Source organism: Pecten maximus, chromosome 4 (assembly GCF_902652985.1).
Source record: "Pecten maximus chromosome 4, xPecMax1.1, whole genome shotgun sequence".
NCBI classification, from domain to species: domain Eukaryota; kingdom Metazoa; phylum Mollusca; class Bivalvia; order Pectinida; family Pectinidae; genus Pecten; species Pecten maximus.
This window is the reverse complement of record NC_047018.1, coordinates 30966387-31110565: the sequence shown is the minus strand read 5'-3', so window position 1 is coordinate 31110565 and position 144179 is coordinate 30966387. Positions and strand designations below refer to the sequence as shown.

The 144179-nt window shown below is 35.1% G+C and overlaps 4 protein-coding genes across 4 annotated transcripts; 3 read left to right on the top strand and 1 right to left on the bottom strand.

Annotated features, from left to right (window-relative positions):
* Positions 1-3358: 3358 nt before the first annotated feature.
* On the bottom strand, positions 3359-28901 carry LOC117326496. Its single transcript, XM_033883248.1, has 21 exons — positions 28840-28901; positions 28320-28388; positions 27560-27645; positions 27067-27162; positions 18699-18947; positions 17337-17472; positions 16544-16757; positions 14296-15146; positions 13959-14076; positions 13228-13410; positions 13004-13040; positions 12378-12641; positions 12203-12250; positions 11708-11889; positions 11130-11334; positions 9929-10048; positions 9394-9548; positions 7422-7538; positions 7096-7210; positions 5604-5697; positions 3359-4492 (listed from the first exon to the last, which is right to left on the bottom strand). The coding sequence occupies exons 1-21, from the start codon at positions 28899-28901 to the stop codon at positions 4363-4365; spliced, it is 3531 nt and encodes a 1176-aa protein (XP_033739139.1). The 3' UTR covers positions 3359-4362.
* Positions 28902-47950: 19049 nt separating this feature from the next.
* Positions 47951-67378, top strand: LOC117325816. The gene is made up of 5 exons (XM_033882301.1): positions 47951-48415; positions 62947-63097; positions 63378-63763; positions 64407-64582; positions 65869-67378. The coding sequence occupies exons 1-5, from the start codon at positions 48344-48346 to the stop codon at positions 66005-66007; spliced, it is 924 nt and encodes a 307-aa protein (XP_033738192.1). The 5' UTR covers positions 47951-48343; the 3' UTR covers positions 66008-67378.
* Positions 67379-67495: 117 nt separating this feature from the next.
* On the top strand, positions 67496-86908 carry LOC117325817 (vicilin-like seed storage protein At2g18540). Its single transcript, XM_033882302.1, has 5 exons — positions 67496-69688; positions 82121-82271; positions 82869-83233; positions 83557-83729; positions 85090-86908. Exons 1-5 carry the CDS (start codon positions 69590-69592, stop codon positions 85214-85216), a joined length of 915 nt encoding a protein of 304 aa, XP_033738193.1. The 5' UTR covers positions 67496-69589; the 3' UTR covers positions 85217-86908.
* Positions 86909-92811: 5903 nt separating this feature from the next.
* Positions 92812-114974, top strand: LOC117325815. The gene is made up of 23 exons (XM_033882300.1): positions 92812-92946; positions 93287-93354; positions 94524-94556; positions 95056-95079; positions 95756-95779; positions 96367-96390; positions 96632-96652; positions 97858-97893; positions 98174-98206; positions 102774-102827; positions 103726-103752; positions 104587-104655; positions 104958-104984; positions 105367-105387; positions 106597-106623; positions 108387-108413; positions 108772-108795; positions 109169-109180; positions 109498-109524; positions 110626-110691; positions 112962-112988; positions 113150-113221; positions 114072-114974. Exons 2-23 carry the CDS (start codon positions 93321-93323, stop codon positions 114128-114130), a joined length of 768 nt encoding a protein of 255 aa, XP_033738191.1. The 5' UTR covers positions 92812-92946; positions 93287-93320; the 3' UTR covers positions 114131-114974.
* The last annotated feature ends 29205 nt before the right edge of the window (positions 114975-144179 follow it).

The window sequence follows — 144179 nt, the reverse complement described above, 5'->3', positions numbered from 1 at the left end:
TAAGATGTTATTTTGAGAAACATATGGGCTATTTTACATAATTCTACATGTTTATAACTGATGTATATTTTTCATAGGCAAACAAATTTTTAATATTAACATAACTTATTTGTAATACTTTTGAATGTGTCATGTATAGAATATATTATATAAATGAGTAATATATACCAGTGTTATTAACATGGATATTTTTATGATAACTTAGAAAATGATACATGCAAACCTTCTTATTCTTTTGAATTGGCAGAAATTAAGTACTGATCATTGGACAGAGATGGGATACCAGATATTAAGGCGGGATACTAGGTCACCGTATATTGGTATTCCGTCTGGAAAACCATACATTTTAGCTTCATTTCTACCACTGTTCTCTCTGGGATTTAATGGAACTGCCACTGTCCATGTTGTTTTTATTGTTACCACGTCTTTGTTCAAAGAAAATCAAAACGATCAATATTTATTCACACATATGGTACTGGATAATGTCTACGGCGATGCAAAACATTCGTTAATCCAATGTCCCGTTGTCATCAACCAAACGCTTATTACGATAAACTCCCTTGATTTCGCGACTTGTCGTACTGCTATTGCTACAACAATTTAACATTTTCTTCACTGTATCCCGACTACTCGGTCCCAAGTCCACTCGGTACCGTATTTATAGAGGTGATGTTCTCAATGAGACAACGTCGTCGCTTTAAGCGATAGTGATGGGATTTGTTAAAATGGTGTACCTTTGTTGTTGCTGTTTCAGCTACGAGATTACCTATATCGTTAATTAGTGATGAAAATTCAACTCCAACGGTACAGATTTATAAAGATTGTTTACAGTTTACGTGTATATTGCTTAAGATAACTTGACTTTGTACTTGTTCCTAGGTTTCTTAGCGGCTGGTGACTAGAACTCTGGTTTATTAGATGGTATTAATATATCATTTTTGTATCTATTATATAGTAACTGCGAAACAAGTTGATGGAAAAGGTCAGGGGACGTGACTTGTGTACATATGTTAATTATATATATTATTGACAGATTTGTTGTTGGATTAAAAAATAAATCAAACTGAAAAAGAAAGAAAATAAAAATAACGTTTCAGAAGTAAGTTTTTGATTTTTCCAAAGTTTGAAACTGGGTTAGTTAAGGTATTTAACTTCATCAAAATTCTTAAGTTATTACAACCTGCGAATGATATGCAGATGACATAAGTAAAATAAAAAACAGTATCAGGATTAGGAGATGCATATGCGGTTTTCATAAGCAGTTCTCGTTTATATTTTGTCATTTAGAAGCATCGTGTTATATTAACCTAAATTTATACTTGTCGCCAAATGAAGTTATACTCTGAATACTTAATGATAATGCATTAGGTGAAACATCAACAACCCATAAAAGATATCTATGACCATTAAACAGTCTGGTGTTTTCTATAATCGAAATCGTCCTATAACGACCAAAGTCATTATTAATCGTACCTACAAATCCTACTGTACTTAAACAAGATTGGATGTAAGGATACAACCTAATTCCTACATAATAATAATATCACCAAATCCCACCGTAATGATACAATCGACAGCTACAGTGATATTACAACCAAGGTTTGTTGTAATGATACAACCAAATCCTAATGTAGCAATACAACCAGGATGTGCTATAATGATACAAAATCTTATTGTAGTAATAAAATCGACTCAGTTACACAACACACTGTACAGTCAATTCCTGCTGAAATGATACGAACAAGTTCTGCTGGTTGTAATAATACAACCAAATGCTACGGTAATGATACAGGCAAGTCCTGCTGTAATGATATTACCAAATCCTTCTTTAATGATACAAGTTCCGACGTAATGCGACAACAAAATCCTATTGTAATGATACAATCGAGTCTTGTAAAAATACATTCAATGTTTGATGTAGTGATACAGTAAAGTCCCGATATAAAGGTACAACAAAATCCTTTTGTAATAATACAATCAACTCCTACTGTAATGATACAAACGCCTCCTACTGTAATATTACAACAAAGTCCTGTTGTAACGATGCAACAGGTTCCTACTGTTGTGATACAACAAAATCTTGTTGTAATGAAATCCTAATGTAACGATACGACCATTTCCTGCTGTAAGGATACAACCATGAACTGCTCTTATTGGTTTGGTTTGGTTTATTCTGTTTAACGTCCTATTAACAGCTAAGGTCATTTAAGGACGGTCTCCTATGCGTGCGACATGCATGCGTGTGGTGAGTGCGTATGTGTGTTTTGGGAGGCTGCGGTATGATACAATAATGTACTCCTGTTACGATTCAAGCATGATGTGCTATAATGATACCACCACGTCTCACAGTTATTATTCTACCAATTCCTGCTAGAATGATACAAACAAGTCTTGTTGTAAAGATACAATCAAACCCCACTGTAATGATTCAACCAAGTCTAGCAGTAATAATACAACCGAATCCTATTGTTATGATACAATCAGTTCCCACTGTAATGATACAATAAAGATTTAAGGTACTAATACAGCCAAATCCCGGTATAATGGTACAACCAAATTCTACTGTAATGATGCAACAACTTTCTGTTTTAATGACATAATCAAATCCTACCGTATTAATCAAATACAAGTTTTCGGTAATGACACAACCATGTCCTGGTGTAACGATACAACCAAATTCTACTGTAATGATACAATCGACTCATAAGGTAATAATACAACCACGCCCTACTGTAATGATACAAATTAATCGTACTTTAATGAGACAATCGACAAGAACAGTAATGATACAACCGAATCCCGCTAGAATTATACAAGCAAGTCCCTATGTAATAAAACAACGGAATCCTTCCGTAATATTACACTCAAATTCTGCTACAATGGTACAACCAAGTCCCACTGAAATGATACAACCACATCCTATAGATACAAACGACTCCTACTGTAATATTACAACTAAGATCTGCCGAAATTTAACAAGCCGCACTGTAGTGATACAAATCCAAATCTAACTGTAAAAGTACGACCGACTCCTCTAATAATACAACCAAGTCTTGCGGTAATCATATAATCCTGTAATGATAAATCCAAAGCCTACTGTCATAAAACAACTAAGTCCCGCAGTAATGACACAGCAAAATCTAACTGTAATGGTACTGTACAATCGACACCTTCTGTAATAATTCATCCAGGGCTTGCTGTATCACGTCCCCCTGAATGATACAGCCCAAGCATACTGTCATAATACAACCAAGTCCCCCTGTAATTACACAACCACGTCATGCTGTAATGACACAACCATTTAATGCTGTAATGATACAACCAAGCACTGCTGTAATGAGACAATTAAGTCTTGCTGTAATGATATAACCATTTACTGGTTAAAAGATAAGACGACATTTTAATGTAATAATACAACCAAATCCTGTTATAATGATATAACCAAGACCTGTTGTAACGATACAACGAAATTCGATGATGAAGTTTTTTGCTGGTAGACTGAAATAAGAAAATTTCTTAAATAATCTCTTTTTTTGGACAGAGATAAAAAAAAATCGTAATCAAGTATTAGATCAGGTTCTGATTTCGGATGATTTTTATTAGAAAAGAATCTCATTCGTTTCCATGATCGACCATATGTCGGCATTCGAGTAAATGATAAATATCGTTATCAGTACATATTCCGACACAAATACGGCATAAACGTGTATACATAGATAAAAAATGACAATTTATATCTTAAATTTCAATACACATTTCTGTTACAAATTAAAATGGTTGTATACCATTGCATACATGTACAAGAAAATCATTATCATGTTAATAATTATGTTTCATTATACAAAAGGTGTATTGAAACACTGATAACAAAAACATCAAATCACACTTAATGCAGTATGTAAATCATAGTTGAGATTTACCACCATTGGAATTAATATTTTTTTATGTTCTCACAATTCGTTTTGTGTCTATTGTTTCACATCCTCGACAAAGTCATAGCTCGCTGCATCACGAACACTCATTATATTGTTTAACTACTACAGGAATGATTTACAATTAATTTGCATATTCTGCAGTAAAAGCTTCCTCCTTTAACTACATGGTCATAAGAACATTGTAAATGTAACATTTATTTAATGATAAATGAGATTATACAATATACGATTTTGGCTTTAGTTGATTATTTACGATACATTGACAAAAATTATCAACACAATAATATATGCTGATATCAGGTAGAGAAAATGACTTAATTAGATAGTGACGTTGATTGGTGCAACACAGGTCTAACAACAACAGCTCTAGCTAAAGCCTGTGGTGATTGTAATTTCAGGGGTGGATCAAAATCTTTTTGTGTTTTCACTAAGTTGTGTAGTAATAGTAGTCGTCCTGGCTTGAACTGAAGGTACTGCTGATCTCTTGAACAATGGCTGAGAATTTCGGTCGGGCTGACTTTTTATCGTTCCAGCAATTCTTCATTAACTCGTAATGCCTGTATAAGACAAATTAGTGGTGTCCAGAGTTAAGTGTCAGTTTGGCCACAATTACAATACATATAAATAATTAAACTTTTAATTAGTACTTCATATTAATACATTAAATAATCTCCCTTCTTCAGCTTAGTCAACTCTGACTGCGAATGAATTAGCGTATACGCAGTGGAAAAAGGTTCAGCGGATTAATAAGCGCGGAAATCGTTAACATAACCATGACGTTGTCCCTTTGGGGTTTGGGTTGGTTGGTTGTTTAACGTCCTATCAACAGCGGAGGTCATTTAAAGACGGCCTTCCGTACGTGCGAAATGCATGCGTGTATTGAGTGCGTATGTGTGTCTTAGGAAGCCCTTTGTGACGTTACCGGAACGTTAATCAGATACATCTAGCAGGCACCATTTCGATGGGACTGATCAACGCGCAGTTTAAGCGTTTTCATTTGTTACCTGATGATATATCTCTGTACAAACAGCAAACCTCAATTATTATGTCAAAAACTCAACTGAAAAATGATTACTACGTAATTTCTAAACAAAATGGGCTAACAACAAATGGCTGAAGCGTACAGCTCCTTTAGAACATTCGACCACGTCACTATTTAATGTGTGTCAATACACGCTGTGCTTGACAACCATAGTTAATCCGAGACGGAAATTTAGGATTGTGAATAAATCAATCAAGTAAAAACGTAAAAGGTATGTAACAAAAATATTGATTTGTTTCTTTTTATTTTGTTAACAATAAAGGCGTCGATTAGCTATAACTATATCATCTTAGCAACCACAGCTGTCGTGGTTAATAACGTCGCAATATATCTAGACTTTTATTGCTTCGTTCGGCTAAATATGGCCCTAACGCGCTTTACAGAAACTGTCTGTATCCCATTGCAATCCAACCACCGTAGACACAATAAAACACCGCCCAATCCCTCTATAAACTTTAGATGCATTCTGTTAAGGTATATAAATCACACATACGATTTATAATACTTTTGAACTTAACATGGTGCAAATTATATTCCAAACATTCATGCACATAGGTTTAAAACCTGTGAATTATTATCTCGAAGTAAAAACTAGTTAGGTAAGCAACCAAAAATAAATGACTTACATATCTGCGCAATACTCCGGACGACTCATACGGTAGCCATTGGTTACTTTGGTGGCAACGTCCATACTACGTAACCCTGGGTAAGGTGTATCACCTGTTTGTAAGGGAATAATCGTACATGTATATATATGCAAAATTTGATTGATACTTTGTTAACGTGCACAAAATGGGACAAAGGATACAAATCCATCAAATTTAATGATTATAAACCATAAGATTCTTGCTGTATGAGTCTTTTCTTTCGTAACATTATTCCCGAGTTCTATTCTCCTTTTGCTTTAGCATGAAATCTCCATATAAATCTATATTTTTGTTTATATGTTTGTCCGCGTTTAATCAATTTTAGTTTGGTTATTTTGTCACTATTCTTTGTTGTTACTTATTGCTTGCTTAAGCAAATAGAAAACATATTTCCTGAAATGTTTATGCAGCTATTTCTATAGTGACAAATTATCAGAGTTCAAACATAATACAGCTCAACTGAAAGATACATAAGCAACCAAGCTGAACAGTTATATTGATTATCTCTCAATAATGAATAATATTTGATATATACACTAATTAATGTTTCTGCATCAGTAATTTCTGAACCATTTAAATAAGAATTCCCGATATTGCTTATTTTCATCATCTCTTCTGTTTGTTTGCTAAAAAAGATCATTCTTACGTAGTCATAACCAACCTACCAAGACTATTTCCGACATTATAATGTTAACCAAAATGAGTGAATACTCTTCTGTACTTTCAAATTGACATCCGTGTAATAATTCCCTACATACCCAGATTATTTTCTATTAACATCTTAAATTAGCGAAACACAACTCTACCCAAACGTTCAAACTCAATTATTTCCCATATCGCAAAATCATACCTACCAATACCGAATATTTCACATATCGCCATATCAACCTACAATGACTGATCTCTTCCCATATCGCCATATCATACCAAGACTGAATATTGTACTTATAGCCCAATTATACATACGAATACTAAATATTCCCCATTCACAAAACCCTAGCTGAATATCATCCATATAACCATATCGTTCCAACCCAGACTGAATATTATTGTAGATATATCATACGTACCATGCCTGATTTGTCCCTATATAATCCTACCCAGATTTAATATTGTACATACAAAGTATAGCCCTATTATACCTACCAATACTTAATATTGTTTAGACACATCATACCTACCCAAACTGAAATTTACACAGCCATATAATTCCTACTTAGATTGAATATATTATATAGATATATCATATCTAACCCGATTTAATATTGTTATATAAACATACCTACTCGGCCTGAATATTTTATATAGACGTAGCATGCTAACCAAGACTGTAAATTTATATAAACATACCATACCTACCAAGACTGAATATTTTATATAGAAATACCATACCTACCAAGATTGAATATTTTTACGTAGACATATCATACCTTCACAGACAGAATATTTCATATTGCGATATTATACCTACCCAGACTGAATATTTCCCATATGACAATGCCATAGGCCCACACATCACTCTGCAAGGTTGCCTCTTTCAATGACGTCATGCATTCTGGAGCCATCCATTTGATTGGAACCTTTTCCTGTTATGATACAAAGAATGGATTACGGAGAAACAATAACCAGTGACATATGATGTGAACAAGGACATGTGATATTTTATTCTACTAACTCGTTATATTACGCGAAATGTAAAATTTCTTATCCGAATTAGTATGATTTTCATTAAGTTTTACTATAAAATGACAATTCAAAAATAATTTTATGCCGTATCTTGGTATTCATGGTACTTGCCTTTCCTGCATCACCATCTTGTTGCTCGGTTTCCCTTGTGGGTCCAAATCCTGCGACCTTGGCCTCCAGTGATGACGTGAGGAGAATGTTTCTGGCAGCCAAGTGACGGTGGATAATCTAAACATAATTTACATGTCCAGCAATCTAATTAAAACCTAGATGGTCATTTCCACTTCGTTACACGAACATCTAACAACATCCCAAATGGGGTCACGTCGGGGTGACCTTTTGGATTAACCAATCAAATGACTACTTCCAGAATCTTGGAAGTGAATTTAATTTGTCCGAATTAGCATGACTAGAGTGCATAGCTTGCAATTTGTTTCAAGTCATTTCGTCCCAGAAAGCATATACATATGTAGATACATGGATATAAATGCTGTGCCGACAATGGTTTGCTTCGGATGCATACTGTGACGAAATGGTTTACATCGATGACATCGACAAATTGCTGATTCGCCATGAAAGTGAAATACACATCTCAAGGTCACCTCGACGTGACCCAATATGGGATGTTGTTAGATGATCTAGATTTTAATTAGATTGCATGTCCGGTATCGTGACTGTATTCCAAGGCCACGTATTTAAAGATAGTCATCTACTGATAACGGCATTATCCTTCATCACACGATTCAGCATTAATTGTTCTTAGACACTTATTATTAATTTACTGCAATAACAGAGACATATATACAGAGAGATTGGTAACTCTGTATTTGCCCTTGTGTTAACATAGTGGCCCCTGACCTTCCCACAATCCTTTGCGGTCGCTCGGTTCAGTCTTCACTTGACGCCATATTAGAGAAATAGTGAAAACCACACACATAATTATCGATAATTTCTATTTGAAATCATCACCAAGATCCAATTATGTGTTTAATTTTATTAATATCAAAGTGCAGAAGTGTCATCAATATGAAATATATCACAATTTGCTGCCCAAGTGTTTGTATTTTGAGTATGAAAGTCAAGCACACCGCAGGAAAGATCGGCGGGAATCTCAAATTTTCGAAAAGTCCCTATGGGGTTTTCGAGAATACGGATACATGACAACAATGTGCATGATAAACAAGACCACATTCCATAAGTAGTGGCCTAGATAAAACGATGTGCTTTTTGTGTGCGTTTAAAATTGACGATGTTTTGGTCTGCCGTAATGACTGCTTAATTACAAAACTTGGACATGTCGATAGGACCCAGTGGATTTTCGAAAATACGGATAAATGACAACAATGTGCGTGATCAATAAGACTATATCCCATAAGTATGATAGTTTTTGGTTAATGTGGTAACTTTTGTAGTGGCCTAAATAAAACGAGGTGCTTTTTGTGTGCATTTAAAATTGACGATGTTTTGGTCTGACGTAATGGCTGCTAAATTACAAAACTTGGACATGTCGAATAGGACCCAATGGATTTTCGAAAATACGGATAAATGACAACAATGTTCGCGGACTATAAGACTATATCCCATAAGTATGATAGTTTTTGGTTAATGTGGTAACTTTTGTAGCGGCCTAAATAAAACGATGTGCTTTTTGTGTGTATTTAAAATTGACGATGTTTTGGTCTGACGTAATGGCGGATTAACCAGAACATGTCGCATAAGTTCCAGTACATCGATACACACATGCGCATAGCCCGATTTACCTGTGCTCGCGTGTGTTTGATAGGGGGCAAGGCGCTCTCGATAAGGGATATGCTTGAGTGGTCACGAATAAAGGGATCCACCACTTGTACGGGGAAATAGCGATGTTACTTATCTCTGTATATATATCTCTGACAATAATCATTAAAACACTGGCAGAGACCTTTAATCAAAATTTTATATTTGTTAACATTTTTTTGGGGCTTCATCTCGAAAAAATAACTGACTAGTATAGCACAGAAGGGTAACGTTCACATTCATAACGTGTTTGATGTTTTTTGTAAACCATTTTTTATCTGAAAACCATAAGTGTTCAATTTCGTACGTGTTTGGAGGCAAGGTAATCCATTCCCTTAGCTATGTCAAACGTCATACGAAACAAGGCATCCACTACAGTGTCTGTTACATTTTTTTTCTGATTCTGGAGCCACGTCCTCATCACGCCTGTCTCACACAACTCCAGCAACATGAATTGGCCCACTGAGGAAACGAAGAGCACATAGTCTACAAGTTTAGATATATTTATATATATATATACATTTATATACCTATATTGTGGCATTTTTGAATTATCGTATTCATCGTATATTTGCACATCTCAGTACAGAATTACTGACCATGAAATAAAAAACCCACAGTTAGTGTGCTCATTACCGGTATATCAGAAGGACGAGTTAAAAGTGTGCGGTATTTGTTTTTACACCAATAATGTAAACATTTCAATTTTAATGTTCACACAGCTTTTCACACGAGTACACCTAGCTGCAAATATTGTATTATAGTGTGCAGAATTTCTCCCTGTATCCGATATTATGCAGTGAATGTGGTATAAAGACAGCGTGTGTGGTATAACGACGTACATGGCTTGTTGTCAAGCACTGCTCCGACGAACTGTATCACGTTGGCATGGGAACCGACCTTTGTCGCAAAAAAGTTGATCTTGGCGTTCATTACCAATTCATCTATTTCGGTATGTGATTCTGAAAAAAAATGAAAGGCCTTGAATAATCGATTAATTTAAGCACATAAATGGGCTTTAGGCATTGTAGAACATGCAATTGATGTTTTTCATGTTGATGATAATTAGTTTCTACTGTGGCACTGTAATGCTTCATGCTAAAAATTGTTAGAATCAAGGCATTTGTTTCATCGTCGATTTCTGCTGGCCCTTAGCATGGTTTATGATGAAATTTGAGATCTTATCTTTTCTTTTTCTAACGTTTCTCATGGCACTGACTTACTTTTCGCCTTTAGCCACAGGCGTCGATCTGTTTCTGGTTAGTCTTAATAGAATAGAATAGCTCCTACTATATCAACAAAGTGTAAGAGTTGAAGACCTACCATGCATCGACTGTGGAACGGAAATAGGCTATCAATTAGTAAACAATTATTGTAAGTATTGTTTACAGAGCTGTCAACCAATCAGATTGCCGCTTGCATGCCGCTATAAAATATACAGATAACTCCAGTTCAACAGTCGATGCATCGTCGACTATTACGACTGCTTTTAATCCATTTTTTCATCTTTCAATTATTGCCACACGGCTCAAGAATAATATGCCTTGATATTTAATATGAATCGGAGCTCCCTGCAACTATCGGTCTTTCGATTGTTACACCTTGTTGATATAGTAGGAGCTAGTATTGTCTTTTCCTATTAATACTAACCGGAAGCAGGCGCCTGTGCTTGAGCGTTAATCCCTGTGAGAAGAGCACTACAGACATTAAAATCGTGCCAACTGCCCCATTGCATGGTCGTAAAAGGTGACTAAAGACAGCGCCTTACTTTTGGTCTATAGTTAGGCGCTCGCCTCTCCTCGATTCCCCATTCAAACAACATCTCGCATATAAAAGAGACTGTCCTTTAACGAACATTAGTGTTGATAGGATAAACACAAATAAATAGTTACATAATGTAAGTTAGCTAATGGTGAAAGTTTTCGTTTTAAGGAGGTTTTCTAGATTTCTATGCATGGTGATAGTGATTCAATAACAACAACACTATTAGAAACTATTTGCCTAGATGCCATCACTAGTAAACAACTATTCATCCTTTCTCACCTTTTAGCACCTTAGCTACTACGATCTTTCTGTTGTTCTTTTTGCAGTTTTGTGAAGCTTTAAAGATGTCGGCAAACCTTCCCGTAGTCAATTTCTCTACTAAGGACACTTGATCGTGTTGTACCTCCCATGACTGCTGCTCATTAAAAACCATTTGGCCGTACATATATATTTCATCATCGCCAACATCCGAATAGGCCAAGTTCTATTGAAAACAATTTTTTTTTTTTTAATATTTTGAAAATATTAAACAATTTTTACTATATTATATGCATATTTTTGTTTTAAATTCGGAACCTTATTCATTGAAATTATTACGATCATATTTTTGAATTCCAATTTACAAATTGGATTGCGTGATAAGTCCGTATATGTCAGTTATGTTTGAGGTGATCGCATACGTACATGTGTGTATAATTATTATATTTATCACGTAATTGCGATTCAATTACATTTAAATGAACATACAAGAAAAGAATATAAAACAGTATTAAATGAATTATCATTGAGACATGTTTGTGAATCATATTTCAGACATACATATGTAGCAATCATAACGCAATATCATGACTGCTTACCGCAAAAGACTTTCGATCGTTTTGTCTATTGACATTTTTAGAATCTGAGTAGGCGTTTGATCGCCGACGTCTGGTTGTACGTCGCTGTATATGACCATATATGGACTCTTTGTAGCGGTTGAGTCTTCCTGTCCTCCAGAGCACTATCCCGGCAATAAGTAACCCAACAAGGACCAATATAACTTTTAAGAAAAGATTAGAAATGATAGCATATTTCATTAAAAAATTCAATGAAAAATAGTAAAAATATTAGCCATACACATTGGTAGTTACATATATGCGTGTATATACTATAAGTGCTATGTCTATAAACTGTTTATTTCAAAATGATAACATTAGATAAAATGTTCTTCATATGTATTTAATTATACAATACACTATGTGTCATTTAATGCGGGCAACGAAAGAGATAAGAACCCCAACATTATATTCGTATAGCAAGATACATGATTATCTAACCAATGCAGTATTTTATTTACCATTTTAACTACATACCTATAGAGATCCCTGCTATAACGCCAGCTGACAGACCTTCATACTTTCCTAAAAGAGTAACAATTTATTATAAAACTTATGAAAGATAAAAATAAATATATCTCAGAAAGTTGAAAATATTAAAAACGACTATTTGATAAAAATGTAGATATACTTAAAACAATGCATTATTTACCTGTCGTGAATGTAATTTTTATGGGATCACTTCGCTCGTCTCCATACACTACGACAAACTGCGCAGTATATGTAGTCTCCGGGTCTAGGTCCCCAAGTGTGTAATACTTCGAGTCTTTGTGAATATGCATTGATTTTGTCCGTCCAGAAACGTTGTACATTAAAAGAATGTCGGTTCGTTCGTAACAACTCGGTCCCTGGTGCCACTGAAAGTTTGCACCGTATGACGTTGTACCAGTTACCTCAAGATGCATTGGTCCAGAATCTGTGGTCATTCCGAAATGTAGAAAGTATTTTATTCACTAAATGGCATTTGTCTGAGAGATGTTACAACTGTATATTTGCCTTCCTGTTACGTAAAACTTGTAACCAAGAACAGCGTAAAATTGTTTCCGGGTGAGTATCATGCACATTTCGAGCAAATATATGAGCTCAATATTATATAGAGAAACAATATCACGAGATTGTATTTTGGATATTTCCTCCTTTAACAACACAAAGAGTTTAAGAGGGATATACTTTTCACTTTCGGGCGAACAAGACGTTTATTAAACTTTTTTGCCTTGTTCAACACATTCATTGTATATCCTTAACACTAATTATTAACAGATGAGAATCAGAACTTACATTCCTCCATCCCATTCAAGGAAGTTAAATCGTCAACCTCGAAAAATAAAATACAATGAAGTTAAATGTAGCTTTTTTTTATATTTATCTTTAAACCAAACATTGTTCTTGTAATTGTAATTCACGTATATGTTTCTATCAGCTTTTCAATGTCAATCTGCCACGGTTCTATTTTTTTTTTTTTTGTTAAAGGAACGGCGCTTTTATTCAAAAAGTAAAAATACCTGAAATCGTCCAAATGAACTTAACATCGCAGAATTAAAAACTTCGATGTCGATGTTTGTTACTTGTGCTGGAAGGTCGTCCTTAGACACCTTAAACCAGCAGTTGTTGACCTCAAATTCATTATAAAAGTAGTAGCATTCCCCATCGGACGTACACGCGCCTTCCTGAAGACTTGGTTTTCTCTAAATAACAGAAAAAATAAGACATAACAAGTAAGAGTATTATTTTGCTACTTGATACTTTCCTGTGCAAAAGTGTCTTAGTGTGACATTTGCCATTGTGATGCATGCTTGAAATAGTTTATAATTGATAAGATAAATATCCATGTAGTTGTCTCCCTGGAACCATCATGTTTATTTATATGGTTATCAGGGTGTATATTTATATGTGCTAGTATGTTGATTTGGATGTAGTTTACTTTGTATGGATAACAGTCAGTTCATCTAAACTACGTCAACTTTATTCTATTTATTTTTCTTTAAATTTTACTTGATATTCTGACAATTTCAAAATATTCATTATGCTCTTATTCCATGTTAAAGAAGGTTTCCATGTATATTTATAGTGTATTGGTAATATCGTGTGGTATATTTGTGGTACGATATACCAAGATTGAGAGTATATTCCATTTAAAGATGAAAAGATAAATATCAACATCAATATTACAGGTACAAGTCTTCACACGTTACAGAAATAGATATTGTTGATTAACAAATAACAATGCCCTTACTTCAGTTATATTTCCGTTCTCAATTCCGGAGTGAAACACTTTTTCTGAATCATTAGCAGTTAATTTCCATTTGATTAACAGTATTCCGCTGTGTTTGTCAGACGCCAGAATCGAAACTCTACAATCAGAAAACAATTGAATTGATTTTAAACAACTTTTTCCTTGCTGATCGAAGATTGATGCCTTGCGTAAGATAATTGCCCTAAACATTTACGTGATATTTCATATTTCTATCAATTAAGAAAGCATAAATAAATCACTGAACAAACACGTCATGATATAAACAAGCCATTTTCATCATAATTCAGAGGCATGGTACCAAAAAAGTAAAACCTACCTACTAGCGAATGGGAATGATGAATTACGTAGGTTTTTGTGGAATATGGGCTGTTCGATAACAGGTGGTGACGAGTCGGCATTCAAGAGTATAGAGTCGGTGGCACTGTTGTTTACAACATCAAAAACCCGCACCCATATACGTATTGAATCGCCGTCCTGTCGGGGGACGTTGATAGATGCGGCCTCGTTGAGATATCCAGATACGGTTTTCCAGCCATGCGTAGGAGTTTGAGTTATGGTCGTTCCTCCATGTTTGTCACGCTTGAAAGCCGTTTCTACACGCACGATTCCGTGTATGTTGCTGATTGGCTGCATCATGCGGGGACCTTCATTGTCATCAAGACCTGGTTTTACGTACCGATTTAGAACTCCATTAAATATATCCGACTTAAAAGGAGAAACTCGTGTAAGAAGTTTCAGGTTCACATGCTCATGGTTAATAAAATGGTTAGCCCAACTTACATGAATTGGCGCACCTAGAGTACTTTCATTTTGCAATGTTGATATCCATATGTGTTTGTCTCCAACGGACCCGTATATGTTCATATTATTATCGTTTATAGAAATCGTGGAAGAGTTGTCGTACAGGAATAGTCGTCTGGCATACAAATTATTACTGGCCTTATCCGCAACCTCCAGTAGAATCGTATACATACCAATTATATCAGGCGTGTAAATAGGGAATGGTTCGCTTACGTTCACGTGTTTCGTGAACAAGGAAACATTTGTGTTATATTCGGTTAGCTCCCCAGTTCTGCTATCTGGCTCAAGTCTGTACACGTATACTGTATACATGTTTACACCGGAAAGATCGTCAATCCAACCACCCCAAGTTATTGTGACTGGCATCTGTAATGAAATTTAAAGTTTAATCATGCTGTGTTGTTAAAGTCCCGCAATTTTTCCGGTTGACATCTTCAATAGATCCAAATATTGAAACCGTGAACTATTAATTCTTAAAATCTTATTTCTGTGTGGTTGTGTGAGGAAAATATGACACAAAAATGAGTCTGATTTTTACTATTCGAATATTTTATAATAAATACGAATAAATGTTGGTAGATGTTTTTATACAACAGCAAGAAAAAGCTAATTACTGGTGTTTTTTTTGTCTCCGTCTGAAAAAAATAAGAATGAAAGGCGAACAAGTGGATTGACCTGCTTTTAGACTTAAGACTACAAATAACCGTCAGACAAAATATCTTTAAAATGCTCGATTTTTCAAAGCTGACCTGAGTCGATCCGCAATGTCATATAGTTTCAGTTCGGTTTGATTTGGTTTACTTTATTTAACTTCCTATTAACAGCTAAGGTCATTTAAGGACGACCTCCCGTGCGTGCGACATGCATGCGTGTGGTGAGTGCGTATGTGTGTTTTGGGAGGCTGCGGTATGTTCGTGTTAAGTCTCCTTGTGATAGGCCAGAACTTTTGACGATTTATAGTGCTACCTCACTAAAGCATATTGCCGAAGACACCCAGCAGGACACAGTTTCAGTAAGGTTTAAGCGCTCAATTGTATTGCATCGGACATACGAAAAAAGCATAGAAAATTGAAATAATGACTCTATCATTATGTAAAAAAGCATAGAAAATTGAAATAATGTAAAATTTCCAATGAACGTTTTGTCTGTTCTGTTCATTTGGTTTGGTTTGGTTTAATTTGTTTAACGTCCTATTAACAGCTAAGGTCATTAAAGGACGACCTCCCGTTCGTGCGATATGCATGTGTGGTGAGTGCGTATGTGTGTTTTGGGAAGCTGCGGTATGTTTGTGTTAAGTCTCCTTGTGATAGGCCGGATATTTTGCCGATTTATAGTGCTACCTCACTGAAGCATACTGCCGAAGACACCCAGCAGCACACCCCAACCGGTCATACTATTCTGGCAACTGGCGAACCAGTCGTCCCACTCCTAATATGCCGAGCGCTAAGCAGGAGTAGCAACTACGATTTTTAAGACTCTGGTATGTCTCGACCAGGGGACATAACCCAAACCCTTCCTCACAGGGGCGAACACTCAACTAAAAGCCAAAAGTGAGGCATTGTCAAGGGAGACATTAGGACGAAGACAGTTGTTCAGAAACAAGAGAAACGATAAGATCTCAAATTTAGTCGCCTCTTACGATCATGCAATAGGGCAGCAGGTACAATTCTTACGCCGTACATGCAGGGCAGCTGTTCTGTTGAATTTGACCATTTGACAGGAGGGACAGTGAATGATATTTTCGTCCATGCTAGCCAAATTACCTTACTTATGTCATTTGAGAGGTGAAGCGGAGGTTCATTTTGAAAACAGCTGTTGTTCTCGCTACAATGCCTTGGGGAATGAAAGTCGAACATGTACTGCATCTGTTTCGTGGATATCCTACCAACGAATTCCTCTTTCCTATCGAGACGATGAGTGTTTTCATTCAATATATGCCTGTATCCGCCATTCTTTGCGGTTACTGTGACAGTCAAGCTGAAAAATAATATCACCATTTATATACGTTATTTAAACAATTAATGAAACAGAATGAATGTCAAACACACCGTAAAAGCCAGAGCCTTCCGTGTATTATACATATTGTAACCGAAATTTTCAATATTTACTCTGTTCGACTGAAAACCAAAATAAAACCTACATATGAGATCTTCTTATGCACATGACTGCATGCTTACCGAACTTCATTTGAATTCCATTTTGATTATATTTCGTTGACGACGCAGTACTAATATATGTTTTTCTCATTTAACGTTTGCGTTACATCTGCTATAAATGTTATATACTTAATTTTTTTATTTAAGATCTTATATGTAAACAGAGCTTGTATACAATCAACAAAGAACACTGAAACATAACGAAACCAAAATCTGAACTCAAATTCGATTAAACTAATGGGAAAACTCATAACTTAATCAGCGTTGATAAATGATAAAACCGGTCTTGCGATATGGCCCGAATGTGACTAATATGATGTTGATATTTGATTTCTAAATACAGTGTATGTCATGTAGGAGGAAATGCTTACAGTGATTATAGAGGAAATTAGGATCATACTTATCGCCATGCTCCAATAACCAGTCGAAATTTGTATCCGTGATGTTGCATTCCAACCTGTGTCTTATATTCGAGGTATTTGGAAAGCCTTCACAACGGTAGTTTTTTGGTGGGGTTCTGTATACAACAAATTGACCTTCAAAGCAATACAGAGATTGATTATTTGGCATATAATTGTATATCACCTACTTCAAAATTACAGAAATCGGTCGAGCCTTAATCAAATAAGATAAACAAAGAAAAGAACATTCAGCGCAAGCCACCATAGTCGCCGACGCCAGTCTTGCGTGATTAGTTTGTTGTTTGTTGTTTTACAACTCATCGACAGCCAGGGTCATTTAATGCCAAATAATATACTATTATGTTATTTGATTTGCGTTTACAATCAAACAAAAACGTTTATTTCTAAAAGCATTCGTATTGTATATTTAAATCATTATGATAAAAAATGTGTTAAAATAACAAAATGTATAATGAATGTATTATGTGAACTTTGTGATATATATACAACGTCAAAGAGAGTAAGGTTAAGGTTCATCAAAGTCTAAAGAAAAGATTGGTGTCTTTCAAAATAACTCAATACTGGTTTCGAATCCAACGGAATTGAAAGGAGTTCTCATATCAGGGACTCAAAAGCAGTTATCACGAATGTGCTAAAAATCTTAACATTCTATGAGGAAATGCATGGTATATTGTTGGATCTTCTCGTTTTAAAAGGAACTAATAAGTAGGATATGTGTGCCTGGTACGGAGCCGGGAGAGGACAACTTCCGCGCTTGTTGGAGATTTAAAGCATTTATTGCTTGCCGGTCAACAAGTTCGTTGCCGGTAATTCCGACATGGCTCGTAATTTACAAAGTAAAGATATTTTGCATGTCTGTAACATATGAGATATTCGAAAGACAATGTTTGGTACGAGCGTGATTTTAGGATCTAGTAATTGGAAACTCCGAAGGAATAAGAGTCAGAACAAATACTTTTCAATCGTTAACGATGTTTGTCAGCAATGAGATTTATCTTCAACCTTTAACGAAATATGCCAATGTAATGGTATTATAAGCGCACAAATGACGGGGTAAAACGTGTTGGTTCGAGCAGTTGTAACTACTGCGCAAACTTTACGTTTGCTCGGCTAGGGCACGAGTCAAAGTAAGTCTTCATTATTTTTGTTTCTAACGCAAATGCAGTATATATATCAAAATATCAAACGCAAAACATCATATACACTTTGTTGTTTAACCGAAGGTTTTAATTAGATGGCCTAATTGTGCAGCATGCATAAATAAATAAATAAACTAAATATGAGTGATGCAGTTTATTTACCTGGCCGTGTAATTTTGTTTAAGGTCAACTGTGCTTTACCATCCACAATACCAAATGCATAGTCCCGGATATAACGGTCATCTGGCAAGTTATGTATATATGGCGAGAAGTCAGCTTCGAAGTAGATATTGATGATGTTGTAGTCATTCTGATTTACCCAGATCATATCTATCTTATCGTTATCTGGGGACGAAGAGTCGGTCATGAAACGGTACATTTCCTTTCCGGAAGACCTTTCCTTCATAAGAAGAAATGCACTACATCTTAACATTGTAGGTGACACTTGCACTAAAATGAAACAAAAAATTAGATGGTTAGTGAAATATGTGAATTAAAAAAAGAAGCTGCCTGCAAACTCCGCATACCTTAAACGATGAACGTGTTTTACACTGTAAGTTACACCTGATAATTTTGATATTTCAAGATGCTTCACTGCTGACAGCGTATGCAAGTGTATAAACTGATGTGTATACAAATGTAATCGATTTGGTAAAACATCTCTAATTAGTACAATCAAATTAAAATATAAATAAGAGACCCTACAAATCAACACTAATAATACCTAACGATAGGATTTATTTGTGATGCTATTCATTATTTATTAACTTTTAATCTATGAAATATAAGAAGATTATCAAATTTATGAATAGTTACAATAACGTAAGTATTGAATTGTGGTATTTTATACAAATTTGTAACAGACTATTCTTATTTTCAATTAATAGTAGTTACTCAGAGATGTAGCATATTTAAGTTATACTGTTATAATGTTATGATAGATGATTTGTCTTTTATACATCACGTACTATTCAACCGAAAGTCAACATCTTATTCAACTATAAATTATAATATGTTCGACACAATGATGTATAAATCCATTATTGTAAAGCAACCGTTTTCTTGATCCTATTAAAGACTAGATACATGCGAATTTCTACCTGGTAACAAGTGTATGACAATGGCTACGTGTATGTTATATATATATATATATATATAAATCGGCTATAGATGAAATGCATCCGGGTAAGTGACATTTACTTGTTAAGCAAGTTGTTCCACTGAATCCATCCTGACATTGGCAGTTTGACGGGTAGTGACATATTCCAGGAAAACAAGGTTTCAAATACGAGCAGGTAACTACAACAGAAATGATCGAGCACATATAATTCGTATACGTGAGAAAGTGTTTTTGAAAAAGAACTGAATCAATAATTTTTTTCTCAATAAAGAGACCAAATAGCGTTGCATTATTTCGTCTTTCTGACCTAAAAACTGTTCATAATCTTATTCGACACGCGTAACTTTAAAATAAGGTACATGTAATACTTAAATTGCAAAAAAGCATATAATCAGATTACGAAATATAGTGCCGCAAATAAATTCTTTGTTTTTCTGAAATATTGCAACGTGCCATGTTGTTTCTGTACTTTAATCTTTGTGAAGTTGATTCCTTGATTAAGTGCGATTAATTTCTTCAAAATCTGACATTGACCTTTGGATCAGATGACATCTTGATTGTTGAACTTAGGTGGCATTATTATAAACTGAACATCTTGACAAAATTTCATGTAAATGAGGTCAATAAATACTGAAATTATCAGTCAGGAACTGAATCTGTGAATAGAAAGATAGACAGAGTGACAGCTATAAGACATCCGTACATTTGATCTCCGATATGGTGCCCTAATATGACATTATTTGTAAAATGGCACTGAACATAATTTTTTTATCAATATTCTATCATTTTCAAATTAATTAATAAACAAACGTAGGAGAAACTTCTGAAAATTAGATTCCTTTTAGAAATTAATTTCTTACGTGGCGCTTTAGTTGTGTGTGGCGATATCATATACTCCCCGCCAAAAAGTCAATTAATCACTGACACTGTCTCAAAAGAAGACACCTGGTCAACGCTACTGAGAGACGAAAGTGTAATAAAACGTTTAGCATTAGATCCTTAATGTGGCAGAAATGCTTTCTGAACGACAGATATAGTTTGAAGAGGTCCCATTCCCCTTTTTTAAAAGTAAATTTTTGATTTTTTTGTTACGTCACTGACTGTTTTTTTTGTTTACCTCTGATGCAATAAATCTAAAATATCATCTAGATGATCTTTCTCGGGTAAGATGCCAAAGGAACTCACGTTATTGACAGGGTTTTAGATGAAGAAATTAAAACTAGTTCCTATAACAACCATCGTTAAAACCGATTAATAAGCTATGATGATGGCTTAGCAGTATACAATAAAAATACAACAAAAACCTTTAGGAAAAGACATTTAGAAAATTACCAAAAGAGACACTTTGGCGTAACTTTTCTATCGAGTGACATATATTTTAACTATGATGTAAATGAGTACTGGTAAAAAAAATGATAATTTCAGTCTCTCTACCGGAAAAAAAACGGATCACTGGTGACGTAAATGTTGATAAACGAACCACTCAGCCTCAACCTCACATCTTCTTGACCTGTAACAAAACCTAACGAAAAACGTATGGACAGCCAACCTTCACGAATTACTGAGAATACTTCACTTACTACTGGTGTACTCTTAACAAACAACTTCAAAACAATAAACCATAGCTGCAGAGCCTCACTTTTGCATTGACCACTCTCCAATATTTGCAGAATTATCATACTGCACTTTAAAACTACTTTTTTTCTGTATAGTAAGATAAACAGCATTGACTAATAATCTATTTAACTATTTCTACAGTAGAACTAGTTAACAACTTCATACCTCATAAAACTTTACTCCTACTATTGCATTGATCTTGTGAAAGGTTAATGTACAATCTAAGCTCTATACCAAATCGCTCAGGCATCCAATATATCCGACATCGGTTAATACTGGTTAATCTTTGCATAAATCACCATATTGATAAAAAAAGTGCTAGTTTCTATAGTCCTTTTTTCATTTTGGTTTCAAAACCAGAGCCTAAAATATTTCAGGTATGATCCCATACGTAATAAAACAGCATCTAATTAGTTACATACCGGTGAAACCGGCTTCGCCTCTTGTGGGAATTTGATTAAAGTTTACACTATGGTATCAGACTTCAATATCTCGGGCAAGTTCGAGTTTCAGTGTTTTTTGGTCAAGGTCAAGGTAAAGGTCAAAATCTGACTAGCTGTCAGCAAAAATTGTCACAGAACACTCGTATTAGTATTTTGTTAAATACAACCGGATTAAGACAAATCAGCATCTGAATCAAAACAGAAAAAGCAATAAACCTGTTTATCTGTCTGACACTATAAACATATTGAAAATGATACCGAAGAGTAAAACTAACAAACATAACTCTCAACCAAACTATACACCCAGCGTCCCGTGGATTGAATGACTTATATCTTAATGTACTTATTGCAACCTCTATAAGACACTCAGAAAAGACTATATCAACTGATGATAATGATAATGATACTACCTCTGCTATTTCTAAATTAAAAGTAAAAGGCATGATATGATGCTATAGTTGTACGTCAATTAAGAAATGGTGCAAATCAGATTAACTTTTATATAAATATCTAGTTGTTGCTTTGGATTTAAATTGTCCTTTCATTTCATGGTTATATAACATATATACATATCTCCTAGACATTGCTATTGCTATTATATTTACATTTGGTGTGGCAATGCCCTTATATATTACTAGCAAATCCCTACCAAAAGCAGCTCCATCTATGAGAGTATAACTGAAGTTGCCCTGAGGGCAAATTTGAATTTAGGAAGATTTTTTTCATATTTTTTTATTTTTGCGATTCATTAATAGAACGTAAATATAAGCGATAAACTGCACCATTCAGTTTGTCTGTGACACATGTGGCAGTTATACCAGTAGGTCTGCCGCATCTAGGCAGTTTATTGCTTAAATAAATAACATAAGGTGTATGTGTGCGTGGGTGTGTGCGTTTGTAAATCCTGTCAACTGAATGCACACACACGCTTACGCACCAACAACTGAATGCACTTGAGCAAGTAAATGCCGTTTTTCCGGCATTCACTTGACTTTCATTTTTTTCGGTCTAAAATGAAGTTTTCTATCATATGTGTGAAAATTATGACATGTTTCAGTTGGCAGGATTTTCGTTTAATGTGTGTTGCAGTTGTGTAAAAATTTAGAAATATGAGACTAGACATGCCCCTTTGTCTAACCTTAAGATGACAGAACATCAGCACTCTCTACTAGAGATACATAAAGGTTATGTTATATAAAAATGGAATGCAAGTATATTCATATGAGAAATAAAAATGGAATTGCCATCCTTTCTTTACTAGTATTCGTTTGGTATAAAACATGATTGTGTGTTTTGCATTGACCGAAACCGCCATGTTTGAAATTTTGAAGTTTTGTGTGATAACTAATTATTAGATGCTATTTTATAGTGATCAGAACATTTAAATGGGATAATTAAGGCATAAACTGTTAGTACACATGTAATTGTCTTCAAGGTTTAAGCCATAAATAGAGATATGATCACATCTTCCTTTCCGCACTGATTTGAAGGGGAACGGGCATCAAAGTGCTTGGGAAATGAGTCGCAGTCAGTACAACAACGTCAGGTATTTGGCTGAGCAGCTGAAAGGGCCTTTATGGAATCCATACAAAGTAGCAGATGTTTGAAAATATACAAATAAGGGCAACAAACCTTACATATGATATTCGAAACATTTATTGAGACAGAATCTTCCAACACTAATGCCCCGAACGACAAGAGACATGATAAACCTTTTCAAAATACTGAATAATATACATGATGATATATATAGTAGGTCTAGAGTTACGAGAAACTTTTTTCAAGATGGACAACTTCAATTTATTAAAACCTGATGCCAATCTGTGAAAATTTTTTAAAAGAATGATGTCATTTGGAAGGAAGAAAGAATTTCTACAGCTTAATTCAGAGTAGTTCATCTTCGGAATTAATTGCCACAGCATCTTTTATAAAGGCATGAACTGTTTTATAATTGGAAATACTGCTAGATGAATACTGGAAAGGGGATGTGGATATTTACATCCCTTCTTAATAGATCAATTGACAACCGATATCATTAATTGACAACCGATATCATATACACAATCAACCCATCACTACTTTAATTAATTTTAATTGAAACAAAACTCAAGAAAAAGGTGATCATGCAACAAGAAGAAATATATTTCTCTCATATCTCGCCATGTTGGATAGAGTTTGCCCATGTAAGATAGCTATGTAAGATAAATCTATCTTACATAGCATTTCACGCGCGCGGATTAATCTGCGTTCAAGGGGGACAACTCTCACAACGTCGTCTGCTTGTGTTCACATCCGACAGTCCTTTTCGTCGGTGTCGGTTTTGAAACGTTGGACTTAACTATAAAAATACATACATTCTTAGATAAATATATATCATATCAGCAGTAAATCAATAGGGCTACACGGTTAAACGATTAGACATTTCATCTGAGCGAACATATAACTCCGTTACTGTAACAAACAGTTAGACTACGCCTACTGTACAGGCCTGTTGTAACAGTTACAGTACAATACAGACTTGCCTACCCGACAGAATTGTCATTTGTCATTAAAAACATGTAAACACACACAATCACCTGGCAATGACAGGAAGTAAAATAAAAGCCATACATAAAAAAATATAAAAAAGAAAATGTCAAACGTCACAACCTATGAAATGATTCCGTTTGCGTCAGCAGGGGGCCCTGGAATTTGTTTACTCTACTGTACTGTACTGTCAGTAACTGTTAGGCCTACTCAGTAACCTGTGTATTTGGAAGTTGGGAATTGGCTCTTAAATGAACGAACATTCGGTAAAAATGACACCCCTCGATGTTCATATAAAAATATTTATTTTAATTGTAACTCAGAGTCTATATTTGTGTAGAGTAACCATGAAACTAACTGCCATCCTAGCCTTTCAATATGATCATCGTTAGCCTATCGACTGACCTACCTTCGTCATTCCATCAAGACAACCGGTTAAACACATATAATCCTATGTCACAGAAAAGATCGAATACTCGTATAGAGTCACTGTTCGCTGGTTCACACACGAAGTTGCCAAAATCACAGTGAATTTAAAATTACCAGCCACGAAACATCGCCGCGTCATGGCGATCGAGATCGACATCACTCTCAATATCCTTGAACTATGAATGGAATTCCAATGACAGTCGTGACGTCATGCAGTGACGTAGTATTTTATATAAAAAAAAATTTGACTTGACATTTAAAAGTACAGTGTGTTCTGTGAAATGATTAAATATGTCGAGGTGCAAATCAAATTATATGTGAAGTTGGAAAACTCATTTCAGCGTTGGCTTTCAGTATTGTTGATAGAACTTCTTTTTCTCGGATGTTGACAATTTGATCACGGCCACGTAAAAGTCGGTCAAGTTACGGTAATTTTTATCGGCGAATAGTTCATTCGTTCATCACTTAACCACAAAATGAATGAAATTTGTGTTCAAACATAGTTTGCCAAAATAGGGTATGATCTTTCAGAATATCACAAGTAAAAACGTCAAATAAAGAAATTAAAAAATTGAAGAAAATGGATGGCTGAGGGACACTTTCGCCAGAAATTCGGTAATGATATGAGAGAAAAAGACTCTTTCATTATGTGTGTATGTAGGATAGGGATATTCCACCCTCGGGATCACAAAATGTGGTAAAACCCTCGGCAAGCCTCGGGTTTCACCACATTTTGTGACCCCTTGGGTGGAATATCCCTATCCTACATATACACATATGAAAGAGTCTTATAATAATAATGTTGCGATTAATCAAGTTTGTCCAGTATCACTTGTTTGAGACGTTTGATCAAATAATCGAATAAGAAATCTGTAATGGAGTTTCATCCGGAATGCTCTACATCATGTTTTATGAAAATATATTAGCTGGGTTGCAGATAAACATACTCAAATTAAGCTTGACAATGTCTACAACACAGCCGATTGCGGAGATGGTTATGCTTGTATCATACAAAATCAATCGTCGCAATAACTGGCACAGTGTTGTAATACTATTACTAGGAGGAATGTAAACATACCGATGACTAAGATTTCGTTTGTAAGATCATAAGCGACTAGCCATGGAAGCAACGTTAACGTATACAATCTTCCCGGTAAACGGGCAGGGTCTATTGTATGTAAACATTTTAGTTTTTGATGAAAACAAGAAGCAGAAGGTCCGTTAAGCAGAGATACTTTAAATATGACGAAAAATATTTGTAAAATGTGCAGAAAGTCGTATTCCTTCAATGATAAGTCACAGTTCTACTTTCGTTTTCAAAGTCATATATAATAGACTTTCGATAACGGATCGATTAAAGGATTTTACAGCCCGTGCCAAAATTTGCAGTTAGCTTAATACTCCTTTGAACAATCCTTTTGTTGTTTTTTCTGTGTTAATTAAAATTATTAAAAAAACCTTGACAATTTTGGTTCATTTTATTTCTGTGTAATATACAAATAAACACACAGGAAGATGGTATACCTGTAGGCATGGCAGTTTATTAGTTACTTAACTTGTTGTTCAAAGCATTACACAAAATATTAAGACATGAATACAAAAGATACTTGTGCGTGTGTGTGTGTGTGTGTTAATGCGATCAGTCTGCCCATGCATACGTCTGTGTGCAGGTGCTGGTCATGACGTGGACCCATGATAACTTTTGAGCGATGTGCTCCTGTGGCAGTTATTCCCCTTTACTGTGTGATGTTCACTGATTTTCCCATTTGATAGTAGTTGCGTCGCTTTGATAAGATATCTTTCTACATTTTAACATACTTAACAAACGTTTAGACAGAGTATATTGTCAATCGTCATAGTTACTAAGTAATTATATGTTATATGTTGTACGTTAGAAAATCAAATGTTAATCTGTGCTAGTCACAATATTTTGCTATTTCGTTTATCTCCGTAACAATATCATTAAGCACATTTTCATATTGTTTTGTATCTTATTATCATTTTAATGCTACACAGCACTTGCAGTGCCGAACAGATAATGAGAGTAAGTGACTCACAATAAATGCAATCTTTCACTTCACTGTGAATATTACTTATAAGTGCTAAGAAAATATTATATATTTGCCGGCACTTTTATTAGGCACCTCCATATAGACAGCAAGGCTGCAAGTGTTTAATCAACCGATGAATGGAAGATACCAGGTATTTACATAATGGATATTTAAGCCTGATAACTTGAACAAAACATCACGTGACACAAAGCACGCGAGAAAAAAGTTCCGAGTTTAAGTTCGAAATCGGCAGGTAAAATTGGACTAGATGTAAATATAAATCATCGATATATTTTTCATTAGTCAGCACATTTACAAAATAATCAATGAGCGGAAAACCGTTTTGTTGTAGAAATGGCTTTACACTGATATTATATGCTTACTTTGTGAACAGGTATTTCCGATAGTACCATGAAGACATTGACATCGGTTGGGAGACACACATCGTCCTTGGTTTGCACATGGAGGTGAGCAGATGGCTGAAACATGATCATAATATTCAAATTTCATCAGATTTATCGAACGAATTTTTGTATAGTAGATTCTTAGTGACTCATCCATACTATTCAGACAACCTTGGTCTACAATGACAAAGCACAGTGCAAGGTTTTGGTATCCTCTATAGAAGAAAATATCTTGTCAGATAAAGTAAATCAAACACTAATTTTGTGACTAAATATCTTTGGTGAAGGAAAACTGTTGTAGTTTTTCACATTATTGAATGATAGGAATACAGAATCTAATACTTTAACATTCGAAGGGAATGATTAACACTTAAACATCATTTGATATAAAACGTAAAATGTGATGGCTAACAAACGGAATTACTGCCGTCCATTAATATATAACGTTTTAAAAAAATAAATGTATACATACGTGTATTACAACCGGATCCAGTGTACCCAATACAACAGCGGTACTTATAGATTTGTCTATATCTGGTCACCGATCTGTGGTGCCAACTGAAAAAAAGATGATTTGTAAATCATTTCTTCTTGTATGAGGAAAGTTGTTTAACATATATTTACTTACTAACGCACAATGTATACCACGCCTCATACGTGTACATTTCTAGCTTGATTCATTTTTAAATTTCATTCATGCATTTGTATGATCATGTTGTATTTTGGGAGGCTACACATACACTACATGGTCATGCAAGAATATTGCCTTCCATAAATAATCAGAAATGAGAAGAAAAGTCTTTTGTTCGTATTTTGCCTTCTTTTATCTATTTTGAGTTATAATATAACGGGTTTGTTATGACGTTGGTTTTCTCCATTATTTCACACTGAAATGTACATGTATATCTGATGAGTGTCAGTAACAGGAATTTGCTGTTGTTTATATTGATTGTCCCGATTAACTTAATAAGGGTAGTATAATGGGGATGGAATATATCAATAGAGTACGGCGAACACTGATTCCTACATGTAATTATTTGTCTTTCCCAAAAGCATAAATATTGTCGGTTTAATTAACACAAATAGATGACTGACAAGAGCGTTATAGTCTTGCAGCGACCGAGTATATAACTTTATTGCAATTATTGATTGTACTGATATTGTGAATATGATTGTGACAGTTTTGTATTATCGAGATATGACTTTATTACACTGAGTCAGTTGACACTTACCACCATCCCCAATGTGCATTACATGTTCTTGCAGAATAGCTCTCCCTAGTCGTGTAACGGCATGTACCTCTGTAAAATATCATTAATACCATACAAACACTTCTGATATCGGTCTACCATAGGAAATCATTGGGTACTGCAATAAATTACGCACCCGCAACCCCCCCCCCCCCCCCCCCCCACACACACAATCGTCGCCCTTTAATTCGTTCGTCGCGTAAACAGAAACTTTTTTTACAAAAATATGTAAACCATTAGTGTGTATTCTGAAATAATAAGTAGATCACTTATTTATTAACTGTAAACATAATTTTTTGAGAAAAAATAATTACAAATGGAAGAAAGATAATGTAAGAAAGAAATTTAAACACGACATAAGGAAGTTTACACATCCAAAATATATTATTAAACGTTGAATTTAAAATAGAAATAAAAAAGAGTGAAATAGTAGATTTATAAGTGAAAATTGTTTCTATGTATCAGTTATAAAGATTAGACACTTATCAGAAACGAAACATACCCGTAGCAAATACCAAAACCTAATGCTGCTGTAACGATGATGGAAGTTAGTATTCTCTCCATTTCTGTCAATGTGAGGGTGCACTGTCAGGAAAAGCGCCCGCAATCAAGTTATATACTGTTGGGTCGGGATAGAATGTCAAATAGGTAATCTATGAGCAAATGTTGTTTTATCTTTGTTGCGCATGTCGGTAACTACTTCCGCGTTAGTAGGCAACAGGATCAAGGACTTTGTACTGGTGAAGTTTAAAATAGGTGTTCTGCAAAATCATGCTTGCCAATCATGATACAAAATGACTGTCCTGACTGGCATGTCAAAGTTAAAACAAAGCTGAAAAATAACTTTCTCTACTTCCTTTTCTAAGCATCCTAAAAATTGCTTTTAGTTCAGTAGCATAAATCTAAGTGGGGACGTTGAAAATAAATAAAAGATGAATAAAAACAAACTTGGTCCAGACTATCTCAAACTTATTTCAGCAAAGTTTGAGTTGAATATCTCTGAAGGATCTTGAGAAGTTTAAAGTAAATACACTCCCAACACGACGACAGACGAAGCATGGAGGCTATAAGTTACTCTTCCTACAACTGTAAATATGCAGCGTTTTATCTGACACCACACGTAAGATATTTTGACAGTCTGAAAATAACCCAATAGATTATGTCTTCTTAAAAGTCAAATGTTTATTATATTCGCCAATTACAAAAGCAGATACTTGAAAGCGATAGGAACCGAATCAACAATCTTTTTTGAATGTATTCCTGCTGTCAGGCTCTACTCTCTGTCAGGTGAACCTGATTTGGCTTTCATAGACATATACAAATTATATCATTGATCAATTGACGATATCCTAACCCCTCCTTATTTTCTCAAGGAGAAATTTTCCCATTAAAGCATATCAGGTTTAACAGCATTTGTGATCATGATCTTTTATTTGTCCTGTGTTGTGGACGTATTATGATCATGCACAATAGCCCCTTGTAAAAATACAATGATCGTAATATAATATACTGGCCAATCAGTGACTGCCAGACATTTTATCCCTGGCTCAACTTTCTATACACAGGGGATGTTTCAAAAGTCTATTTTTTCAAATGGTTGGTTGTTCCCTATACACCTAAGTGTGCGTCACAATGTTTATGTAATCTTTAAGGGCAAAATTTTATACTATTTTTTATAAATGTATATCAATGGAGTCGTTTTCTAATTTTCTTATTCGGAATATCCTTATCCCCCTTCCATCATGAGTCATCTATTTCTCAGTTCATAACATAATAGACCATTAACACCGTCGTATAAAGAAGGGAACACTAAATATCACCTACATGTTAAAACACAGTAACTTTTGAAATAATGAATTGTTGTCGCTAAGTAGTATGGATTAACAAATCATCATATTCTAAGGAGGGGGATCCATTTTAAAATACCTCATTACGAAATTTCATTTAAAATAAGTGTAAACACTGTCTGAACGGGTTAATACTGTGACGAATCCAGCCCCCGGCTGCTCTCTCTATATATCTATCTATAACAGCCTCTGGTTGCTTGCCTTTTGCTTCTGTCGAAAGTCTAGACCTCGTTACGTCCAGTTATGTCGACAACCGTCTGTAGTCGTTAAGTGGTGATCATAAATAGGTTTATAACTCTGTAATCAGAGTAGTAGTACCGCTGCCACCATATGAGCGTGACGATTAATTAGCTAAACTATACCTGCCTTGTTGAAGGACTCTTGACCAGTCCCATATATCCATGTGTTGATGTCTGAGACTGGTGCAATGAGCCAGGGCTCGATTTGACAGGCCGTCACTTAAGTTTATAAAAGACCTTACTGGTTTTATGGTTCAATGATAACGTGTTACGAGCCCTAAACGTAAACGATTCCAGTACCTTAATTAAATGAAAACCATGATTCATTACATACAATTATATACATTTATTATGTGCCAAGTATTTACATAAAAGTTTGATATTCTGTGGTTCCGTAATCCAAAATATGGCCAAAATAATGGAGTCCAGTGTCCCAGATTTCCACAATGGGCGTGCCCGGGATAGCTAAACCCTACCGCTCCTTTGAGTGCGTCCTCTCCGTTCGGCCTGCGCGCAGCTGGTGGTTAATCAACTACTCCCCTACAGTGCCTGGGAGGGATCGTGTTCCACCCTGGGCGGTGATAACTATTGGTCACTCCCGCTGATGAAACCTAACACATTGGTCAACCGTAAGACTGTGATCACACGTACTCTTCTGATTGTAAAGGATATAAAACTAAACTGTATAACTGCCCGGTTTGTCAAGAGACGTTGAGAAAACTTGATGTGGGAAAAGTAGAATTCCTCTAGAAGTATAAGCACCGGAGATTTAGAATGGCAACACAATGACATAGCATGAAAACCCCTGTCTCCTTATCGGGTAATATTTCAAGATAACACAATATACGACACCGTAAACTCGTTACACTACACTACACTACACTACACTACACTACACTACACAATCACCAACTGAATTATATACAGTAAACACATCAATCCTTTATGACTGCAACACACAATATACTCAATAGTACTGCACAGTAAGCACATAAATCCCTCATCAATAACACAATAACACTGCACAGTAGTCACATAAATCCCTCGTCAATAACACAATAACACTGCACAGTTTGCACATAAATCCCTCGTCAATAACACAATAACACTGCACAGTAATCACATAAATCCCTCGTCAATAACACAATAGCACTGCACAGTAAGCACATAAATCCCTCGTCAATAACACAATAACACTGCACAGTAATCACATAAATCCCTCATGAATATGACACAATAGCACTGCACAGTTTGCACATAAATCCCTCGTCAATAACACAATAACACTGCACAGTAAGCACATGAATCCCTCGTCAATAACACAATAACACTGCACAGTTTGCACATCAATCCCTCGTGAATGTAACACAATTACACTGCACAGTAAGCACATAAATCCTTCACATGAATAACACAATAACACTGCACAGTAATCACATCAATCCCTCATCAATATGACACAATAACACTGCACAGTAAGCACATCAATCCCTCGTGAATGTAACACAATTACACTGCACAGTAAGCACATAAATCCCGCGTCAATAACACAATAGCACTGCACAGTAATCACATAAATCCCTCATCAATAACACAATAGCACTGCACAGTTTGCACATAAATCCCTCGTCAATATAACACAAAACACTACACAGTAACCACATGAATCCCTCTTCAATAGCACAATAGCAATGCACGGTGGTCGGTCACTCCACATTTAAGTGAATTAGTGAATCCCAATCAGTGATGTTCTTTCAATGGGTTAACACTTTTAAGATGGTCTCCTGTATGTTGTTCTAATAATCAGGCATGGCAAAGTGGTGATTTTATTATCACTGCTGTCACTCCTGTGACCACTGACACTGCAGCTAAAAACCACCCCCCTTCATGCCTGAGGATGAGATAAGGAGTTAACAACTACACACAAGTAGTTTAGTTAATTGATAAAGAGGGTTTGTTAGTGACTAACCACGGTTAGTGATACCCTTGTATAACGAAAACCATGGTGTATGAAATACAAAGTTATCACAAATTCTCTATTATTGCACTAATTATAATATAAGAACAATCTATAGTAATTGGTGATCCTTAGAGCAAGTAACAGAATAAAATGACGTATTTACCCAACAGCCTGATAACACAGCTTGAGTCATCTCCTGTGATGTATCACTGCTAATGATGGGCATGTACATGTACCTCCTTTTATATGACCCTCATTAACACCTATTTGCTAATTGACCAATCAAATTGGGTCCCGTGGGTTTTGGGTCCCGGATGGGGAGGAGACTGCCTCAGCAGCACGTGGCTCTTCTGTCCCCCCTTGTTTATGACGTAGAGCTCGCTATTTATATCCAGGCAGTGGTCAGTCTGAGGTTAATAGCCCCTGAACTCCTCTAGCTCTGTAGAGGGGATGACCTAATAGCCCCAATTTGATACACACAGATCAAATTTATTTTGGCTGGACTTAAGTCAGAGTAACTTTGTTACAATACTCCCGCTCAATAACCGTTCTGTACCAGCCATATATTCCGAAATAGTTAGTGTTGAGTTCATATCATGTTATCCTAAAACCTTTAAGATAATGAGCATTCCATTCGCCGGACAGGTGAAAAGGACAATTCACATGTAAAAGTCTACCCTGACTTTTCGGCTGCAGAATGGGACAGAAAGGTATAATGAATATGTAATATAAAAGTGTGCCGTGAAAGGGAAACAAATAAAGAATATGCTTGGTATGTGTACCAGAGGAAAGCGTACCTTGATACAGAAATGGGTCAAAATGACTTCATTTGTGGACGAGAAAGTGAAATGTGATATAGAAAACAGTGTAAAAAATGATTCGAATGTGCCTGGCCACCTTCGTCTATAGTACTTCCTTCGCAGGTCAATATACTACATGCCTTTAAAACATGTAATTATGCCCACAAACATTCACACGTACACACGTTTAATATATTAAAATGGGAATGCATTTTGATGCACATTATTTGAATAGTCATTAAAGCATTACCTTACACTATTTTATATTAGTACTTTGTGGTTATAATGCATACTTCTTAAGACAATTCTTAATTGACGGTTATCTCGAAATATTTTCAGGATTTAAAAGACAAACGCACAAGTTGTAATATTATAAAAATTGGAAAATTATAAAAGGTCATATTATAGACTCACGCAGTAAATGTAGCAATGTATGTCTGCAAGTGCTAATCACACACTATTGTGCCTTGTGTTAAATCCCATGAGATTGTTTTGTGATAAACACTGCTGATTGACTTTATATCCAGGTCTGCAGCTATCATGCATACCTTGTATACAAAGTGTATGAATTGTAACGTATACATTTTATCTTGTTTACAAAAAAGGAGGAACGAAAAAACATTTCAAATGAGTAAGTTCTTTAAAACTGCAATGTACATTGCATAAATGCAGAAAAATATCCACTTATTACCTCACCTGGACCGAAGGCTTATGCCATGGCGCGGCGTCCGTCCGTCGATCCGTCGTCCGTCAACATTATATTTAAATCGCTACTTGTCATAAAATACTTACTTGATTTTATCCAAATTTTTTAAGACAGCCTTGGAGGGAAGGTGAACAGATATTGCATTAATGACGATTGTGACCCCCAAGGGGTGGGGCTCAATAGGGGAAATAGAGGCAATTCCTTTAAGTCGCTACTACAGTAGTCATTAAGTTATCGATGGATTTGAACCAATTTGGTCAGAAACATCTTTGTGGGAAGGGGAACAAATGTTGCTTCTATGGTGACTCTGATCCCCCATGGGCCAAAGGGGCGGGGCTGAATAGGGAAAATAGAGGTAAAGCTTTTAAATCGCTACTAGTCATAAAGTTAAAGTGAATTTGACCAAATTTTGCACAAATGGTGCCACTGACCCTCAAGTGACCAAAGGGGTGGGGCCAAATCGGGGAAATAGAGGTTATTGCTTTAAATTGCGACTAGGCATTAAATGATAATTAGATTTGAACCCAATTTGGTCAGAAACATCCTTCGTGGAAGGGGAACAGATTTTGCATAAAAACAATGACTCTGACACCCACGTGACCAAAAATGCGGGGACCAAAAGGGGAAATAGAGGTTATTACTTTAAATTGCTACTTGTCAAAAAGTCCTGCATCAAAAACGCCTTGGTGTTTACAAAGCCGATTATGGTTTTATTAATGATGCTTGGGATATTCTACACAAGTATGACATTCAAGAGTTTTATTTGATTTCCTGTATTCTGGTAAATTTCCTTCCAAGTTCCGATGGAAATACATTGTTAAATATACTCTGCTGTGTCAGGAATTGCATGCTTGGCAATCTCGGCTTGTTGGTTCCTCGGAGTTTGATAGATTTAGGAAACTTCATCATGACTTAGTGCCATCTGTCATCTGGTCATTTCCAAAACATCACCAAAAATTCAATAGCATTTGCAAAACCGTGGGTAAAATGTGTGGATAATCCCCCCTTTATGTGAGCTATTGTGTGCTCGGTGCAATGGCACGTATGAAGATGCAGTCGCCCATTGCCTACTAGACTGTAGGGAGTCTGTCTTATCAAACTTACGAGAAAATCTTCTGATGGATATGGTTAATAAATATCCTGTTCATGTATATGTGTCTTTCGATCAGGCTGACAGAGATGTCCAGATATGCACTTTATTGGGTGCTCCGAGCAAATCAATTTGTGACTTATTTGACAATGACCCTTCATTATTTGAATTTTTTATTAAAGACTGCCTTATTTTTGCAGCAAATGCTTACAAAATGACATTTCAATAATGTAATATTCAGGGAACAGTTTTGTTATTTTTACATACTGTAATGTTTAATCCATGACGTAAATGTCATTATCATCGTATACTGATTCCTTGCACCTATTTGTGTCCATGTTTTTGGCTTCTCCTTCTTTTTTGATTACATTTTATTGTCACTTATTCTTATATTTGTACTCTTCATATTTTGGAGGAAATAAAGAAATGAATGGACGTTTAGAGTACTTTTCATATCACAATAATAAACAATGTGTGATTTAGTTGTTTGTTAATAAAAGATATCGAATAATAATGTCAGTATGTCTGAGACTGTTTTGATAAACGCTCATGTTTCTAATGCAATTTATCTTCAGAAAACATTACTGGTAACTATAGGATGTACATGTATAATAAAATCTATATGTCACAAAATGTGCACTTATATAGTGGTACATATCGCTATATTTCTTTTCAGGAATTTCATTGTTAACATCCAAAACATAACATATGCATGTACTTGTATGGTCCAATCAATACTGTACCTACCCCAACACAAGGGAATGAGGAAGGCGAGACAGATAGTTCCCTTGCTTATGTAGTACTGATTATGCTGACCAGCTATTGGTTAGGAAAAGAATGACGAAGTACGAAGTAGCAAAACATAACACATTTTCTATCAATGTAGTGAATAGGAAGACACGTGTATGTCTTATTATAGATATTATTATTATTCAACAAAGTGATCCTGTATTTTTGTAAAGCAATCATATATATTTCTTTGATGTAATACATATATACTTTTAATTTTAGTCCGTGACAGGCAAAATGATATATGATATGTGAACATATCTGCAATGATTGTTTCAGCTGTCTCCATATAGAAAAGGGACAACAGTCTGGAATAACCAGAATGACTTTGTAGTTTATTACAAATGGTACGTTTGAGGTCTCATATATCATGATACCTGACACCTGCACAACGCTGATTGATAAATATTTATATTGATTATATATATAAAGGTCACTATCAGATTTATATTGCTATATAACGATGGCCTTTACTGACAGTTTTTGAATAAGAAGACTGATATCACTAAATGTCACACCCTTCACAGAAAAGATGAGCTTCAATATTGTTAGAAATATATTTAAAAATCATCGGCCTACATCAACAATTCTTGTCATTCACCTACAAGGAGGATAATTTCAAGGGTTATTGATAATAGCTATATACACAAATATAAAGCTTTCCATAAAAAAATACAAATCAGACAGTGAATAAACATTAGGTGACATTTGCCACTGCGTGTAGGCAATTGAAAGCAAAATATAAGACTCTTGACAAAACACATTTATAGTTCTGAACAGATATGCGGCAGAAAAGCGATGGGTATATCTACTGTATTATAATTGTGACTAACCTTAGTTGCATGGAAATGTTGGATTTTTGCCAGCAGTTACACGATGTTTATCATACATGTTAATGTTACTAGGAATGAAGCACTTTCGAAGTATTGAGCATATAAATAGATGTCGTGATTCGGGTTCAACCTAGAAAATTACAAATGTAAGGCCAATGATAAAAAATATTACTCGTATTATTATAACAAGCTAATCAGTACCAGTTATTTCTCTTCTAAACTATCCAATAGGATAAAAAACACAAACACAAAAGTTGTATTTCCCAGCGACATAGGCACTGACTAACTGATTGTCAAATAACAATACATGTATTACAAAATAACATATTTTACACACACACACAACTCCTACCCTAACCTAACCTATACTGTATTATAATACACCATATGAAAATTACCCCTAAACAATTTAAAATGTACGTGTGATCTGGTATACCTGTGTCGCCTGAATGACATGTATAGGCTATACCTTACCCAATTTGCACTTGCAAATACCAGTAACGCCACCTATTGGCGTACCCCATACCGAAGAGAAAATAATTACATCCTTATTCCTACCGTCAACCGGTTGAAATTGTATTTATATTTTACTGTATCTTACATACCGCCGTATCTACCCCTATGTTTATTGAGGTAACACTCACATTATATGTTGTTAGGTATATATGTAGCTGGCACTGAGCCCGACACATTTTATAATTAAGTGCAACTGATAACACGGATTACATAAACTCTGTTCATCAATTATTGGTCCAACGTATTATTCAACCACTCAGTATATAAATTTCTTTTATCAACATATATGCCAACAAGTAATCCCACTATTATTTATCTGAACAAATATCATTTGATAACTGTGACATGGCGATTGTGTTCGACACCCGTCAGAACTAGTCGGATTATGTAGATATAGGTTATCTTTGGCTGGGTCCAGCATCTTTCTTAGTAACAATCAATTTGTGTTGATTATTACGTTAATTATATTTCCACAATATGTGTGATTACTTAGAAATTGCTGAAATCGAAATTAATATTATAGCTTTGATTTAATTGCACAGAGACTATCTTACTATACGTCATTATCAGTTGCTTCAACTTAATTTTTGTTCAAATGATGTGATATTCATTTCAAGAAAGTTTTTGCCGCCCGTAAATTGATGTTTTTCACAGGTTTAAAGTATATAATATCCCTGATGCATCCAGTTTTAACCGTAGTCCTGCGCCATTTTATTTTAGTAGGAGTGTTTATGTGTGATTTTCATAAACCTTAAAAAAATATCGTTGTCCTCGTATATAGGAAATACCCACACCATATCGTTATTGATTAGAACAATCCCTACACTCCTTAGAAACACAACCTTCTTTAGGTATTTAGTTCGTGCGAAACAGCAGTAGATTGGCTGAATTAGTTTTGCGAGTACTTGTGCCAGCAATAATCTATATGTTAAATCCCACCACAATAATAATTGCCACAATTTTCATTTATCTCTTTATTTATTTGATTATTGTTTTTATTATCGCGTTTCACCAACTGGTAATATTTCAGTTATTCAAGTTCTAATTGGTCATCAAATTCAAGAAGCATCACACATTATATGTTTTGCATGTCCATCATCATCTGTATGGGAAGTTTAAAGCAAAGTTGAAAATTCAATTTAGCTATTGTTAAAATGAAATTACTAGAGCATGTCTATATGTATTATAGAGATATGCAAAATATTGAGGTATTGAAAAACAATGACCTATTGTTACCCCCCCCCCCCCCCACCCCCCCCCTCCCAAAAAACTTTTGCAGATATTTAACATAAAGGAATGTGGGAATCATGTGATCGACTATAGTTCACATGAAATATTATCAAAAGAAATAAAATAAATCATAAGTGAACAATTTATTTAAACAAGAAGTCCATGCATGTGTCACTCAATTCACAGTTGAGCATTTTATTATGATGACTACTTTCGAGTGCCCGATATGATAACTCTTTTCGTGAATTCGGAAGCACTTTTAAGCTATTTGGAAGACATCGATCTATTCTATAGACGTTGATGTAATTTTACCTTGCCCCTTTTACCGTTATATACAATGTACATGTACAATGTATATATATCAAAAGTTCACATCATCATTTCGTTATATCTAAACAAAATTAACCCCCTTTTAATTTTTTAGCTAAATGAATTTTTTTTATCTGACTTTAAACTCTAATGAAAAAAAATAAAATGGTAGTTTATTGTTTTGCCCTTATTGAACCTAGCTGTTGATGTACCGTAAAATTCAAACAAACAAACAAATCAAAAGCTGATTCTACCAATCCGAAATCGCGTTCGACTCCGATTGATAGTATAGTAATTGAACGATGTCGGAAAGTTTCGGTGGTGACGTCTGTATCTCTTTTCATCACCATGTAAATACATGTTTATCAGTAACGGAACAGTAAAGATGTAATCAAACACTGATATGTAAAACCGTCCAATTTCTGTAGATGTCTCAATTTTACGGTCATGTTTATATTGCCAAATAGGTATGTCTCGCCGGAAGATATGTATTATAACCTGGGTAACATCAACTCTCGCGAAACATTTGTGACCGCAAAATGCGGAAAGGAAAGTATATATACTACCAATTTATGACAATTCAAATCGTATGTAAGACAGTGTACATATTCAGTTAATGTGTATTATTGATACACTCGCTACTCTGAATAGTGAAAAACAATCTCTTACGTGCTCTTCCAGGCCCGGACGGAGAACTTGCGTTTTTCACATAGGCCATAATTCTGGCTTTTTTCCGCCCCTAGCAGTATATTAAAGCGGACACATAATCATAATAATTTAGACTATGACGATAAATGCTTAATTTAACCACATACTATGTGATTTACATGTAAATATTACAATTTATACACCATTTACAATCCAGCATTGAGAACCATTAGACATCACTCTGAGGGTTTTGGTTATCTATAGAGTACCTACGCATCAGAAATATAAGGGACCAACCAACCAATTGTTTTTCCATATACTTTAGTGTTAACGTTTTGGAGTATTTCATTCAAATTCTTGAATTCAATATGACAATTATGGTTTATAACAAAAGTTTAGGGTCTCATATAACTCCTAATCAAAAAAACAATGTTGGGTCCTCCAGCTCAAATTTTCTCCAGGTTAGCCATTTTGAAAATGGGTGAATTTCGCAGTAACAAATCTCAAAAATCTGAAATGTTTACCTGTTAATTATTATTACCTGAACTTTTGGGAAAAAATTCAATCGGACTTACGAAATTTATATCAACATTTCTTATTGATAGTTACCTATCAGGCTACATATCTATTGTCTTACTTCATAACGTACTGGCCAATCAGTGGCTGCCAGACATTTTATCATTGGCTCAACTTTCTATACACAGGGGATGTTTCAAAAATCTTTTTTTTTCAATTGGTTGGTTGTTCCCTAAAATAGACAGGCTCGAGAGGCAACGATGTCAGGGCAAACTATAATGACATATATTTTTAATTTAATGCACGGTAAGTAAAGACACAATATATCACATGTGTAACCGGTATATATATATGTTATAAGAAAGGGAATCTAAATGGCTTTTCCAATAATGGTGGACAATGATTTATACTGATTACATTGTACATCTATGGAAAATGTATATCGTGTAAGAGAAAACTTTTCGACAGTTTTACTTTGAAGTATTTCTATATGGGTTGTTTTATAAATTGTTCCAGCCTATCAGTCATATGATATCCCGTCAAGTACTTGCATTTCAGTATTGTTGAAAACACATGATAACTACCGTTTGTAAGCTGTAGATGCGGTTAATTTGTGATGTACATTGTAAAATAATATAACAGACAACAAACGCTACTTAGCTATGTGGACTTGTTGTTTGGTTTTTGTTTGTTTTTTGTTTAACGTCCTATTAACAGCCAGGGTCATTTAAGGACGTGCCAGGTTTTGGAGGCGGAGGAAAGCCGGAGTACCCGGAGAAAAACCACCGGCCTACTGTCAGTACCTGGCAACTGCCCCACGTAGGTTTCGAACTCGCAACCCAGATGTCAGGGTTAGGGCCAGGAGGGCTAGTGATAAAGTGTCGGGACACCTTAACCACTCGGCCACCGCGGCCCATAGCTATGTGGACAGTGTCATACATAGTGATTTGGTTTGATACATTTAACCATGTGTGATTTCGTTTGATACATTTAACCATGTGTGATTTCGTTTGATACATTTAACCATGTGATCTATTCATCTACATTTACATGGCAGACGATTATTCCTCTCCAGGAACGCGTGGTCTTATTCTGCTCGATCTTCAAGGATCTCGTTGCAAATTATTTGTTTATGTGTCGCCCTCGTTTCATCATTTTTCAGTAAGAATTACTGTTCTGTGATAATGTCTGTATTCTCTTTCTTTCAGTAATGGCGAGTTGTCTCTCTTTAGATGCAAATCTGGAATATTATGGCTGTTCAGTGTTTTTTTCCTAGAGGTAAAAATTGTCCGACATAATTTAAGAATGATAGCCCCTCAGCCATCCACAAGTATCACTATACAGAACGTCGTTTTGCACCATTCTGCAGATCAACATACGTTTCATTTCTTTATGACAATCAAATATAATCATGATTATTTTTTGCTTATTTCGGAACACTCTAATATATGTCAAAACAACAATGTTATAATTTTCTAGTACAATTTAACTCCTATCTTCGGACACTTTTGTCACCTAGACCCTTTATTTGTAGTTAGCCATAAAGGTAATCCCTTCCCACATTTGATAAGTACACACTACATGATATGTTAAGGTATCCTCAGTTGGACATCAACGATATTCAGTCTGGCAACTCGTTCTGAATATAAACATGTGTAGCCAAGTACTGATATTGACGTTATCATTGCGATGTTTTAATCACTGCCGGTGTGATGCTGACATACGCCGAATTGTCAGAACCTGAAAGAAATAAGATGGATGCATAAATGATTGAGCGTTTCCCGAATTGTTTATCTAAGTATCAGAGGTTTTGAGTTAGTATCACGGAATTTCGGGTTCATATCCCGATATTTCGACTAAGTTGAGTGGGTTTATCGAAGTTCCGAGTTGGTATCGATGTATCACGACTAAGCAATGCGAATATTGAATTTGTTTGTAGGTAGTAACTAGAAGTAAGTGCAGATTAAAACCTGTTGTTTGAAAAATGGAGGTACGCTAACGAAAATGGGAATTGTATAATGTCACGCGAAATCCTTACATTACCTTAATCTACAATACACATCTGTTGATATGTGGTGTGATGGTGATATTTCTAAGAAACAGTTAAAATAGAGCTTAACGAAAAATGTGGCATTTGTCCTAAGCAAGGTAAAGATAGGAGTTCGGCGTTACATTTTCTTGTCGTGAATCGATTTCAACAACAATTATATATATTTTGATCCGGAATAGATTACTGGCGAAGCTTGAAACTTGAACTACCTGTTGATTGTCAGCTGTCTGATCTTGTACTGACCAGTAACAAAGGCCTTGTATTCAAACTGACCGCTCCAACACGATTGGTCAAAAATAGATCGGAAGGTTCCGGAAATTAATATTTTACATTTTCCTTAATTTTAGTACATATCAATGATGATCTGAATTATATTAGAAATGTTAAAAAACTAACTTGTAAAAATAACACTAATATAGCGTATACAAAATATTCGAGATCATGTGATTATCATGTGATCCACGACTACTATACTGAGCATTAGGAAACCAATAACATAGTAAATACAAAGTATGTACAATTCACCTCGGTACACATATTGTGCCTTATGTGCACGTGGTATTTATCTGACGTCTGTTTTTTAGGTAAAGCAGTCTCTGTCTTCAGCCGCCGCTGATATGTTACACTTACAATATAGCATGAACTACGGGTCTGGTTTTTGTGCAATAGGCGTATGCCTATATAAACCATCCCCCTTAGATAAAATATGTACTTTAAGTAAAGATTATAACGTTATTAATGATATTATGATTGTACTCAAATACTACTACAACAAGAACTTGAGAAATTCTAGAAGGTAAATTACTTAATCGTGTTAATATACTAAAATCCATCATTAAAGTTAAACTTATCATGTAGTAAATAGATGAACCTAGGTTATTTACAACTACAGCAGGAAGATATGGTAGGCATTTCCATAATTTGACAAGGTCAGGACACGACTGGTTAATACTAATGTTCAATTAGGTAATGTGTATTAGATAACAGCAGCGTCAGCCACGGAAATGAATTTCAAAACATTTGCACTCTCTAGACAATCGTGTGGCATCACTAATTATAATTCCAGAGTAGAACCGTTTTACTTGAGTGATACCATTTGTATGACATGAGCGTATTACATGGTAGACCATGCTAACAAGTTGTTAAAACTTGTAAACACATGTTTCATTCCTGGCCTCTGTCGTTTGTCGACGGGGATGTGAGAGATCAAGGGAACATAGGTGTCCATATGACTATTACGTACCTAAGGTTACTGGTACTGTTGTAGTAAAACTAGTACTCATATTTTAATGTTTTAATCTTCCAGTGTTATCTATTTAGTTGCTGTTAGGACTCAGCACTAGTCGTCACTGTTAAAGATTAAAAAACGCACGGAGAAAAAGTAAAGAGCGAACCAGAAATAGTATTATGTTTAATTAAATTAACGTGGCCGACATGAAACATCATTCATTCTTGATCAAATAGATTCTATTCGTATTATTAAAAACATCCGTTGTACTGCACGAATAAAGCATCGATAACAAACATGTAGCTTTATATTACCTACTTGCAAGCAGTCCTTATCTTTGGCAATGCACTTGATATCTGTGTGTTTAATTATTAATACACTTATTCATTGTGAATACATAACATGGAACAGTGAGAAACGTATCAGTTAATATCCCGTGAAGTCAACCGATGTGTCGATAGGTAAATTGACTTTACCTAAAATGGTAAATTGACTTTACCTAAAATAGTAAATTGACTTTACCTTAAATGGTAAATTGTCATTACAAAATAAAACTGCAAATTCAGTTAGATTTGCCTACTTAACAGCAGCAAACAATTCTATGAGAAAAATTTCTTTTTGGCGTGATAAGCATATCTTTATCCTATGAGTATGGCAAAAGTGACCCCTCTTGGGTTGCATGAAAAGGAAAATGCGTACGTACCTTTCGTAAGAAGGGACAGTTGGTAAATGGCAAAGTTGTTTCGTATTTGCGTATATATAGCTTAACACGCATATCGCACGCACGGGAGGCCGTCCTTAAATTACCCTAGCTGTTAATAGGACGTTAAACAAATAAAACCAAACCAAACCTTTATGGCGATGACATTGGTTAAAATAGAAAAGAAAAAGAGCAACGATGACAGAGTCAATGTAAATCAACAAGAAAGCTAACAATCTGCAAGACACATCCCTATATATGTCAGTGTACATGTTCATGTTAATATTTGCTGGATATCTATTTTTTTAGCTTTATTTAATGATCATAAATATATCGCAATACACTCCCTCGCGAATATTACCAAATATACAGTATCTTACGCAAAAACAGCGATCAAAAACTGTGGTAACCAGTTTTGGATAACGTGTATTTCCTATTTCCTTTGTCAGGCATTGAGTACAATGACAGTCGTTCACAATTTGGCGATGTGACAAAAGCGTAGCCAATTGCAAAAATGTCATGTCGCATTTTTGTTCCAATTACAATTCCAATAGTACAGGTGGTTTGAGCGACTTGAGATGGTTTTATCCATTCGGCCTTTAATTTGATGTTTGAACGCTCTCATTAAAATATCACCCGTTATCATCGTCTATGTTCATAAATTCACATTCTCGTCTTATCGAGATGGATTTGTTTTCAGTTTCCCCCTCTATCTGCCACAGTCCATGATGTTGTCTTCTTATTTTCTATTATTATCACCTTTTTAAAAAAGAACATTAAAAGGAAAACATCATTTCACCCATATGGTAACGGGTAATAATTTAATTTTGTATGAAACACGCATTTTCATTGGCTGAAATAATTTTGTTATACCTCCATAACAAAATTTTTGACGTTGCGCAATGTAACGTCATTTTTGATTGGCTGATGACGTTGCGTAATAATTTATCACAGAAAAGAGTTCGTCAAAGAAAGTGAAATATCTTGGTGTGTATAAGACGAAATTAAATTATAAGAATTAACATTAATTATTTTTTCCGTTATACAGTCATAACATAAAAAACTGGAGTGTACTCTCTTCATAAACCGCTTCGCGGTTTATTTAGAGTACACTCCAGTTTTTTCTGTTATGACTGTATAACAGAAAAAATAATTGATGTTAATCCTTAAATATCTTAGAAGCTGCAAAACGTTCGTAAATCTAATGTTCCGTTGTCTTTAACCAAACGCTCAATAAAATACATTAACTCGTGTTCTGTTGTATTAATATTGCTACAACAACTTAATAATTTCTTTACTGTACTCCGACTACTCGACCATCGACATGAACTTGTCTACTTAGTACCGTATTTACATAAGTAATATTTCATTAAGACAATGTCGGCGCTGTAAGTGACAGTGATGGCATATTACCAAGTGTGTAAATAATTGAGACTATGATTGAAATGGTTTTCCCGGGTTGGTGCTGTGCAGATACGACATTACCAATATCGTTAAATAGTGATGTGTCGTCAATCCCAATGGTATAACTTTATTATGATGTACATTATCTGATTATTGATTGAAATGACTTAACTTTGTACTTATCCTTAGATTTTGTTGAGGGCTGCGAAGAGAAATCGAGTTAATTAGGGCATCAATATGTGATATTTATATTTATTATACAAAATCTTCGAAACCAGTTGCTGTGTGGAATAGGTCAGGGGACATGACTTATGTTCATATATATAAATGACAACTTTGGTTTTGATTATATAAAAGACGATCAAAAGTTTGAAATTTTAATAGTAAAGATATTCTACTCTAACAGAATTCTTCAGTTAGTTATAACTCGAGATTGAAAAACGTATAACATGAGTAAATGAAAAAAAAATCAATATCAGGATTAGGAGGAGCATCGTGTTTGATCAACCTATACTTTAGACGCATGCAGCATTATGAATGTATCTGACAATTAAGGCACTTACAGATGTCGCCAAACGAAGTTAATACATTATGTAATGAGTAGACTTATACGAAAAATATGTGTTACATGTACTATATCAGCATGCTTGACGCGTTATTTCAGTGAACGCCCTAACGACACCAAGGAATACACTGAATACTTCATGATAATGCACTTAATGCACTAAGCGAAGCATCAACAACCCATAGCAGAGACTTATGACCATTAAACAGTCTGGTGTTATCTATAATCGAAATCGTCCTATAACGATCAAAGTCATTATTAATAGTTGGATCAGGTGGCAAGTAAATGTCGCGGATATCGGTTGATATTGGAGAGTGTGTAGTGTTTTGATAGCAAGTCCAGTAGTGCATATAACTAGGTAATCACATATCTGACTTTTTTTTTTAAAAATTTGACTTGTTTTGAGAGTTACCCTTTGGGTATCAACACTTTTAAGGTCCCTAGCATCACTGACGATTCCGAGAAGGAAAAAATCAGCTGTGTTTATTATTTTTGGCGCTGCTTTATTTAATTATCACTCTGTAATAAAAGTGACAATAGCGCGTGTCTTTTTTTTTTTTTTTTACATAATTGTACAATTATTCATAAAGACAAAACATCATCGATTAGCTGAAACTGAAATGACAATTCTTTGTTACAGAACTGTGATTTGGAAGAGTATCGAATATCAACCATTTGTTCTGCTATGTTAAACATTATACGGGAGTCAATATACAAATGTTCATTTACTCTATATAACATAAATTTGACGGAAGTCAGCACATGTATATATGAACCCTTTGTTAAATCGCCCGTGCTATCGATTACTAGAAGCTAGAAGTCAATACATAGCAATATGATGTACATGTGTATCTTGTTTGAAAAAACCCAAAACAAACGAATATCAATATTTAATGACATCCTCCATTGTATGATATCCACAATGTATGATGCTTTATAAAACTGTACGGTATCTCTTTGTTTTAAATACGTATTACAATGTATACATATTTGTATTCATTTGCATCATAGTCGTTTGTATAGACTTTGGAAACGGAAGCGTAGAGCTAAGAAATTGCCACCGTGACAGTCGACATTATCTAGCCTTTTTACGACATACACTATATATACGCTTTTTATAGAAATTCATATACAAATTAGACCAGTGGACGATGATTTTCAACTACACAATAGTTGGATCGACATTCATTGATGTTTATATTTGGCTTATCGATTACTTATATAAACATAAATTAGGACCTATACGTCCATTACAGATAAATAGCATCTTCAAAAGTACAAAAGCTATGTTGGCGGGATCAATTTTATTTCTACGCATTCAAACGCTGAATAGTAGTTAAATATTGGCAGATAAGAACTTGTCACACGTCAAGCATTTATTCTTTCTTTTAATTCCTATATTATTTACAATAAATACATGCTGAACCATTTTGATTAAACCTTAATAACTATTTTTCGATATTAATAATGATGTTTCGGCGACTAAGTTGAATATTTCTTATTGACATACCCTATACTTATAGACGACCAATAAAAAAACGTTTTCTTGTTATGACTTGAAAATTACTCATTTAGAAATCCCAATCGTACAATCTGATTAAAAATGATTTGAAAAGAAAAAAACTTTTAATATGGAATAAAACCCAGATTTCCCCATTTTAAGTTGTGTAAACTTGTTCCTTCAATGGGCAATAGAATGTATCGATAATATTTTTTGTTGAAACTACTTCTATGTGTGATCAATACAGGTAATCTAAGGTGTAATTTTACTTTATGTGAAGTTTCTAGGAAATAAAGGTCTTATGAATGTAGCATTTGATTTTTTTTAGTTGTATGCTGTACCAGGATTATTATCGCTTATTTCGTTACTTAACACCACCTGTTCGATTTTTAGAATAGTTCCTTTGTCCAGGTAGAACAAACAAGTTTTATCATGACAACATTAATCCTGATAATTGATACTACTATTATGGTACGTATGGATTTATTTCACATCGATAATCTGATTCATGCACGCGACAATGCTTGGAGTCCAAGGCTAGGCCAGTGTCAACAATGCTATGATATGCCCAATATACTGAATCGTGATCGCGGACATTTTGAATAAATTATTGATTCAAATCTTTCTATTACCTGTAAATTAAACCAAAGGTGTGGTACGTAGCTGTGTATCACTAAGTTGTACGAGCTATTAGCACAACCATTCCAATCAGTGGCGAGGAGTAATGCAGGCAGGTAGGACGTGTTTTAAGCTAGTGACTTTTTATACGCGTCATCGGCAGTGGAATCAAATCTCTGAAAAAAATTATTAGGAACTGGAGTGAACCAGAAGGTGTTTAGGAGCTAGGGCATCATAAGACGTCCGACATAAAAAATCTGTTAACTATAGAATATCCAGTTAGTATTCTTGTAATTAATGGACAAGTATATCAAGCATTTGCTTTAAAACAGGTTGGACTTTTTCGGTGTACAGGATATGATTAGAGCGACATCTTGGAAATATTTTCTACGATTACAGCCAGTCGAATTGTAGTAAGCAAGACATTCAGAGGTGAAACCACATACAAACCATCAAAATGACGTCTCCCGAAGATATATTAGACGAAGGAATCATAAAGTCACTAAATTCACTATCAAAAGAATGGAGGGTAAGTTATCGTCCCATGACATCGTTCTTATAGAAGTCAGCTACAGTTCTGGCAATTATATTCAATATCGTCTGCTTATTTGAAAAGAAATCTTCGTATGTGTACAGATCTTATACTAAGTCATATATTATGATAACATTTCGTACATTTCTTACACATTCAATTAGCTATTTTGTTTTCCTGTTGTGAATTTTTAAGATGCTATACTGGCTAATTTCGCCAATATAAAACAACATATCCCATTGTAAAAGATAAACATATGAATTCTAAGTAATATTCTCAGTGGCAAAATTAGAAACGTGAATATTTGTAACGATACAATGCTTACCGCTTTAGTTTTATGAAGAAAGTATATTTATAGATAAGATGATGGAGACAATACTAGTCAAGAAATGAACAGGTTTTTCATTCTACATCATGTTTTGTCAAGTAGCTTTCTACAGACCATTTTAAATCTAGTAAACATATATCGATCTAGGCCGTATTATAGTATTTCCAAATACATAGACATACTGTCTGTCTTTATGTAAATCAATAAATTCTGAAGACTTTTCAGCTCTTCTAATAATAGCCCTCATCATCATCATCACCACCACCATCACCATCAGCACCACCACCACCACCATCATCATCATCATCATCATCATCATCGTCGTCGTCGTCGTCGTCATCACTTGTAATATTAATAACAATACTTAGAACGTATTAGTTTGATGTAAATGTTCAATAAAAAGATGTCAAAAGCAATCAACATCTACGTATTGCATAATGGGTAAGATAGGATATATATATTCACCCTTCGAATGTATTTATTTTGCAACATAATCGGCTATAGAACTGTATACTGCTAATTGATTTTCAATAAACTAAAAAGTCTTTGACATAAAGGATATTGTTTGTATCTATTTACACAATTATGTTGTCTTGGAGTTAACAGTCTCCTAGTTACACTGTCACAATACGTGCTAGATTAAATCACAAAAGCCTATAGAAATAAAACTATATACTCATTTAGTCTGTAATTCCCATTGACATTTTACAATGCTTTACATCAGCTTTCCGTATACCCAATAAGACTGCAATGTGGTATTGATGTGAATTCGCCCTTTTTGTGAATCCATATCAATAATGTACTTTTTGTATACCTTAACAATAAAATTGAAAAATATACATGTATTAAGGAAAGCATATTCAATTTATGTTTATATTTCATCTTTAAATATAGTATTTGTAAACAAGACTATCAAAGCATAATGGTCTGTGAAATAAAGAAAATAAAATAAAATTGTTTGTAAGAAATTATAAATCGTGATGCATTTATAAGAAAGAAGCAGATATCTGCTTAGATCTATCTTGTATTGGTTTCCTGTGAAGTAGTGAATATGATAATGAACACTGCACTCGAAATTTATAGGAATGAGTTGGTTAATTAGAGGTTGCGCAAACCCTACGTTGTTATATGTATATGGTATTTCTTTGACTAGATTTTTTAACACGAGCTTAAAAGAGTGTGGTTTGTAGTTTTTTTCAAATTACTATCGACAGTAAAAGAAATACCACATACAACGACCACGAGTTTGTGAGACATGTTTCTACTTATATAGAAAACCTATTTCAAGGATGAATTTACCTGTTTTATGTAAAAAAAAAAATTCTCATAATATCATTTAGGGCATAAGGATATGAGTTGAAAAGAAATGTTGCTAGGTCATATACAAAACTGACCATTTAAAGAATATTAGGAAAAATAACACTTTATATTAATACATAGTTTTTTTTAATCGTATATGAGTGTGATGTTTTGAAGACAATAACTAAAGTACAGAAACGACCGGTTTGTACGATTCTATGGGACCTGGTTAGAATGTTTGACTTTTACCTTGCTTCCCACCATTCACTTTCACCATTGATATTTGCAATGTTACCCTAGTTTCCAGTTTACTCGTGCTTACAATAGAGTTTATCATGAAAACACAATATGTGGGTGTTATTCAAATCCCAGGGCATTAAATAATAATTACAATTTTTGAATAACATACAGTTTATACCACATGTCGTATAAACTCTAAATGCGTTTTTATTGGCTGACACGGTGACCTTTTTACGTGGCTATATTTTACTCATATGGTTCAATCCATTTTTATTGGCTGGCACTTGAAGGCCGCCTCAAGCAGTCGCGGAAATGATAACACACAAAATGTTATTCGCAATTTTTTTAGTGATAATAATTTTTTTAAATAGATTTCTATCCGTTTGTTGCTTTGTAGATAATAAACTTGTTAATTATTAATGAATTCTAATAATTACTACAATGAAAATGAATCTGTTGCAATTGTTTAAATTGACACCTATCAGATATACAACAATTCAAACGGTACACTTGGGGGCTCGCTGCTATCGTGTTTGACGTGCATGATTGTAATGTCAATAATAATCTGTTAAGGTACCTATATCTGGATAACATATTTTACCTTACACATCTAATGCCACACTTTTCTACAAAACAAAATGCATTGAAATAACCAACACATAGTTTATTCTCCCACTAGATATGTATATTTCCGATAGTTGAATATCAGAGAATTGCAATTCATTATTATTAAATAGTGACTAATACTGGTGTTAAAAAGTTATTATTGCACATATATATTTCCTTTATATCAATTTAAATTTGTAGTAACTGTAAACTATTGTTTTAGTCGGATTAACATTCAAGACCAATAGTTTAAAAAAAAATGATAATAATCAGTGTGCATGTTTGTAAATTCAGTAAATATCGATGACGCAAAAGGGCTTTGCTGATTGAAATATTCTATAAAGAAAACAGATCAGGTTCACCCATACACGATCAAAGAAATGCGTCCCAGCTGTGTATAATGAATTACTAATCTGTTTTATATGTTAATAGATACATTATGTTTATGTCCGTAATTTCATGTCGTGAACCCCCAGGGATCCTGTTAATTCACGTTAATGGTGTATTGAGGTTATTTTGTTTTGTCGCCTGACTGAGATGTACTATAATTAACTTAATTTGATTGTCGCCCTGACCTCAATACATATATCACACATCGATAAGAATTGTGGTCCACGTGAATACAGATAGAATAGTTCAAATGGTAGTTTCCTATTAATATACTTTTTATCAAAATGTGCCCTGGTAGTGAAACCGTGAAAAAGGTCTAGATCAGGTTTATGATGATAGTATCTTCCATATTTAAACTACATTGGTGATTATCCAATGAATTCATTTCCTGTCACACATCACCTCGGCCGATATACATTGTAAATACACCTCGGTGTCATATACCTATATACATATCAGCGTTATTCGCAATTGTCTTCCGGAGAAAATATCTTATTGATTTTTTTCTTAGTTATGGCAATCGATATATGCTTTAACAATGAAGGATTTTACCGTATTGTACCTTGAAATAAGGACCTATGTGTGTTTGTGGTTATTAGGCTTGGGCGACAAGTGAATCCGATTATATATATCGATAACAATTCTCTTTAATATCAGAAGTTTCAGTACAGTGTAACGTCAATTAGCAATCACGTGATTCGCCTAACACAATATATCTATTGTAAGGAGTTCATCCTATTATGGAGGATGGAATTATCAGCAGACATGTGGATTGGTTATAGTGTATGTGTTTCTTACAATTAATACAGGTTAGCCAACAGGTATAGGCATATAGTATTAATCTCGAGTAAGTTATCTATAACAGGTTACCATAACACAGTTCTAGCTAGTGTTTCATTAACATCTAAGAAGTAACTAACGATAGTAGTAGACATGCCATATAAAACAACAATCAGTGTGTGTGACCTGTTCCTACCTCAACGATGTTAACGATATTTATTTTGATGTAACGATAAGAACTGCACTGCAATGTGCAGCTAATTTATATTCAAGATTGACAATTTCCGAAATATCTGAAAATGTTATAATTTATCAGAGATCACGACAAGTAATTAATGGGTTTATTATCATCAAGGAAATGAATTGATACAAACCAATTTAGAAATCAAATTACAAAAAAAAAACAAAAAACAATCGTTAATTAATTATTTCGTGTTTTAATTTCTGCGAGTGCGTGAGGCGTCTTTTCGGTCAAAGTTCAAGGTGCTAGCTTATCAAAACGCATGTATAGCTGATTCCACGTGTTTTATAAGTGTTTGTTTATACAACATTTGTAATGAACAATTGATACCTTTTAAGTTGATTATCATCCATCTTTTGCGGTTGAATCCTGTTCATTTCTTTGTATTTCCTTGACGTGTTCTCGAACCGAATTACTTTGATTCTGTTGTGTCTCGTTTTTTGTGTTGCTTTTCGGTATCTTTGATACTTGTCATGACCCGTTCCCTTTCTGTTTGTTGCTCCATTGTATGTGTGTCCTTATATTCTGGACCGTGGTGATTCATATCATAAACAAACGGTATGTCCCAGAAGCAACGGTATACTTTCTTATTATGATTTTTGCAGCACTCTGGAGATTAATAAATACACAGTTTACTTTAATACCATTGCATAATTTGCATCACTTATTAGATTCGTGTATATCTTAAAGAGAGAGCAACGAAAAGGTGTTTCGTTTTAGTAACGGTTGCAAACTGTTGGCAAACGGTGAACACTTTAATTGCAGTTAATATTCGCCCCTGATTTATTTTACAATTAATCCGTCACAAATAAGCGGCATAATTGAATACTGGGCATTTAACATTATGATTTTTAAGTTGCGTTATCACCTACAATTTATAGATTAATATGTATGTATGACGAGTTTGATATCCCTTACTCTGCATATTCATTCTTTCGGTCCCCAGCATCATTGACTTGTCCTAGGTAAGAAACAGCTGTATACTGCAGCTGTATATTAATTTTATATATGTACAGTTTTGATAGGCGTCTTTAAACGCTCTATTCACTTGTTGGTCGTACATACAATACTTATCACGTCTCACCGTACACTTAAAAATTGCATAATGATTATAACTACACCATTCCTAGCAGTATCGCCAATATTAACGTGCTCCTATACGTATTGTATACTTAATCTTCAGCTGAAATGGTACAATTTGAATGTTTCCGCGCGCTATGACAACACTAATAATATTGATAATGTTGCTGTAATTACTTCCTGTCAATTTCAATTAAATACGGACAAACATGATATATCAGAAAGATCAATCGACATGGTTGACATATGAAAGTTAATGACATAAGATTACTATGGACTGGTTCTACCTGTCAGTGTTAAATTGTATCATTTTACCGTAGTATGTATAAAAAAAACTTTCAATCAATTTAATTTGCAAACTATTGTTTTAAAGATGAATTCGAAAAAAATGCTGTTTTGTTAAATAGCATTACTTTTTTACACACTATGTTCATGGCCAAGAAACTTTAAAGTTTTCTCTTTATTTCTGTATTTAACATATCGTCACATATATAATCATATATATTCATAAGGATATTCAAGTGTGGGCTTAGCATTGCATTTTATGCAAAATTGAACATTTTAAAATACCAATTCTCAGAGTGCTGAAATATTTTATTCCACATTGATTGTTCCTGTCTGTCATTAAGAACGCTTGGGCAGTTAATATGAATCCGGTTTCTCTTAAATGATTGAATGTGACAACATATGTCATTATTCATTCTTGATATAGTTGATATGAACATATAAATGTGAATAGTTATTTGAAAACAATTTTCCGTTATAAATAATAAATTCACGCATATTCCCAAATCAACGAAATATGAACCATTTATCAGTCGTAAGATCATTGTCGCCCTGCATGTTCATTATTGATAAACCGGTAATGCTGTATTCGATGCTTAAGCACGGTTGGTATGCGTGGTGTAATTTGCATTTAATAAATTCTAGCACGTACCCGATCAACGAAATATCAGCCTTTTATGGGTCCTAATTTCACCGTCATCCTGGATACTTATCATTGATGAAATCAAACGTATTGACTTTTAAAGCAATTACGAAGGAGTTTATATTAACTTAATTTACTTACTCTTGTTGGCTCCGAGTAAAGCACGCCTAGGTTGAATAAACGTGTGTAAACACTGTCACACCCGACCACCTAATCCTGTTTATTGACAGGTTTTGATGTATTCGATGTTTAAAGATGATTGCTGTCATGGTGTAAAGTATATCATTCAAACTTTATGTTTACAGAGGTTTGTCGTGTAATATAACTATTCGAGATTCATAAGTTCATAAATAACGATGATAATGTAATTTAATACAATATGTTATATTGTCAAATATACAGCAACTTATATTCCCGACATCCCCTACATTGGCACGTAATTTGATACCAAATGGTCTGCCTTCAGCATATTCACCGTTAATTGAAATATTAAAAATTCATTTGTGGTTTATCAATTAACCTTCTGATTTCGATTTATAATACAACTACTAATGGGTAGTCATATTGATATATTTATATCACAGAAAAGTCAGATGGAGGCCATCTCTAATTGTTCGCGAATATAAAGAATATGTTTGTTTGTACAATATTACATTGTGTTCAGTTGGTTTGTGACAGTGATCTTGACGTTATTTATAGATTGTAAATTTTACAAAGATACAAATCTTTAACAACAATCTAACAGCGTCAGTTAATTACTTTAAAATGAGATTGAATGAAGAAAGAAAAGAGAAAAATGTATAGGGAAGGGAAGGGGCAAACATTGCCCGAGTCAAACACGTACATGAGTTATTACAGTTGAAACAATTAAAACATTTTTGATGCTGTGAAACTGCTGCTAGTTGATGTAAACCAATATCACATGACAAAATAAGACGTTAGATAATAATAATGAACAATTATTGAACATGTTATCGAAGATTATTATATCAGTGAAAAGGATTAAGGAAAACGTTCAGAGTTGAAAATATAATTTTGTACACGAATAAATATATCTTTATTTTGACAGGATGAAATGTTAATGCCCCAAAACAGTATGATTTCTAATGATATTGGTTTTGAATTGGTCGAAAGCATAGGTATTTGTCTAATGTGTCCGTAGTTTCGACAAGATGTTAGCTTATGGGCGTTTTTTCCCATTTGCCTCATGGTAGGAACAGAGAAGACTTGCTACTTCATTTCTGTCAAAAATATGATCCTTGAAAGAACTGCGTTTCATTCAGTCTAGCATGATTCTAGCATATTTGGCCTATTCTAGCACCACAGAAGTATTACGATTCCTCGGAGATGTCAACCCTTATCTTAGGTAATGTCGAGGTGAGAACAGAGCCATCAGGCAATACATGAACCTCGATCATGTCAACCCTAATCTTAGGTTTTGTCGGGGTGAGAAAAGAGCCACCAGACACTACATGAGCCTAAACCTATTTTTTTTTAGAACACGAAGTATACTTAGCCTAAAGTTAGCTTTATGATAAATATTTGAAATATGATCCGCCCACGTACCTTTACTATTAAAGGCTAGACCTAAGTGGTTGTGATTTTCATTTTGTACAATTGGATTATTGTTAAAAAAATGAGGATGGTCAATGTTAAACCTACGACTGAAATTAATAGATATTATTTTATTAGGATTGAAAAGAATTTGCCATTTATTAGCCCATTTGGAGATTGAAACTAAATCATCATTAAGCATTGTATTAGGTGTATCAAGGCCATTATCATCATGTACTATTACATAGAGGGAGGTGTCGTCAGCAAAGAGTTTTATATTAGAGGTTATCTTATTGGTGATGTCACTAACGAAAAGAAGAAATAGAATGGGACCAAGGACAGATCCTTGAGGGATTCCTGCTGATATAGGTTTAGTGCTAGATTTATATCCTTCAATGACAACCCTTTGTTTTCTGTCAGCCAAGTAAGAACAAGTAAGTTTTTAATTTATGTAACAGACCTGATGTTCACTTAGCATATGATGACTTGAAATATAATTATATGTGTATTTAAAAATAACCTTTTCTTACATTGTAATAAAAATAGATGTAACTGCAATAGGCCAACCATTATTTAGATCACTAGCTTCACCCTTTCCTTTATAGAGTGATGTAACATTAGCAACTTTTAAAATATCTAGGAGTTCACCAATAGACAATGTTTTATTAAACAACAATTTGAGTGGATATACTTAAGACGATGAGATATGTTTTACAATAATTGGTAGGATACCATCAGGTCCAGCTGGTTTATTTTTATTAAGAATGTGGAATTGGTCAATTATATCTTGCTCAGTTATATTAATATCAGACAGTTCAAAATGGGACAAGGGAGGTAATTATAGTAGGTTAGTGTCTACAATATCAGAGGCAATATAAGTCAAGTAATTGGGAAATATCATCACATTAATCAATCTGATAAGTGGTAAGCTGCCTCATTTGAGTAGGGATTCCAAGATTTATGGTATTCTTCAAAACTTACAAAATAACATTTGGACCTTGTGTATACGTACAGTATCACAAGAAGGCTGTTACGCTTGTTTGGAAGAACCAAGCCATAATTAGCAAGGGCAATAATGGAAACATTTCCATAATAAATTTAGAAAGCACCATGAACATCGCCCTGCAGGTAGGGCGTAATGATTGTACCTGCTGCCCCCATGGCATGATCGTAAGAGGCGACTATATTTGGGATTTTCTCTTTTCTCTTCTTTCTTAACAACTTTCTTCTTCCACACGTCTCCCTTGACATTGCCTCACTTTTGGCCTTTAGTTGAGCGTGCGCCCCTGTGAGGAAGGCGTTGGGTTCTGTCCCCTGGCCGAGACATACCAGATTCTTTAAAAATGGTAGTTGCTGCTCCTGCTTAGCGCTCAGCATACACGGAGTGGGACGACTGGTTCGCCCGTTGTCAGTATAATGTGACCGGGTGGGGTGTCCTGCTGGGTGTCTTCGGCAGTATGCTTCAGTGAGATAGCACTATAAATCGGCAAAAGTTCCGGCCTATCACAAGGAGACTTAACACGAACATACGCAGCCTCCCAAAACACACATACGTACTCAACACACGCATGCATGTCGCACGCACGGGAGGCCGTCCTTAAATGGCCTTAGCTGTTAATAGGACGTTAAACAAAATAAACCAAACCAAACCAAAGCACCATGAACAATGCGGAAGTGTAACGGTAACTTCTTAGTCGGAGAACATGACATATGTAATTCCAGAGAGGATTGGAGATGTCTCATTCGATTACTACTGGGGTCTTCATGGAATTTTCATTTCTCAGATATAGTAATGGGATAATGTTGTCCTGTATATACTCTAAATGTATGGCCTATATTATGATCTCGTCAGAACGAATATATCCCCAATGTCAAGTTAAATTAATTGTGCTTTGTTTATTGTAACTACCTCGGTTCTTACTTTGAAACAACATAACTTCATTCTATATGGGGAGTGAGCGAGGCAGGGGTTTTATTGATAAAACAGCAATCTCGTACCGTGCTTTGATTGATCTGATACGTTTCAAAACGGTCTTTGTATTGTTTTTTTTATTCATTTACTGGTGTAATCAAATAGGTTTTGCCTTTGAATTACTGTTATGTTCCTTCATTGGTATTCTCTTGTCCCCTTTTCTTATGTTAATGTTATTCATGTATTATATCAATTTGTTTTATTTTTAGTTTTGTTCTCATTTTAGATTAAAACAATATTATTAATTATGATTATTTCTACTGTTATTACAGATTTTCTTCGGTTTATCTGAAAGATATCTAGAACAAATTACATGTAAACCATTTGTCAACAGTGTCCAATACAACAATGATCGTTTGTGCACTCGTGACATTAAACATAGGGTTTTATTTAGCATGGCTATGGTTTACCGACTCCATTATCGTCAGGTAAAGAGAGTCGATAACTCACCTGTATCGATTGATGTGATAGCGACAGTCAGTGCGTCCTTCCAATGTCTCGTTGTAACACACAGGCCGTAAACCTTTCTGTACGGCAAAGCTTGTCCAACACTCATACATATCACGGAACCACGAATCGATAGATAGACCAAAGCAGGCTTTATATAAATATGACATTGTATCATGTATTGAATAGGTATGGATATGTCAATATGACAAGGGTTCGTTAGCGGTACTAGGAAGCCTGTACATTTTGTAAGCTCTAAATATCCATTCTAATCTTTGTTATTTCTATGGTTAATTCTTCCACACAGTAGAGCAGAGCACGGAACCATACAAGTTTAAACGTATCTTTGTTAAAGCAGATAAGTGGAAGTACATGACCATTATCTTAGATTTTTTGTCATCAAATTTAATTCCTAAATCACTTATATAATTAAATGGCCTTAATTTATTGAAATGACTAACATTTCTATAAGTACCGCAGGAAATATGGATATGACAATAATATACAAGTACAAATGTAACATAACCATAAATGTTAATGTACTGTGGTCTGTCTAGAGTGAGATTTTAGGATTTCAGTTCCATATAGTTTTATGTTGCTACACATACATTACATTAGGTAGCCCTGACAGATTTTGACACCCTATAAATCTTTCATAAATTAAACGACAAATCAATTTTCAAACAATCACAAGTGTAATAATTATCAAACGTCCCCATGGAGTTTGTATTGGTGTGATGTTAAAACAGAGCTGACCGTCAAACGTAGTCAATATTTAATCATTTTAGTTTCAAACAGATTTGATGTCCTTAAACAAATTAAAATTGCGGATTCAATTAACAGAAATGAAGTACATCATTTTCTAACAATTGTGGTCGATTTATAGTTTCTACAATGATAACCTCCTATCCTATATGTCTTTTAAAAAGAAAGATGTTAAAATGTGAAGATTTTAAATAATGCGACAACTAGCATCCAGCTTCAATTAAGTATTATTATACATTGTACAAGTATTTTGCCCCAAACTTGAACATCCGCAATGGCTGCCACTGTTGGTTTCAGCATCTGTCATGTATTTTATGATATGCAGACCCATTGGGGCATTTATCGCTCTTTTATACGATTGATATATTGACAGGCAGGACTGGTTGGTATGATATAATAGTAACCTGAGGTTCCACTGCTGTTTTTATTATCATTATGTATTTTGCACTTATCAAATGATGTACGGACTGCAATAATCTTTGTTAGAAATACCATGGAACCATGGTCGTTTGATTAAATTAAAACAAAGAAAATTATATACAAACAAAAAACAAAAAAAACTAACAATTTTTCACGCATGATTACTTATTCCATCCTGGAAAAAAACCCATATCATTTATACAATCAGCAGATTTAGCAAGCTTTCTACATAGTTGGCCATTGGGAGACGTATTTAGCATTCTCGCCTTTAACGACCAGAGTTCGATTATGACGGTATACGGTTTACCCAGGCGAACAAGGTCAATTAGTGTACATGTGGAATCAGTATTTAGTGTTTATATGTTGAGCGACTGCATTTTCTGACGTATTTCAAAAGTAATGATAAAGAATACGTGAACCTCCTAACTCCAACAATATATGCACGGCAGTACATCAGATACATGTTATTTGTAGTATGAATATTACGACGAATCAAATCGCCTCCTACATGATTCGTCTTTCTGTCGATGTGACCGTCGATGTGACCGTCGAATGTGTGCAGGTTGTTTGAGGTTTTTGTGTTTGATGGATTTGTCTATTTAAGTCAAACCGTACAGAGCGTACAGAGACAGGGTATTAGTTGTCGGTCGGTTAAAAATTTCCTCGAAAGATAAATTTGCTCTAGTTAAAATATGGTAGGATTGGTAGATGGTTTCCTGTTCTCTTCGCTACTGCCATTGATATTTCGGTCGAGAATGCCATATTTTTCAAATCATTAGAATAGTATGGTCTCCTAAAACTGTTAAAGAGGCTTGACCGATTCTATCAACACAACAATTGTGTGACTCTCTTGATCATCGATTAACATGAATCTCATCGGCCGAGCAATCGTACACTTATTCTGGTCAACCCTCTATAGACCCTGAAGGTCGTACCAGATTCCAGATAGGTGCATTACAGTTTCATACACTGACATCTTTTATGATTTTAATTTTCCGTTGAAAAACAATTTAGATGTTACCTAAATGTGATATAGGTGTATTGCAGCACACGCAATTGAACAAAACTTATATATATTTTTCGATATGTCAAACAGTACCAATCAAATTTTAATGAGAGGTATATTTCTGTTACATCTTTCACATTATGGTATATTCATATTAACCATCGTTTCCCTACATATAATTTCCAAAAAGTTTAGATGTACAACTGTATTCACAAAATTATTCTAAAATCTGCTGGAGGTTTTATTCTTTGATTTGTATTAGCACATTTATAAATATCAAACTCCTTCTATCCAACACTATAATAGAGGAGAATATTAACTGAATTGTATAAATTTTAAACGTCATCTAGGCTCCCTAATGATTGTACTTGAATGTAACAAACCGTTATTGTTTGATCAAATCTATTTTTGATATATTGAAAATTTATCCATTGGCGATTATTAACACTTTTTTTTTTTTTATCTCAGTATGCTATCAACGTCACTTCCATTTTCATTCTCTAATTTTTCTGTAGTGTATTGATATTTCTTTGAGGAGCGTGAGAAAACTAGTTTAACTTGAGACCTAGAAAATTCCCGGTGTAAGTGCATGTAGATTGACGTAAGCTCAATCCAATTCCTCTACAATAATCTTTACTGAATGGACTAGATACTTTGTATTTATATTTCTAAGTAAACAAAATGTCAATTATTGGTGTTACTGTATAACTGTAGCTGGTTTAGTCAATGTATCCAATGGTACTGATAAAGCATACCGTGTAACATTCATGTAATGGAATTGATCTGCTATCTACGTATTCTTTATTTCCAATCTTTTACGCTGTTTTTGGTGACTATTTCGTTATTGGTGACAATTTCTTTATTGGTGACTATTTCCTTATTGGTGACTATTTCCTTATTGGTGACTATTTCTTTATCGGTGACTATTTCTTTATCGGTGACTATTTCTTTATCGGTGACTATTTCTTTATTGGTGACAATTTCTTTATCGGTGACTATTTCGTTAATGGTGACTATTTCTTTATCGGTGACTATTTCGTTATTCGTGACTATTTCCTTATTGGTGACTATTTCCTTATTGGTGACTATTTCTTTATTGGTGGCAATTTCTTTATCGGTGACAATTTCTTTATTGGTGACTATTTCCTTATTGGTGACTATTTCGTTAATGATGACTATTTCTTTATCGGTGACTATTTCGTTATTGGTGACTATTTCGTTATTGGTGACTATTTTTTTCTTTTTGGTGACTATTTCTTTATTTGTGACTATTTTGTCATTGGTGACTTTTTTCTTTTTGGTGACTATTTCTTTCTGTACTTTCTTTGATCTGTTGATGTCTCGTCGACGTCCTTATTCATTTAATATCTTAACTCAGGGTAAATCATATGTATATACTCCTCTGGTTACTGTCATTGTGCGCTGCAAAGATAATCAATCAGCTTGAGAAATAGTTCTAAATACCCACATAGTTGCACTTTAATATTCCAATTTTATTTACAACACGCTACTTGATCATTCGTATGTAGTCTTTAAAATGAAAGACCGTAAAACTGCATTGTGATATCAACAAAAACAATAAATAGGGAAGAAAAATCATTACACATGTAAAGTAATTAATTGGCATTATTTCTTCCAAACACTACTGTTTACATTCATGTACCTTTGTCTATGTGTTTGTTTATACTTTAACAACACATTTGGAATGAGAAGAGAAATGACATGGCTACATTACATTAGCATGACATCAAATCAACCCTAACATGATTGTGTAACATGAACCAGTGTTGGTACACTACCCAGGCGTTTGTTTATGTAAGGAGATTAAATCGCCACAATCTTTCATGTTAAATCAATCCACCATCACGATCAGGAACCGTAATTTCCTGTGTATAGTTCACGGATTATACATTATGTACACTTTTTTAACATCTGGTGGTGTCTTTTGCGGGCTACCCGCAGGAGCCAGCTTTCTGAAGAATTTCTTTTATATAAATGTAAAACAAATGTTCGTTATACATTATTTTTCGGTTTTCACAACAATTCATGAATACAAATTGATTAACATAACAAAAGAAACACACAGCTTAGTTTTTTTCAGTGCCCTCAACAATAAAAAAATCGATCGAAAATACAACTTCTGTTTGGTTCATGTACATGTACATGTACACAAATTACATGTATTACACGAGTGAAATTGCAGGTTCGGGTTATGTGAAATTAATTTTGCACAATGCTTCAAAATGCCTTATTTTGTATCCTGCTGGCTGTACACCGGTGCGTGGGATAGACCGGAAATTACGGTAGACAGTGGTTAACTGGTTAGAAAAAACAGATAACACGAACACCTTTGTAGCTGTGATTGCTCACGTTATAGCTATATTAAGTAATCGAAATACCTATAATGTAAAATTCTCATGAAGATATCAAATGTATTCTCTCAAATTCATGTAACGTAAATCTGTTTTACAGGAAATGGTAATGGAGGCGTGGATGGATCTGTTCGAGCAGGAGACAGAAGATACTGTGAATGTTATAGAGGAGTCCCGAATGATGATACGGTCAACACTCCTCGATTTCAATTACGAAAACCAACAGCTTAAAAATGAGGCTCGTCTGCTTGGTAAGTGAAACAATTCTACATGCTATATACACATTTAGTTGATCCCTTTATTGATTATTTCGAGTAGCATGTCACCTACCTTTAAATATAATTCTCGGCAAAATAAGGAACAGCTATCCCGTCCTATTTTTAAGATATTTCTAATGTAGTCTCCAATTGCAACTCATTCCTTGTGTTAGGAAACACAAAATAAACCTTATAAAATTATATCAAATATAACTTCAAAGACTGTTCTTATCAAGACCTTATTCAAAATTAATAGTACTCTTTACAATTGTAGAGGAAAAACGAAAGCAGGATGATTTCAGCCATTCACAAATGAAAGGTCGAGAATCAAAAATGGAAGTCGACACACGACCAAATAGTCGAAGTCTGGCTCAAATACGTAACGAACGTGCCCAAAGCAGAGCACAGAGCCGTATCGGCCGCAGTTGGGGCGATTTGGCAGACCTCCGTAGAGAAAAATCCTACATGCGAAGTCCAACCACTCTAAGCGTTAGTGAAGTCAGACCAAGCAGGAGTCAAAACCGTAATGAAGAGAGTTGGGGAGAACTATCGGCTGGACGACCAGACAAAATCAGGAGTCGTAGCCCGAGACCAGAGTCACGGCCATTCAGTACTCTCAGTTCTGGCGAGCCAATATTGTCTCCTGATCAGATGAAGAAGGTACAGTTGCTATATGTAAATGCTGTATTTGCTATTTACACGTGCATTCGTCTACGTACATTGTACGTTATACAGGATATCAAGTCCCCTCTCTGCATATGTGTAATTTTCTGTACCTAGTACCTTACATGCCAAGGATGAATTGTTGGCAACTGATTGGGTTATGTATTCGAACAACTGATTTTGCACGATAATTGGATGGCGTTCGCCAGTCAAAATAATTTGGTCGAGTATCACTGAGAAACGATACAAGCTTGGCGAAAGTTAAATCAGGGTTGTTTGACCTATATTTCATTTAGATATATTTCAGCAAAAGAAAGATAAAATAAACACACTTGAAGCGGAGGCCTAAATTTACTTTCTTGGCATGTACATGTACGATGCAAAACGGTCACGTGGTTCCACGTACCTATTGCTACATGATACTGTCTATATACATACTAAATAGTGTATCCACTGCCTATATTCACTGTACATGTAGTACATATACAGTATACCGGGTGTATTCACTGCCTGCGTGTATGTGTAAGATATCAGGTTTACATAATGTATCTGTATCATTCCTTGTACATCAATAGAATAGATGTTTTACTATGGGGATCGTCCATATTCTTAATTGTGTTATAAATATTTATGTCTAAAGGAGACAGATATGATTATTGGCGACATGCAGAATGCAGACTACAAGTTAATGAAAGAGCGAGAGCGACAGGTGGAACAGATGCTGAAACGTCGGGAAGAGAAAATGGAGGATAAGAAAAACGAACTAAGGAACCAGGCCCAAGCTATCCTCAACAAAGCCATCGAGATGAGTAATGCGTAAGTTTTCATCACATAGTAGTTCGTCATTACTCCCCTTTCTTATACAATGTATACTAATCGTTAATAACACCCCTACTTAATGATACAATGTACGATAGTCGGCCATTACCCCCTCCCCCTCCTTAATGATACAATGTATGGCAGTCGGTCATTACTCCCCCTACATGATGATACAATGTAAAGCGATGGGTTATTACTCCCCCTTCTTAATGATACAATGTATAGTAATCGGTTATTACACCCCTACTTATGATAAAATGTATTGTAACAGGTTATTACACACCTTACTTCATGATGCAATGTTTAGTAATCAGTTATTACACCCCAACGTAATGATACGATGCATAATAATCGGTCATTAAACACCCTTCTTAATGATACAATGTATAGTTATCGGTTATTACACCCCTACTAAATGATACAATGTATAGTTATCGGTTATTACACCCCTACTTAATGATACAATGTATAGTTATCGGTTATTACACCCCTACTTAATGATACAATGTATAGTAATCGGTCATTACACCCCTACTTATGATAAAATGTATTGTAACAGGTTATTACACACCTTACTTCATGATGCAATGTTTAGTAATCGGTCATTACACCTCCTACTTAATGATGCAATGTATAGTAATCGGTCATTACACCTCCTACTTAATCGGTTATTACACCCTTACTTAATGATACAATGTATAGTAATCGGTCATTACACCTCCTACTTAATGATACAATGTATAGCAATCGGTCATATATTACACCTCCTACTAAATGATACAATGTATAGTTATCGGTCATTACACCTCATACATAATGATACAATGTATACCAATCGTTTATTACTCCCCCTGCCAAAGATACAATGTAAATTAATCGGTCATTACACCTCTGCTCAATACTATAATGTAAAGTAATTGGTCATTACACCCATTCTCAGTGATATGTTTAGTAATCGATCAGTACATACCCTACTTAATGATACAATATATAGTAATCTGCTTAAAGAGAACATAATTAATCATTGTGTCCTTTCGTGAGGCTGTGAATGTCAAAAATCGACGTGTTGGTCGTAGTCATTTGTCATACCGAATTTTCGGAATCGTTATATTTCCCGTTCATTTTGATGCTGTGCTGTAAAGCACAGGCGCAGGGAGATTAAATGTTGAATTATGAGTGAAAAAATGATTGCCTATCATATTCCTTCATCATCTCTTGTCATATGAAAGTCATATAAAAAATCAATCGACCTTCTAATTGTATAATTTGCCATTCGGTTGCAGGGCTGCGTCTGATAAGAAAAAGGTAGACTTACAGCTGCAGGCCAGACTGGACGCGCTGAAGAAAAACAAAATGAGGCAATCAAGCCGAGCATCTCATCACCACGAAGACATGGATGACATTGAAGAAATACATATGTGATTAGAAGACCATGTATTTATGGTTATCATTATGGTGGTATACGATGAAGACGAATCCACCTGCGATCTGTATGAAGTAATTATGACAACGACATGAGTGTCATATTTCTGGTAAAGCGGATTATTTATTGTGGTGACAATTTCAGTTGGAATCTGTTATTGTATGACAGATTGTCTCTCATTCATACAAAGGGAGACAATCCCAATCGGGGAATCCTAAAGACATACTGATAATAACTGACCTTGTTGTATATGAAGAGTTCATTCAGAATTGTTTAGGACAAGAAGAGTGATAATGTAGATTGACATTACTAAGGACTTGCAAATACTTTACATACATTTTAGCTTTACAGTTTCCAGCACTTTTAATTTACGATTATCGGTTGAGGTGGTTCTAGAATGATATCCTATCCGCCTCGACACTCAAAACATAACATTATATACTATTGAAGGGAACTGAGTAATTGTAATTCGAATATGTTTCCGATCAAAAACCGTAAATCCTGACCCGACTCAGCACTTAGAGAGGGTTGATATAACTCAATTGTCCTTCATTAAGTACATCCTTATTTTGTTTAAAATACTAATCTTACCAATATTACAGTCAGAAACCTGTCTTATTTATATCTGTATGACAACAGACAGGTTTCAGTGTATATACTCTCTTGTTGTAATTGTCTTCTATCATTTATTTTCAATTTTATCATATCCAAACATTTTAATGTTGTGTTTAACATTTAAATCATTAAATGGAAAACACTGCGCCCTGACAGAGTCTTAATCCGTGGTTAGACAGGGCTGTACCAATGTAAATACCATAATAGAACTATATTTAGTACGTGTTCTTGCAAGTCAATTTGTGATTTTTCATTTCTCAATCTATTATAAATATACATATACATGTGTAAAGCGTTTGATATATAACCTTACCATGGTTTCATTAGACTGGCATCTGTTTCTAGAATATTAAAATCATAAATATAATTGTCTTTTGTGATTTTGGTCTCTAGAATATTTCTGATAAGTTTCAAACAAAGGGGAGATAAGCTTATATTAGAATTAAGCTTAGCACTTCGTAACAAACGTAGTGACTGGTGGCCAGTCTACGGTTTTGATCAATATTTCTTAACTATTTTTTTTTCATCGAAAGTAATTATTGGATTTAAAGAAGTAATCTAAGCTAGGATACTTTACTTAAGTTTTGTAATGTTTTGAATGAAAATTGTAACTTTTTGGAATGTATTTAAAGTAAGGAATACGGATGAAACCTGGGTGGTATGATCAGTTGAACGGGTCAGTATCTTTTAATCATCGACATGTGGTGTCTATTGTTATCCAGTCATTTCATAAATAAAATATTATTTCTACACTTTCATGTATTTTTTTTTTATCTATGTAACCGTAGCGATAAGGTTATGAAAGGATCGAATTCAGAATCTCGGCAAGGAGAAAACCTCCATCCCGGTCACCTTTTGATTGATATTGTAATACCATTGGCAACATATAAAACCCTCCTTAGCTTAAACATGTATAAACTACTCAAATTAAATGCATTTAGCTGAATAATAATCAAGCGCCATAGTTTTAGCACTCAAAATAGATAATGTTTAGAGTATGCTAATTCGTTTCAATTTTATATATAAAAGCAATATCGTTTTCCAATGTATTGTATTTTCATGTCGCAGTTGATTTGATAATTGAGGACAACTCTCATGATGTCGATTTTTTGGCTGATCAAGTGCAAACTTGTTGGTGAAGGTTATAGGCAATACAAATGTCTGACGATCGCCATCGTCATCTTATCAAGATCGTCTACAATGTTTCCCTAATGCAAGAAACAATTGCATAAATATTATGGTTTCGACGATAAAGCAGAAGTTGTTTAATCTTATGAAACGAGGGGTCATATTATCCTTCAACTGTTTTCGAGGCTTTAAATATCAAACGTTATATTCTTCGTTATTTAAGTGTCGTTGTTGCGTTGATTTTAAGTTTGAATGATGGTTTCGATTACATATAGATATCCGATTTTTTTCATTTATTGTTAATTACGGCCCATACACACTGTAAAGGTCATTAGGGCTACAAAGCATATTATGTTCAAAATGTAAAAAATATATTGGTACACTCACACATCAATATGAAAATTTGACTAAGATTATTCATATCTTTTGGTATAACCAAACTGTTTTTAGATGTTCGTGTACATGTTTACAGTGTTGAAAAGAAGTCTTAGAAATGTTATGCTGTTATAGAAACTTTCTGATGTAGGTTGTGATAGAATCAATACAATCGAATTACAAGTGTTTAACTGTAAATGGTACATTGCATGCACTGCGGCTTGCTATAACGCTTCAATAAATAGGAATATGTTATATATGTATGGTCTATCCGAAGACAGCCTCGTCTCAGCGACTGTCTCTGTGGCAAGAAGACTATTCACCGATAATTTCTTTGATTGAGTGTAATTTGTTATCTACATATTGACCCAATTCATTTTGTCATTGTGATAATAAACAAATGTTACAAATAGTTTATAAATCGATAAAATAAAGTTTAAAGTCAGTTGGTGGAAGTGAAAATGCCGCCATTGCGGCGTGATCTGCTTTTTCATTACCAGGTATTCCCCGTTTGTCCAGGAACCCAGCGAAATATATCATGACAACTTGAAGAAAGGTTATAAAATAAAATGGATATTTTTTTCTAAAAAATATATATTGTCTAGAATTTAGGTTTAACATACTTATTGGCACGACACTGACGATCTTTGATCAATCTAACTACTTGGTGACGTCATATTGAACGTTTTTAGCTCACTCTTCCTGGTAAGGATATCCCAAACATAATGAAGACCAAGTACGTAAATCCATTATCCATACCAGTAATCAGTCATGCTTAAACTTATGGGATTGTTGCATGTGCACGAATCATTTTATTGGACTAAAAGAACACAAATACAACAATACATGTTATTTCTTCATAAGGAGGAGTTAATTTTGGATTTGTTGTAACTAAGTCAATTTGAGTTTCAGAATTAAAAATCGTGTATTCATGTATCAATGATGTTAAACAGACCACAGTATGGTTGTCACGAAAGCGCGGAATAATAAATTACAGCAGTTCCACGAGAATGCCCATACTGATAATACGTTGTTCAGTCAGTTTATATATTATAACACAGCGAGAGTGGCTACACGCTCCGCATCACTATCGAACGCAAGCGTACAAGGTTAATTTTTAGTTTCTTTTAATTTTTAATGTAAATAGGTCGATATCATTGGGCGTTTGCGTACACAATAGAGTATACCCATCTATATGGTAGGTTGTAAGTTCATAATAGGCTGCAAAAGGATAGCTGCTCCCGGAATATCAGCCTAAATCACCTCACATTTACCTTACGGGATAATGTTTCGTCATTGTTGGCATTGGTGTTGAATCCAAGGATTTTAGAGACAGCCATCGTATCTAACCGGCGAAACCCCATGTAATGGCAAATATATCGTGACAGGGCTGATATTCGTAGATTGGTTATTAGTGTTGCTGGAAATTTAGCGCATTTTACTGCATATAACGATATACCACCATGACGCAGGACGAGACGCCCAGCATGAATATGACGGAGAACGTTGATGACGCCGTTTTCAAGTACCTCAGCGCTAGCGAGATGTCTTCAGATCTAAGGGTGCGTATAGTTGTCATTGAAATCATGGCCTAATAATGCATGTTTAACGTCAGGATGCCTTTGTATTACAAATGATATACATCCGCAGGCTAATATAGTTCCTATTTTAACAGCAATTATTGACAAGATTTAATTGATGGTTCCCGTGTTTACTGCAATCATTTAAAATGAAATATGAATGTTTGGTGTTCTACACTATTTTATATTATAAATATAAACATTTTCCTAACCAGTATATGCAATTTTGTTGGCGTATGATTACGTAGTTCTGTCTCAATCCTGCCTTGAAAAGAAAGTAAAAAAAAATCAGTTTGATCGCCGTGGATATTAACATGCCTTAGACTCATATGTTCACCCTGAGTTCATATGCGTGAACATTTCATATAAGCCTAAAACCAACCGTGTTTACGTAGTCAAATGTTTACAATTCTATAAATATCATTCCAAGGGATAACTATAGCTGTCACGTGACTAATCACGTGATCATCACTAATCCGCCAAAATGGCGGTTATGTCTAATGTAACTAAACCAGCGGCCGTTCGCAGTTTCATATTTTTTTTGTATCTCGCTAGAATACGCAAGACATATCAACAGGAATTGAAGGCAAGTTGTAACAAACAACATTGCCGTTTTTCATGAGGATTTTATTAAATAAGATTATCATTTGTTTATTTGAAAATAATCTAAAGATTATGATCCGTGACTGATGTACTGGCTCCTTGTTTGTCAAAAATGTAGGCCTATATATATGTCTCGTCGGACAGCGTGACCAAAAGCGCGACCACAGTTTTCTATCGGAGGTAAACTATTTGCATTTTCGATGTTACTAGAGGTCATAAAACAGATGTTTGCTAGGCCTAATTAACATCGTATAGTATAAATAGAAAAAAAAAAAACGTATGCTGTGTACATCTTGGATTTTATCTCTGGTTGTACATGTAACTGTTAATAGACCGATTTGTCCCTCAGTTGATTTTTTTAATAAGATGACAAGCAGCTTTACTGATTCAGAATTTTATCAATGATCTTCCACAAACATTAAAGAAATAGGTCAGGGAAAGAACTATACTCAGCTATTGTATAGGGAAAGTTGTCAGCAGATAAATATGTTATACATGTTTTCTTGAATATATATATAATAGGAATAACCAGATGAAGACATTTCATCTGATACAAATAGAGCTGCCTGACTATAAAATCCAATTTTGAATTTATTATTTATTAACTCAGAACCTGACGTTTCTCAGGGCCTTTGGCCCTTTGATTTTGTTTTGGTTTCAAATATGATTGTTTTATTCAACATATATAAATGCACAAAAACTTGACCATGTGTGAGAACGGATATCGTGTTCCGCCAGTACAATGATCATCAATAGAAAAAAGTTAAAACATGTCCTAGAAAAGTAAGGCCGTGACCTGTGATTATATTGTCAACTCATCAAGAACGGTTGGTTATCAAGTACTCAAGCACGCACGTAATAAATATATAATTATATACAAATGAAAATGTATATGTCACTACTTTGTAGTTTTTATGAGGTCATATTCTATTACACACCACATGTATTGATATAAAGCAATGATACTGTCCTTCACATTGTCATGGTACGATCCTTAGTGCCGATTGATGTTATCGTACGGGCCTTTTCATTAAGTCAGATAACGGAAACAAATTACACGTATTAGCTTATACAGCGTTAATCGGGAGCTGTCGGTGGAAAAATGTACCTTTTGTAAACGAATAATAGCTCGGGAGTAGAACGAATGCCATCATGGTGTTAATACAAAGGACCTACCTTTCAAGACAAAGATAGTTCGTTCCAAATTACTTGCGGTAGGGATGGATTCTTGTCTCATTTTCATTACATTTATAATGCGTTTAACATATAAACTGTATTCATGCAAATAATTAAACTCTTTTTACTTATATTTATAAACCTATGATTTTTTCCCCAATTCATAGACTTATTACTATTACAGCTCAAATGTGGACTAGAAAGCCAATATCACGGCTTTCAATTTTATAATGAGCATGTGTCATATTCAGCGCATACCTAACTAGATTCGTGATAAAATTGTACAAAATTGATATAAAAAAAGTAATACGATACATTTTTCAAATTCCACCATGTCTGTTTGTTTACTTCCGGCAACGAAATCATCTATCCTTAAACTGGAAAGTTTTTTTCTGTTGGCAAAATATTATTAATCTGCCTTTTGCCACATTTTTCGGTCAAGGACTTATTTTGTAGTTTGCTTATTGCCAGTTTATTGAATGCTATAATGAAAGAGTGACCAATGTGGACTGTGTAATATGTATCCCAGTAACAGTATACAATTACTGACTTGGGCAATAGTCTAGATCTTAGGTACTAACACAATTGCTGTTGCCCTCAGCCCCAGTCAGTAAGTGTTTGTTACTGTAGCTGAGACTCACCACACCCAGCTGGAATGTTGAAAATACAATATTTTTTCTCCATAGCGCAGCATAAAATTTCTCAAGAAAGTCATCGTTATTGTAAGATCATCCAATGTTGTAGACATATTGGAATTGGCTGAATAGTCTTCCAGGATCCTAACAGCAACCATGATAACATCGACAGTGTTTTCGCTGTCTCTGTCATTAAATATTTGTGTCAGCTGTTCTTCTTCGTAAGAAGCGAATCGGGTTGAACCTTCTATGTGTGTTTACACCAGAATCGGGAACCGGCTGACAGACGTCAACATTACGTGCAAGGTCCCGGAGACGCTTGAAACATCAGCAAATCAAATTGCAAGTTTAACCCGGATCGCGGGAAATTCGAAATGCTACACTGGCAATCCAAGAGAGCGGACAGTAGAAATTAAAAGACCGGGCCGGGCAAGGTGTTTTCTGTTTTCAACATATAATAGCAAAATATTTGCTTTTTTTCTATAAAAGATTGTATAGGGAATTTTACTCACTTTTAAAACAATGGATGATATCGACCTGAAGTCGAAGAATATGGACGCAGGTTTGTAACCAGACTTTACTAGTGTAAGGATAATGAATTCCACAATTTACGACAGCAGGTTGTTCGTTTTATGAAAGTTAGCGAAAATGCACAGACTTGAGAGGAAACAGTAATTACACTTAGTTCCTTAGTTTACGAGCACGAGGCTTACCAAAGCTTGTCGGCTTAAGATCATTCCCCCGGTCTCACTCCCAAGAGAAGACGATGAATGATTGTCTTTCACTGATCCTAATGCAAGAATTGTCGCGAAGTGATTTTATTGTCAACGTGACGTCATTGTTTTGTTACCGTGGAGACTGTCTCAACCCCTAGGATGATTTATGAAAATCTCACACCGGTATAATTGTCGATATCACTGTCCAGGTTCGGAGAAAGAGTTACCTCATAACTAGCAGCAATGATATCGTCATATATGTTAGAATATCTAGCCTCGACATATTTCTCATACCAGTGATTTCTCATCAAAAGAGAAAACGGTAACATAGATTTTAAGCTATGATACCATATAATACTACATGTACATATTGTTCGATCCATTAACCGACATTAGCTTTAAATGTAATGTCATTCACATCTGATATTTCATATTGATAGACTGTTCTTACTGCTGACAAAAAGCTAATTAACATTGCTTCATTTATTTTTATTCGTCAAATTAATTGGCCTGTGAGTTAAGCTTTTTTTACGTCAACTTAGAGGAGACATTGTGTTTTAAACAAAATGTCAAATGCTCAGATGACTATACTTGTCAACAAAAGTATAACTTGTTTTAAAAAATTCTGAAGTATTAGATAAAATATTATATATGATATCAAATGATATCTTACAATATTAATAGACATTTGCGGCTATAGTTTCATCCAAAATCATTGAAATGTTTCATTTCGTAATAATGTATTTTCGTGTTTACGTTTAAGATGTAGCAACCTTTAATGATTTTGTATTCCCCCGTACATACTTGAAATATATCTATTCTCACTAGAAGCTGTATTCATAACGGTTCCGAAAGTTGATGGAGGTAATTATCTATTACAATAATGTACATACAATATTTCTGATTTTTTTCTCAATATGGTGTCCTTGTTTTTTTATGATAACGCTCATTTGAATACGCATTCTTTCGAACTTTCAACATTTTAATATGCATCACTATATTACCATAGTAATATTTCTAAATAACTTTTACACTGTTTAATTGCAACCCATATTTCATAAATAAGTAATAACGTTTTCATACTTTCCAGGAAATAATTATATAACACACAATTAGCAGCTTTTCCTCGATTAATGATTCTTTGACAGGGGGATTGTATATTCAATTAAGTGAACTGCGACTCGATTTGTCATCGCCTTTGGTACACATCCAGCTTTTTGTTGTTTTTTCCAGTGAACATGAATTCAGATTATAGTCTGACAAAAATATTGATGTCTTCTTCTGTTATAAGATAAACATGATACCAAGTCTTGAACATTTTTTCATTGCGTGGCCCCTTTATATCAATAATATATATTGCATATTATATAAACTTCTATGGCACCAAGCATACAAAATAGCCAAGGAATATAAAATAAACTAGGCGCTTTTGGATACGCGTGCATTTCAAAAATGCAAGGCACTTTCCGTATCTGTAATTATGTGGCTCTCTGGTGTGGTAAAGTCGCCTGAATGTCGCGACTGGTACAGGATCGTTAATGCTAAATTTATGCAATAAGCAAACAACAAACTCTCAATTAATACACTATAAACGTATCACCTCTAGTCTTATAAGATTTCAGGTGTTGTTATTGTTAAATATTGGGCAGGGGATTAAGTTTCTATTTTTTTTTTTTATTTCTGCTGTATGCTATTTTGATTAAAACACTTCTTTATCATTATAAATAACAAAAACCTTAAATGGCAGCCAAACCCAAAATAGCTTCACCCTGTCAGTATCTTGTAGACTACACAGATCACTAGATCAAAGATATTACAGTCTGAATTTAGTGCAAAATGAAGCAAGTAAATTGTTACACAGTTATTATAAAATAACATTGCCTGGGTTGCTAGTAAAATGTTATTTCCAAGGATGAAACGTACTGACAGTTTAGGCAATACAATGTAGTCGAGGTCAGGAGGTAAAACCACAAGCAGACTTGTATTTTTAACAAAGAACATTCTAGATATGTTCATAAGTCCAAGTGAAAAAAGGGGAAAAAAATAGGTCCTAATAATACGTTGCCTTTATCCTTGTATATGTGTGAGTGCGCCTATTCATCATTTGGGTAGTCGGGTAGTTGTAACATATACTTGTCCTCACATATATGACATTTGTTGGATTCCATGACGGACATAAAGCGGTACTGATTCCACGATTCAACCAGATTATATTTCACTCAGCCGCCCTTTTGTGAAACAAGAGGTCACATTATTACAGTGATTCATATAGTCTTTAACATTATCTTTGTGCATACAGTAAATATACTGAAATTGCACACAATCACTTCGATCAGAATTGACGAAAACGCATATTACAATGTAACAACATACATGCTTTCGTATACCCAGGGCAATACTTATAATGAGCATTGATGAGTAATATTATATATAATAATACACATTGTTCGTGGATTCACCTGTCCGACAGCGTGCGCTTTCTCTGGATACTCCGGTTTCCTCACACAGTAAGACAGAGCCAACAGGAGTGATCAATATATTTTGGTTACAATTGCTTTTGAGTAAACGTTTGATGTGGAAGTTTAATATTTATTAATCGTCATAACTTGAGTGAGCCACTTTTAACAGTTTGTTTCATTATTATGCAGTAGAGATATATATAAGATAAATATAAGATATATATGATTCACGTTTGTAGCCACGTGCGAACGATACGACCTATTACTTCGATGCTATTATAAATTATTTACCATATAAATCATAAACAAATATATCAGGTGTCGTTTTATTGAAAGCAAAACGGTGAAGTTATTGATCGTAGTACGTAGTTGATTAACTGTTGATGGTTATATGCGGCGCATATATTAATCGCAATGCATTGAAATTGGCAATTATAATCTCTCCCAACTACTTGAAAAAACATTTTCCATCGCAAATCTAGTACGTTGATAGTGTGCAACGTTCTAATGTATAATGATATCTAATATTCACACATTTTAGGTATTGTCAGTAAATGTTAAAAACACTGAAGTGTTAAAATAAATGAAACGACAATCACATTGTAACATCGATTTTAAGCAATTATCATAGTTGTGTGGGAATCTATTGACCACCTCATCACGAGTACGAAATGGTTATTTGTCCGGATGACTTTTCCCATGGTCCGTACGGCTTTCCCCATTGTCAGGGCGGCTTTCCCTATTGTCAGGGCGGCTTTTCTCATTTTCCGGACGGCTTTCCCAATTGTCCGGACGGCTTTCCCCATTGTCTGGACGGCTCTCCTTATTGTCCGGACGGCTTTCCCCATTGTCAGGGCGGCTTTTCTCATTGTCCGGACGACTTTCCCCATTGTCCGGACGGCTTTCCCCATTGTCCGGACGGGTCTCCCTTTGATTGTCCTATTAACTTATATGAGACTATATAACTGTTTTATTTCCGACATCCTAAAACAAAATGGCAAGTTACATCAGCCTTCCTTAAACTTGAAAAATGTCATCAGAAAGGCATTACAATTAACTTTCCTAAAATTATGTTATGATTACCTATGGAAAACCGTAAATTAAAGTTTTTCCTTAAATAAAATTGATGGAATTGGGCCAGTCTCAAGGTAGATCATTATGCCATACATGTGATCCTAACATATAGCATCTTTATAATGTTTTAGCAATACAACTTCTGACGTATCGAAACCAACGCGCGATGTTGTCCGGACCATGTAACAGATAACGTATCTCTTTGATATGACATGTATTTTCTTAATTGCTCTCCAGAAAAGTAGCGTTGATTGTAGCTTTAATATTTGGCATGTTTGAAAGTGATAAGCAATTATTCTTATTGCCGACAAAGAAGAACAATTTGATCACGAGTACTTTTGTCTATATCAACATTGTGATTCAAAAGCCAAATACTGGTTAGTGTTCACTTACAGTATACATTGGCATGTATAATTCGATCATTAGTTTTAGAGGGACAGTCATTCTGTTCATCTCGATATCAACAAGTTGATACAAGCAATAATCCTCCAGATAATTAGATACTGATTAGATCTATTTGTACTAGATCCTGGACAGGTTTTTCATGCTGCCGTTCCTGCCGGTTGCTTCCACATCTTTTCGACCTTAAAGCGCATGCGTATCATTATAGCACATATATGTAAATACAAAAACTAAGCAGGATATACTTTTTATTTTTGCGGCTAGTATTTCTCTTGAGAATTAAATAATTGAACCAGTGCTTAATGGCTACACACTAAAGTAAACACAAATAATTTGTCGTTAGGCATCGGGTATCCGAATTGGATTGAATAGTTATTCATTACTTATTGTTGACCTGTCAATTGCGTCTACACAATGGTGAAATGATAAAGTATCATCGTATTAGAACTTCGGATCACACATGCACATTTAATGGTTTAACCAGTATAACACCGCACTTATTCTCAGTACAGTCCAGTAATTACTGTAATACATGTCAGAATGAGCGAGTATCTGAGTACTGTAACCAGTTTACGGAGTTCTGGATTATAAACGATAATTAAAACATCGCTGAATGAATAGAAATTATCATTATAATGATGTAGCCATCATTTGATCTCATAAACGATAGAACGGTGTGAAGATGACCAAAAATAAAGTTTTGCATGGAGACTCTTGAAAAAGAACAAGGATGATAGGACCAAATGTTTCGGCTTAATAGGTGTGTTTTGGTTATATTGCATTCACAGATATATACATTGTATTTCCTATCTTAATTCAGTAACTCCAAAAAAATCTTTGAATGTCAATTTACAATTTAAGTTTGTTTACATTTGGTAGCAATACCGCTTCTGATTTATCGAAACCAACACATGATATTTACATAAAATGTATATCCTTGATATGATAATTAGATCCTGTACATGTGCACTAGATTTGTGATGTTGTTCCAGCTGGTTGCTGCCACTAGCACATAGGTGCCAGACCCCCAGCTAAGAAGGATATATTTTTTTTATGTTTTGTGATAAGCATTTCTCTTGAGAATAAAACAAGTGAACCAAGTGCTTAATGGCTACACAGTGAAATAAACAATGATCGCTTATAACTAATTCGTCGTTAGGCATGGGGTATCTGAATTTGATCTTATCACAATTCATTACTTTTGATTAACTATCAACTACCGAAATTATTACAGAATAATCTCTTAAAAACATTGTAAATAAAAAATATTGAATAAACGAGTAATAATTATGGTGTCTTACCAATTACAAAACAACAAAATGTTTTTGTATGAGGACATTCAAAACACAACAGTTGACGATTAGTTACTGAGAACATCTAATCTGAATAATTATCACAAAATTGTCACCAAAAATCGGTAATACGGGGGGAAGATATGAACATACGAGGGCTGGTTGATATGTTGTGAGCCTCATATTGAAGGATTTAATTTTTGCAACATAATCCCTTCAGTATTAATACACGTTTGCCAGCGGTGTTTAAAGGCTTCAATGTCACTTTTATAGAACTCATTTTCTTGGCTATTCAGAAAGTCACCAACTGCATGTATGACGTTATCATCGGACTGAAAGTGGGTGCCGAAAATAGCTGTATTCTATTTTGAAATAGACGAAAGCCTGAAAGAGCGATATCAGGTGAATAAGGCTGATGCTCAATCAATTTAAAGCCACAATCGTAAATGGCAGTCATTGCAACGACAGACTTGTGAAGAGGAGCATTGTCCTGATGGAATAACATACCTTTAGTGAACTTTCCGCGGTGGTTAAGTTTAATAATTTCCCGTAACTTCCTCAGGAGTGAAGCATAGTATGTGCCATTGATTATTTGACTCTTCTGGAGATAATCTATCAGCAGAATACAATCTGCATCCCAGAAAACCGGGGTCATAACCTCTCCAGATGATGGAACGGTTTTTGCCTTCTTTGGCGGGGAAAGCCAGGGTGCCTCCATTGTTTCGATTGTTGCTTTATCTCTGGGTTAAAACTATGGACCCATGTTTCAACCATAGTGACAAATCTTTGAAGAAAGCTGGCAGGGTCTTCCTCAAAAAGGTTAAAATTAACACGCGTTAAAGTGCGCCTGGTGTGCTTTTGATCAACTGTCAGAAGTCTTGGTACCCATCAGATTGAAAACATTCTCACCCTCGGACATAATGGAATGTACTATTTCTTGCGAAATGCCAACTCTACTGACTATATATCTTTCTGTGACTCGTCTGTCAGTCTTTACAATATCATGAACTTTATTGGCAATTTCTGGGGTTGCAACATTGACAGGCCTTCCTGGACGGGGGTCATCTTAAAGGCTATGTCGGCCGGGCTTAAATTCCGCCACCTACCTTTTCACTGTGGTATGTGAAGGGGCATCTTTCCCTAGTGTTGCTACCATATCATAAAGGATATCCTTAGGTGTTAAACCATTTTATGCAAATATTGGATCACTGCCCTTTCACAAATTTTGCCCATTTTGCAAAAGTTGCTTCTCTTGTTTACTTTAGAGTGCTACCTCGTCAATATGAACTAACCAAATGCGACCAATCCTTGGGTACACGGCCCTATATAATCAGAGAAAAGTAGGACTTAAAAAGAATCTCCTTGAGTGCTTCATTCAATACGAGGCCCACAACATATGAATTATACCTCGTAAAATATAGATTTGCATGCAGAACCTTGTCAAAGTACAAGGACAATAAGACCAGGGCCCATATTCATAAAAAATCTTAAGTTAAATACTTATGTTTGACTTAAGTTATACTTAACTATAAATATTTTACTTAGTTAAATAAAACTTAAGTTAGAACTTAAGTACTATTCATAAACGACTTAAGTATTTACTTAGTGCATACTTAGCTAAGTATGACTATTTAAGTATTTCATGTAGTTGCTATGTTGTTGTTAAGTAGCTGCGTGATGTCTTTCGTAAAACGTGAAATTTGGCACCGGCGTTCCTGGCATTCCAAGACGATCAGAATCCGGAAATGGCAACAGCAAAAAAGACGAGATGGCCAAACTTGACAAAGGACGAATGTCTGGCGATGGTGAGGCTAGTACATGTTTACAAGTGAAAGAAAACATGTCATACGTGGACGATTTAAGGACGGAATGTCGGCATCGGCAAATAGGCAAGCGTGGGTTCAGGTTGCCGGCAGATTGAACAGTTCAGATGCATTAATCAGGAGAGAGCCGGAAGAATGCACGCAAATTAGACTAACCTCGTCGTTCAGGCCAAAAATGCATAGGCCTATAGCGTGTTCATCGTAGAGTCAAAGAGAACAAGTACGTTTTAGTTGATTTCCACTAAACCAAACATCAGTTGAAATGTACATATCAAACCCCTAGTTACATTGTACGATCTGTAAAATCCCGCTCCGCAAACATGCTAGAACTGTCACAACAATCAACTGTTATTTAAAACTTTCGTTTCGTTATCAAAGCAGGGGAGTTAGGGCCGGAATGCACATGAACGGGTTCAAGTTAAAGTACAAGTAACCTCAATGTTTTTTTTTAATATACAGGTAAGAACTCTATAGATATACATTTTTTTAATTAATGAATAAAAGATACAATAAAACAGTATTTCTGGTTTGTGAAAGTCAGCAAGAGAAACAAAAATGAAGTTTTATCTAAATAGAATTTGATTGGTATGTGGGTATGTTCCTTATAAACTACAATTGCTCCGTGTCGTTGTAGTATTGACTTCGTAATGGGCCTTAACGACAGTGAGATTGACTCCTCCATCTTCGATTCAAACCTTTACATCTTGTTTTAAATGATTGAATGCAACAAAATCTGAAGTTAATGATTTTTTTCTTAAAAACAAGTTGATTTCTGTCGATTTCGTGAAGTCATCTTTCTTCTGAGTTGTTAAGTATTTACTTAAGTATTTTTAAAGGAAGTTAAACATCCTCATGACGTTACTTAACTTTAAGTAAAAACTTAAGTAATACTTAAGCTTAAGTAGTTTTATGAATACCACTTAAGATAAAACCTTGAATTAAGTAAATACTTAAGTTTATTTTAGTACTTAAGTACAAATGTCCTACTTAAGTATTTACTTAAGTGAAATACTTCACTTAAGTTTTTTTTATGAATATGGGCCCAGGTCTTATAGCTGAAAAGGCGAGTTTTACTTTATCGACAACACCCACCATACAAATCTATTTCAAATCGTGGTTAAATCACGGTCTGAACATAGGGTTGTGACAATGAAACCACAAAACATACATTCTGTATCAAGAAGCATCGAAAAAAGTCTGACTTGCTGTCTCGCAAAGAAATATAATATTTTCATGGTTATGATATCGACCATAAAAACTGTCCCATGACCAACTTCATCAATCGATCACAACCTTGTGTTGTTAAAATCTGAGTCAGTGTCGACATCTGTCATTAGAATCGTAAAAATGGGAACAAGACCTTGACTATCGAACCAACTGCGACATTTTAACACCGTAGTTAAGAGTATCAGGGGAGAAATTGCTATCATCTCGCTTATCATACTGTGCAATTGTAAGCTGATCCTGCTGGTTATGTTGTAAGGCTTGTTTCATGGGGTTTTAACAACCTCGCTCAATATCATATGCGGACGGGTGGCAAGGGGACACCCAGGGATACGTTGTAAATAAGACCCAGATACGCGGATGATGTTGAAGAGTATGTAGTGTCCTTGATAACCTATCGACATGGTCAATAAAGTTATTTAGAGCTAACGCATTGTCAACATACCTTTATATGAAATTGATGGACTTTGCAAGGTCTCTGTTACCTGTTATGATATGCACTTCAATATAATCAGCCTCAAATGAAAACAAATCGGCCAACAGATGGACACAGTTTTCCCCATGGGTATATTAATAGTCTGTTGGCAGATATGGTCACCATACTCAACAAAGATGTCATCGCGTTCTCTTCCTCGATGTATTTTCTATGGGCAATAGTCGTACGGTTCACAACCATGTATTTATACTGCCGTTCATATTTCTAGGAAGCGTTCTCAATCACAAGAGAATGAAGGCGTGTCTTAAGTTTGGAATGGCAGAGTAATGAGTAGAAAAATCAAATGTTTTGCTAGAAGAATCGTTTTAATGAGCGGATATTCAGGTATTTAGAGCCTTTTAAAATACACGTTGATAAAAATGCTCGTTTGGTGTGATGGAACTTTTGGCATTTGTAAGAAACTGCAATATATCGTAAAAGTACAATCTAATGAAACTACAAAAATGCAACCGTTAACATCAAAACGTGTCATGATCACTATAGTAATAACCACGTTTGCATGTTTAAACTGCAGAACGCAGTCATGAACTTGTTCATGGAGTTGTTCGAGAAGGAGGCGAACGAGACTGTCGGGATTCTGGGGGAGAGCCGGTTGTTGTTCAAGGCCGAACTCACAGACTATCACCTGGAACAGGAGACGCTCAAACTCGAGGCGCGCATGCATGGTACGTGTGTCAAGTGTCATCACGCAATCAATTGTTAATTAGTTTTACATAATTATTTTAGTGTTCTTTTATCAGACTCAGAATTATACCACGTGACAAAGATAATTATGTGTTTTGTCTTTATTTCTCTTTTGTATCTGTCTTTCTTTGTTGGGCATACATAGTATATGCATGTATAATAAACCTCACTATCAATTAAGTTTTACACAATTAAAAAAATATCTCTACACTGCTTATTGTTTTCTTATATTATAATTTGATAAAAAGATACTTGGAAGTTTGATAGTAATCCTATCATCATTTCTGAAATATTCTTGTCCTGTATCATGTACTTTTAAATTAATCACATATTTTTTCTATATATTATATCGATTTCTTTCATGAATTCCTGTCTTCCTGTCTACTTCAGGATATAATAATCAATTGACAGCACACAAGATCAAGTATATTTCCGAGTAATTTAACAATAGCAATTAATGTAATTACAATCAACAATTCAAGATTATGTTATTATTTAAGGGTTCCTTTTTGAATTTGAATTTGTTATTACAATAAATCTACAGATCAAGATTTCTCCTTTTTTTCTTATATGTTTAGAGGAAAGAAGGCAACAAGAGGAACTAGAGTTGCAGCAAAAATTCCGTCAATCTAAGATGAGATCGGCCTCGAGTATGGAGGAGGAACAGATGGGACCAAAAATTAGAACATTGGCACAGATACGCAATGAGCGATCGCACAGCCGCGCGCAGAGCCGAAACGACCGCAGTTCAAGTTCTGCTAGCTTCCGGAACACTGACAGGCCTCTTAGTTCAATGAGCCGACAGAGTGATAGACCGATGTCTAGAGGTAGACCAGAATCTAAAATTAACCGGCCAATCTCAAGGGCCCACTCTGATAGTCCGCGTCCATTTAGTACGACAGCTTCGGGGGAGCCTGCTATTTCTCAGGATCAATTGAAACAAGTTAGTTTATTCCCGGATATCGTTATACATGTAATGATGAATCCATCGGTAATACTTCAAGAGGCCCATATATAGTATGGTCTGACAGCACAATCTAGATTACTGACACACGTTCTTGGCTATTGTTTAGTTACAGGTTCTATAACCATTAATGTAGTAACATAAAATTTAGCTTTCCTGACAGACTGTTATTAGAGCGAATGTGCTGCTATTACAATTCATTCCATATTCAACATGCATCAGATTCGAAAAATATGCAATTTTGTTTTTGATTTTATTTTGTTTTTGTTTTTGTTTTGTTTTGTATTTTGCATTTCATAAAGGAATCAGATGCCATTCTATCGGGAATGCATGCTGCTGAGAACAAACAAATGCAAGAAAAGAAACGACAGCAGGAGGAGTTACAAAAGCGAAAGGAAGAGAAAATAGCCGCCCGCAATGACCTTCAAAACCAGGCCAAGGTCATTCTGGACCGCGCCGTAGAAGTAGCCCAAGCGTGAGTTTTATTTACCTTCTTATATAATGTACTCTTCAAAAAGAAAATTGTCAGTAAGCTTGACGCAGGAAGAGGGCGTGCCAGTAATTAAATTATGAGGATGGTTTACTCTTTGTTATCGTGCTCTTATACATCATTTAGTTCTAGACCGGACCGCATACCGGGGAGCGTGTGATATCTTTACTGTATTCTTCAGTATATTTGAATCAAGTCTTACAATAAAATGCGTAAGGGCGTAAGAGTTGCACCTGTCGCCTCCATAGAATCATTCGTTAGAGGGGAAGAATTTCGAGATCTTATCGTGTCTCTTCTTTTAAAATATTTCATTACCAGTCTCCTTTGACACTGCCCTATTTTCGACTTTTGGTCGGGCGGTTGCTCCTGCGTTGAAGACTTTGGGTGATATTCCTGGCAAATAGAATCTTTAAATTGCATTACATCTTAAAGTACCGTAACAAGTGACATAACCTGAAGTGCCCTGCTGGGTGTCTTCATCTATATTATTCCAGTGCGGTAGTGCTATAAAGTCGGCATCGGTTTCGCATTATCTCAAGGAAAAGCACGAACATTTCGCAGCCGCATACTGAAAACACAAACAAGCGCTTCGCATTCACGGGGTGGTCATCTATGGCTTTCGTCTCTTGTTTAAACAAGGTTCAATCATCAAAACTATGTTTCAATCTGACTAGGAACATGAAAAAGCAGACATGCTCCAACGATGGCGACTTGTTATATTCCGGCTAGCAGTATTAAGCCTATTATTAATCGATGTTATATTTCAGGAGGTTCGTAGATTATCTTATATAAAAATACTCCGTGTGAATCATATCAAGAATTTTAAATTAATTCTAATTGGATGAAATGTATGTGGCTTGCATGAAATAAATGGAGAAAACGCTTTTTGGTTTTGTAATTTATATAACAATATCATCAATAAGAGTAACAGACTTTTTAACTAAAGATAGGAAGAATTACGCATTATGTTACAGTAGCCACCTATCACAAATCGTCAATAGTAAATAATAGGATTGTTGTCCTTGAGAGAGAGGAGGGCAATCGTAACATGATATACAACAGTATCATGATAGCATATATCCATTGCATATGGCCCTCAATTCATTTTACTTTGATAAGGAATGCTAGCATACTGATACAAGCCATGCACGTACTTATCTGAATATATTTCCCTCGCCAAAATATGTATATTATCGATTTCAAATGTCGTACATTCCTGTATTTTTTTTTTATTAATTATCTAGGTCTCTAATCCACAATAAGTTCGCTTACTATTAAATTGGTATTTTTGTATGCAAGGCTTTAGGTATATATTTTATTTAATTTGTGTATTGATTTTTGTCAGAAATACTTCCAACAAGGAGAAGGTGGATCTGCAGCTCCAGGCTCGGTTAGATGATTTGAAGAGAAGGAAGCTGAAACTCCGTGACGATCATCCAGAAGATGATGACCTTGAAGAGATCAGCGTATAATATCAAACAACATCTGTACAAATTATACATGATTTTCCCGGTAATATATACATCCATTACAAGCACGTGGCCATCAAACGTGCAATCCTTGCTTACATATGCATGCACACATTAACAGATGTACGTGAATAAGGCCGTCGTCGACAAGCTCCTACACCAAGTCACTAATGGACAAATACTTTCATCTTGCAATGGTGGCCTTAAATGTGTAGCCAATTAATTTATTTTGTAATGCTTTCTCCATCAACATTGATAACTGGATCTGAGGTTATATTTATGAGTTAAATCAGTTGATATTATTGATGGAACTATTGTAAACACTTTGTACAGTGCATATATATCAGTTTTCTTGTCACAGTTCGTTATAGGTACAGTCTGTTTTTACTCTCAATATTTGTATTATTATATTTTCTCGACCTACTGAGCCTAAGTACAATTTATTCATGACGTGAAGCAAATGTGCTTACATGTGTACGTATGGTGTAGTGAAAGACAGACATGTTCCTCTTAAGCGGTTTAGACGCCAATTTCAGATCATTGTTAATAAAAATTGGTTTAAGTCATTGATGAAAGACTGTAAATGGTATTTTTCCCCTTTGAAACTGTTATTTTGTTTGTTTTCTTTAAATGATGCTTTCATCGTTTTGTTTAGATGTATTTTAAGATTAAGGCATTATTCATTTGCATGACGAAGGGGATTCATAAAAGCTTATAACTAATTATGTCCCTGAATAAACCGTTGAATGTATGTCTGCATTCCTAAAAACCTTCAGGGCCCAGTTGTTCAAAAGGTGATTAGCGTTATCACTTGACTGGGGAAAATGTCATTTCTCTGTTACGGTGTACTTCAAAACCTGCGTGTGTGTATTTCGTAAAATAGCCAGGTAGGAAGAGACTGGAGAGTGTTATAGTTTATTAAGATTATGTCAATTTAGTTTTAACAGAATTTTTTGTATTAGGAGTTTAAAATTGTTTGATTGTGATTAGGCTTAGTACCTGTTGAACAGCTGGGCCCATTTGAGGCATTTTATTGACACACATTACAATGTAGTTTGATCGACTAATATATTTAGCATGAACAACAAATAACAAAGTTGGAAGAAATATGTTCTATCATAATGTGAAAATTCAGATTGAAGGGGATTTAAGTATAATTGTATACTGTAAGGCAGAACAGATACAATTAGAAATTGTCCGATGTTATGATAGAGTAATTGGAAGATAGAGACCCACTTTGTCGTCTGTGAAAATGTCCGTGTATGTACCCCTTGTATAGGACGAGTTGGATAGAAGGTCGCTCAATGACATCAGCGCTTTATGATGAATGGAACCGTATACCAATGATCAATACCCTGATCAGTTCATTGCACAAAAGAGTCCGTGCAACAACTGCAGCTTATAGAGGCCACTCATGATATTGATGGGCCCAGAACTCTATTCATTTTGAGAGTGGTATCCTCCGATCAACCTGAAATTTGATGAGGGTACTATAAGTGATGGATGATTTTTTATCAGACGACGGAGTGGTTTCCTGTATCGTTCATTTACCACATTATTACATTCTATTGTATCTTTTTTCTCGTAGTAAACAAGGAAATTTCTCATTGCGTTTTTTCCTTTTTCTTTCTGTATATTTATTTGCTGAACATTTACTGTTATTCATTGAAGTAAATAAACTAGAACAAAAACCTATCCGGGTTATTTCAAGTTTTAAATTGACTTTCATATACTATGATTAAATCATATTCCTATGTTAATGTGCTGCACCCATTCATGGAGTCATTGAACAATAAACTAAATCTGCTTAATAAATACAATACAGAATAAACCAGTTCTGGTCTCATTCACATTGATACATTTACAAGATAAAAAGGATATCTAAAGTAACTCGGATTGTTAATACATAATCTACACAGCGAACACTGATCGGCCAAAGACAGCAAGACTAGTAGGCCAGATGTCCCGGCAAATGTGGAAACACATAAGTTGTACAAAAAAGAATGATTGATAAACAATCATTAAAAAGCATGAGGTTTGTTCAAGCTCTGCAAAGACAGGAAATCGAGCAGTGTGTCCCCTTCAATACTCTATTTACAATTAAGACTTGCCACAACAAATAATAGCATTACCATTACTAAATGTACAATGTTTGGTTTTCTCCAATAGAACACAAAGGCCATTTTTGTCTCTGTTCTACAACCTCCGAGCTGTTGCAGCCAATTTTACAATATTGAATGTTTCTAGACGTGTCCGATAGCTATATAGCAAGTTGTGCTTAGTATTGTGACGTCATAGAATAAAAGGATACGTGACGCCATTGTGATCAGTGTGGAATTTGTTAGTATTACCGAGATGTGTATTTTTCCTTCATGAGAAATTCGCGACCATACATTAAAATGTCTATCCGTAAACAAAGGAATATTTCTTCGGAATTTTTTATATTCATTATATAACGTACCTGATTGAAACAAAGACGATACCCATTTTTACCAGACAATTATACTCTTTTTTTTAAGACAACTATACAAATATATATATATATAAATACTTTAATAAAAAATAAGTTATAAAGGTCTAGAAAAATTAGGAGCAACACAAATTCCTGTAATACTAATAACAAAATAAGGCTTAACCATGATTAAATGCTGCTCTATCATTCGTCAAACTCAGTGTGATAGAACGTGGTCATCCTAATTACTTTTAATGACACCGAGTGAAAACGAAATAAATCGAACTGTCGTGAAAATAATGAAAATACGGAGAAGATATTTTCTATATATATATATATACCGATGAAATCAAGGTTATTTATTTATGATATTCTACTGTCGGTTAGAGCTTGTCCCTTGCGTGTCGTTTACTGGAAACTCGTTGTCACAGTTGGAGAGTACACGTAGCTAGGGTATGTGGTACCATATATCTACATGAATATTTGAAGAGCAGTGAAATAAAAACATACGTCTGACTTTGGTTATACCCAGGTGGTGTCTATTATATATATTAATAGGACAGCAGCACATATGTCCTTGACCCAGAAAAGTCTACATTTTGACTCAAGCGAGATAACTCTTATTCGAGCCGTTGTTTAGAACCTGGACTATGAACACAGAAACTCTTTGTATAATGGATACAGGAAGTCTACTGTGTGAAGATCTAGAATCCCGAGCATCGTCAGTCGCAACAATTCACATTTATTGTATCCTACCTAAACAAGGCCCAGGCTATAATTGTGGTAAAGGATAATTTGTTAATTTTAGAAAATACAAATCAGTTTATCAAATCAACACTTAATCAGGAGATGTTAACATTTCATTAAATATCGAACACATAAACAGGACGTTCTTTAAAATCCTTAAAATCCTGTTTATAATTTCACTTTTTAAAAAAAAACAGAATATAAAATTTTCTCACTGGGCTGTTTCTGTATCATTCACTGATATTCCTGAACCAGCACGGTTAGCACAGCTTCATCACCATGATATTACATACATCAAATATGGCGGCATCTACATACTTGTCGTTCAGTAATTTTAAGATGATTCACAATGTTAAGGACCATAATTCAAATCGCTTGGCTTGCAATCTAATTAAAATCAAGATGGTCCCATAAGGGGTCACGTTCTGATGACCTCCGAGATGTGTGTATTTCACTTTCAGGGCGAATTGTCAATTTGTCGATGTCATCGAAGCAAAACATTTCGTCACAGCATGTATCTGAAGCAAACCATTTCGACACAGAATGTATATAGCTGTATGCTTTCTGGGACGAAATGACTTTAAACAAATTGACAGATTATACAAGCTATGCACTCTAGTCATGCTAATTCGGACATAAAATTCACTTCCAAGATTCTGGAAGTAGTCATTTGATTGGCTAATCCAAAAGGTCACCCTGACGTGACCCCTTATGAGATGTTGTCAGATGTTCATGTAACGTAGTGAGAATTAATGACCATCTAGATTGTAATTAGATTGCTTGGCTTGTAATAACGTGACGTATGTTCAGGAATACAGCAACAACAAAACAGACCAGTAATATTTGAAATGACAGCACAATGGTCTAGTATATCAATATATCTTTCTTCTCTATTAAACTTTAAAAATCAACGTTTTACTGCTCATTATTTCAAGTAAGTCTGTATGGATATTCGCTCTTTAGTCATAAGAGCCTTTCTTCATGATCGCCTCCACTCTTGCATTCCTTTTGGCCAATTTGGCTTTCCTTTCTGCTACCTTCCTCTCGCGGGTGTGTCTGGCACGTTCCAGCTTAGCGTCAAAGTACGCTCTGTCAATTGGTGGTAGTCTTCGTGGAGGGCCGTTTGGGAACAGCTCGACATGGCTCCTGTGAGTACGTGGCGTACTGGGGGTATTTCGTTTTGTGTTCAGGAACACCAGAAAGGGACGCAGACATTGAATCGTCTGATCTAGACATACCACTAATCTCAAGTACGAAGGCAACTCCTTCCTCCCCTTTCTTCGGGACTACTCGAGCGCCCTCCTCCTTTAGCTACAATTGTATGTGAGTACGGTTTGTTCAGTTTTACGTGTCGTGTTGGTGGTATTTTTTGTTATATCTACCGTAGGGAAATGAGCACGATACATATTTTACATGAACACTGACGGGTACGGCCTATCGTTAAGAAATTAGCACATTAGATATTATATATGAACACTGACAGCTTATCATAAAGAAATTAACACATTAAATATAATACATGAACATTGACGGGTACGGCCTATATCGTAAAGAAATTGACACATGAAACAGTATACAGGAACATTGACGGGCACGGCCTATCGTAAGGAAATTAACAAATTAAATATTATCCATGAACACTGACGGGTACGGCCCATGTAAGGAAATTAACACATTAAATAATATATACATGAACACTGACGGCCTATCGTAAAGACATTAATACATTAACCAGTATACAGGAATATTGACGGGTACGGCCTATTGTAAAGAAATTAACACATTAAATATTATACATGAACACTGACGGGCACGGCCTATCGTAAAGAAATTAACACATTAATATTATACATGAACACTGATGGGTATGGCCTATCGTAAGGAAATTAACAAATTAAATATTATACATGAACATTGAGGGGCACGGCCTATCGTAAAGAAATTAACACATTAATATTATACATACTCACTGACGGGTACGGCCTATCGTAAAGAAATTAACACATTAATACCATACATGGTCACTGACGGGCACGGCCTATTGTAAGTAAATTACACAGTGATTACCATACACGAACACTGATGGGGATTCATTATCATTAGTAAATATACCTTGTTTTGTTTTCTCCAATAGAACACAAATGACATTAATTGTTTGTTGTGTGTGTTCTATCACCTTCGAGTTATTGCAGCCCATTTTCTTGTCAAAAGTGGAAAGTTGCTGGAAGTGAATGCTAACTTTCCGACAAGTTGTACCTTGTTACGACTCAATCATGACGTCATAGATTGAAAATGATCTGTGAGCACTGACGTCACAATAACTGAAACAGATGTGGCGTGTGTACAGTCTCTAGTCAGAGTTGTCGTTCTTACTTATTAGCCCAGAGTTCTATGTTATCATTCCAGTAGGAACATATGAAAATATAAAGGAAAACCTTTCTATGGAAGTGACTTCCGACTTATTACCCAAATTGCACTGGTATCGACTGTACACTATCATGGTTTAACAGTTCAGTTATTATCAACGTACCGATATCATAGTACAACTGTATGTAGAAACTAGTAGTTCAATGATGGAATAATGACAATACAAAGACACTAGATTTTAGAATTTACCCTTTTTATAAATGTAATTTTACATGTACTTAGGCATTGAACTGCTTTCAGTTGGAAGTTATGAGCTGATAAATGCCAACTGGACAAAGGCAAATTCAACAAAAAAAAGCGTTAGCGCGATTCATTAAATTTGCCTTTGTCCAGTTGTCATTCATCAACCCATAACTTCCAACTGATAGCAGTTCAATGCTTATATTTACATTTGACAACGATTTTTAAAGACTATATCCAGAAGTTTTGCTCCGACGATGAATGAACAAATTATTATCGTCAAAGGCGGAACAGCCTTTTCAACAGCCATCTTTCGTTATAATATTGATGTCATAATAAAGATTTGGAAGTTATGGACCCGTAACCTTGAAGTGACCTTGGTAAAGTTATATAGTGGGGCTGCAGTGTAAATGTAAATATATGTATATGTCGATACAGTGGCGTAGGAAGTCGTCCAAAAGTGTGTGTGTGTGTGTGTGTGTGTGTGTGTGTGTGTGTGTGTGTGTGTGTGTGTGTGTGTGTGTGTGTGTGGGGGGGGGGGGGGGGGGGGGGGGGCAATATATTTTTTTTAACCTTAAATTTTACGCACTAAACAAATCGTATGCCATCTCCGCAAAATTAGCCAATACTTATCATTTCAAATTCCCATGATCCCTGGTAGGGGATAAGCCCCCCGTGGAAAATGAATATAGCACATTTGCAATCATTCGGGATCAGTAATTTAGTGATAATGCGAGCGCCATAGGCGCGAGACGATTTTTTTCCCATTTTTAAGGCTATAAAAAAAATTCCTCCTCCGAAAAAAGGGAAAATTTACCTAAAATAGGTATTCACTTTAAAAACTTATTATTTTTCCTTAATAATTGACAGGTTTTTAACTTTTCGAATCTGATAGAATGTGTATCTAAAGCGAACCCTATATGCTGCTACATGTAATTTGTCGACAACAGATGCCAGTACCGTTTCATGTTATACGGTGTTTCCTCATTCGTACCTGTAGGTAATTAGTATCACTCTATTCACGTTAAACCGCGCATTCTTATTCATGTTGTGTTTCTGTCTTGTTCTCATTATAACCTCAATCAATTTCACAAATTATCATCATCTTATCGAATCTCTGTGGTTTAGTTAAGCAAAATTCCGTATTAAGATATAAATATTGACTTACCAGCCTAGTGCAGACGACCAGCTCTGAGGATTGATATACTAGTATAAAAGTCGGAGTGTTCCGGATGTACAAGATAAAGTTTTTATCGTTGCCTTCAAGAAAACATTTTCGGTTCGAAAATTTACAGATAATTAGCGAAATGAATATAAAAATTCGTGTTTTTCCCCCCTTTTTTTAGATTTTGGATGTCAAAAAGTGTGTGTGTGTGGGGGAGGGGGGGGGGGGGGGGCAAGATATGTTGCCCCCCCCCCCCCCCCCCCCCCCCCCCCCCGCCCCACGCGCTTCCTACGCCACTGCGATATGTATGATGTTGTTGGCATAAAGTGTCACGTTGGGAGGATCTATAAAATATAATCCTGTCACTTAATATGACAGAAGGGAGATAACTCTTACATATATATCTAACTGTGACACTGACTAGAGCCTTTGGAGATAACATCGATTGATTTATACAGTACAAAGAAGTACACCGTCGATACTCGCGAACTCAGAACAAAAGAGCAATTTGTCTGTTTGGGTCAGGTAACCGATATAATCTAAATAACGTCATTGGAGCAGTAAAGGAATTGTTAAGGCTATGCTATGTATACCTGTATATTTACACCTGTGCTCAGAGCACGAGGAGATTCGATATTTCATGTAAAATATTCAGATTTCAGTTATTATTTTTGGAATTATTTGTGAATTTTGTGAAGTACAATTGAACAATGACCGTGTCGCGATTCCTGAACAGTCTCCTTAACCACCCTGGTTAAGTTAGTAAGTATATATCAGATACATATACAATGAATTAATGTTGATATCACATGTGTTACAGGTGGTGGGATGACTATTATTGTGTATTGATAATAATTGATATCTTCTTTTCTTGACCAAACATGTACGCACTTAATTCGTACCAAGCTGAGGTACAATTCTAATATCTCCAAATCACGATAATAAACATTTACCCACTCCACTCCCCCCGCCCTTTACTACCGTGTGTAGGTTAAGAAGGGGAAGGGGGTAGGGTGGATTTTGTATTTGCCATACTCAAAACAGTGACAATGACTATTACGAATGCTTTGGGCTGGATAAGTAATCGTAATATTTCCTTTAGATACCTGTCACGACATCTGAATTCACCGCTTACGATGGGGAGTAGGAGCTCCAAATCTACAGAGAAAGGTAAACATATACATGTACTAACAAGTTCGTAACTGATGTTTCTGTATTTTTAATTGAAATTTTAAATGCCCGATTTACAAGATTTGTTCTCTGGCAGAATTGATTGTACATGTAATTTTACTTTCGAAATGATTCTGAAAAAAACCCAAACTAAAAATACATATGCAAAATATATTTTTTATTTTGTATTTCTGTCAATAAAACATACGTCATGGATATATGTACAAATACGATATACTATCTGTCGAAATATATAGTTAATTTTACAAACAGTTGTGCAGATTACGCCGGTGATAGTCGAGCCTCAAAAATTTACATATAAAAAGGCAATGCCGTCAAGGCCTCCGACGTCAGCTTCGGTCGACTCAACGGAGGAACCGGAAATACCTCAAGGAACGCCCCCTCCACCGGTAGTCACGTGGGAAGGTGATGTCTGTGTCGGGAACATGGTGATGGCCGTTACTAAAAAGAAGGTGGAAGCTGCTGTTTAGGGATGGAGATAATAATAAAACATGTTGTGATCGGTCGATTGAGCTAATTCTCGTCTGTTTCAGGAAGCCGGAGTTTCTGTTTGTTAATGGGTTTTTTTCCCCATCTAGTGGTGAAGGGTTTGATAATAAATCGTCTGAATGAAACTTGTTCAAGCTCTAGTGCTTGGTTGTATAAGACATCATTCTAAAGCTTGTAATAATGCTATTCTATTTTAAGTGTACGTTTCATAGAATCAAAATGAATTGTTTAAGATTAATTAACATTGTAATATCACATGTTACATGGTGATGGTAATGATATTAATGGATTTCGCACTGTCGACTTAGTATCAAGATATTTTGTATTTACTCCAAACAGTTTTAAATGTGTTTGATAATTTACGGTTTTAAGCCTATAAATCAGAATGAAACATCTTTATAGACCATTTGCTGACTTGTCTACGTTAATCAAACTGTGGCAAAACATATTTACCACAAAAACATATAGACATTTAATTTGTCTGAATAAAGACCGACTCTTTTGAAAATAAATTCACTAAACTCGTTCATGAAGGATGTATCAGATTAAGCGTTTATTAAGACTGTAGTATTTGACATACAAAGGACAACATTCTTTAAATAAGTTTCCGTGAAGTAATTGAAATAATGATTATTTCTTCTGTTGGTATTCGATTTCAGAGATTCTGTCACAAGACCAGGAGGAAGAGGAAGGTAGGTATCTTAGGCTACAAACAATTACATTTTTTTGTACGTACAACACATCTAAATTGATTAATTTACGTCATGTATGTCGTCTATTTATCATAACTTAAACATTATAAAGGAAACTATATACCAGAAATATAACCTTTCATACATGTACAAATGTATATATATTGTTACGTTGAATATCTGTCTTTGTTAATCATAATCTCACACGTAGTGTTAGGACCACAGGAGACTTTATTTGGAAGTATATCGATCCCTGCAAGTCTTTATTACGTGACGTTGAATCATAACATAATCAAATTTTCGTTTGGTGTTGTTAACATTTAAGAGAGTTGATCTATCTGCAACTAACCTAAACAAAGATCTTCCTACCTGACACTATATATTCGTGTTACATATTCTACTGAAACCATATCTACCATGTATATTTTTACTTCAACACGAGGTTTACCCGAATTACAATAAAAAGAGTACATTATGTTAATATTGATTCATGTTTCAGAGCCTGAACGCGAGCAATATGTAGGTAAGTAGTCATTGTCTACAGTTTTGTTGTAGAAATATAGATCAGGATAATATTACAATTATTAAATATGATTATCTAAATAAATCTTCATTTGTGAAACAGTCATATTCTCCTGTACTAATTTTATTACAAATATATCTGTCTTTACCGACACTGTATGGAACTGAGTCAATGTGTCGGATATGAAGCTTAAGGGTGTCGGTAAAGTCAGTGCCGGTAGTAAATTAATAATGGATAATGTCACCGTTTTGGTTGATAAGGTCGGATGTTAAAGAACGTCGTTAAGGATAGTGTTCGGTTAATCAGGATTCACTGTAATGATTTTTTTTGCATTCTGGTTATACTGGCACATTTTCGTACACGAGAGCGTCCGTACAAATGAAATTCCGTTTTGAATTGTTCTTAAAAGGTACCGGCATCCTCGTTCTTCGGGCTATGATACATGTGGATATAACAATTTATTCCCTGTGTTGTTGTTTTGTTTTTATCATTTTCTGTAGATTTAAGAATATCTTTATAATGCGTAACGTCCGCTTTCTCATACCACAACAGTTATGTTTCAGTGTCGCGACAAACTTGGGTTATTGTGCATTTTGAACACAAAATTGACATTATGATTTTATAACTGATAAAAATATTTTTACTTTTAACGTGCATCTTTGAACTGTCTTTCTAGCTCCCAGAGGAACCTTCCCTATGGGTAAGAAATTTACACTCTTTTTGTGCCTAACTTTGTGCTAGTTTCTTTCTTCTAATCCGATTATTTTTTTAACGAAGGGAGGTCATTAGCAATCTGATTAACACCATGTGTTCATTGCTTCGTTACTAGGTGTAAGACATAGTAACGACGCCATGAACAGATGTTTTTAATAAGGTTGGGTCATTGGGATTTATTTTATCGTAATCATCTACATATACACCGTATCGTACACTACACGCCCCGAGGAGGCCATGCACCTGGTTTCCCTTGTGTCAGAAGCCAACCGGCAAGGTCAAAATGTTTACTGCTATTGAACGTGTGATAAGAATAAAATATGGTCATTATGGTTATTTTAAATCTAATTTATTTTCAAATATTCAATAATCTGTTATCTCGAGATTGCTGAATTGCGCACACTTCTTCAAATTTCGTTTCCTAAAAGTTGCATTGAAACACGTGACATTTGATATAAAATACTTATATTGATGTCACTGGGTGATATTTGGATTCCGCCAACAATTTGTATATGTTAATGTTCAATGTCGAATCAAACACTATTCTTTCATACATGTGTCTGTCATTTACAGGTATAGGCCCCTACGCAATTCTTGGTAAGTTTTTTTTTCATTTAAGGTGTCTTACAGACGTATTTCTTTGGCGTATGATTTCACAGATATTTTAATCACACAAACAATTTATCGAAGAAAATGTTTAACCGACGAATTGTTATAGATCATCCATGTATGTTTATATTTCTTTGGTAAAATGAAGTGTGAACATTCAATTTTCAATTAATATAGTTTCATAATTTACTTCACTCAGCGGCATCGATAACCAGGTTTACTTTTGCAGGTAAACCAAGGAAAAGGCCAGGTGAGTTGCTAAAGGACGTGTTAAAGATTATTATTTAAGAATTGTAATGACGCCACGTTAACAATGTTTTAATTTCAATTATGTTTACTAAAAACGTGTTCGTCTTCTTTTTCTGTTTTCTAAGTACAATGTTTTTCTTCCAGTTCTATTAAGTAAAGGAAAATTCCTGTTTCAAGATTGATAACAATATATCGTTTTCCTGTTTCAATACTAATTAAAATAAAACACGTTCATGCTTCAATAATGATTACAGTATATTGTTTTCCTGTTTCAAAAGGATAACAATGTAACGTGTTTCTGTTTCAATACTTATAACAATATAACATGTTCCTGTTTCAATAATGATTACAACATACCGTGTTTCTGTTTCAATACTTATAACAATATAACGTGTTCCTGTATCAATAGTGATTACAATATAACGTGTTCCTGTTTCAATAGTGATTACAATATAACGTGTTCCTGTATCAATAGTGATTACAATATAACGTGTTCCTGTTTCAATAGTGATTACAATATAACGTGTTCCTGTATCAATAGTGATTACAATATAACGTGTTCCTGTTTCAATACTTATAACAATATAACGTGTTCCTGTATCAATATTGATTACAATATAACGTGTTCCTGTATCAATAGTGATTGCAATATATCGTGTTCCTGTTTCAATAGTGATTACAATATATCGTGTTCCTGTTTCAATAGTGATTACAGTATATCGTGTTCCTGTTTCAATAGTGATTACAATATAACGTGTTCCTGTTTCAATAGTGATTACAATATAACGTGTTCCTGTTTCAATAGTGATTACAATATAACGTGTTCCTGTTTCAATAGTGATTACAATATAACGTGTTCCTGTTTCAATAGTGATTACAGTATATCGTGTTCCTGTTTCAATAGTGATTACAATATAACGTGTTCCTGTTTCAATAGTGATTACAATATAACGTGTTCCTGTTTCAATAATGATTACATTGCAAGGTTTCCTGGGTCAACATACAAAAAAATGTAGTTTACAGGATAAGATTTCTTCAATTTATAAAGACCACGTGATAATGTGCTCCGCATTCAAAATATAGACACATGACAAATTTTGTTTCAAAACTGATGACAAATCAACGTGTCCACCTTCAATAACATCATCTAAATAACAGGTTCTCATTTCTTAACTATCTACCAAGTTTACTACATTTGTGTTTCAGAAACGAAAATAAAGAAGAGAAAAACTCCAAAGCCAGGTATTCATATTTTGAAACTATATATGATAGAATCTATAAGGAATTATACAACATACACGTCAAGTTTTCATCTCATTTTGAAGTGAACCGTAATATCACCGTTGATATAGCATGTATCAGAGGTTTCATGGGATGTAATTTCGAAAGTAACAGATAAAGATACGAGATCAATATCGCATCTCAAATGTTTTAAAGAGTTAGACAATCTATCCGCAGTATGGAAGACACCTACAAGGTATTATAAAACGTTGTCTACACATAATTATTTTAATGATTTCAGAAGCAGAAACTATTGAAGAGCTTTTGATATCTGGTAAGTTGACGAGTTATGCCTTTTCGTTCATTCCCACTTACATTGCTGAACTCCGACTTATTTCCACACAGCATAACATTTGCTCTAATTGACATTTGTGTCAAATGTCAGTCCTGTGTCCTGCATACAAATGTGTATAATTTAATAGATTTATTTATGTATGTCATCTCGGAGGATTGATCTCGGATAAGGCATACTAGAAGAGTTCCCGTGTCACAGAGGTTTGACGACCACTTTAAGTTAGGACTGGCATAATGAAATTTTGTATCAAAAAGGGCTGAAATTCTAGGTCTTATGCTGCATCGCATGGGGATGGTTAACACAAGTCTCTCAGGTAGGAGTTCCTGCTGTGTCTACTTTACCGATGGATGTAGGATATAAATGATTGGGCCATGTCTCTGAGAGGACTACCTACTTACTGTCTTTCAGAAAAGGATAACTATTTGGCCATTCTCACAGACGACTATTAAGTCATGTTCCTTCATCTTTCTTAACAACTTTCTTCTTCCTAATGTCTCCCTTGACACTGCCTCACTTTTGGCCTTTAGTTGAGCGTTGGCCGCTGTGAGGAAGGTTTTGGGTTCTGTCCCCTAACCGAGACATACCAAAGTCTTTCAAAATGGTAGTTGCTACTCCTGCTTAGCGCTCAGCATATTTGGAGTGGGACGACTGGTTCGCCCGTTGTCAGTATAATGTGACCGGGTGGGGTGTGCTGCTCGGTGTCTTCGGCAGTATGCTTCAGTGAGATAGCACTTTAAATCGGCAGAATTTCCGGCCTACCACAAGGAGACATAACACAAACATACCGCAGCCTCCCAAAACAAACTTACGCACTCTCCACACGCATACATATCGCACGCACGGAAGGCCGTCCTTAAATGACCTTAGCTGTTAATAGGACGTTAAACAAAATAAACCAAACCAAACCAAACCTTAGAGGAATGGCTACCATTAGTCTTTAAGATATCATCTAATACTGGTCCATCTCTGACTAGCATTAGGCTATGACTGCAACATGCAAAAATAAAATATAGCCTAGGCAAAATTCGATTTCTGACTAGGCAAAATTCGAAATTTTGCCTAGGCAATAATCGAAACAAAATTATTTTTGCCTAGGCAAACATATTTAATTATGACATCCTTCCCGCACCATATATGACTAGATTTCAGTTTATGAATCACATCGGCGCGCTCTCTCAGATAGGAATACATTATTAAGCCATGTATTGAAAAACAAAATGGTTACACGTTTCTTCTTAATAAGTCTAGGTACAGATGAATGGGGTTAATATAATAAATTTCAGTGGAAATCTATGTATTTACTTACATTTATTACAGAGAGCAAGGCTGGTAAAATATTGTCCCTCAGATAGGAATGACATAGCATACCAGACATCTTATAGGGTGCTAACCAGTGAGAGTTCAATCAGAACATATCTGCTTAAATCATACAGTTTTGAAGGAAAATGCATACTGAGTAACGCATCTTGAAATAAAGGTAAAGAAAAGTCCTGAAAGTCTCCTGTCGCATTTGTGCTAGTAAATAGTTTGCCTCCCTTTATACCATATTTGTGTTATATTATTCACATCCGCCATTTGCATTTCAAGTTCAAAACAACATAAGTGTTTATACGTATATAAAATCAAACCTGGTCAAACAAATGCTCCTTTCCTTTGTTATAGACACTTGCGAGCATATCAGCTTGACTATTTTGCAGGTTTAGTTATTTGTGTGACTTAAAATTATTTCATGCTACATCTCACCGCAAACTTACTCTAGAGAAGAAACTGTTAACATCTAAAGCAAATGATTGGTGATTTTAAAAACCTACCTGTCCAAACAAACGTTGTGGTATATTACATGACTATGTTTGTGCAAATCTGATCAATGTAATGTACGTCCATGTACATGTAAAGTATTTAAAGTAGGGCTTTCATACGTTTTCAGGATAGTTTATCCTCAGTGACAGGTTTTTTGAAAATACATAATATATATCGTAAATCTAATTGTTTTGATATGTACACGTACGCGTAGTATATCAGATGTCATCTTAGGCACGAATATATTTAATGGAGGCAAAATATAGTTCAACATCTACTAACGAACTAAAATGTGGTTTTCTGGAAGATTCAAAAAAGTTTTAATAGAACCATAATAAGTTTATTGATTTGTTACAAAGTAATATAGAGTTAACTTACATCTAATAAAAGATAACTTACATCAAATAACTGCCCTGCAGGTAGGGCGTAAGAATTTTACCTGCTGCCCCCATTGTATGATCGTAAGAGGCGACTTAATTTGGGATCTTAACTTTTCTCTTCTTTCTGAACAACTTTCTTCTTCCTAATGTCTCCCTTGACAATGCCTCACTTTTGGTCTTCAGTTTAGCGTTCGCCCCTGTGAGGAAGGCTTTGGGCTCTGTCCCCTGGCCGAGACATACCAGAGTCATTAAAAACGGCAGTTGCTACTCCTGCTTAGCACTAAGCATATTGGGAGTGGAACGACTGGTTCAACCGTTGTCAGTATAATGTGACCGGGTGGGGTGTCCTGCTGGGTGTCTTCGGCAGTATGCTTCAGTGAGGTAGCACTATAAATCGGCAAAAGTTCTGGCCTATCACAAGGAGACTTAACACGAACATACCGCAGCCTCCCAAATCACACATACGCACTCACCACACGCATGTATGTCGCACGCACGGGAGGCCGTTCTTAAATGACCTTAGCTGTTAATAGGGCGTTAAACAAAATAAACAAACCAAACCAAATTAAATCAAATAAAAGGCCCTGAGACACATGAATACATGTAAAATGTATTGAAACTAGCAGATTTTCTTGCGTTTGGAATCTACTTTATTGTCACCAAACCCGACCAGTATCACTGCTTAATTGTAACCATAAAATCCTAACTGAAGACGTTTTGGTCAACGGTAAAATGTCAAAATCATAACAAGACACGTCACGATTTTCCCGAATATTGTCCAGAAAATGTATCGCGTTATAGGTGATTCTCCTTAATGGAATTGTTCATATACATGTAGGAGTATCATAACACATCTAACCTGCTAGCTCCGAGTTGTTAATAGCTCAAACGCGTGATAGCAGGCAATAACTTATCTTCAGTGTACAAAGTATATCATTATGGTACATGTACAAATATCAAATATAGATTGTTTACGTATGGATAATTAATATGATTGACACTTATTGACAGTTTGTTGTGCTACCGCGTGTCTGTATCTATACAAAATCATGATGAATATATATATATTAAATGGAACAGCATCTCTTTCCAATGTCATTATTCAACTCTTGCACGTTTTCGAATGAATCGGTCTGAATAGAACACAATATTCAGTTTTTCCACTATGCAGGAATTTGATGTTACTAAATTTCAAATACTCATTATTATCATCTCCTCAAAATGCACGTATCATAGCTCTTGACATTTTTAATACGCCGTGTCTAATAGCATGATTAATGCCCCATACAGTCTGTACTTTTATCTAAAAAAAAAGAAAAAAAAATCAATCCCGTCGGACCGCCTTTCCCATGTGTTTTTACACTGCTTTCAACACAATCCAATTCACCGGCCTTCCTTTAATATGGATCATAGGCAAAACTTATTAGCGTTTTTATGTAGAAAACAAGGCCTAAAGCGGGTTAATGAAGAAGTATTTCACCAATATGCTGTAATTGCCTCTTAAGCTGCTACACGTATAACAAGAACAACAAAAAATCAATTGATTCGTGCCATAACACACAATATCAGAAATAATGGCTTGTAAAACTCCCACACAAACATCGAATCCGTTATACGCTATTCACCATTAAAGTTACGTTCGACAGATACAAACATGTGATACAAACCTGAATAAAAGGCACGCGCTATACTGTATGACATCAACGAAGGGAGTTTAATTGGAGGAACAGATATTCTATTCGAAAAGAAAAGAATATTTAGACGCAATCACTTATTATAAAACTGTTATTGATTTTTCATTATTATTTTTCTACTATCATAAACCGTCCATTGGTAATGATCGAGTTAGTTTGTTTTACCTTAATAATGTCTACGCAAGTTTATTTCATCGAACCTCTGACGCGCTACAATGAATTATTTAAGATCCATAGGTCCATTTCAGCATATTATTATGCACATATTGCAAGAGAAAAATCTTGTATTAGTAGTTGTATCATCATCGTGGTTCTGTAATGACTTTTCTCTTTTACGAGGCCATGATATAATCTTCAAACGTTTGTCAACTTTTTATTTCATAAACAATTAAATTTGAGTTTAAAAACAGGACACCTATGTTTTCACAAATACAACAACCTTCAAACGGCCTTCAGTTGCTGAAAACGTTGTACGAGATGCTTTTATTACAAAAAAGTTATTGTTTCAGGACGTTTGTCGTTCAGTGGGTTTGTCTTGAAATTGTAACATTAGATAATCAAATATTGTACCTTTAAATACACTGTTCTGTCATCTATTGACGTGAGACTATGACCTTGTTCTTTATACATGAATGAACACGTTTCTGTTATTGCCTTTTGTGACATTTACAGATTCGGAAGTTGAGGAGGAAGAGGAAGAAGAGGACGATACGGAACAAGAAAACAGTAAATACACATCATTTCTGAAGCTATCACTTCATGTATACTAGGCTAAAGTATGCCATCCAGCTGAGTTGAGGCATACATCACGACGAAAAAAACAGAAAATATGGGCTGGACATATCTCATATGACCTACATTACAGTATTAGACATATATGGAGATCGATGGTTCCGGATCCTAATATCGGACAAGCCCATTGTTATTACCCCAACATCGATCAGCAAACTTAAAATACGCAGTATATAGCCTTATATGAAGTGAACATGAAAGGCACTTTCAAAGTATAACTTTTGAGAAATCTTCACTTTGAGTCATTTATATGAATTGATACTGGAAGGAAAAAACCTGATTCTTTTTTATGATTTTTTTGTCACATCGGCACATTTAAAAAAGAATTATTTTGCGAGAGTACTGATGTTGCTCCATAACTCGATCCCACTCTTTCTCCTTATTTATAAATACGTGTACAATACGAGAATTAAGAGAGGTCAGATACTGATAATCCAAGAATCTTATTTCAAACACAATTACGTGACGTTGTAGAGTACGCATGTTCCAAGTTAATGATCATACACAGATAAATATGACGTGTAGGAAATAAATACCCATCAAAGAAACATTCCTTGTTTTGATTAAAACTATCCATTAAAACATAACATTATAATATACAGTGTAAATCGCGTCTTTGAACTACAAATCACTAAAGCATGTGTATAATGAAGACTGAGCGCAAACGTAACGAAAGTATTGAATATTGAAAGTTTATAAAATATATTTAGAATCAACTTATTTGGACAATGATATATTATTTTTAGCATATTTCGCGAATGTCTCATTTTAAACGTACATTGATGTAATGGTGATAAAAATCAAACATTTGTTTTGTTATGTTATTTTTCAGATATCAGACTTGATCAGACGCCTATTGGTAAGCAATCAATCCCGGAGGTACTTGTTGGTGAGAGTTGACCTTCCACAAGAGATGGCTTTGCTGACTACGTTATTAACACTAGTGACATTGATATATTGTTCAAGTTTGTATACGATAGTTACGATCGTTCTCAGTGCCTGAATACAAATATGTTTTAACTTCAATCAATTAATGCATACAACTATATTGTTAATTAATAAACGAAATGGACTATTTTTTAAACATGAATGAATCATGTCTTACATTGCAAATTATGTAATTTATTGTGTAATAATGCCAGTGATCTATTTTGTTGTGATTTCTAACGCAATACCGTAGCATTTAAGGGTGATTTCCACCTAAAGTGGGGACACTGACTGATGTTTTTATAGTGTCGCCATGCAGAACTGTCGCACTAGGACACTGTGGCGTGATATCATACCCTGTCACATAATACAAACTGACAAAGGAGGAACAAGTCCTTGCCATCACAGCTACGCAAAGGGCAGCACTTACCGTTGAGCAGAAATAACGTTCCTTACGAAGGCTCACATGAGGCCACACGCGATGGAGTGTGAAGGGTGGCACTTAGAAATAAGTTTGTTTAAGAAAGAAGAGAATATACAAGATCCCAATTTAAGTCGCCTCTAACTAATGATGCAATAGCAACAGGTACAGATGTAACGCCCTACTGACAGTGATTCGAATAATTTAAATGAATCACTGTTTACGATTACCATATGCAAGTGTAACGCTAGAATTCAGATTAATACAACACAATACAATTAAGTCTATGTTAAACTTTATATCATGCTATTGTTACCTAGATGTTATATTTCTATTGTTTCTCAGAAACACCTATGGCGACTCTTAATGATGAATTGAACGAAGAAAACGACAGTGTCGACGACGATGATTCAGGTTTGTAACTGTGCTTTTTTGCGTTCATGATCATATTGTTCGATGATTATCTAAATATCTAAATTGATGCTTACTTTATAATTAAACCTTTTCAAAGATGCAACACGCGTGGAGCATTCCCGAAAGACAAAGCTTCACCGGCATGTTACATGTGAATACAATGCGGTTTTAATGATACCATCAGTTCAATTCACCAATCTTTAACTTTTTGCGATTTATGACGATATCGCTACCATGATAATACAAAGTTGGTTGTAGAAGTTTCAGTGCTGAAATAATTGTCGTGTGTTAACTTGTTTTAGACATTGAATTTGGCAGTCAATTCTCAGGTACGTATGAAATATTAATTCTAAAAAAGAAACAAAATTTTTGGGATTGGGTTTCTTTTATTGTAAAAATGACCTTAATGGATGTGTTGGTTACGATACATCTTTGTTTTATACCGACGTTGGCAGCGTAATACATCACCCTTATTATACATCAGAATAACCGTGAGCATGGAAATACGTACATCAGTTGCACAAGACTCACAAAAATAATTCGTTATAAGATAAAGCACATTGTCATATTACTAATCAGCGGTTGTTGAGGTAGATCGTGATAAAAAGACAATTATATCATATAATACTAATATTTTGATATTTGCAACTACGTTTTTTGTTTTCCCGTTTGTCATGATATGTAAGTTGTGTTGTCCCATTTATGTTTCAGGAATGAACAAGCTCGAAACAGGTGAGCATGGCATTTGGTAATTAGTATTTACATGTAGGTACCAATAATTCACATTAACGCCCAGACATACTGAACATATTAAAAGTAAATCGCATTAAGAAAATGAGTGTCAGTGTGTCGTATGACTAATAATGGACATATATCGCTGTCAAACGAGTAGTGTCCGTTTGTTACACTTCCGTGCTCCCTAATATATATTTTTAGGTTCCACTACCGTGATAGTTTTGAAGAACACAGTATTAGCTTACTTTGAGTAGGATAAACATTGTTAGTGTTTTTGATAGAGCAAAAGATGCGAACCCTTACCGAACACCTGGTCTTATCTATTTGTTTTGTCAAAGTTTTACATGTGATTAGCATTATTCTTTCCAGTTTTGCTTTGATTTCATCGATATTGAATGATAATAACGATTTAATATTCACATGGCAATATATAGTTGTTTTCACATTAGTAATATACCTAGAATGCGACTTAATAGTAAGTTATGCTCTGATATCGACAACAGCAAATAATGTGGAAGAAACCTCGCATTACATAGATTTTTAGCTCAACATTTCTATGTTTCTTATTGAAGTCGATGACGGTATGGACATGATGTTATTTCACCTATAAGATTTTATAAATTCGAAAGTAATGTCCTCAGCATAAGTTCAAACCTCGGATATAGCAATGATGATCATATTTAGAAATATATTAGAATAACATTTAATTGGTACGCTCTATAGACAAACATGCCTCTCCTTCGTTCCTGCATAAAAGTAACTCACCATAATGTAACTTAATAAATGATATAATTATGGTTATTTTTTATTGAAATACTTCAGCAAATATTAAATCAACCCATATGTATGTGAGAATGTATCATTTGTCAGATAAACAAAATACAAGAAACCTTGATAACGTTATATGCATATCAACAAGGAATATGAGCTCATGCGAGGATACTTTCATGTAGGTATGGAAAAAACATAAAAACATAACAGAACAGTAATATGTGTGATTGTAGAGCATTATTAGGAAAGAAATAATTAGGAGAGCATTTTACACAAAACGGACTTACAGGACATATCATACAAACGACGTTAGAATAAAATTTAGTATATATATAAAGCAAATACAATGGATAATAAACAGTATAGTATGTACTAAGATAGTGTCAATTAAGAAATGAGAAACGCATTAAAACATCGTTTTCTCTTTTTTTTCAGGACCTGACATTCTGTTTGTTAAACCTGGTATGTATTGCATGTGTCGGAAAATAGCGCTTTTGTGTTTGTTTTTATGAATGGACATGCTACTGTTTCATCTAATTGATATCTAACTCAGATATTATATATTCTGCAAAAATGTTATATTTTCATGTCTTGAAAAGTGTATACTACTTAGGTACTGATAATTGAAGTTATAAAATTCTCAATGGCTACCTATATATAATAGTTATCGCATAATTAAATGAAATGGGTGTGTATCTGTTGAATGAAATATAAGAAGCATTAATGGGAATATGATATGATATGCCTTTTGCTAGTCAGTGTTTATTAATGTATTTGCTCCATTGTCCAGACTTAAGATAAGCCAATCATTCCATATGTTGGTAACACGGTACATGTACACTAAAAAACTATCAAACACTACGCAATTATTGTTATCATTCACCTATCTTGAGAGTATGCATAGTTCAAAACATGAAAGTAGTATCTGTTCGTTTAAAAAATGCAATATGTGGGACACAGGGTATCAATATTAACTGACTTAAATATTTCTACATGCAATTATAAGTAGCATGAGCAAACGGTATGATTTTCTCAACAATAAGTCTTACAATCATAAACATGTTGTTAAAACACGAAACATTCATTAATAGTTTATGTAAGGTCCATATCTTTAAAATCTTGTTATCGCTTTTGAAGGAAAATGTACATTAAGAAAAGACTTCCACTAATGCATGGTGTGTGGCTCTCAAATGTTATTTTGGTCTGTGCTACCTACAATATCTCGTTATAGCCACTTCTCATTCAGAGAAGGTCATACTGTGATGTGTTTCACTGAGGAGTTTTGTATTGTTAACAGATTCGGGCGTGTGCCGCATTCTAGATGACCACTAAGATCGCGATCTTTACAATAATTTTATCGCCTCTTCTCTAAAACAGAAAGTAATCTCGTGACAGAACGTCCACTAACGAGTCTTGTATTCTTCTGTTATCTCTTTATATAGAATTTTGACCTGCGCCTCATTCTTAACTGCTACATAATGTTTTATATTCAAAATCGTATTTCTGAAGTAATGCGTCTGAGTTTTTCGAAATTCTCTAATTTTCTTTTTGGAAATATCGATTCTTGTGTCTGATCAATAAAAAAACACACCAAAGCGTCTTTGATTTAGTCCGTTTACGATCTTTATATTGGTCTTGGACTGTACTAAAGTTTTTTATACGTCGGTTTACATTGCACTCTGTTTTCCATGTTTAGTTTGAGATTGATTAGAACAAAAAGAAATAATTTTACCACCCGTACTTATTACATTTGAAGTTGGTTTTGTGATTTAACATCAAATATCTATATAATTTACAAACGATGGTTACTATTACAATCCAAACACTGACAAATTATGTATCATCTACTTCAACTGTTCTTATTTGGTATATAATTTCTAGGACCCCTGTTTTATGATAATCCCTTATCTTTTTGAAAAGACTTACCCAGTTGAGTAATTAATACATGTCGAACATTATATGTTATAGTACATTTCAATTATCCATATGAGTAAATTTTGGTAGAAAACAGGAACTAAATAGTAATACTAAAAGTGTGATTTCACTCTATCATCTTGAGACTACATCGTATAAATTAATGTAACCTACTATAAAAATATTACCATCCGTTATTTTCGATTTGCCGGTTAGAAAATTTTAACATTATTTACAGCCATGTTGTCATCTTTCTAAACCATTTAATGTAATGCACTATTCGGCTAATGTATTATGCATTATTTTTGCAGATACAAATTTGCCCGCAAAGGAAATAGGTAAGATCATGCATGCAAGTTTTAAGCATTTAAGCATTCATTTGACATAAGGTATTGAAGTTTTAAGGGTTTTATTTTTGTTCTAACATTCTTTGAGGACAAAATACACCAACATAATAACGAAACCATACTTCTAACTCACACGCGATTACAAGAGGGCAAACAATAAACAAATAAGTATAGATTTTCATGGAGTAAAAGACAGACCAGACACTTCATCAATTGCTTCTTTCACTAAATTGAATTACCTTTATCAATATTTCCACTCTTTTCGATCAATATTGAATTGTGATTACAATATATATATATATATATATGTCATCCAATGTATTATAATAAAATGCCATTTTATTAACAGTTGGACAAGGAAAGCACCAATACGGTATGTATAACAATTAAAATGCTTCAGTAGTGATATTTTGACATTAGCGGATTTATGTAGTAAAGAATTATTTGTGCTTAACAAAATAACTATGCAAGCCACGCGTCATTTTTATGGTTATGTTAGATTTGAAATGTATCATTTTTTGGATGTTCTGTAACCATTTTTACCGATAGGAAACTAGTCAAATAAGGAAATAAACACTCAATTGATTAACCCAAACTTAAAACCTACACAAAGTATACGCATATTTACTTATCAATTTAATTAAATAAGATATGAAGATACAATTCTAATTCGGCTTTTAGTAGAAACTACATTTTATTACCGGTCGATATTATATGCTACTTAAGACGTATGCCTATTGTTGCAGGTCAATTTCCAAGTAAGTATTATCACCCTGAAAGTGCTGTTGTAATCGTTAAGTGTTGTAATTATCAATGTATATTTGATTTCTATAACATTTTAGGTATCAAAATAAGGTAATTTTATATAGAAAATCATCAATATTACTCTAATTGCGTAAATTCTTAAATAGAAACATCGTTCAAATTATTAGTTTTGATAACATAATAAGCTCTCATTTGTCTCTTGTTATAGAGCTCTCTCTGTATAGAACCCTTATTTTTACTATATTTTTGCTATTGAAGTTGTGACTAATATTGCAACTTTATTAATGATGTCCTGCTTTAATTTTCGTAGTGTCTTTTTCACCGGTTCAAAGCGAAGGTAATTATAAGATTTACATTATATTTGTTAACGTCTACCATCCAAATAGGACGTGCTATTACTTTCTAAAAGCGTTAACATATATTTTGAAAGATATTGGGTCGCTGTTTATAATATAGAGGTCATGAATTCTTAAAATAATTTTGGCTGAAAACATATTTACAAACGGAATACTGTATTTTGACCTTCTTTTTTTTTTTTATCCTTTAGAGATACATTTCGCAACAACTTTTTTGATAAAACTCCAGCTTTTTATGTACGTAGAGGAAAGGAAAAGCAATGAAGAAGTCACTTGAAACGATTACAATTGGATCTTGCCAGTAAAAGAACAAGAAACAATCAAATTACTTTGAATTATTGCTTACGATATCTGTCGATCGCGCAAATATCCTCCTTGGTATTGTAAATGTTTTAAATGGGATTTCCACTCTACAATGATTTGACATTATCTCAGCAGACATTGACAGGTTAAGAATCTGGTTGAAGCCCAACTTCAGCCAACAGCTACATCTTGATTAGTAGGTTTAGTTTTGGGTTTAATCTTAAGAAAGGAAACTACCATTAAGAGCTCAGTCCATATAATTTCTTTTTAATTTATTGGAATACATGTTTTGTCAAAACCAAATAGAACATGCAATCGGCCAAATTAAAACAAACATAAAGACAGCTGTATCCATTAATACGATTGTAAAGATAATCTATCATCCACTATTCTTCAGACGATGGAGGTGATAATAATACTAAATGAAGATGATGACACATATCTAAGTGTAACTCATAGTAACGGAGATACAAATAAACTGGTTAATTAACACTTACATAATTAATGGACAATTATCGCGTACTGTACGCTCAACCAATCAAATCCGCTCATGAGAAATGTTCCTTTGGAGCTGGTGCAAATACACATGTTCTAAATATGTTTGTAACACACAGAAGCACGCAATGACTGCATTTTTATTTTTTATGGTATTACCTTCACGAAAATAACGTAATTCGATCGCACTTCGGAACTCTTTAATAGGTAACTATTTGATGTTCGATAAAATGAAAAATTATATCACGGTTGATCATGATGAAATGCGTTTACTGTTTTATTAGTCGACCTTCATGCTGCGACTATTGCGTCGGAGATACGTGACACAATGGAGTACTTGCCGGGTGAAGGTAAGAATAAAAAAACCTGCCTGCTTTTTTTTATTATCTGAAGACTCATAATGTCAGTATTGATCACAGAAGCCCTAACCATTATAAAATGTAAACATATATATCTGAAGCAAAATATCATATAGCAAAATTATAATAAGAGAAGAAAACTGCACAGCTACACCGGGGTTGGAGCCCGGGACCTCCGAACACTACCCGGACGCTCCACAAATTGAGCTACTTGGTCGCCGGCGTTCATCAGAGTCCAGTTCCGCTACATTCCTCCCTCCTTCAACAAATTATTCGACCCCGAACACACACACAAAACCCTATACCACCTCTATGGGTATTATATTGGGCGCCATATGTAATAGGAAAGCAAACATCCACGGCTAGATCGGGTTTCGAATCCGGACCTCCCTAAACAAGCCGGATGCTCTACCAATTGAGCTATCTGGTCGTCGGCGTTCATCCCAGTCCAGTTTCACTACAAAATAATTAGTTTGGTATCATGAAATGCATTGGGTAAGAAAAAGTACAATCAGAATAAGGAAATACATTGAAAATAATTCCACTGTGGAAGCCAAAACATAATATAAAGGCTATTTGGCAATATATTCGGCCTATACCATCAACTAAAAACTCATGGTAGTAACTTTAACACCGAACCCGGAAACAAATAGAACGGGCAAGACGACTGTGGGCATTGGAAATGCAAATGTAGTTGCGACATTTTTTTTTGTGAACTTGTCGAGAAACTACGAAATACCGTAACTAACCTGCCACATATATCCCTAAGTTACCTGAAGTAAAACAAAATGATGTTTAAAAGGAATAGACCAATTACATAATATATCTTCTAGGAAACTGTTGTCCTTATATTCATTGCACCAACTCTGTTGTACAACAGATAATTGAAACTAGGAAATGTACCGAACAACATGGAAAAGCCCAAACCAATGTCATTAACAAAAATGGAGATAAATGCGAACCCGGAAATTATAGACTCGTCAGTTTGACACCCATCGTATGCAAGATAATGGAAACAATCTTGAGAGAATGGATATCAAACCACATAGAACAAGACAAGCTTCTACCTCTGCGACACTATGGTTTTGTCTCGAGCCATATAACATCTATCTTGCTTCGAAGATAATTTAATGGCTTGACATGTGCGTTGGATCAAGGTTTTCCTGCATTCACTTGGATTTTCAATAATCATTTAACACTGTTCCTCATCAATCATGAGTATGTTAAATGAAATTCTGCAGATTAAATGAAGAAATTATTAATTGTTCATCTATTTTTATTGCGAATAGGAAGCAGATGATTGCCTGAAAGGTGAACAGTCTAACTAGACTTCAGTGACCTCATGTGTTCTTCAGTATTAGGCACTAACTTATTTGTATGATCCGTCAGAAAATATCACTTTAATGGATGTGAGGATATCACCAAACTGTATGTGGTTCTTACAATTACATCCAGGAAATTGCAAATCCATACAGATAAGTCGGAAGGAACCTATTTCTTTAAAGGTAAACCACCGGGAAAGGTGCAAAGTGACTTTCGTGGTGCTATGTATCTTGTACATATTCATTAGGAATATGCAAATACCTTCTGTATCTGTATAAGTAAAATATATTGAAATTATGAAGAGGGCTAAGAGGAAGACAACTAAACAAATCCCTTGGTTCGCAGATCTCTCATTTCTGGAGAGGCTAAGACGGTTTAATTTACTAACACTGAACTACAGGCGTGTACGATGAAATACGCTGGAAGTGTTTAAGATAATCAGCAACATCTATTATAAAAGAGCGTCTGGTTCTAAAAATGTGGCATTATGATTACCACAGACAAGACCGATGTTATACCAAATAACTGTACTGACAGCGGTAACACATGATATACCAAACTATGTCCCTTTATTGACGTGAAAGGATAAGGAATAGCTTCTTCATGGAGTCCGCTGAAAGAATCATGTTTAGATCCTGTGTCGTAAAAAACTAAACTGAATAAAACTAAAACCATCTGTGTGTATTTGATCTATTTACATGTATTTAAGGTAGCGTTATATGAAAGGGAATTGGGAGATGGTAGTTTTTCTATCCAAATAAATGCTATTCGAATTATTTTAACTGGTCTGATATAGCGACAAATTATAACCAATGAAACGTAATCAGCAATTTGGCATACATACGATTTATCTTAATATTATTTTGTGATGTTCAATTAGTTGATCATATTTCAGCAAACACTTGTATGTAAAATTGTATGTTTTTGTTATGTTACAGATAATACAGATACTGGACTGAATGCATGTAAGTAGGTGGTTCGGTATCTACGTACATGGCTAATTTAAGGCTTTCTATATAAAGGTAAATGGAATAAGTATGAATGTTTTTGAACATTTTGATATAGTGTAAGAATAAAGTTTTGTTCCAGAGATTGAGAGAAAGTGTGTTATATTCCTTCTAAACAGATTTTGAAGCTCAAATGACCAAAGACCAACCAACAAACAAGGATGACGGTGGATCGTTTCTTTCTGACTCAGGTAAGTAAAAATCACCGACGTCACAATTAAATGAAAGTGCAACGACAATACCGATGTTTAGACAAAACCGAAAATCTAAATAACGGAGGGCAATTGTCAAGGAAGCGCTGTGTAAAAAAAAAAAAAAAATGAAAATTAGATTAACGTAGAAGCTATATATATTTCGGTTAAACAACTATCTACCTGTTAGTAATGCTATGTTGATCTACCTGTATGTGACCTTATTTTGATTTAACTGTTAGTAATGCTGTGTTGATCTACCTGTAAGTAATGCCATGTTAATCTACATGTAAGTAATGCCATGTTGATTTACCTGTAAGTAATGCCATGTTGATCTATCTGTTAGTAATGCCATGTTGGTCTACCTGTAAGTAATGCTGTGTTGAGAGCTTTAGTACTGACAAAACCACCAAGCATACCAACAACCGAATATAATGGATACAATGGATCATTGAGGAAATTCACAATAAGGAAATTGAAGTTATCAATTGTGTATGATGGATGTGTTGGCACCAAATCCGAGCTAAGCCGATGATGTATTATGACTTGAATTTGTAATTAAAAGCCATCATACTTTTCAGCTGTGAAATATCGACATTTTATTGTTTTCGTTGTTGTTGTTTTTGTTTTTGTTTTTGTTTTGCCTTTTAAGTTTTTTTGTTTTGTTTTTAAATTCCACTCTTTTTAATTTTATTTCAATAAACAACATATAATAAGTCACGAAGTGTAACGTCACGTTTGTTGACTCCACACCCAACGTACTGTGATTTGAATATTGTCAGTCGATATTACACGAAATGACTTAACATGTTTAACACCCCTTTTTTACATCCGTTCTTTATTTTTTAAGAAGAGGAAGAGGACACTGCATGGATGGAAGATGGCAGAACAAATAAACAGTTGGGATGATGCTGCTGTTTTGTAAATGAGGAAAAAACGTTTTAATCCCTATTATTTTAGAGTTTTGGAAACAAAATCAAATTGAAATAACCTAAAAGTATGTGTGCTGTTAATAGTAATAGTTGTTATCCTGTTGAAAGAGATTATTGATAACCACTGGACACTTTTGGTCAATATGGTTCTGTCAGGAAAAAAAGGAGAAGATAAAGCTGGATATCCTTAAACCATTAATTTGCATGCACATTTCTATAAAAACAAGTAATCAACGATAGCTTAGCTTGCGTTTGACCTCACCATATCTCCATTATTTTACTCATTTAGCCATTGATGCTCACCATGGTAATTAGTGTTGTAAAGTCTGGGTTAACACGCAACAGAAGCTGGACGTACATGATGATTACCAAAATTGGACATTTTGATGCATGGATACAAACCAATTACACACTTCGGAAATGACCAATGTTTGCCGATATTCCATTACATGCCCTTGTTAAATGAATTATCTACGACCTGCGTCAATTTTTTATGAGATCAAATACAAGTGTGTCACGTTCGTTATTTTAGGATGTGGTTTATCGAAATATGTCCGGTGTCAGTTGAAACGGATTATCTGTCCTTTAGTTAAATGCTCATCTGAGGGCTTTATATCCGTCCATTCGTCAAGTGATTATTTGTTCTTCATTAACATTATGTTTATGTTAAAAGCCATCCCTGTACCTGTATCTGTTTACCAATATATGGACATATAGAAACACATATTGTTGTCTGGTAAAGCGAGTGTATACATGTACATATACCTCTCACGTCTAATTTGATACATTCGAATTGTTGTAGAATAAAAATAAAATGCATACCAAAAGATAATTTGTGGATTTGTTCCGTTTATTTAAAGGTGATACAAAAATACTCAAAAGACATTTTGGAATAGATGGCGATACATTTTAGGGCTTTACGCTACGGTCAATGTAATGTTATTTTCGTGTTGATGGTTCTTAAAGTCTAAGCTTCTATTTACCAAATCAATGCTATTCAGTAGAAAAAAAATGAAAAACTCAGAGTTTCTTAAAATGAGATATCGACATTGATTCTAAACTTTTCACTACCGACATTTATTTCACTATTATCATAGTGTAAATACACGTCTCATACAATGTTTACATGTGAATGTATGCAAGGAGGTATTATAAAGACATTAAATGCATTTAACCAAGGCGAATTATAGACAAACATATGGACTCTTGAAAAATATAAAAAGAGAATAAGACCAGGTGATCTTGAAGAGTAAGCGTCTTCGGCTTCATTAACGACACCGGCCATTCAAATATGTATGTAAGTAAAATCGGGATAAATCTTAAACGATGTCGTTGTTGCAACGGAACTATTGGCATATCAGCAAATATCTAACAGGTCGACCACGATACTTTTCCAGAAGAGTCTGTGCACCATTTTCTTATAAAACCAATAAATACATTTAGTGTGAGTATATTAGAACTGTGAGGCTATTGATTTCACACTTAGTCATTGGTATTCATATAGTTAGAATATACACCTGTTCTCAATAAATTGTTATAGGGCTCGCTAATTTTAGAATATATTCGAATGTCTCAAACACAGATAAAGAAAGACAAACCAATTTTTATTTATTGCTAGGGAGCGAGATGAAAACGTGTCATTCAATCATTAAAAAGTTAAGATATATAATGTTTTTGTCCAAATATGTCCTTAGTGAAATGCCTAGCACACGCCGTCATAGACAATACATGAAACTAAATGAGGTCATATCCAGAGTGGAACACGCGATTTGACAGTTAATCATCAACTTCGCGCGCTTGCTGTTTACCAATAATCCAATGTTGATATCATTTTGTATAATTCCCGAATGGGGACACACAAAAAAAAACAACTAAAAAAATACCTATATGTATACTACAACTAGTAGTACGTTTTTGTCAACGAAATATATATACGTACGTATTTTGTGCCAAAATGTATACTGCATATATTTTATTTATTTTTACATGAAATGTGTCACACATTTAAAGTAAAAATTCAGCGATGTAATACTTTCAACTATCAATTTACATTCCTTCAGTCCTTGATTAATCAGCAGATGTTGACTTTGCCTGATAAGAGGGGAACCCACCAGGCAAGATAAATCCGCTAAGTATCAGTGATAGCATTCAGTCAATTAAATTACTAAATCAAATAAGTGATATCACAATTAAATGAATAGCAAGACGCCACCGCACTATTATTCCGCCATGGTACATAGAACTCTATCACGGATTCCATTTTATTATCTTATTAATTACAAAAATGTTAAATATTTATTTTGAAACGTATTCATACTTCATATTTTCTGTGTAATCAATGAAAATGCAAATGAATTACATGTGGATATCTTAAAACGGTGCAATAAGTAATAACAATTAAGACGTGTATGTGTGTTGTGTGTGGGTAAGGGCATGCTAATGTGATACAGAGGGTAAGGGTATGTGTGTGAGGCAGGGGATGTGGGATAAAAACTTGGTAAACAAAGTTTTTTTTTTTTCGAAATATTCGAAGCAGAGAGATAGAAGTTAAAGATATATTTTTTAATAAAAATGAAATTACACATATGATGCCATCAAATTTATAGATAACGCAACTAACTTCGTTAGTATGTGTATACTTTTAAAAGACTTGATCTATAAATTGGTTTATATTAATTGATTTTCTCAAAGGTATGTTTAGGTAAATTACCTTATTGGTCGTATGGTATGTAGCTGTAATAAACTGTATCATCACCTACAATTACATATATTTATTTCTGTTAAATTGTACAATTGTACAATTGTATAATTGACTATCAATGCAGGCAATTCGCATAGCACAATAAGCTGAGAAAGGGTTGTACTCAAGACGGCATTATACCCAGACTCGAAAGAATCATTCGTTATTCACTGTCATCCTAGTAGCTTATATTTTTGCGAATACTTCTAGAATTATTTTATATTAGATTACATAAGATTTTTATTTTGAAATTCTGATATTTTGATTTTGAATTTTGGAGCTTTACATTTTGTTTGCTCTGTAGGTCTGTGAAATTCTTACATGTTGGTTTCTGTGTCATTCTCATGAGGGCCCTCGTCAACACGTCGACTAGTAGAGTGAAATACTAACTCATCCAAAAGGGACATAACTCTAAATCATACACATGACAGACTGAGGCGATAACATTTTATGCTTCACAGGAGCTGCCATGTTATTAGTATTATCTGCCGGTACAGGGTGCCATGTGTATCGGCCCTGATACATTTATATATATTCGATTTTGTAACAGCACCATGTCATGCAAGATAATGAATTATAGCATTATCTCATTTCCATAATTGGCCAATTCCCTTTTGTGTAAATACATATTTTATGTGTGCTACAGTTTTCAATTTAAATCTGAATATTTTTATTATGATTTACACAAGAATATATGTAAATATTTGATTAATAGTAACAGCCATTAGACAAAAAAATACTTGAATAGTGGTTTGATAGCTTTATGCCATAAAGGGACCTCTTACTTTACTGGACGTACACATGTAATGGCCATATATGGTGTGAAAATCCATTCCCCTTTCGACCAAAACCGTTTGCTTCCACTATTGCGTATACTGAATCATGTACTCAAACCCCTAAGTTGTAATTCTGAAACGTAAGGCTTTTAACAATTTTGAACACTGTCAGTTTGATATGGGGGCTAAATCATTTGTAATACAGTTGGATATTAACATTGCTAACTATGGTTTTTCAACATTGTATTACGGCCTATTAACACATTAAGTTAATTTAAGGAGGGTGTCTGAGAATGATGGAACCACAAAATTATTTATTAGAGCAAAGTACATTGGTCAATTACAAAGTATCTATAATCTGCTATAGTGTATAACATTTTTGGTACACGTATACTTTGTAATCCCTAATTTCTTACTAGTCAGGCCGCAAAGAATATAAAAACATAATACTTGTTATTAATGAAAAGGTCCCTTCAACACTATTATCGATATGCAAAATTTCATCAGTAAAGTTGGAAATAATGATATGCTAATTACTGATTATAAGTTTAATTTACTAGATCAGTCGTATCTGATTAACGAATATTTTACAAGGGTAACAAAAAGGGTTGAAATGAAAACCCACATAATTAGTTGTGACGGTATGATCAATAGTAATCATTAATTTGTTTAACTTCCTCCAAAATGAAATTCTTAGTGACACGCATTTCCACAAATCATTTCGTTATATGTGTGGAAAATATAACACAACCGATGGTTCGCTATTAAAATGCTTCATTCAGGGAAATAGTACATTTAACATTCCAGTGAAGAAACGTCGCTGGTAGCAAACGTTTGATCAAGGTAAATTTGTCTCTTGCTTAGCTAAAAAGGAAATGTAGTTCCTGGCAAAAACAATAGGTGTCAACATAATTTGATCAGAGATGTTTTCTTTGGTGCCAGCATCAGAGAATGTGAGAGAGTCACATTAGATTACATTATTTATGTTATCTAGAAACGACAGGGGATTTAGGACTAACTGTACAATTATATGGGCGGATTGGTTCTATAGTTATGCCGTGCTGACGAGAGAATCAAATCTCCTGAAAGGGTGTGGAATTCCCATAGGTGTAATGGGTTTCTTTACACCATATAACATTACGAGGGTTGTTCGGAGTCCTCTGATAGGCCTCAAAACGCCATTCGTGTATTTCATTGATCATGAAGGGACATTTCTGTGCAGTTAGGGATAAACCTATGCCATAGTTGTTATTGGGGATTTTCACATGGGAGTTAAATGACATGTTTTAATGTGCGTATCAGTTCTAACTGACTTGGTTTGCATCCAAATTCAATGAATAGCACTACGGGTGTTATAGTGCTCAGTGCAAGATACGTGGCAATATAATACGACATGATTTATAACCCTTTATATATGTATGTTTATGTACGTATTTGCAAACAACAACAGTCTACTGCGCTTATGATTAGGTTATCATGATTTAATTTGTCTAAATTGATAAGCTATTTTTTTACTGTTGATAAGAGATTCATTTCAAAAACAAATCTATATTTGATATTTGTAAAGCATGCAACTGTTGTAATACCGGAACAACATATTTTAGTTATTGCTTCGTTATTTGTCAATGGCTTTTTTTTTGTCAATAAATAAGCCGAACAACTTTATAATTAGTACTTGGCATGAAATTAGGTACATATTTATACGCACTAGAAACGTTTATCAAGTAAAATTCATAAGTACCGGGTAATTGAAGCAGGCGCCGTTTAGCAGTTTTAAGGAATACTAAAACAAAAATGGATAGCCTGCTTTGTATTCAGTTTCTGTCTAATTGAATTCTTTAGTAAAACCGCTGTTGGTCGTGATGTATATACAGGAAGCTGACGGAATCTTAATCCTTTAAGTAGCTGTAATGACAGCAAGAGAAATCCGATATAATGATTGCATATAAAGAGGTTACACAGCGAGCGGTTGTTGAATATGGAATATATTTCACTCGAGCAAGTTTGTTTTACTTATGGAATGAAATAAATGTTTTCAACATTCATGAGGTCATAACAAAATTTGCTTTTATACATAGTCCATGAATCGCGTAAGCAAGGTTCGCACTTTGAGAACGTGATGTTTCCAGGAAATCTGACATAAATTTACAAGGTTGATTCTTTAATGCCTTTCCCTTCAGTTTTTGTTAGTATGATGTATATTTTTTAACTGATTCATAGTTCAGTACTAAAGTGTTTGTTTTTCACTCACATTGAAAAAGAGAAATATCAACTGTGGTACCTACAGAACACAGACGAGGCAAGCAACATATAACAGTTTGTAAAAGATGCCTTATCATTTATACTACCAATCATATATATTTATCAAACAAATTTGACAATCAACATTACTTTATTATCTTTCTCTTATCTATAAGAATTATCCTAGTCAAATGTCCTGTTGACAATTATACTCGTCAATATAAATCATTATGCATTCATTATTAACTACATGTACTTAAACTTCGGATGTGTTAGTTCGAATGTCCTTTTATCACACGTGTTTGGCTGAAGCCCACGTGGCTTTTCCTCTTTCCGGATAAGATAGCTATTTTAATAACTACGTGTGAACTAGTTTATCTCTCAGTCTGTATTGATTGACTAGCTTATATATGATGGCCCCCAGCTATTTCCTGTCTACACTAGCCGATACCAAAAATAATGTAAATCAAAGATATTCCATTTCAGAGTCAATCAACAGGGACTGACTGCATATCAACGGATTTAGGCCTTTGGCAAACCACACCATATTTGCCATATTTTCGAGAAAAAGAGAAAATATCTAAGATTTTGCCAGTACTAGTTTACCGAAATAGATTACTCGGTTTGTATATCGAGGCAAAGATATTAGTACGTGTCCATGCGAACCCACAATCCACAAGAGTGCATCATCTCATTGTTAACAGTGTCATCATCTCATTGTTAACAGTGTCATCATCTCATTGTTAACAGTGTCATCATCTCATTGTTAACAGTGTCATCATCTCATTGTTAACAGTGTCATCATCTCATTGTTAACAGTGTCATCATCTCATTGTTAACAGTGTCATCATCTCATTGTTAACAGTGTCACCATCTCATTGTTAACAGTGTCACCATCTCATTGTTAACAGTGTCACCATCTCATTGTTAACAGTGTCACCATCTCATTGTTAACAGTGTCATCATCTCATTGTTAACAGTGTCACCATCTCATTGTTAACAGTGTCACCATCTCATTGTTAACAGTGTCACCATCTCATTGTTAATAGTGTCATCATCTCATTGTTAACAGTGTCATCATCTCATTGTTAACAGTGTCACCATCTCATTGTTAACAGTGTCATCATCTCATTGTTAACAGTGTCACCATCTCATTGTTAACAGTGTCACCATGTTGCAATATATAGATTCGTGTGTTTTTTCTTCTACAATTTATGTTATAATTGTGATATAAACGACAACAAACAATAATTTCTGCCACATAGCTAGTTAAATGCGAGGTTATGATATTTCCTAACTAATGCCTTCCCGAATACATCATATAATCTACATAGACATGTGTACACATATTTTTTGTGAAGTCTGTTCTCCGTACCAGCTTGGCCTACGGGCCGTCAAACTGGATTTACATTTACATGTTGACACAGCTTACCTCTTTATATGTCTGTAATCAGAAGGGAGTTAACTTTTCTGTTTTTTTATCAAAACATGTGGTTTTCAAATAATCAAAATTGACCTGAAGTACAGCCCTTTTATGCGATTCTTTAGTTGGTTAAGACCAAACGAGGTCTGAAGCATCACTGGCAACGAAGAGTCGATGCTATATAAAATGTACCCTTTGTTGGCAGAGAAAACTGACGAATGGATGCACGGTAGCCTAGTGGTAGGACACAGGGCTATGTGGTCAAGGGATCGCTAGTTCGAGTCCAGGCATCGCCGCTGTGTTGTACATGTATCATTGACCAAGATACTTTGCTCATTTGTGTTCCAGACGACTCAGTTGTAAATGAGTACGTGGAAGGCAGTGCAAGAAATGTCATGTGTAAGCTGCTTGTGCCGAAATGGCGTCTCCGGCTGTATGATCCGAAGGGAGTTGGGAAAGACATCGGCTCTGGTTGCTAAAAGCCCGATAACCAGGGATAATAATGTGTGAACTGCTTTTAGACGGTTATTTCACTGTGATATAACAGTATATAAAACTTAAAGTTATCAAATCAAACGTTGGAAATGTACTCATTATTCAGTGGCAAGTTAGGGATATCCCTTAGTAAAACGGAATCCTATTATAGCTAGCAGAATGTGGTGTCAGTAGGGATATACAATAGGCAGGATCATATTGGACAACAAAATCAATATGTTTAAGGCAAACCATCATTTAGAGTAGAGTGTTGGGGTCAACTTCAAGAACTAAACAAACTGTGTTTCCCTTGTTGTAAGCGGTCGCCATGCTTAGTGTATATCGTTTAAATACAACGGGACAAAGCAAGATCATAATTTAACAATCAATTGAAAGCATCTTATATCACTTGCCAATTTGATGAACATCAATCGTACGATTTTTTTTTTAAAAACATAAACGACCACTTACTATGATTCCATCTCAAAAGTCATTAAGACTTTATAACAGGAGTTTGTTATTTACGTCGACACATGACTGTTTTATCGTATCTTCTATCTATCATACGGCAATCTGGAAGCACTATTGTACGCCTATTTATATAAGCTTTATTCATTTTACAATTATTGCGAAACAATATACATCAACATATATTATTATTGATTCGATGGAAGCGCGAGGGGTGTCTTATTGTGGGAGGAAATCGGAGCACCCAGGAATATCCCATGTGGTCGGAGAGGTGATCTCCATACCGTTCCACGTGCGATATTGGAATCGAACTCCGGCCGAATTGGTGGTAGGCCATCGCGTAACCGTTCCGCTATCTGGTCACAAAATGCGGCTATCCATTGATTCTGCTTCAGCCAAGCACATTCATTCACTGACCATCTATGCCCTCTTTCTAACACCGATAACATAATATAAGTAGTAGTTTCTATCATTATACCTCATATTCTGGTGATCAGAGTTACCTCCCTTCCAGTAATTTACAAATGGAATCGAAAAGGTTTACTCACAGAAGAAGCAAAATAGATAAAATTCTGCAAAACAATAATGCCCAGAACACGAAAATATCAACAAATGTACTGGTCAAACGTTTCCAAGTGCTTCTAAAGTAAACTGGTAATAATAACTGGAATTATAATCGTATCAATCGAGCGACTTGGATCACAGGGGTCTGTAATAAAGACAGATATTTTATAGCTTGACTCTTCTTTTGACTATCATCATTTATTATTATTTTGGTATAATAAACAATTCATGGCCCTGGTTGCATCCTCGGGTGTCATATTTCCCTCGAACAATATGATGCCTTCGGGTACATAAACCTTCATATTACCGAGCAACCAGGCCCATAACTGCATAGCAACAGTTGAAAAGTACACGGGATGCCGTGTCGCGTGTTTTTATTGTGCATATTTGCGATGCTCTGGCTCGTGCCTATGGTCAGAGAAGCCATCTGCGACTTTAATATCACAGTAAACTGTACGTGTTAGCAGAGAGCGTATGCTCAAAAAGAAGGTACATAATGATTTGAAGATTGCTAACATTGACAGTATACATTATGTCTAAATTATCGCTGTTCAATTTGCTGATAATATTGTCAATCGTTTGCGAATGGTAAATTAAATGTTTGATTGCTTTCTTGATTGATATACCTGTATTGATCGATTGATTGATTATCTTTATTTTACCAATCCTTAATCCCTTATTAGATTTTTTTTTAGTTTTACGTGTAATATAAAACCTACACTAGCTTCCTGTTTAGTTGTACGTGTAATATAAAACCTACACTAGCTTCCTGTTTAGTTGTACGTGTAATATAAAACCTACACTAGCTTCCTGTTTAGTTGTACGTGTAATATAAAACCTACACTAGCTTCCTGTTTAGTTGTACGTGTAATATAAAACCTACACTAGCTTCCTGTTTAGTTGTACGTGTAATATAAAACCTACACTAGCTTCCTGTTTAGCTTTACGTGTAATATAAAACCTACACTAGCTTCCTGTTTAGTTGTACGTGTAATATAAAACCTACACTAGCTTCCTGTTTAGTTGTACGTGTAATATAAAACCTACACTAGCTTCCTGTTTAGTTGTACGTGTAATATAAAACCTACACTAGCTTCCTGTTTAGCTTTACGTGTAATATAAAACCTACACTAGCTTCCTGTTTAGTTGTACGTGTAATATAAAACCTACACTAGCTTCCTGTTTAGTTGTACGTGTAATATAAAACCTACACTAGCTTCCTGTTTAGTTGTACGTGTAATATAAAACCTACACTAGCTTCCTGTTTAGTTGTACGTGTAATATAAAACCTAAACTGGCTTCCTGCTTGTTTGTTTACTGTTTTATACCAGACAGCAGAGCGAGCATGAACACATTAATCTATTGTATGTTCGTCTGCCTGCTCTTTATTACATGTTTTCTGGCTGTTCGTCAACCGATAAACAGATTAACACACCTACTCATTAACAATATAATGATATCCTTACTGTATCCATGTTTGTACATGTAAAGTAGTACTAGCGAATTTTAAGTAAGATAGCATTACTTCAGTTTTCTACCAGTTGTTTTCAGATATGTTTTGTTGTCGAGGTCGCGGTCTCCTACCACGTTTTATAACAACATTGCAACATCCGCAGTGTTACGAACACGGATAGGAAAGGAGACAGTAGCAGAGGAAGCGTGAAATGATATTATGTAGTATAGTGGCTCCCCATCACTAAACGATTCTCACTAAACCTAGGAAAATATAGCGTTGGTTAATATATCCTACATGTATCATATATTAGCCCAAAGGTAGCGGAAACGCTATATTTGTTTAACTATTGTATTTGGTTACTTCTAGCAATGTCATTAATCCACACCTTCACCCGATTCTTGGGTTTTGTTTCTGAATGCAGAACGAAGCGATGGTGAGTAAAAGCAAGCACTTATTTGCTTGCGAAGCTGAAAAAAACTATATTATTTGTGATAATTTAATCCTATTATATTTATTCCCGATTCAATTACGTACATGTTTTACAATTATTGATAAGCACGACAGAGGAGTTATTTTTCTTAATTATAATCTCCTTACAAAGCATGGCTGCTAAATGTTAACTGTTTTATCACCTATAACACCGAAATGAATATGTTGCACCATGTAAAAATGTGATTTGAATATGAAATGCGATGTTGTGGTTTGGGATTGTATTATTGTACGGTTTCGTTCTTAAAAGCTAAATGGACTTTTTTTGTGATATTTGTCATTTTTTCTTATTCAAGATTTAAATCTAGAGGCATTCAATGACGCCATTTTCGCGATACCTGAGGATAATAGCTGCACGGACAGTTTGCCTGCCAGTCTTTATGTTATGTGTTATGTCCATTTATCTGCTATAACATACTGCTAGGGCCAGATGAAGCAGAACATTAAAGCGGATAGTGGTCAGAATCATTCTGACTACTTTGTGGGATATGGTTACACTAACCATACCTCTGTATGATGTATGACATTTCGTGGAATTTGTTGTCTAAACGGAGCAGATTATCTAAAATAGCCTTCTGTGATCGTCCTTTGTCCATCTTGTGTTGTCTTTAGGTGGAAACGATGTATTAGCTGATCACGTGTATGTCACATCTGTTGTCCGTCCGTCAACTTTTTACTTATTTTTAATTGTAATCAAATGAGTCTTGGTTTTAGGTAGTGGACCTCAGAGGTAGATAAACAATAACATTCTCTCAAAGCAATGACCTTCGCCTATACTGAACTGTCGCAAGGGTCAAACCCTACACGGTGTAATAAATTCGCGCATGGTTTACAAGTAACCTAATTTTCTTATCATTAATGAGCAAATACACAGGACAATGATCATATATATCTCATTGCATGGTAAATATATAAGTTTTACATATCAAAGCCTTGTCATATGCAACACGATATAGTTGCGATAAACACGCCAAGCACATTCTTGACATTTTGGTCGTGAATGACATTACTGAACTGACCCCTCTACGTGTTATAATGTAAGGAAAATAACGTCTACAAAACACTAAACAAAGAAAGCCAACGTCTGGTTTTTCTCTCTTCGTCCTGAAGCGGAAGTCAAAATCAACCCTCCGGAGTAGGTGGATTGATGACAGTGTCTACCGGAGACATGGACACAATGTTACCTCGAGGTATTTAGCTTGTCTCTGAACCTGCTATATAATTCAAACTCGCCGTCGACGCATAAAGTCTGGTGAATAATCTCTTTTATGTATTGTTATTACAGCTTCGTTTTTATGTATCTTGAAATGTCTTCATTTATAGACTGATAAATGTCATCGCGTTCATATTCTGCAAAATCAAATAAAATATACAAAAGAAGCACTGCAGAAAATAAGGAATGCAGTTCAATATAAAACTTAAGCTAATTGCAAGGAATCCTTAAATGATCTCCGGAGTCGGAACATCGAACTTCAAAATGAATTATTCTCACATAATGTTTCTAACGGGCGATATCGATATTTTATAATTATTGTTTCCGGCTGAGCGGTTGATCAGCTCTTACAAATAAAATGAAACTATCAGGAAATAGATCTCTATTTCATGATCAAGCAAACGTTGAAAATCCCCATTTACATTTAGTTATTATCATATAATGGTATTCCCAAATATGATGCGCTTACATTTCGTATTCCACATTTCCTTGACATTTATGTCAATGGAAAAAGGAGAGCATTTTCGACAAAATATACAATGTGCTATTCCACTCTCAGAGTATTGTGTTAATATACTGACTGTAGAATACATAGCAGTTGTACATCCTCTGCAAAAAACACACACACCATTGTATCAGTAGATTTAATGTAACAATAACTTTTACTTACTACAATATTATATTAATTCAAGTTTGTTGTAAAGCAGATGTCAGTTTATACTGAGTTTCTTGCACATAGTCGTATACATTTTGTATTTATATATTCACAAAACGGTTTTTTCTCTATTCATTTATACCTGTAAAGCATACATATCACATTTGCATGAGTAGGCGGATTAGTAAGATGAATCGGAGAGCCATTTTTACGAGTAGGCGGATCAGTACGATGAATCGGAGAGCCATTTGCTTGACAGGAATAAAAAAGATAATCCTTAACTTATGTGAGCACGTGTAGTTTTCCGAGTTCAGCCATTGAGAAATGGAAAACTGGTTTTTGACATGTGCTTTAATGACATATATACGACGGATTATTCTAATCACATCTGTAATTAAAATGCTTTCGAATATTACTCTGTTAACCTATGCAATGTTTTAAAGGCATATGTATCCGATGTTAATTAGGGATTAACTTGAATAAATTTTTATGATATGGAGTTATATTACAAAAAAAACTTTATTTATTAACTATTTTCTGTTACAAATCATTATGCTGCTCCATCCACTAATAAAAAGCGACGTTATAAACGACAACGTCATTTCTTACGTTATGGACAGATAACATAAATTCCTGAACCAATGGAAATGTTTGTTAAACAAGATTAAACCATTAGTTGGTATTCCCCTTAAAAGTGCATGGGAAGGTTAGGAAACACGCATTACCAGTATAAACGCTTGTAATAACATAAATTAGTTTAGTTTAGTTTAGTTTAAACATATTTTTATTGAAAAATTCAATAGGAATTGGACACAAGTTATTCAACTTATATATCGTCCTTTTCCATATACAAGTATGAGATGATATATACAATGGCAGCAATTATAATGAATGATGATGACATATATACGTATATATAAAAGAAACACAACATTAATTATTATAGGTGACAAGAAATAATACACTTGACATACCAGTATCCATAATTTATATAGAAAGTAAGCTTTCCATTACATGGCATTTTGTATACATATTATAAGATATATACTATTATGTAGCTGAAGATATAAATACACTGTACTATAAGTCATGAAAATTAAACCACTACAGAAAACGTTCAGTATTTTTTATGTATTCTTGGACTATTAAACGTATATTTTCATTTTCTTTTTCGCTTAGGTCATCAGATCCATTAAGTATCAACTTCAAATCAATGTTAACATTGTGTACTGATGATAATTTTCTCAAAAGAATTGCACGTTGGTTATTAAATTGATTACACTCGAAAAAGTAATGAAATGCGTTTTCAACAGGAAAGGAACAATTGCAAAATAGATACAGAATTATATTAACTTTATAGAGGTCACCATTTAATGCACTACAACCATGTCGGAGTCTTGTATGTATAACATCAAGTTTTCTGTTTCCTATGGTCAGTCTAGTTACAGGTTTTTTTCGGTTTAATTTTTTGTTTAAATTTTGACACAGTTTCTGAAGACCGTATTGAAATGTCTAAAGGATTCCAAAATTTCACAGTACTAGGAAGGAATGATTTTTCAAATAATGTAAGGCGACATCTAGGTGGAATATAATTTAGATTATTTCTTAAGTTATAATTAATATTTTCGTTAACTCTGTTTGGCAAAATGTCATTTAAGTAAGACGGAGCCAAATTATGGTGCATTTGGCACCGTAAATTAGTCTGTAATCAAACGTATGATTTTTCATTTGACCATATTGAATATCAATACATCTCAAATATTGTTAATTCCTAATTCCATGCTTAACAACTACTCACTATATTAAATGGCCGTAAAATTGCAATCCATCACATATGATTAACGGGACAATATTGGAAACACACACTTCAACATCATGATTAGAACAGGATCAATGTGATATTAATGAGTTTAAATAATTAGGTTTGGATGTTGATTATTCAACAGAAGACTTTAAGGAGACGCAAACTACACCATTGTTTAGATATGATATCTGTGATATGAGGGTGTAGGAATACACCTGTTACAAAGTATCTAAATATGCGTCTTCGAAGGGGTCCTCCATAGTTACCCATTGTGTCTGTACAAAGTAGAACATTGTTCATAATTCGTTCTTTGTTATAGAACCGTCAATTTGTTACTTTGAAATAATTTATGGTTCCTTCGGTTTTCACCTTATTTCAGTTCTTCTGACAAGGAGATTCGTTATATTTATTTTTTGTCTGACAAGAAGCTATTCTTACACTTTACAATGTATCTCTGGGAAGGAATTCGTCCGAGGTTTGCCGTTATCTGCATGCCACGTCGTACCTGTTTTGAGAAGTGTCTTTTGTTCATACCAATCACATTATTCAATTTGAAAGAAAATGTACCTTCGGAAATGCCTAGCTGGCGGTAGTCATCGATGAAGCAGAAGACACCTAACTTCCGGAACACCTGGTGTTACTAGTCTCACAGTGCAAATCCATATCGTGTTCGTGTTTATGCCTTTTGTTTGTCGAATATTGATTTCGTTTGAATGTCAGTGTTCTCCGTTCTTTTGACACAATCGCTGATAGTATCTATATTTGTAAGCATATCCATCTGTCAGAAAGCTTATCTGAGTTACAATGTAAAATGCGATCCTTACAGAAATCTCAATCACCATTTCCAGCTGCTTACATTAAGACGATATCAATGCAATATGACTAAGATAGAGATAAGCAGCAGTAGAAAAGAAAATGCATACAAGAATATTCAATGCACATGTATTTTTCGTACAAGTGGCCATGCTAACATATTTTAACAAATTATTTTTTTAGTGAAATTAGTATTAATGTACATTGATACACAGTATTATACAGAAGTAGTGAGGCGTTTACAAATATGACGCGGCTGCGATGGAGAGAACGTCTAAATATGAATCCAGTGTTGCTAAGAAAGTGAATAAAATGAATATAGGACTTTTTCCATTGAAGTCATGTACAATGAATAATAACATTCCGAAAGTATCTATCAAACAATTCTTTATTCACGAAAGTACACGTATACTTAAGTTCCACGATAGAAATGTTTGACAAAATTTAGCAAGGTTAAGCAGTAAATTAAGTTTTTTTGGATCTAAAATGTATGAGTGATATTTATACAATATCATATATCTCAAAATGTAGTCACTAAATATAAATTACCTGGAAACTATATACTCTGTGAAATATTCCTGATTTACGCTTTATCATAAACATGTATCGATTTTTGACATAATTTCTGTTATTATTACTTCATTACCTGGATATTGTCTTACACCCCCGCGTAATTGCTGTTCTAATACCAAGGACAGAAATAGCCCATACTGCTATGATACATTGGCAATGCCTTACGTAGATATGAGGCTGTAGGAGGGTAATAAAGGTGGGATGTTCCATTTGAACCTGGTATGAAAGTTCTTATGTGGTAACAATAACAAGTGTCTCAATCAATATTTGATATATAAAGAAATCAAATACATCAATTTTATATCAAAAGTATACTAAAATGATCCGAGATCATGACAATGCGTCACGATATAATTTATGAACACGATTTTGCTTTTTGAGGAAGGGGGGGGGGGGGGGGGGGGAGGGGGGTGAGGAAGCTTAGATGTGTGTACCTTCATGTGCGTATCGAACAACTTATAATGTTGTAAAACGTGTATTTAATTGCAAATATAATTGAAATATTGACGCCATGCCAAGTGTGACCCATCCTCTGGTCCGTTAGCAATATTAATTATCCTTAGGTAGTTCACAGTTAAGGGAGATTAAGTGTAAAATCAGTCTGAGGCATCCCCAGAATGTCTGCGTTAAGGTGAGAAGACATACATTGATTGCAATGTTTTTGAGAACCAATTATTTATTATCTGGTTTTAAACCCAAGCTAATGAAAAATGTCAGGATTAATATCGATATTAAGTAGACCGTTAACAGTAATTGACTGTAATCTGCTCACTATTTTTGTTAACTGTTTGATCGAAGAAAATCCATTGGAGGTAAAATTAAACTTAATCACGTGTAAGTTTCTGAAAAACAATTTCATACTCTTTATTCGAATTCGTATAGCATAAGGATTGTTCCGAGAGCTAGCTGATTTTGTGTGCAATTGGTTGAATTATAGTTATTCATTGGGACAGTTAAAGCAGTACATAGTGTAGCGGATCGTGAATGTTCATGATTAGACTAATAAAACATGCTTAAAGCAATATTACTCTTTTGAAAGTAAAAAGGAGAAAAAATGGGAAGATAATTAATGAAATGGAGACATGATGATAAGTCATACATAAGCTCTTGGTGTAGATAGTATTGAAATGCATGAAAAATGTATTTACCTGATATCAGGCACATTTTACTTCAGTCAACCAATCAGTGCCGAATGACCTAGATTATGTAATATATTACTGTATATCACACATTGGGAGCCTTGTCTATGATATATGGCTTTTGACGAGTAAGTAAAGAATAAAGGCACATGACAGTCAATTCACGGTGATAAACATTATACACGTAAGGTCATAAAAAGGTTGACGCTGGAATGAAAGGGATAACAACATGTGAACCTCATATAAGAATACTTGTAAGCAGGTGTTAATAAGGGAAGGTGAAGCAGTAATATTTCGCTTTTGAAAGCTAAAATGTAGAGAAAATGGAAAGTAATCAAATGGTGCTATGATGAAAGTCGCCCTAAGGTCAAAGCCTGAAAAAGAAATAATATGAAGTGTGTATGGATTTAATTTTCTATGACATGTCAATGTTTAACTTACGAAAAAAATGTGTTTGTTAATTGCAATGAATGTTTCATTATATGACCATGATTTCGCATAATCGGGCTATTTTCAGCAGGGGTTTTCCTGAATTCAAATCAATTTTTAACATTAAGCACATCGGAAGAACCAAGTTTTACAATGTCTTATTTTCTTCTGTGTATTAAAAGGTGACCAAAATCCTATTCCTAGAAAGATGTCTTAGGATGCGCTGTCATCAAATGTAGTTGGTGAAATACTTTTATTTCAACGTTAACTAGGTTGTTTATAATGGATAATATAAAATTAGTTTCTGTGACGTCTATCTAGTTCTTACGGTAGTGTGGAAGTTGGGTATTTTACATGTGTGTATGTGTGCATAGGCCTATGGAATGTTGTGTAAGTTGTACGAGCTACCGATGATCGAGTCTGTGTGTGAATGACTGAATGTAATCATGAATGGAAGGGATGTATCTGTGTATGGATGATGCTTATTATTAATATTACCTTGTTCTAGCTCTGTGTTTATAATATGTGTGTATTGCCGTCGCTGGGACTTGTCGTCTGTCACTCGTGTGGTCCATGTTGTTTATAATTCGTCATGTATGAGAGCGGCTCGTTGATTGGTTGACCAGTAGGGTATCGGAGATTGGCTACCGTATTTACTATAATACGGTAGCGCACGGGTTTTCGTCAGACGGGCAGTTAGCTTTTGCTGAGTCCGTCTCGACGTCCCTGTTAGCGGTAGTGTGTACGTGTTTGCAGGTGGGTGGCTTTGTAAATGTCTTAGCAAATATGTTTCGTTCTTGTCTCGTACATTGTGTCGTCATACGGGCCGAGCCAGGTAGCTGAACCCGTTTGTATATATCTGTCCGTGTTATCCCCAGCGACGGCCTGGTAAGGGCCTGGCTGTATGTTCAATGTTCTTCATGTTAAATAAAACTGTTGAAACTTAATATCTGTGTTGTTAATTATTACTGTTACACATGGAACCCCAGACTAGAACCTGGGTAAAAGTCTGTAAAGACTGAGAGGTCATTCCTCCTACAAATGGTGCCGTGACCAGGATTCTGGGTAACCTCCATGTGTTTCACACGTGTTTCTATGTTTACATTTTCACTTTTTCTATGTGTTGCATATTTCATGTTACTCGTTGAATGTCTTGTCTCGTAAATCCATTGGTACCTTGGGTCGGAACTTCTAGTAGCTAAAATAGCTGCATACTAACGTTGACAGTGTTATTATTGTAAATTGACCATGCAGTACGAAAATACTAATCCTTCTGCAGCGCCGGATTGTTGTCGGTGCTAGACCTAAAACTACTATGTTGACTTACCCTACAGGTATTACAGATAGTGGGAGACATTCTAACACTAGAAATGGTGATTATAGTTTCCCTGTCAGTAATGAGAGTGGTCTATTTGCTACAAGCGGTGTAGGCCGTGGGCGTGCCATGTTGTCACGGGCGGGTATTACTATTCCGACCTGCGAAGGTCAAAGGTCATTTGAGGCCCCGAATAGGCATAGTGTTAATGTAAATACTACACACGTGGGCTCAGTACCGCTATTAACGCCTAGTATGATCAAGCACGTTTCGTTTGCGGAAGGCTTAAAGCCTGAAATGTATTCTACACCAATTTCCAGCAATGTTAGCAGTACAAATAGGGATTATCATGGTTCTAGTCAGGTATTTTCTTATCCTCAGACTCCTACCTGTCCTACAGTTTCCTTGACAATGTCTACTACCAGTTACTCACCTATTTATTCAAGTACATTGTTTTAAAAACCCAACTAGTAGCACTGGTCCTGAGGTAACATTTTCAACCTTAACAGATAGGGTTCTCCCTGTAAGTCAACCCTCAAAAATTCCAGTTACAAATGCCCAGTCATTTTCAGTAAGAAGGAAAGAGAAAGAGCCCCAGACGTATGATGGTTCTACAAGTTTTCGTGATTTCTTGATTCATTTTGAGCAAATTTCTGCATGGAATTGTTGGTCAGATTTAGAAAAAGCACAGCAGATTACAATGTGTCTGCGAGGTGCTGCTCAAAGAATTTTGTCAGAACTACAGCCCAAGGGATATGACAAATTTTGAGTCTGTAACATCTATTCTTTGTAGAAGGTTTGATCCTCCAGGGAGGGAGGCAGCTTACAAGTCTGAGTTTCGAAACAGAAAAAGGAAAGAAGGAGAAAGTTTTGGTGAAGTTATCAGATTAGCAGCTCGCAAGGCATACCCAAATAAACAAACAGATTTATTGGAAGGGGATCTGGTAGATCAATTTATATATGGGCTAAATGACTATGAGTTAGGTAGTCATGTTCAATTCTCCCACCCTGCTACACTTGATCAGGCAGTAAGTGCTGCCATAGAATTTGAGTCTTTCAAGGCCAGGCAAGTGGAGCAAATTCCAGTTAGAAAACCAAGGGATTTAGATCCCGAAGCACCTGTTTTTGTTCAGGCAGTACAAAAAGAACCCAGTACAGTAGATGCTACATCTGAGTCTGATCTGGGTACATTAATTTTGGAACAGTTTCAAAAATTAAACCGAAAGTTAAATTCAAGAAAAAAAAAACGTTAGCAACAAAAACTTTGAGAGATTGCCTCTTTCCCAGAGAAAATGTTTTGTTTGTGGGAAAATGGGACACTTATCCTATGATTGTCCAGCAAAGAAAGACTCAAAATCAGGTCAGGGAAACTAGACAGAGCTGGTCTCGGGGCCAGAGAATCAGCTCCTAAATCTGAAGGGCCCATCGTCGTGTTAAACACTGTTCAACCCAGCTTATTTGCAAGTGTTGTGATAGGTGGTTCTAATCTTAGCTTATTGGTGGACCCTGGATCTTCTGTAACTATATTGGATGTTGATTTGTATAATAAGTTACAGGGAAGGCAAAAATCCTGAGTTGAGAAGCTGTAATATAAAGCTGACAACAGCTTCTGGCAGTAGCCTCATAGTTTTTGGGAAGGCAGAGTTTGTGTTTAAGTTAGGGAATCATAGTTTCACACAGGAAACTGTGGTGGCAACGCTCCAAGGTCTTCAGGGTATTTTGGGAATAGATTTCCTATCGAGGCATGATGGGAGTTTTGGTGATAATACTCTGCAGTTAGGAGGCCACAAAGTTAAATTAAACTCACAACCTGTCAGTCAGTGTGCTCACATTAGGGTGTTAGAAACAGTTTCTATTCCTAAGAACTCTGAGTGCTATTTTGCTGGTTATGTAGATGGTGAGATAGATAGTAAGCTTGGTATTATTGAGCCTACAAAGTTGGTGTCTAACCAAGGTCTGCTACTGGCCAAAAGGTTGATAGCCCCTCAGAAGGGAAGGGAGGTAACTATGTCAGTTCTCAACCTTACAGCAAAGGACATTAAGATTCAGAGTAATACTTTTGTGGGCAGTTTACATTCTGTAGGGCAAGTACATGAGATTAGTGAGGAAAACCATGTAGATAGCACCCAGCTACCACCCCATCTTCAAGATGTTTTAGATAGGACGTCTAATAAATTAACGCCAGCTCAAAAGTCAGAGGTTAGTGACCTGTTACAGGAATACCAAGACATCTTTGCTGGTCCTGATGGTAATTTGTCTAGTCCATGGTCCGCCCCTGTAGTTTTATGTACCAAGAAAGATGGGTCAGTGCATTTTTGCATAGACTATAGGAAACTAAACTCAGGTACTAAAAAGGATGCATATCCTCTCCCGAAAATAGACGAAGCCATAGAAACACTCTCGGGCATGAAATGGTTCTCTACGCTCGACTTAGCAGGTGGATACTGGCAGTGTAGTATGGATCAAAATAGTAGGGCTAAAACAGCTTTTGCCACTCATAAAGGCCTGTATGAGTTCAATGTGATGCCATTTGGCCTTTGTAATGCCCCCGCTACTTTTTCTCGCCTTATGCAGCTGGTGTTGGATGGATTACAGTGGTCTAAATGTCTCTGTTACCTTGACGATGTGATTTGTTTTGGGAACTCATTTGATTCAGCCATGTCAAACTTGAAGTGTGTTTTTGAGTGTTTCCGTTCTGCAAATCTAAAACTTAAGCCTAAAAAGTGTACTCTATTCCAGACCCAGGTCTCATACTTAGGGCATTTAGTTTCGGAAGCTGGAATCAGCTGTGATCCTGAGAAGGTAAAAGCAGTCAAAAGCTGGCCACAACCTGAGTCATCTACAGAACTTAGAAGTTTCCTAGGCTTAGCGGGTTACTATAGGAAGTTTATCCCAAACTTTTCAGATATAGCAGCGCCCTAAACCCATTTAACCAGGAAGGGGAAAGTGTTTAAGTGGGATGAAAAGTGTCAAAATTCATTTGAAAAACTGAAAAATCTTTTAGTTTCAAGTCCTATTCTGTCATACCCAAAAAGTGTCGGGTCATTTATATTAGATTGTGATGCCAGTAATTTTGGAATGGGGTGTGTTCTTAGTCAGATTCATGATGATGAGGAAAAGGTCATTGGATATGCTAGCAAAACATTCAGTAGGTCACAACAAAATTACTGTACGACCCGTAGGGATTTACTTTCTGTGGTAACCTTTCTAAAACATTTCAGACACTATATTGGGGGCATGCGCTTTGTCATACGTACTGACCACGCTGCCCTCATATGGTTGAACAATTTCAAAGAGCCTGAAGGTTTACTAGCTAGGTGGATAAGCATAGTGGATATGTTTGATTTTGAAATTCAGCACAGGCCAGGACGACAGCATGGAAATGCTGATGGGTTATCCAGGATACCCAAGAAGCACTGTGGTAGACAGGCATGTCCTAATTGTAAAACTACTAATGTTAATGTCTCTTCCTTAGTAGACGACACCAGCATGTCTGATGAGGAAGGGGAACAAATATTTACTAACTGATTAGAATCATGGGGTACAGAAAAGCTTAAAGCTGAACAAAACAGTGACCCCCATATAGCAAAGTTCAAGCAGCTTAAAGCTGATAGAACCACTAAACCAAAAAGAGATGAAATGAGTGGGTTCGCTTATGAGGTACGGGTGTATTGCCAGATGTGGGATAGGATTTCCTTATTAGAAAATGGACTGTTGTATGTACAGGACATTGGGAATATTCTTTATAGAGTACTTGCCCCTGTCAGCTTAAGGGATCAAATTCTGTATCAGCTTCACGATAGTCAAACTGCAGGTCATTTGGGAAGAGATAAAACATTATCCCAGATAAAAAGAAGGTATTATTGGCCAGGTTTGTCTGACGATGTAGCCAGGTGGTGCAGAAAATGCAATATTTGCTCACGCCGTAAACCTGGACCCGGCATGGGCAAGGCCCCTTTATACCCAACAACATATCAAGTCTCCCGTCCTCTTGACAGAATCTCTATTGATATACTTAGTGGTATACCTGTAACAGCTAATGGCAATTGTTGTATTATGGTAGTGTGCGATTATTTTTCCAAGTGGGTTGAAGCATATGCCCTACCTAATCATACAGCCATAACAGTAGCTGACAAGCTGTGTTCTAAGTTTATTAGCAGGTTTGGAGTTACTTTTCAAATATTGGCAGATAGAGGTGCTGAGCTTAAGGGAAATCTGTTCACACATTTATGTCAAAAGTTAGGTGTTGAAAAGAAAAGCTCTTGTGCCTTTAGACCAGCACAAAATGGCCTAGTAGAGAGATTCAATATAACCCTCATTCAGATGTTGAGTACATTTGTAAACAATGAGTATGATGATTAGGACGATCATCTCCCATACGTTCTTATGGCTTATAGAGCTACGGCTCAGAGAAGCACAGGGTGTAGCCCAAACTTGGTAATGTTGGGAAGGGAGACAACTTCTCCTCTAGACATTGTAATGGGAGTTCCCTCCCCTGAACAACACCCTGTTTGCCCCAACACGTATGTAAACTGGCTTCGGCACAGCATGTGTACTACGTTTGACTTTGTTGCTAGGCACTTCAATGTATCTGCTGAGAGACAAAAGAATAATTATGACCAGGCGTTGAAACCACGTCGGTATCAAGTGGGTGACTATGTTTGGAGATGGTACCCACCTGCCCTGTCCTGTAAATTGGGGAAGGGATGGACTGGGCCATACAAGGTAGTGGAAGTAAAATCGTCCCTGACATATGTAATCTAGTTAAAGCCTAGTGCCCGTTCTACCACTGTACACGTGGATCATTTGAAACCTTATGAAGGGGGGACCATACCTATGGCGTGGAGGGAAGAAGGAAATAATGAAGATGATATTATGTCTGATATCTCTGTACCCTCCCCCGCCAGCCATGACGTTTACACTTATGACGACCGTGACGATGGCCATGACCTTGACAGAGACTGTGACCTTGGCAGAATGGAAGCATCTCCCCCTCATACCCCTTCAGTTGAACCTCGATGTAGCCGATTTGGTAGGAAAATCCGTCCAAAGGTTCCGTACATCCCCACCTTGTAGTTGTAGCTAACAGATACGTCTATTGTTTTGTCTTGTCTTGTCTTTCGTTTGCGGTGTACCTGTTCTGTAAAATATCTGGAAAGCTGGAATAGAAATAAAAGAAGGAAAGTTATAAATGATCCTATTCTCCTGTTTATATACATATATACAGTGTATGTACTGTCCAATGAGAGTTGGGCACATTATAAAGTTAAGATATACTTGGTGAGAAGGCATATTAGCCTGATAATAAAGGTAAATTTTACATAAATCACCATATTATTATTTAAGCAAAAATGTTGATACCTGTTGTAATATAATACAAATTACAAAAGTCACAAATGAAGGAGGTATATAGGAGGATTTAGAAGGCATTAAGCCTGATCCCCAGAATTTTTATTATTTTAATTTACAGAATTATTGACATACTTGACCTCCTTGTTCCGGAAGGTGAGGTGGAAACCATCAAATAGGACATCAAACCTAAATGGGTGGAAGGTGGGATGCCCTGCCTGTCTATGCAGGTCTACTAAGACATTGGGTGGTGCGGCATGCCCGACATTTCCATCGCGTAGATGAGGCTACAGCGGCGAGACTAATTGGTACCGGAAATCGGGTAGTAAATTCCAAATATATTTCCCTGGGAAGAGTCAGAATACCGGTGAAAAGGCAAATGTCCTGTGAAGACAGTGACAAGTGCATGGATCTTGTTCAGTTACCGTCATTGGAGGAGTTACTAGCATACATCAACGAAGACTGTGTTGCGAATATGTAGATAGTTCTTAATTTTATAATTGTGTTTGTGAGTGTGACATTGACTCTAGCTGTGTTACAGGGCCTTATACCAATTTATTTATAATGTGATTGTTGCCAGTTTTGTTCAATTTAAAATTATTTTTGATACAACCATTTATTCTTAATGTTGGAGTTTACAATAGTTATTTTGTTATATTCAAATAAGATAATTGTTTAATGCTTACATGTACATTTACAGGTGCATGTAGAGCTACTACTGAGATTACAATCTGAGTTTATCTTCCTTGTGTTTTGTAAATATCATGTGGTTGTATTTAAATATTGGATGCTTATTTATAATTATGTCTTGAATTGACTGAATTGTAGAAAAATTTACAATTTTTCTAAAAAGGAGAGGAAGTGTGTGGAAGTTGGGTATTTTACATGTGTGTATGTGTGCATAGGCCTATGGAATGTTGTGTAAGTTGTACGAGCTACCGATGATCGAGTCTGTGTGTGAATGACTGAATGTAATCATGAATGGAAGGGATGTATCTGTGTATGGATGATGCTTATTATTAATATTACCTTGTTCTAGCTCTGTGTTTATAATATGTGTGTATTGCCGTCGCTGGGACTTGTCGTCTGTCACTCGTGTCGTCCATGTTGTTTATAATTCGTCATGTATGAGAGCGGCTCGTTGATTGGTTGACCAGTAGGGTATCGGAGATTGGCTACCGTATTTACTATAATACGGTAGCGCACGGGTTTTCGTCAGACGGGCAGTTAGCTTTTGCTGAGTCCGTCTCGGCGTCCCTGTTAGCGGTAGTGTGTACGTGTTTGCAGTTGGGTGGCTATGTAAATGTCTTAGTAAATATGTTTCGTTCTTGTCTCGTACATTGTGTCGTCATACGGGCCGAGCCAGGTAGCTGAACCCGTTTGTATATATCTGTCCGTGTTATCCCCAGCGACGGCCTGGTAAGGGCCTGGCTGTATGTTTAATGTTCTTCATGTTAAATAAAACTGTTGAAACTTAATATCTGTGTTGTTAATTATTACTGTTACACATGGAACCCCTGACTAGAACCTGGGTAAAAGTCTGTAAAGACTGAGAGGTCATTCCTCCTACAGTAGAACCACCGACTAGCACCGCCGCAGGTGCAAATCATGAGGTTGTCACTATATTTTGTTATATTTCTGACTACATGTACCATTGTGGGAAAGAATATTTTCACGGGGATACAACAGTAAAGAACCTGCCACGTCGACAATTTTGCTTTATTACATGCAATATTAATTGATTACATAAGTCATAAACACAAAAGTTGACAACGCACACAAAATAGACCATTGTGATTTTTGTTTTGGTACAGTGAATAGCATGCGATACGTAGTATAGCACGTTATACTATGTATTTTTATCACAGGTTATCACTGTGCCTGGCCTAGGTCAGTATAAGCGAAAAACAACCTTCATTTTTTCAGAATTGCCATCAGCGAATTAAAAAAAAGAATGTGAGACATACGTTTTGTATTACACCAATATCACATAGAGAACACAAAGCTGTACATGTAAGAAAATGACGTGATGATTTGAAGGTCTCTATTGCTAACTCTTGAACTCCAGTTTTTTTTTTTGAAACATGACATTCCCTGAATGTGATCTTCTTAAATGACCGTTGCTAGCGATGAAGTGGAAAACACTTGTCCTACAGGAGGACAAGATTTTATTCTCATTGTGATTTTGCAAGAGACTTTATAGATATATATTTTGTTTATGTTTTGACCTGATTTCATTAATTGATTGCTATAATTACATATCCGTCTACATCAGAATTGCAGAGTTTATTTACGAAAACTTACATACACCATGAAAAAACAACGTTATAAAAGCCCAGTTGATTATGACGTGGCTACATATGTTATTTACGTCATTGTTTCACCGACGATGAGTCTGGCGTCGCGTATGATTTTAAGAGACATATTTAGATAACAAAACTCTCATCTCATGTTTGCTCGAGGTCACGAATTAATGTTCATAGTGGAGGACACTGTCGATTAGCGCCAATAAACTGATATTATAGAGCTGAGCTCCCAACTTAAAATCACATATGTAAAATCAATACTGTTAATTTCATTGCCTAGAGTTTCATGAAGAAGAGTACAGCTACACAGACGTTATACTCAGAATCTGAATCATGTAACGACTTACACGACATTAGTAAGAACAGGAATGAGCCGGTCCGCTCGTTCAGTAATGTTAATCAGTCCTATATAATGACTTGCACGTGTGTTTGTGTCTTGATAATGATCAGGCCGATATAGATTTGTTTTAAATTTATTAAAAGGAAATCCATTATTGCTATTTTGCAAGTTCATTAAGTATTGTCGAAGTTCATATTCATTGTTGACGGATAATCCGCTGTCCTTTTAGAGGTTTATGGCTTACAACATCCGTTTTTCATTAAATATAATTAACAATTATTTCTGTACACGAGAAAATCTTTTTAGATGATAACGAACGCTGACATGTTAAAGGTCTTTCGATTTTTTAAACTCATTCAGCTAATCAGAGGAAGCATGGGATATATATTTAACGTATGTTACTGACGATTGTGTTTATAACGGGGCGAAAAGACGAAAAGACGAAAATTAAAGTTTGTTAATTCTCGTCTTTTCGGGGCGAAAAGACGAAAGAACGAGAATTTAGATATTTCATTTTCGCCTTGTCGGTGCGAAAAGACGAAATAACGAAATGGCACAAATCAGCCACCGTAGTAAGACCTTCCGAGCCTGACGAAACGGCAGTTATTAAGACAAATATGCCAGCACCTCCAGCACATACACCTGCACGCTAGATAACACAAACATCGAAGCCGAGGGTCGCCCACCACAGACGGACTGTATCACAGCCGTCAGACCTTAATAAGATTACCGGTAACACCAATAAACGACCAGCAACCACACAACCTCAAGACCAACGAAAAACGAAGGTAAAACTGCACAGATTACCTTCCTTAAACAACACCAAGCCCAGCAAAGGCTCAGATGACCTTATCCATGGTCCATACCAGGTACGACGCTCTTGCGGACGACAGTGAGTTTGGTGACAGCAATAATGCTACTGTTACCAGACAACCTACACCTAGTAGTCATGTCAGTCCAAAGAGCGTCCATCACGAACCTGTGGTCAGCAATACGAACAATTATTTTATACAATGGAACATACGCGGACTAAGGGCTAATTTAGAAGAGTTTCAAAATTTATCGAAATAATTTAAACCTGCCTTAGTTTGTCTGCAGGAGGTCATGTTAAAAAACCCAATTACTTTTAGAAATTTGTCAATCTACAATAGCATAGCAACGGTAGGAAACAGAGGTGGCGCAGCTGTAGCTGTCAATAAAACTATTCTTCACAGAATTATCACGTTAAACACAAATTTACAGGTTGCTGTCTGTGCAACTTTACACAGACAAGTAACTGTCTGTTCAATTTATCTTCCTCCAAGTATTGCTTTCACTTGTGAGCAACTTAATAACCTCGTCTCGCAACTCCCAGCACCATACAAATGTACATACTTCTTGGAGATTTTAATGGGCATAACAGTCTGTGGGGCTCCTCGAACACAGATGAGAGAAGAAGACGTATTGAGGAATTTATAGATAAAAACAACTTGTGTCTTTTTAACAATACTACTCCAACATATCTACACCCTGCTACAGGCTCTCGTACCCAAATAGACTTATCATTATGCCATCCATCAATTTTACTCGATTATGACTGGAGGGTAAATGATGATCTATGTGGGAGTGACCACTTCCCTATTTTTCTTAAGAATATTGGGACCCCTCTTGATAAACCACTTCCTCGATGGAATGTGCACAAAGCAGATTGGGCCCAATTCCAACACCTGTGCAACGAGAAGCTTACTGTAGAAAAATTCACTAACCTCGATGACCCAATTAAAACATTCACTGAAACGATAACTTCTATTGCCACAAAAACGATACCAAAGTCCGTCCCAAAACCTACAAAGTTCCTGAAAATTACAATAATTTTAAAATCTGGAGGGCGAAGGCTCGGCGATCTATTAAGTCCGACAAAAGAATAGCTGGAAGGAATACATTTCTAAAATATCTTCAAACACATCATCTAAAAAGATATGGGATCAGATAGGAAAAATAAGTGGAAAACGAAAAACAGCACCAGCATCCCATCTTATCAACAATAACCAAATTTTCTCTTCTACATCTAAAAAATATAGCCCAGAACTCATCCGCCAACAATCACTCCAAAAAATTACAAACTTTCAAAAAAGACAAAGAAAAGAAACGTCTTAACTTTCAATCATCCAACATAGAAAGTTACAACAAGCCTTTCGATTGTTTGTTTTTGTTTGTTTATGTTTTACGGCCCATCGACAACTAGGGTAATTTAGGGCCAAACAATATACTATCGTTTTTTTTATTTTTAAAGTTAAAATCAGATAAAATTTGTTATTTTTTAAAGCATTCGTATTGTATATTTAGATCATTATGATAAAGAAAGTTGGTTAAAAATGGTAAAATATGTATATGTACGAATAGATTATGTGAACGTTGTGATACAAACAGAACGTCAAAGAGTGTAACGTAAAAGACATCAAAGTCTATAGAATAGATCGATTCCTTTCGATCTCCGGGAGTTGCTTGAATCGCTAAAAAGATCAAACGATTCAGCAGCTGGGCCAGATGAAATTCCGTACCAATTCCTGAAACATTTACCAGAATCATCATTACTATGTCTCATATATATTTTAATCAAGTATACGCTTCCGGTAAGATCCCCGAGTCTTGGAAGGAATCTACAATTATTCCAATTCCAAAACCTGGTAAGGACGCCAATGAACCAAATAAGTATCGCCCTATCTCTCTAACAAGCTGCACCTGTAAAACACTTGAACGGATGATAAACACTAGACTAGTTTGGTTCCTTGAATCCAATAATATTTTGAGTCCACTCCAAAGCGGATTCAGAAACCGCAGAGGAACGGTAGACCATCTGGTCAGATTAGAAACCTTCATTCGAGAAGCTGTCGCAAAGAAGGAACATCTTGTTGCTGTGTTCTTTGATCTGGAGAAAGCATACGATACTACATGGCAATATGGTATTATGAAAGACCTGCATGAAATTGGTGTACGTGGGAATCTCCCAAAATTCATTACAAATTACATATCTGACAGACATTTTAAGGTTCGCGTTGGCTCAACTTATTCCGAAACAGCCAAACAGGAAATGGGAGTCCCTCAGGGTGGGATCCTTTCCGTAACTCTTTTCGGTCTGAAAATCAACAGTATAACTAAATGTCTCGGTAAGTCAACTGAAGGGTCTCTATTCGTTGATGACTTCTTGATCTGCTATAGGTCGAAGAACATGCACACGATAGAACGACAACTTCAACAATGTTTAGGCAAACTACAAACATGGACAGATGAATACGGCTTCAAATTTTCCAGATCAAAAACTGTCTGCATGCACTTCTGCCAAAAACGAAAACCCCATAATGATCCCGATCTAACATTAAATGGTAGCAAAATTCCAGTTGTCGAGCAGACCAAATTCCTCGGACTAATTTTCGATTCGAAACTCTCCTTTGTTCCATATATTAAACCCCTGAAGGATAG

Excerpts from the sequence above, each read along its gene's own strand:
- LOC117325816 (XM_033882301.1), top strand. The coding sequence starts at position 48,344 with ATGACGTCTCCCGAAGATATATTAGACGAAGGAATCATAAAGTCACTA. Across the intron at positions 63,764-64,406 it reads CTCCTGATCAGATGAAGAAG|GAGACAGATATGATTATTGG; the intron begins GTACAGTTGCTA and ends TTATGTCTAAAG. Across the intron at positions 64,583-65,868 it reads GCCATCGAGATGAGTAATGC|GGCTGCGTCTGATAAGAAAA; the intron begins GTAAGTTTTCAT and ends ATTCGGTTGCAG.
- LOC117325815 (XM_033882300.1), top strand. The coding sequence starts at position 93,321 with ATGGGGAGTAGGAGCTCCAAATCTACAGAGAAAG. Across the intron at positions 93,355-94,523 it reads CTCCAAATCTACAGAGAAAG|AGATTCTGTCACAAGACCAG; the intron begins GTAAACATATAC and ends ATTCGATTTCAG. Across the intron at positions 94,557-95,055 it reads AGACCAGGAGGAAGAGGAAG|AGCCTGAACGCGAGCAATAT; the intron begins GTAGGTATCTTA and ends TTCATGTTTCAG.
- LOC117326496 (XM_033883248.1), bottom strand. The coding sequence starts at position 28,901 with ATGGAGAGAATACTAACTTCCATCATCGTTACAGCAGCATTAGGTTTT. Across the intron at positions 14,077-14,295 it reads TCATTCCCATTCGCTAGTAG|AGTTTCGATTCTGGCGTCTG; the intron begins GTAGGTTTTACT and ends TTCTGATTGTAG. Across the intron at positions 7,211-7,421 it reads AAGATGGTGATGCAGGAAAG|GAAAAGGTTCCAATCAAATG; the intron begins GCAAGTACCATG and ends GTATCATAACAG.
- LOC117325817 (XM_033882302.1), top strand. The coding sequence starts at position 69,590 with ATGACGCAGGACGAGACGCCCAGCATGAATATGACGGAGAACGTTGAT. Across the intron at positions 69,689-82,120 it reads AGATGTCTTCAGATCTAAGG|AACGCAGTCATGAACTTGTT; the intron begins GTGCGTATAGTT and ends TTTAAACTGCAG. Across the intron at positions 82,272-82,868 it reads ACTCGAGGCGCGCATGCATG|AGGAAAGAAGGCAACAAGAG; the intron begins GTACGTGTGTCA and ends TTATATGTTTAG.